This window comes from Eleutherodactylus coqui, chromosome 5 (genome assembly GCF_035609145.1).
Source record: "Eleutherodactylus coqui strain aEleCoq1 chromosome 5, aEleCoq1.hap1, whole genome shotgun sequence".
NCBI lineage: Eukaryota > Metazoa > Chordata > Amphibia > Anura > Eleutherodactylidae > Eleutherodactylus > Eleutherodactylus coqui.
In genome coordinates, this window is record NC_089841.1 from 56,602,592 (window position 1) to 56,718,897 (window position 116,306).

Sequence of the window (116,306 nt, forward strand, 5' to 3'; positions counted from 1 at the left end):
GAGGACATCTCATGTAGCGCCCTCCTCAGGTCACCCACAGATCTTCATTGGGATTCGGCTCTGGGGAAGCCAATCTTTTGGTGATTTGGAGGTATGCTTTGGGTCGTTGTCATGCTGAAAGGGAAAATTCCTCTTCCTGAAGGTTTTGTGCCAGAATGGACTGATATTTGGAATGGTTTATGATTCCCTTCCCCTGTGACTAAAGCCCCAGTTCCAGCAACAGAAACAGCCCCACTCATAATGCTGCCCCACCATCTTCACTGCGGGTACGGTGGTCTTCTGCTGATGGCAGTGTTGGCTTTGTGCCAAACATACCTTTTGGAATTTTGGCCATAAAGTTCCCCCTCGGCCTCATCAGACATAACAGGTTCCCCACAGACTTCTGACAGACTTGATTTAGGTTTTGGCAACACATAGCCGAGCTTGGATGTTCTAATTTGTTAGAAAAGGCTTCGCTCTTGTTCCCCTACCCTACAGCCCCAACATATGAAGAACACAGGAGATGGTTGTCACATCCACTCCACAACCAGTACTTGCCAGAAACTCCTGCAGCTCCTTTAATATTGCTGTCGGCCTCTTGGCAACCTCCCGGAACAATTAACTTCTGGTCTTTTCATCAATTTTTGAGGGACGTCCAGTTCTTGGTAAAGTCACCGTTGTGCCAAATGTATTCCACTTCTTGCCGACGTCTTCACCATGTCCCATGGTATGTGTAATGCCTTGCAGATTTTTCGGTTCCCTTCTCCTGACTGATACCTTCCACCTATCAGATCCCTTTGATGGGCTGTAATCTCTTTACGGCTTTTGCTGAAAAATGCAACTAAGAAAATGTCTGGAAAATCCCAGAAGAGCGTAAATAATGGCAGCGGAGTGCTGACTACTAGTTATCATGAGTGTAAATGTGATTGGCCGATTCTGAACACAACCGCATCCCAAATATTAGAGGGTGTGAGCACTTATGCAACCACATTGTTTTAGTTTTCCAAAACATTTGTTTGTTTTCCATTGGAATTGTACAGATACGGGTCACACTGAAGGGGGAAATAAGTCTGAAATGATTGTATCGCTGTCGAACTTTTTGACATGGCTTTTTAAGAGGAGTGTGTAGACTTTGTATACCCGCTGTACGTATAGCGCTATCAGCAGTCATATAGGTCACTTCTTGCAGATGACTGAACCTGTTGCATGAGGGAATTACTCATAAATCATTACATGGCCAGATGAAGCGTGAATACAGAACACCGCTCTGCCCTTTGCACCTCAGTAGACCTTTTATTCTGCTATCACACAAGCCGTCTCCTGCATAATGCAATATATCCGACACATTAAATCTCCGTTATTCCAGAGGTCTCACAGTTATGGACACTCAGGTACAGGCAGACACATCAGTCAGTGCTACATCTATGTTACTAGGGAGCCAGGAAGAAAATCAATGCTGGAATTCAATGACTATGAAAAATGTATATCCTTTACCCACTTACATTAGTACTACGAGTCCATTATAGTCAAACTGGTCACATATGATACAGACTGAATATCTGACCCAAAAGTAGAACAAAATATGGTCAGGAGCAGTACTGCTACTGGATTGCCTCTCAACACTTTGGGATTTTGTTACTTTCCAGTAGTGGTAATTTTCCACTTTGAAATCAACTTGCAATACCACTCTTCACCACATGGTGTGCTGTTAATAAATTACAAATAAGGGAGATGTAATAAACCTAAGGAGAAAAGATAGCACTAATAAATTACACATCCAAAAGGCAAGACAGATATCTACAAACTCTTTGGTGCCACCTAGTGGCAGAAACATTTAGTGCATGCATTTCTAATTTTGGATCAGTGGAGCAGCACAAAGAATTTGATTTCAGTTAGTGATATATGACAATTATATCAATGTCACAGCTATAGTCTAACCAAAAGGGATCGTCCAAAGCAGACCTCTCACAATAAAGATGGCCGCACCAGCTTCTCCGACTACCTGATGCGCACTGTACATTAGTATGCATCATTAGTCTAAGACACTACATGCTACTTTGATTGACCACTGCTATCCATGTGAGCAGTGCTGGCCAAGCAGATCAGCATGTAGTGTCTTAGATATCCGATGCTGGTGCAGCCATCTTTATTTCTCCAGGACTGGAGGGTAGGGTCACTTTAATGGGGTTTTATGAATAAAGACATTTACCCCCTATTCACAGGATAGATGACCAATGATCGCTGGCAGTCTGACTGCTGGGATCTCCACTAATGCCAAGAATGGCACACCCAGACTGCCTTGTGTGAATGGCGCAGCAGTGTGCATGCAGGATCACTGCTCCATTCACTTCTGTGGAACGAAGAAGGATGGTCAAATACATCGTTCTCCCTCCGTTCCATAGAAGTAAATGGAGCAGCGGTCTGTGAGCTAAACTGCCTGGAAATCAGACTGATACATTGTAGCAAACTAGCATGCTTAGCTCACATACAACTGTATCCACTTCTCAGCTGAGAGGACTAGCTATGTACAATGTATCAGTCTCTATTCTGGGCTATTTAGCTCACAGAGCATTGTTGACACTGCATACAACTGTATTTACTTCTCAGCTGAGAGAAGGACTAGCTATGTAAAATGTATGAGTCTCCATTCTGGGCCATTGATCTCACAGAGCATTGTCTAGACTGAATACAACTGTATCCACTTCTCAGCTGAGGGCAGGACTAGCTATATACAGGATTGCTGAGTGTTCTCAATCGCTAACAACAAACATCTTAAAATGGTGAAGAACTGAAATAAAATAAATTCGAAAGTTGCAGAACTTTTTATTTATACACTGATAAATCTTTATTTCCATAAAACCACTTTACAATGTAAATAAGTGCAGCTAAACCAATATCGCAAAACAGGATGTAGTGTGAGGTCAAAGCCAAAAGTTCCTATTAGGAGAACATGATGGCAGCAGGCAGTGCGAACAGTTTCCAGTTCTGTCCTCCTTCTGTGACACCAGTGACCTCCAACCTGTGATACTACTTCTCCCCCCAGCATACAGGTGTAGTAAAGTTACGGCATGTCGGAATGTGCAGTTCCGCATCAGATCACTGCTGTTAACTAATAGTGAAGACAAGTCCTTCCTGGTGATGCAACGCACTTTACTAGTAACATCAGAGGGGAGCGGGCTGAAGTAAAACTCCACGTCCGTAAGTCATTAGCAGATAACATAACGCACGATTCCCTTCCCGCGCAGCTCCCGGATGCGGTGGCAGTGCCTCAGGATGCCCAGCAGTGCATGGAATCTCTTATCCACCTTCACTTGTGTAAATTCTTTAACGTCTTGTTCGACGATAAAATATTGGCCTGAGGGAAAATAAAACGGGAGTCGTCAGGTGACCGCTCTACGGGGAAGGGGGCTGTACATTCAGGATTTCATTGTGACTGAAGTATTGCAGCAGATTATGTAAGCAATCACTAGTGCCTTTATAAAGACTAAAAAATAGGATTAAAAAAGCTTTTTAAATTATTAGAGAATGTAAAAAATATTAAAAAGTGGGAAAAAAAAAAAAAACACCTTTTCCCAGTTGTTGCATTAAAATAAGTAAATGAAGATTGGTATTGCCGTGTCGATAAAAGTCCAGTTTATAAGACTTTCACATTTTTTATCCCGCACTATGAACGCCATTAGAAAAACCAAAAAACGCAATGCCGGAGTAGCGCTTTTTTTTGGTCATCCCATCTCCAAGAAAAAAATGGAATAAAAAGTCATCAAGAAGTCAGATGTACCCCAAAACAGTACCAATAAGAGCTACATGTAACCCCACCGGAAACAGCTGCATCAATGGAAAAATAAAGGTTATGGGGGTCAAAAGATGCAGAAAAGCAATAAAAAAAAAAATGTATTCACCGGTTTTGAGCAGCACAACACTAAGAAAAAGCCTAGAGAAGTTTGGTAATGCTGTAGTCATACTGACCAATACCAATCAATGTACAGGTGGGCAATATGCAAAACACTTGCCATGAGACTCAAGTGTTTGCACTGGACCCCCTCGCTGTTCGCTGGTCACATGACTGAAGAAGTGTGGCGCTTACGTTACGGCATGATGTCCCATTTGCTGATCATTAGAGATGAGCGAGTATACTCGCTAAAGGCAATTGCTCGAGCGAGCATTGCCTTTAGCGAGTATCTCCCCGCTCGAGACGGAAGGTTCGGGTGCTGGCGCGAGGGAGCGGTGAGTAGCGGCAGTCAGCAGGAGGGAGCGGGGAGAAGAGAGGGAGAGAGAGATCTCCCCTCCGTTCCGCCCTGCTCTCCTCCGCAGCTCCCTGCCCGCCGCCGGCACCCGAACCTTTGGTCTCGAGCGCGCAGGTACTCGCTAAAGGCAATGCTCGCTCGAGCAATTGCCTTTAGCGAGTATACTCGCTCATCTCTACTGATCATGTAATCTTCCCCCAGTTTCCCCTGTCCCTTATGCGGACTGTGACAGCACCTCTCATGTACACAAACTGCCTGTCTGCTTCTACACCTGAGGCGCACAGTATACATGACGGGTGCTGTCATGTTCCCTCTAAGAAGTGACATCACACTCGTCGCATTATCGTCGGGCACAAGGGGGTCTGAACCCGAAGTGAACAACTCATTCTCGTGACTCGTGTGTTGCACATTGCCACAGACTTCTAATCTTAGTTGATGGGACAATCCCTTTCAGTGCACGGCCAGCGCTACTCAATGTGAGTGACGGCGATCTCCGCACAGCGCTGCGCAATACACATAGCATCGCCAGGCTTGGAAAACCGTGAAGTTATCCTGAAGGCTATTTGTCTAGTCCCGCGATCATCACAAAGTAATTGCTACGCAAACAGCATAGCACGCCAAACGTTCATTTGGCGATCTTTACATGCGAGTGTTGGCGCTTTTTAGATGAATACAATAGATACTCCGGCGCTAATTTAAATAATTCTACCTGATCACGTATAAAATACCTTTCGTATCCTGCGTCTCCTCCTCTTTATAGCGCCCCAGTTGCTTTCTCGCTTGGTTGTTCAGTGTTTTAAAAGGTTGATGTATAATCTTGTACTTGGCCATCACCGCCTTGTTAATGTCTTGGAGAAAGTGGTTGATCTGCTCATACGTCATGCGGTTCTTCATGTACCTGTGGAAGGAGCAATGAGGAGCGGTTTAGTAGATTAGGTCTGGCATCACTCTGCGGGGTCTTTCTGAATCAGGAACATACAGACGTCTTGAATATATTCTGCGAAATTCCGGTCTGATAACATTTAGGCTACATTCCCACGGTCGGGAATCTCGCGCGAGTTTTGTGCATTAATATGAACGCCATTCTTTTGGATGGACTTCTTCACATGAGCGATTTCTCCCTCGCAGCATCACTGCGAGGTAAAAGAATCACAGCATAGTCTATCTTTTGGCTTTCTGTTTTCAATGGGACTTCTAAAGACCTCACGTGCCGTGCGATGTGATGTTTCCCATTGAAATCAAAGGGGGTCTTGAGCGTTGGACACCCACTGATCAGATAATGACGACATATCTTACAGGTCATCAATATTACAAACCCCTTAAAACAGGTATATACTCTCCAAATCACACTTTAAGGAGACCAGGATCTGAGATCTATGATGCGGTTTGTGGGATCTTTGCAATGAATTGGCTGTCGCTGCAGCACAGACCACAGCGCCACTTTTGTGATAGTGCTGGAAGAAGGGTCAACTAGAACCCTACAGTGCAGATATCCTGCATACGGCAGCACATATCTCATCTTCCTCTACTTCCTGGGTGTATAAGACAGCCTAGATTGTGCTTAAAGGGGTTGTCTCGTGAAATCAAGTGGGGTTCAGCACTTCTGTATGGCCATATTAATGCACTTTGTAATATACATCGTGCATTAATTATGAGCCATACAGAAGTTATTCACTTACCTGCTCCGTTGCTGGCGTCCCCGTCGCCATGGATCCGTCTAAATTCGCTGTCTTCTGGCGTTTTTAGACGCGCTTGTGCAGTCCGGTCTTCTCCCTGGTGAATGGGGCCGCTCGTGCCGGAGAGCTGGTCCTCGTAGCTCCGCCCCGTCACGTGTGCCGATTCCAGCCAATCAGGAGGCTGGAATCGGCAATGGACCGCACAGAGCCCACGGTGCACCAGGGGAGAAGACCCGCGGTGCATCGTGGGTGAAGATCCCGGCGGCCATCTTGGTAAAGGAAGAAAGAAGTCGCCGCAGCGCGGGGATTCGGGTAAGTAATAAACTTTTTTTTTTTAACCCATCCCTTGGGTTTGTCTCGCGCCGAATGGGGGGCCTATTGAATAAAAAAAAAAAACGTTTCGGCGTGAGACAACCCCTTTAACTGCTCTAAAACCTGACTTGTCTCTTCTTAGACATTTAATGTAAATGTTCACAACTAACAGCAGACGACGTTTTTCTGGATATGGCTCAACAAAGCTGGAAGAGTGTCAGGAGTCTCCCCTATCTTCATGGGTCGGTATTATAGAGAGGGCTGCCATGAATGGCCCCAATACAGAACATGTGCATGTTCGGCCAACAGCTATCCAAGACCCTGTTCACATGTAGTAATGACATGCCATTAGTCTTTTCATGCAGACCACAGATCTGTGTAAAGAGGCATCCATGTACCCCCTAAGCTATAACGGGGTCATGGGCTGTCCATGGAATTACACCGACAGCACGTTTCGAAAACATGTACACGGAGCCTAAATGTGCGATCCTGACACCTCCGTGACATGACATGAAACCCATCAGTTGGTATAATGACCGGGCATACGGATCACTTACGCTGGCACACTAGCAAATTCCTGCGCTGTAATCAGCTCCATTTCTTTAATGTGCTTTTCCTTGACAGGTTTCTTTGCCGGCTCTGGAGCGACGACCTTCGCTGGAGGCTCCTCACCTGGGACCGAGTTACTGCAAAACAGATGACGCAAAGCATTACTATTCAGAGGATGAAGTCTGATCTCAGAGGAGGGGACGGCGATGAACAGTCCATTCTGTGACATTCACAACCTGCCACATACACATCTACATAATACAAAACTCCATAGGGAACTGCTGGCGGCTCTGCGTGCAGGGCAGCTCTCAGGGATGGATGGCTGCTAACACCGGAGGGCATGGCTGCCCACTGATTATTATGGGTATCTTGTTATGTTACTTACACTATAAAAGGAATAAATGAGGGTGAGGGGGGCACCTATGGGTACGGCACGCGCATGGGGTAGTCCTGCTGGGTAATTACATGACAGCACATCACTACTCTTAAAGGGAACCTGCCATATCCTTCATGCGGCTCTCGCTGTGTAGTGACAGATGTGCTGCTTCCAACAGATCGGTAGCTTATGAGTAATGAAATTTAGTAGATTCAGTGCATTCACCGTGATTGGTACCTATGTCGGTATACAGTGTAGTAAGAAAAAAAAGGTACCCTGTTGTACAGCCTCTACGTTTGATGCTGGATGTGATACAGTCGGGCAGGAAAACTCTAGTACCCTGTTGTATCACCTCTAGCTTGTATACAAGATGTGATACGGGCAGGCATGAAGGCTCTAGTACCCTGTTGTACTGCCTCTAGCTTGTATACAAGATGTGATACAGGTGGGCATGAAGGCTCTAGTACCCTGTTGTACTGCCTCTAGCTTGTATACAAGATGTGATACGGGTGGGCATGAAGGCTCTAGTACCCTGTTGTACTGCCTCTAGCTTGTATACAAGATGTGATACGGGCGGGCATGGAGGCTCTAGTACCCTGTTGTACCGCTTCTAGCTTGGATACAAGATGTGATACAGGTGGGCATGAAGGCTCTGGTATCCTATTGTGCCACCTCTAGCTTGGATACAAGATGTGATATGGGCCTGCATGGAGGCTCTAATACCCTATTGTGCCACCTCTAGCTTGGATACAAGATGGGATATGGGCAGACATGGAGGCTCTAGTATTCTGTTGTACCACCTCTAGCTTGAATACAAGATGTGATACGAGTGGGCATGGAGGCTCTAGTACCCTGTTGGATCACCTCTAGCTAGGATACAAGATGTGATATGGAAGAGCATGGAGGCTCTAGTACCCTGTTGTACTACAGGGTGTCGATGGGTGACAGAAAAAGCCCCCTCCCCTTGTTATCTGGATTAAATGCTAATGATTGTGGCATATAAAGGGTTAAACCGACAGGATATGAGGTTTTGCATTCCTGGCTGTTAGAGCAGGAACCTGGCTGTCAGTAGTCAGCTAAGCCACTGTCTTAACCCTTTCAGGACAAAGGGACATATTTGTCCTATCGTTTTAAACTGCTTCCTATGGGACAAATATTGTCATATGGTCCTCAAAGGGTTAAAAAGATGAAAAGGTTTCAAAGCCCATTAATGAGGTTAGTAAAAAGGCGTACTGCAGTCATGAAGGGGTTAAACTCCGCCCCAGGCTGAGCTTAATAGGCAGAAATACATTGCAGCACTGAGGGTCCTCACAAGGCTCCAGACTGCCCCAACACCAGAATGGCACCCTGCAGTCTGGGACATGCAAATGCCACTGTCAGCATAGACAAGGGCATTTAAATGGTTAACAGCCGTAGTTACTTACAATCGCAGCTGCCATGTACGGAGCATTCTGGACCCCCTCCATACAATCCCCCCACATCTGTTGTATACGTACGGCCGATGTCACCAAGGGGCTAAACATTCTTTGTCCTTTTGATTAACATTTCTATCACTTGTTTCAATTCATATTTTTGGCGCCGGAGGAAGACGTCCGTCTGGCAGTTTTCCGTTTCCGTCCTCCCACATATGCAGCGGCGCTGCCTCTACCATTTGATGGTCATGTGATTGCCAGGATGCCGCTAATAGAAAGATCCGGTTGCGTCCAAGCAGATCCCGCTGAGGCCTAACCAAAATAGTCGCCACTATCACAGCACAGCTCTCCCCTCTAAGGACGCGTGCACACTGCAGTTTTCCGCGTTCGATTTTTCCGACACGGACCGGCCACATTATTCACAGCTCGGTCTCAGATCTCTTCTGCACAACCCCTTTCAATGAGGCGAATCCAGAGACCGCAAGCCAAGGCGGATTCCGTGTGCCAACTAGTAAAATACGGATCAATCAATCAAATAAATGGGAAGCAGATAGGACACGGAACAGGTGTTGGTTCCGCGCCAAATTCCGCAGTACGAACAAGACCTAATTGGCCTTCCCAGTGCTGCCCTCTTACTGCGGAAATAAGTGATAAAGTGCACACGTGATTTTTTTTCCTTACCTTTGAGACCAAAGCTGGAGCAATGGTACAATAAACTATTAAACCTACAAAGACACGTATATGACATGACCGGCTGCCGTGGGCCGTACGTGCGTCCGCACATGCAATGTATAGATCTAAATGGTCCTTCACCCAAATCGTTGTGTCAGATTTCCACTAACAGAAATCTTATGGCCGTGCCAAAGGGTCCCAGCCTTCAGTGACTTGTATCTATACCACATCACAGGCCCCGTAGACTGGATGGGAGTATATAGAGTACCTGGTAGGACATTTCTTGGGAAGATGCGGGGGAATGTGGTCGCTGAGATGAGACGCTTCCTTGTAGTCGCTCTCTAGGGTCACCTGCAGCTCCTACAGGATAAAAGGAGATTTACCACCATAAATACCATATTGGATGCGTTATACGCCGTATACTTCACATAGACGTCTCTAAATCTTTCCATCCTTTCTTGTCGCTTATTCATTGCTACCTCTGGGTTCATGACCTTTAAAGGGGACGCCAACCTACACTGAATGACCCCTTTATCAGCCCTTTCATATTGGCGCTTCCCTGTATGAGAATTCTCCCCGTAAGAGAGCTAGCTATAGTACCAGTATAACAGATCCTGCCAGAGTGCCCCATAAGAGAGCCAGCTATAATGCCAGTATAACAGATCCTGCCAGAGTGCCCCATAATAGAGCCAGCTATAGTGCCAGTATAACAGATCCTGCCAGAGTGACCCATAATAGAGCCAGCTATAGTGCCAGTATAACAGATCCTGCCAGAGTGACCCATAATAGAGCCAGCTATAGTGCCAGTATAGCAGATGCTGCCAGAGTGACCCATAATAGAGCCAGCTATGGTGCCAGTAGAACAGAACCTTACAGAGTGCCCCCATAAGAGAGCCAGCTATAGTGCCAGTATAACAGATCCTGCCAGAGTGCCCCCATAATAGAGCCAGCTATGGTGCCAGTATAACAGATCCTGCCAGAGTGACCCATAATAGAGCCAGCTATAGTGCCAGTAGAACAGAACCTTACAGAGTGCCCCCATAATAGAGCCAGCTATAGTGCCAGTATAACAGATCCTGCCAGAGTGACCCATAATAGAGTCAGCTATAGTGCCTATATAACAGAACCTTACAGAGTGCCCCCATAATAGACCCAGCTATAGTGCCAGTATAACAGAACCTGCTAGAGTGCCCCCATAATAGAACCAGTCATAGTTCCCCCTTAAAAACAGCAACACTGTCGGCAACAAGTTTTCCGTGGATCAGTTTCAAGGTGAATCGACATTAGATGGGAAATTCCAGTGATCTGAGTGATTCCAACAAGGCCGGGTCATCGTTGCTAGACTAATCGGACCGGGATGTCACTGCGAACCGCGTGGGGATTTCTCCTGCAGCAGTGTGGAGAGTATACTGAGAATGAGGTCATCGGGGAAAACATCCAGCAAAAGGGAATGCTGTGGAAGGAAACAACTTGTTGCCGAAAGGGGTCAGGGGAGGATGTCAGGAATTGTCCTGATGAACAGGATCTGCAAAGTAAGGATATTGCAGCTGAATACAACGCTTAGGCTACGTTCACATCTTGTTCCAGGTTTCCATTTCCATGCTCCCCTGCCCGAACACATATGTTTTAGAACAGAACGGTCGGCATTTTTCTAGACGAAAAGTCTTGTATGCAGGAATTTTTTGGCTGGCATTTCATGGCCGATCTGCAGCAGAGGCTCTGAATGCCGATGTGAACATAGCCTTAAACACGGATGGGATAGAACAGCAGGCGACCAGTTCCACCACCATTACTAAGACAAACAGGAAGGTCAGACTCCAGGGGGCAAAAAAGCCCTAATATTGTATCACTGAGCAGCGGAGAAACATCTCCTGGTCAGATGGATCCAGACTTCTGTTGCCCCGTGCTGATGGGAGGTCAGAATTTGGTCCAAGTAGCATGAATTGATGACCCCTTCCTGTCAGCTGGTCAGAACATGTCAGCACCTCCATCTAATCTGCAGCAGCTACAAGAAGCTTCCTGTCCGCAGGGGCCGATATTCTGCAGAAGGATTTAAACACTTAGGCTGCCTGTCCACGGGAGTTGCGATATCCCGTGGCGGATCTCCGCCGGGGAGCAGGAGCCAGCTGACGGATCTTCGCGGTAAGCCTATCTGACAGATAGGCTCACTGCGGCAATCGCATGCTGCGATTTTCCGCCCATGAGCGGAGATTCGCTATGATTCTCCGCTTGTGGACATGGGGGGCTGCGCTTTCCATAGCAAAGCTCCGGAAAGTCTGCACTGCGTTCCTCGCGGCCGGATTATCGCAATGCAAAAACGCCCGTGGACAGGCAGCCTTAGTGAAATTTACGCCACGATGAACTGCTGCGGTTCTGAAGACCCAAGGAGCTCTGATTCAGCATTTCAAAGGGATTGTATCATCAGAGATAACCAACTTGTAAACGCAGTCCTGGGTGATCTGCTGACTACATTGGGGTCCGCTCACAGTAATAGGAGACAACAGGCCGAGATGAATCTTACCCGGTGATGGCACTCCAAAGACCCTGTACATTTAGGATCACACGCTCAGGTCGAAGCATGCACCATCCTATAGCCGCCATACAAGCTTTCCCTACTCTGTCCCCCAGTAGTCACAGCAGGGCTCCTTCTTCCATCAGTAGTCACAGCAGGGTGCCCCTATATACCCAGCACACTGCTAGCAGAAACTATGGCGCAGTGTCTCCATCTTACCTTCAGGCGCTTTGCAATGGTTTCTTGCCACTGGACTTCTGTCTCCACCTTATTAAGGAGCTCGTGCAGCAGATGCAGCTCGGAGGCCACCTTATCGAGCACGCTCCTCAGCGAGGGGTCCTGACCTGCGTAGATGGAAGCACAGAGAGGTTTTAGACAGGACGACCCTCATCCTTATGCCCCATTACAGGGGGTCAAACTCCTTATGACCAAGGGCCACACCAGTGTTATTATGGTTGCCTTCAAAGGGCTCATTCACACTGGCGTATTTACGATCCGCATTACGGCGTAATACGGACAGCTTAGACACCAGTGATTTGCATTGGGGTATTCAGACGTACATTTTTCATACGTGTAAAAAATGCGGAATGACCTATTTTGGTCCGTTTTACGGACTGTATCTGCCCATTAAATGGAACCTATCGTCAGGTCTGTCCTGCGCAATGCCCAATTTTATTACAGCGCTGGAAAAGTTCAAGACAGGATTGTAAAGCTACCGGGAGACTATAACAGTATATAGCGATATTATCTGATCAGCATTACATGTATAGCTTAGATTGCGCAGGACCAACCGGATGACAGGCTCCCTTTAACCCCTTAAGGACCAGGGTCTTGTGGTCCTAAACGACCAGACTCTCGAGGGATTTTACCCATCTGGTGGTTTTACTGCCCTAGTTTTTTTTTTCGTCAGCTACCAAAATTATTTTTGCTGCGTTTTTTTTTTCCGTGACATATGGGGCGGTTTTTTAAATATCTTTTTTCATTTTTGCTTTATTGGGGGTAAAAAGCTTTAAAAACTATTTTTTATTAATTTATAGTAGTTTATTTTTAAAATTAGTTTGATTTCCACTAATATAAAGTACAGGAATGGGTTCCTCATTTTGTCTGACATTTTGCAGGATCCCGGATTACAGGGCGCATACGGCGACGGTTTTGTTTGGCGTCAGCGGTCGTCTTCTTTTTAGTATATAGATTTTTATTTTATTCTGTAATTTTTTTTTTACTTTTTCTTGTAACTATTTTTTTTTACCATCTATGCCCTCGATATAAGACCTCTGGGGGTCATTCACATTATCTTTTTTTTTTTCCCCACTGTAGCTGGGACATCCGTAGGAGCCCCAGTTAGATCGGTCTCACACAACTGGGTTTGAATTGTGGAATCTGCGATCGCCATCCGCATACATAACAAAGATAGATCATTCGCATAGCCACTCACATGAGCCGACAGCGATTTCCGCGAGCAGAAATTAATTTACAGTGTGTTCTAGTTTTGGGCGGATTCCGCACAGCCGACTTCCATTGCATTCAATGGAAGCTGTCCAACACGTAGGCCATCCACAATTGACATTGCCGATAGGTAGCGGTTACCCACGTCATCGCCTAGCGACGGCGCAGGAAATACAATTCTAAAAAAAATCTTTATTGCGCATGAGCGACAGCAAGCGTCCACGATCATCCACAGTAAAGATAATTCAGGTATATGGGGTCGCCAGCTGCGGTCAGTGCCGGATTCCACTGTAGGCACTGACCGCAGCTGGCGACCCCAAGCTGATTAGGGTCTGCTAAGACCCTGCAGCTATGCTGTGGTAGTGGGCATCCAGCAGTTATGAGATCGTCGGGTCACATAGCGGAAGCCACACTTCTGCTTTCTCTCTTTAGTACATAGCACTCGTTGAGTACTGCTTGATTGCAGGAGCTTTAATCCCACGCAAGAGTCTGTCCTTCTGCGCCCGGACCTCATCGTGGGCCATATATAATGATGTGGCGGGCCTTGAGTTTGACACAAGCGTCCTATTAGATCAAGCGGGCATCATAAGAAGGCCCCTGCTTGGGACGCCCACTGTATACGCCAATATACTACATATTCCCTGGTTGGCTGCGGCTTCCCAGGTAAAATCAATAGTGGCGAGCCCGACTTGTGGTGGCATCCATCAACCCAGGGTGCAGCTTCAGTAGGAGACCGTTCCACGGAATAGAGTGATGTCCGCGGACACTCACCGATGTGCCGCAGCTGCAGCGTCTTATTGATGATGGAAATCTTTGAGTTGATGTGAGAACACAAGTCATCCAGGTCATCCGTAGCTGCCATCGCTCACCGAACCCTGGGGAGAGAACAGCGCATGATGAGGAGGGGTCCGAAAAGGCTGCAGCACACGGGTAGGAACAGGATGAAGGGGCACAAGAGCATCTGCACCGAGGGTCACATCACAGCAGAACCAGTGGTTGCTCAGTCATACGGGCACCATGGCAAGCTCAGGCAGGATCTGTTACACTGGCACTATAGCTGGCTCTACTAGAGGGGCACTCTGGCCGGTTTTGTTATGCTAGCACTATAGCTGGCTCTATTTTGGGGGCACTCTGGCAGGATGTTATACACGCACTATAGCTGGCTCTATTATGGGGGCACTCTGGCTATTCTGTTATACTGACACTATAGCTGGCTCTATAATCGGGGCACTTTGGCAGGATCTGTTATACTGGCACTATAGCTTGCTCTATTATGGGGGCACTCTGGCAAATTCTGTTATATTGTTACAATAGCTGGCTCTATTATAGGCGCACACTGGCAGGATCTGTTATATAGGCACTATAGTTGGCTCTATTATGGGGGCACTCTGGCAGGATCTGTTATACAGGCACTATACCTTGCTCTACTATGGGGGCAGGGTATTAGTGTATCTTGACGCCACCAGGAAGCTAGAGGTTTGACAGGGAGAACGCCCCGGTCACACCCCCAGCTCCCAATAGGGCCAAAAGATGAAGGTCGTTGCAGCACAGTGTGCATTGATGACCGGCTGCCCTGCTGCCTTAGGCTGACGGTGACTTCAATGTTACTGTACAACTAAGATGGGAAGTAATTGTCAGCCTAAGGCAGCAGGGCAGCCAGTCATCAATGCAGACGCTGCAGCAATCACTGTGAGCGGAGCACCCGTCCCCAGCTCCCAGGCGGCCGGCGCCTCAGAGCTGAGCAGCGGTAGCCGGCGCAGCCCCTCTGCTCACTGGCATGTTGCCGCTGCCCGCGTATCTGCTCCGCCAGCGGCGTGGCCGGAGGCTGACTGCTGCCGCAGGCTCACTGCTCCGTGAGGGCTGATCCACCCCTGCAACGCTGACAAAGTAGCCGCTGCCCATGCATCTACTGCTCCGCTGGCCGCACAGATGGCCGGCCGGCCGCCCCTTCACAGCTTTGTCCTGCCAGCCGCCGACGCCTCTGTGTTCCTTGCCGGCTGCTCCCCTGCTCACCGGTGCCAAACTTGCCGCTGGCCACGCATGTGCTGCTCGAACGCCGGAATGGACAGCCAGCCGGCTGACCGCCACCTCCTCTTTAACGTCCTGCCTGCCATCCCAGATTCATGGTTAGTGGGCTTGCAGGACCTACAGCCCAAGCACATAAGCAGCCAATCACTGACAGGGGACGTCACCCCCTGTCAATTCCTGGTGGCGTCAAGATACACTAATACCGGGGCAGTCTACCTATTCTGTTATACTGGCAGTATAGTTGGCTCTATTATGGAGGCACTCTGGTAGATTCTGTTCTACTGGCACTATAGCTGGCTCTATTATGGGGGCATTCTGGCTATTCTGTTATACTGGCACTGTAGCTGACTCTACTATGGGGGCACTCTGGCAGGATCTGTTATACTGGCACTATAGCTGGCTCTCTTATGGGGGCACTCTGGTAGGATGTTATACTGGCACTATAGCTGGCTCTATTATGGGGGCATTCTGGCTATTCTGTTATACAGGCACTATAGCTGGCTCTATTATGGAGGCACTCTTGCAGGCTCTGTTATACTGGCACTATAGCTGGCTCTATTATGGGGGCACTCTGACAGGCTCTGTTATACTGGTACTATAGCTGGCTCTATTATGGGGGCACTCTGGCAGGATCTGTTATACTGGCACTATAGCTAGCTCTATTATGGGGGCACTCTGGCTGCTCGAACGCCGGAATGGACAGCCAGCCGGCTGACCGCCACCTCCTCTTTAACGTCCTGCCTGCCATCCCAGATTCATGGTTAGTGGGCTTGCAGGACCTACAGCCCAAGCACATAAGCAGCCAATCACTGACAGGGGACGTCACCCCCTGTCAATTCCTGGTGGCGTCAAGATACACTAATACCGGGGCAGTCTACCTATTCTGTTATACTGGCAGTATAGTTGGCTCTATTATGGGGGCATTCTGGCTATTCTGTTATACTGGCACTGTAGCTGACTCTACTATGGGGGCACTCTGGCAGGATCTGTTATACTGGCACTATAGCTGGCTCTCTTATGGGGGCATTCTGGCTATTCTGTTATACAGGCACTATAGCTGGCTCTATTATGGAGGCACTCTTGCAGGCTCTGTTATACTGGCACTATAGCTGGCTCTATTATGGGGGCACTCTGACAGGCTCTGTTATACTGGTACTATAGCTGGCTCTATTATGGGGGCACTCTGGCAGGATCTGTTATACTGGCACTATAGCTAGCTCTATTATGGGGGCACTCTGGCAGGATCTGTTATACTGGCACTATAGCTGGCTCTATTATGGGGGTACTCTGGCAGGATGTTATACTGGCACTATAGCTGGCTCTATTATGGGGGCACTCTGGCAGGATCTGTTATACTGGCACTATAGCTGGCTCTATTATGGGGGCACTCTGGCAGGATCTGTTATACAGGCACTATAGCTGGCTCTATTATGGGGGCACTCTGACAGGCTCTGTTATACAGGCACTATAGCTGGCTCTATTATGGGGGCACTCTGGCAGGATCTGTTATACTGGCAGTATAGCTGGCGCTATTATGGGGGCACTCTGGCAGGATCTGTTATACTGGCACTATAGCTGGGTCTATTATGGGTCACTCTGGCAGGATCTGTTATACTGGCACTATAGCTGGCTCTATTATGGGGGCACTCTTGCAGGCTCTGTTATACTGGCACTATAGCTGGCTCTATTATGGGGGCACTCTGACAGGCTCTGTTATACAGGCACTATAGCTGGGTCTATTATGGGTCACTCTGGCAGGATCTGTTATACTGGCACTATAGCTGGCTCTATTATGGGGGCACTCTTGCAGGCTCTGTTATACTGGCACTATAGCTGGCTCTATTATGGGGGCACTCTGACAGGCTCTGTTATACAGGCACTATAGCTGGCTCTATTATGGGGGCACTCTGGCAGGATCTGTTATACTGGCAGTATAGCTGGCGCTATTATGGGGGCACTCTGGCAGGCTCTGTTATACTGGCACTATAGCTGGCTCTATTATGGAGGCACTCTTGCAGGCTCTGTTATACTGGCACTATAGCTGGCTCTATTATGGGGGCACTCTGACAGGCTCTGTTATACTGGTACTATAGCTGGCTCTATTATGGGGGCACTCTGGCAGGATCTGTTATACTGGCACTATAGCTAGCTCTATTATGGGGGCACTCTGGCAGGATCTGTTATACTGGCACTATAGCTGGCTCTATTATGGGGGCACTCTGGCAGGATCTGTTATACTAGCACTATAGCTGGCTCTATTATGGGGGCACTCTGGCAGGATCTGTTATACTAGCACTATAGCTGGCTCTATTATGGGGGCACTCTGGCAGGATCTGTTATACTGGCACTTTGCCTCTTTTATGGGCGCACTCTCGCAAGCTCTATTATACAGGCGTTGTTGTCTATTATGGGGGCACCGTGGCTTGTTCTATTGTGGAGGAGCTGGTGCTGGCTCTAATATGGGGGCACCCCCACAAGCTGTTATAGGGACCCTGGAGGGATGTCAGTTTACAGGGGCTGCAGACATCCTTAGAATACTGGCGGGGGATGCGTGATAGTGGGGTGTCACGTGACGTCATACTGCATTGTCATCCACCAACAGGAATGGCCCCACAGCCGCAAAAAAAATATTCCCAGCCCCCCGCACACATGTATACCTGCAGTAGATACACAGTACATCCACGCCCGCATACACATATAACCCCGCGCTCACCTACCTGACAGCCGCTCCCGGGCCGCGCGTTCAAATATAACCCCCGCCTACTGCACCGCTGACGTCACACCAATCAGAAGCGCCTAAACACTAGAGCTCAAACAGCCACCTGCAAATGTCTCTTGTCCCTAAACGACATTGTGTGTGGGCGGCCATTTTTCTGAAGACCATGATTTAACTGCTCACTATTGGAGACAGCGGTCTGTAAGACGCGGACATGCTGGAAAGAGTCGCTAGATATGGCGGCCATATTGGATTTGTCTCTCGGTTACTATAGTAACACTGAAATTTCCTTCTTTTATATCTGAGGCTCCTGTTAGTTTTTTCTAAATGTCATTGTCAGTAGCTTCTCCTGGCCCAAGGTTCAGCACCTGTTTCCTGCCCCCATCCCCCTTTTTTTGTAGCCTAAACCAAATCAAACAGTAGTCCTAGGGGTCCATAACAGGATGGGCCATAATATTACTGGATACAGTAACCTTTTTTCTACGAGCTAACGGCCTGTTACACGGAACAATTGTCGTACAGATAAAGTGCGCAAAAGTAACCGGAAATTGTTCAGTGTGAACACAGCTAATGATTGAACGATTAACGATAATTTGTTCGCTTATCGTTCGTAATTCATTTTATAAAGACATTAAAATCATTGTTCGTTTGCAAGTCGTTTTGTGTAAAAGTCAATTGTTCTGTCGTTCGCAGCCCATTCCCACGTATTTCCAGACCCCCTAACAGACCAATGATGACTGAATGAGCGATGGCGAGAAAAACGTCATTTGAAAGAACGCAACTCGCTAGTCGTTCACTTGTTTCAATAATTAATTGCTCTTTGTATAAGGATCCTAAGGCCTCATGTCCACGGGGGAGGAGGAGGGGCCGATTCTGCACGCACGAGCCCGTAGCGGAATCCGACCCTGGCCACGGCCAAAGACACTGCTTACCCGTCCGGGTCTTCGATTTTCTTCACTGCAGATGTGTGCGGAAACGCCAGCCGCCGCACATGTGCAGTGGAGGATTATTTTTTACCTTAATTCCTGCTTTCCCGCGAAATCCGTGGCCTGTCCGCAATTCAATTGCAGACGGGCCGTGGGTCAGACGGCGTCCATTGACTTCAAGCTAGGGGATGTGATTTCCTGCTCTATTGTAAACAATGGACGATGTATTCCAACGTGGAAAGATAGGACATACAACGGTCAAATGAATAGTTCATATTCGTGCGAGATTTGTGCGCCACACAACGCACAAATCTCGCACGAGTTTCTCAGCCGTGAAACCAGTATTAGGGCTCACTTACACAGGTGTAAGTACCCCACATATTATGCGCAAATGTTACCCTTTTATATTGTAGATTTTGAATTTATGTATCATGTAAATATATTTTGCGCAGAAAGCAGTTGCTTTAAGTCCTTTTTTTAACCCCTTAGGCTGCCTGTCCATGGGTGACTGTTCATTGTGTTACCCGTGTCGATAATCCAACCGTGGGTAACGCAGTGAAGGCTTTCCATAGTGTTGCTATGGAAAGCGCAGCTGTGGCGTCCACAAGCGGAGAATGATAGCGAATCTCCGCTCGCGGGATATAAATCACGGTATGCCGTGATTTGCCACGATTCTCTGCAGTGAGCCTATCTGTCAACGCTCCCTCCTCGTCCCCCGCGACGGAATATCGCTGGCGATATTCCGCAACGGCCGTAGACAAGGGGCCTTAGTGACATTAATAATTTTAGCTTTAAGAACCAGTAAGTCATTTCCCTTTTTGTGTTCCAGCAGTTATAACTCTCTTATTTTTTCGTTATTGTGGTGGTATGAGCACTTGTGTTTTGTGGAACCAGTTTTCCTTTTTTTTAAACATATTTTGGGTACATATAATGTATTTAATAACTTTCAGTAATTTTTTGCTGGCGACCAATGGAAAAAAAGGCAATTTCACCACTGTTTTTTGAGATTTCTTCTTTAGGCGTTCAACGTGTGATATACATTTTGTATTCTTGTTTCGGGGGGGTGGGGGTGAGATGAACAGAAAATGGCTTGTGTCCCCGCTTGTCTTCTGCATCCTCCGCTGGCAGCACAAGGTGATCACTTATCTTGAGCGATCGTCTTGCGTTGTAAATGACACAACGATTATCGCTCAAAAGTCGCTTGAGCGACATCTTTTGAGCAATAATCGTTGTGTCTAAATGGGCCTTAAGCCATTATTATCTCAGACACAACTCAGCGGTCCTGACAGAGATTCAGTGAGCTAAAGGATCTGCGGTGACGTCACTGCTGTGGGAGGAGCCAAGCTGTGTTTGTCTTGTATGGGAATCCGGATACATGTAGTAGAGCTGTGTGTGTGTGATGTGTGGGGATCATAATGGATGTACCATGTAGCACAGCTGTGTGGCGAATTGCGCAACCAGAAACACTGGTACTATAATTTCCTAATAATTACTAATATTATCCCTGCTGTCCAGTGGTTACTTACCTGTCCAGATGTCTAAATACAATTCCTGTGCAGCAGGCAAAGCATGGTGGCAGGGTGATACCGCAACACATTTTTGGCTGCTAGGGCATGGTAGGGAACTTAAAAAAAAGACCTCCCTGCACTGTGGATATAGTTTTAAACTGTAAAAACTGGACTATTAGTCCTGTGTTCCTCCAGTGCAGCCGAGACCTCTCTGTGCTATATTTATTATAACTGCTGTGGAGTCTTGGCTACAACACTGTGGAGGAGAGTTGTGGCTGGGTGCATAATGGCTATCTTCAGGGACACATGGCCACGCTCCTGCTATGGTGCTAGTGTTGCCATTATTTGCTCTTACTGACCTGATCTTCTGGAATTCCCCTGCGGTACTCCTTTGACAGTAATGACGAGGTGAAGGACATCACTGCAACATAGTTGACTACTACTACCACTCATGATCCTGCTAATGTAGCCGCGCCTGCTCTCCTGCCCTATCCCTGCTGGACTTAGACTTCTTCTCTTTCTACCTCAGCTGACAGATTCACACCTCCACTCATTAGTGCCTGCCAGATGTGAGTAGTCTTCATGGCGGTCTGGGCCAAAGGAAATTGAACGTCTTCAATCAGAGCGGTACTGTAATCACTTATATGGTTTACAGAGTGCCCTTTGTAGATACTGGTATCTACCACTATATGGTGGAAATATTGGTCCTTTTAATAGTGTTTTTTGTCCACTAAATTGTATGAGGGTAGTATTCAACATTGTGTAACTTTTCATGACCACGTCCACAAATATAGTTGCTAACCGGACAGCTCTACTTTCATTGCATCAAACACTATAGCCTTGGCACTCTTATTTAGGAGCGACACCCCTGTCGTACAGGTCTCTGTGTTTGGAGACTCTTGATAGTAACATTCATTAAAAGTATTGTGAAGAGAAACATAACACCATCTATTTTCTTTTATTTCAGTATTTATACCACCGAAGCATCTGCATACTCAGTTATTTGGGGTTTCAGAAATACCCCCATATTACCAATACTAGGGGGATTATAATTTATGTTGCAAAGAACATGGTATAGAGCGGGTGAGAAAGTCAAGTGTTTCTCTCCAGCTCAGTTCCTGTGCTTTGCAGTGTGGCACAAGCTCTCCACCCCACAATACAGGCAGAGTAGAATTAGAATATTTTGCCACAGAGCATAAAGGGGAACCCGGTGGCTCAAGAAGATGTCCAGCTCCTGGGTAACGCCGTAAGTACACGTCCTTTTTACCATAACTTGCAGCTCTGGCTTTAGATATTTTGGCATATAATACACTGTCATAACACTTGTCATTTTCTCCCACCAATAACAGGATGGGACGTCTAGCTTTCTCAATAGGGAGTACAGAATCTTGGTTTTCTGGATCTCTTGGGTCTCCAAATACGTTGGAACAATCCATGATCCCAGAGTAGGTTAGTAGATTTTTTTCGGGCTGATAAGGAATTCCTCTTAGTTTGAGATCTCCATAGTAAAGAGTCTGTTCAGTTATGGCAGCAGTCCCATTGATGCAGACTGTACCCATAACTTGGGGCATGAAACATGCCATGGCCAAAGCTATTTCGGCCCCTTTACTGACCCCTACAACTCCTACTCCAGCTCTTGACACCTGAAAGAAAATTATGTCAATGAATAAAATTATAAAAAGGATCAAATTGTCCAATGTCTATCCAGCTCTACTTATAGCAGTATACACTGACATGCCAAAAGTCATGAGATAGCAGTATGGAGATATATTATGACCTGGCATTACCTCAGGTGTCATCTTCCAAGTACAGCTGAACACTGGGCAGCATACTTGTGGTAAGGAACGTGAATTATCGGAGTTTGAGCGAGGCATAATAGTAGGTGCCAGACAGATGTGACATTCCAATTCTGAAGTTAAGTGGGCATGTAAAATTCCTTGATCCACAGTTTTACATGTGTACCACAAAAACATCATAGAAGGCATTACCATGCAGTGGACAATGCAGTGGCCGCCCATGGGTGCTTAATGATCACAACTGGCGGTGCCTAGCTAGAATCGCAGAAGACCCCACTCGCATATGCTGCAGGTCAGGGCAGCTTTCTTTAGCTTCCATGGGATATGGGAGCAGAAGACCCACCAGAGTGCCTCTGTTAATACTACAACACCGGACATAGCACCTCATCTGGGCTCATGAGGTTGCTAACTGGACTCTAGAGAAATGGCAACGTGTGGCATGATACTGATTGTTTTCAGGGTTGATGGTAGGGCGTATGTGTAGCGCAAACCCAATGAAGCCATAAACCACAGTTGTTAACAAAGCACTGTGCAGGCTGGTGGTGGTTCCATACTGGTGTGGGGTGCATTCTCATGGCATAGGTTGGGTCTACTGGTCTTCCTAAAAACTTTATTGACTGGTGCCCACTATTGTTCACTGCTTGGTGACGCTTTGCAGCTCTTCTTGTTGTCCAGAATTGGTTTGAGGAGCTTTCTAGAGAGTTCCTATGAGTATGACCCCACATTTTCGCCCAATACAAGCAAATTTAAGTATTTATTGGATGTGCTGGAGAGGCCAATTTGTACCTGAGATCCTGCACCCACAAATACCACAGAGCTGTTGGTGGCTATTCAAACAGCTTGGCTTAACGTCCTTCCAGGCTTCTTCTGTCCACTTGATGCCACGTCAAGTTGCTGCACCTCATTGGGCTAGAGGGGGTCCTACATGATAGTTCCTGTCCCATAATTTTTGGCACATCAATGAACATTATATAATTATCATGATTATGATTGTTCAGCACGCAGATGAAGATTAAGCAAAATATGGACTCTACCAAAAAAAAAGGATTTAGCTTACCTTTGGATGATTAGTAAGAAAATTAGCAGCTTCTTCAAAGTATTTAAGATCAATATATTCCAGAGTTTTTGGAAGATCATCGTAAGCAAAGTAAGCCAGCGCAAGACTAGCAAATCCTCGACTGGCCAAGAGACTGCTTCGGAACTCTATAAGACCCCCGATACCACCAAATAGGTCTATAACCCCTGGAAAAGGACCTTCTCCTACAAAAAAAGGCAAATTATTCTTATATACGCAAACAAATTTGTTATGGAAATTTGCTGTCTGTCAGTACAAGTCTTGCCTTCATCAACCTTTGCACTTTGAGTCGTTTGCAATAGTTGCTTGTCTTGATACTTCCATAACATGTTAATAAGATTGAAAAAAAGACATAGGTCTGTCAAGTCCAGCCTGTAATCCTGCCATGTCAATCCAGAGGAAATAAAAACCCACTGTCATGGCTCTCCAGCCATGTTGGAGGATTGGGACCAGGGTGACATAGCGTCATTATCCCCAGCACATGTCCCATTTCGGCACTGGACGTCGACACTTCTATGCTGGTATGTGGATGGATTGGTCGGATGGTGATGTGCATCCCAGCCAGCCAATCAGTTTTAACTTGCACACATTTAATTTGGCTCCTCCTCACAGAGGACGCAGGTTATACTCTCTGTCTGATGGTGTTTCTGAACAAATCAGTGGCTTATTGTCAAGTCTTCTGTTCAGATAAGTCTATCTGGCATGTTAATTTATCTGGGGTATTGTTGGATCTTATTTCCTACTCATTTGAGGTTTATATATTTGTGTAACATCTTATGTTAGCCACATTTCCTGTCACCATCTAGGTAGAGTCAAAAATCGCTCCAGCTTCCTGATGTGGAATCGCCCTCATCAGGGTGAGAGCTTCACTTTTAGGTAGGATCTCCTTCTGTTAGTTAGCGTCAGATTTCTTGTTTTACCACTTTTGTATTTTCTTATACGCTATTTTGTAATATCTGCCTTTGTACCTGGCGTGTATATTCATCCTTTAAGGACACTAATTATTATTATTATGTCCGGCTGAGAGGTAACACCCACAAGGCAAATGCCGACTGCCTTAATTTAAGAGGAAATATTCTTTTCTGACTCCAGATCTGGCAATCAGAATAAATCCCTGGATCATCTCCCATCTCTAGAAATCTAGTACTTATAATATTATTATACTTAAGAAAGGCATCCAGGCCCATCTTGAACTTGTCTAATGACAGTCATCAAAACATCATGCGGCAAAGATTATCATAGTCTCACTGCTGTTACAGTAAAGAATCCTCCACTATGATGATGGTGAAACCTTGTTTCTCGTAGACATAGAGGATGTTCTCGGCTCATGGTTACAAGCCTACAGTAGGTGTAAAAAGATTCTATCATAGATCCATTCATATATTTGTATGTATTAATTAGCTTGCCGTTAAGCCATAATTTTTCCAAACTGAAATACCAGAAGTTTTTTTCAACTTTCTTTGCTACTGCAATCCATCTTTAAAAAGTTACTTTCAACATTCATTACTGATCCACAGCATTGTTGATAAATTCCTAATTGCTGGGGATCTGACTGTTGACACCCCCACTGATCACGAAAATGTCCAGTGTCCCCATTTTCTTCTCACTGCAACCCCACACTGAAAAGGATCTTCAATGGAGCGGCAGCTGAGCATGTGCACTGTCACTCTTTTTAACTCAGTGGGACTACAAGAAATCTCTGAGCGCTGTATTTGACTGATCTGTTGAGTTAATTGGAGCAGCAGCCCAAACACTTGACCTCTTGCATTCAAGCTGAGGAAAGAGGGATAGTGGACCCCTGTTCTCTTGATTGGTGGAGGTTCCAGAGGGCAGGTAATGAAGCATTTATCACCTAAAAATTTTAAAAGCCCAGTTAACCCATTTAATTGCCTTGGTCTCCATCCTCTGGAACCACTCTAGTTCATCTATGCACGTCTTATACAGAGGTACCCAAAATTGTACTCAATTGTGTCATCTTACCCTATATGTACTTACTATTTACTCATGAAACAGTGAATACGTTATATGAAATTCTTCAAAATTAAATAAATGTATTTCCTGACTGGACTACAATGAGATCTATGATATGCCGATGTTGCACCACCAACAGGTTGAAGAGATGCCTACATCATCACATTGGACTATTGGAATTCTGCAGTAGTATCCAAACCAACTGTTATGATCTCGTTGGTCACAGATATTTTAGTCTAGAAACAACACTCAATTATTTACCTGGAGGAAGGAATAATGTTCCTCTGATTCGGCCTTCTTTGATCTGCAATCTCTGAACACCAGGAGACACGTACCATCTTTCGACACTTGTAGTGGCAGCAGGAGGATTTTCAGGAAAGGGATTAAATTCCAAATTAGAGTAGACTTCCAGGTGGATGTGAAAAGGACTTCCCATCACGTCTCGTTTTATAACACGTAGAAAAGGGGTAGATGGCTTTAATGCCCAGAACAGTCCCATTGGACACACTCCATGGAAGTCTCCACCAGTTGCTGGTGTATGCTCCAGATCAACTTTTCCCTCCGTGTCACTAACATAGAAGGCTCGAGAATGAAAGAGCTTTCCTTTTTCATCCTTTAACCAAGCTCTCAAGGTTATTACTTGCTCTGGCTGAAGACCCCAAACTTTGATTTTTACATTTTCATCTGCAAGACAGCTCTCCGGGGAGACTTTTATGTTGATCATATCTGAATTGGTGGAAGAGTATTAAAGTGAGAATGAAGTTAGTTTGGACAACAGCTTTTTATACAATTGATATCCATAAGTATATAAGGGTTGGTATGGTTGTACTGGGTTTTTTTGTGTAATGTGTTGGGTCAGGATGGATGTAGTAGAGCTGTGTGTATGATGTTTGGCGATCATAATAGATGTGCCATGTAGCACAACAAAGTTAGGGCTCTTAGAAGGGGAGGATAAAAATAACAAAATGAGAATACAACTAAGCCGATATTATCTCAGAAGACACAACTCAGCAGTTCTGACAGAACACACTGACCTACTGCCACCACAGAGATCTGGTCGGCTAAAGGACCTGCGGTGACGTCACTGCTGTGGGAGGAGCCATTCTGCAGTTTGGTATAAAGTACTGTATGTGGGTTCTTCGCATGCTCCGCCCCCTGCTGACGTAATCGCAGGCCCTATAGGATATATAAAACACAGAGCCTGACTAACAAGAACAACACAGTTAGGGGAATAACACAGGTGAAAAGGGGAGGACAAAAATAACAAAATGACAATACAAATAAGATGCTATTATCTCAGACACAACTCAGCGGTCCTGATGGGAGACACTGACCTACTGTTACCACAGAGATCTGGTGAGCTAAAGGACCTGCGGTGACACACTGCTGTGGGGGGAGTCAAGCTGTGTTTGTCTTGTGTGGGGATCAAGATGGATGTAGTAGAGTGGTGTGTGTGATTTCTTGGGGTTCACAATGGATGTACCATGAAGCAGAGCTGTGTGTGTGTGAATCAGGATGTAGCAGAGCTGTGTGTGAGATGTGTGGGGATCATAATGGATGTACTATGTAGCAGAGCTGTGTGTGTGAGAGTGAATCAGGATGTAGCAGAGCTGTTTGTGTGATATGTGGAGTCAGGATGGATGTAGTAGAACTGTGTGTCATGTGCTGTGTGTGATGTGTGGGGTCAGAATGGATGTACTAGAGCTGTGTGTGTAATGTGCTGTATGTGTGGGAATCAGGATGGGTGTAGTAGAGCTGTGTGTGTGATGTGTGGGGATCATAATGGATGTACCATGTAGTAGAGCTGTGTGTGTGAATCAGGATGTAGCAAAGCTGTGTGTGTCATGTGCTGTGTGTGTGGGGTGTTGGGTCAGGATGGATGTAGTAGAACTGTGTGTCATGTGCTGTGTGTGATGTGTGGGGTCCGAATGGATGTACTAGAGCTGTGTGTGTAATGTGCTGTATGTGTGGGAATCAGGATGGGTGTAGTAGAGCTGTGTGTGTGATGTGTGGGGATCATAATGGATGTACCATGTAGTAGAGCTGTGTGTGTGAATCAGGATGTAGCAAAGCTGTGTGTGTCATGTGCTGTGTGTGTGGGGTGTGGGGTCAGGATGGATGTAGTCGAACTGTGTGTCATGTGCTGTGTGTGATGTGTGGGGTCAGAATGGATGTACTAGAGCTGTGTGTGTAATGTGCTGTATGTGTGGGAATCAGGATGGGTGTAGTAGAGCTGTGTGTGTGATGTGTGGGGATCATAATGGATGTACCATGTAGTAGAGCTGTGTGTGTGAATCAGGATGTAGCAAAGCTGTGTGTGTCATGTGCTGTGTGTGTGGGGTGTGGGGTCAGGATGGATGTAGTAGAACTGTGTGTCATGTGCTGTGTGTGATGTGTGGGGTCAGAATGGATGTAGTAGAGCTGTGTGTGCAATGTGCTGTATGTGTGGGAATCAGGATGAATGTAGTAGAGCTGTGTGTGATGTGTGGGGATCATAATGGATGTACCATGTAGCAGAGCTGTGTGTGAATTGTGCTGTGTGTGTAATGTGTGGGAATCAGGATGGATATAGTAGAGCTGTGTGATGTGTGAAGTCAGGATGGATGTAGCAAAGCTGTGTGTGTGATGTTCTGTGTGTGTAATGTGTTGGGTCATGATGGATGTAGTAGAGCTGTGTGTGTCATGTGTGAGGATCATAATGGATGTGCCATGTTGCAGAGCTGTGTGTGAGTGAATCAGGATCTAGCAGAGCTGTTTGTGTGATGCGTGGAGTCAGGATGGATGTAGCAGAGCTGTGTGTGTCATGTGTGGGGTCAGGATGGATGTAGTAGAGCTGTGTGTGATGTGTGGGGCTCATAATGGATGTACCATGTAGCAGAACTGTGTGTGTGAATCATGATGTAGCAGAGCTGTGTGTGATGTGTGGGGTCAGGATGGATGTAGTAGAGCTGTGTGTGTGATGTGTGGGGTCAGGATGGATGTAGTAGAGCTGTGTGTGATGTGTGGGGATCATAATGGATGTACCAAATAGCAAAGCTGAATGTGTAATGCGCTGTGTGTGTAATATGTGGGGTCAGGATGGATGTAGTAGAGCTGTGTGTGTGATGTGTGGGGATCATAATGGATGTGCCATGTAGCACAGCTGTGTGATGCATTGGTTCTATAATTTCCTAATAATTACTAGTAAATTCATATAATGGACACTAGATGGATAACCAGTGCCAGTTACATGGCAGCTCCAGATTTCAATAGTTAAATGGGATGCTTTTGATTCTGATTGCCCAGGTGCTCTCTATATCCAGAGTAGAAGATAGAAACAACAACAGATGGCATCACTGCTCCCTCGAGACACAACAAGATACTGCATCAAAACAGCAGGAGACTCCATCTATACCAACGCTTAAAGCTTTAATTCAGGCTTGGATTTTGCTATTACAAAACTCCACATCTGATATAATTGAAAATCTATCCATTTATCAATCAATTGAGTCCTTTGAAATACATATTCCCAACTTAAAGGGGTTGTGCCATGTTTGAAAGTTATCCCATATCCACAGAATAGAGGACAACTTTCAGATCGGTAGTGGTCCAACCACTGGGAGCTCCACTGATCTCGAAAACGGTGCTTCGGTGAATCTAGACGTACATGCTGCTCCATTCATGGGTCATTCCACTCACATCAATGGGACCACTGGAGAGAGTCGGATACAAGCACTCTCTGTCAGTTCCATAAACTGATCATTTATACTAAAAACCATAGATTCAATATTTTCAGTGTTAATGAGATTACAAAATTTACATCTTGCTCTTATCTTTTCTTTTTTGAAGTATAGCAGAAGATAATTTTGGATGTGTACTGTCTTCATCCAACCTTACCTGGTGCACGGATCATCCATGTCTGCTTTTGGCCACCTATACTATACCACTATGGTATAGTATAGGTGGTCATGATTGTTTTGTGCATTGGACGGTGAGGAAATTATGTACTGTCATATGTTCTATCCAGCTGTCTGATGAAGAGGCCTGTGTACCTCGAAACAATTCACCTGCTGGTTCTAAATAAAGTACTGCTCTTTGATTCACATCATCAGCTTCACTCCTTTTTAACCCCTTAGTAACATGGCTATTTCAAAAGCCATAACTGTTTCATTTTTCCATTGACATGGCCATAGCAGGGCCTTAACTTTGTGTGAGAAGCTATAATTTTTATTGATACTGTTCTTTGGGCACTTACTATTTTTCTTCCCCCTTTCTTTACGTATCTTATGTATTATGACTAATAAGACCCATTGAAAATATGGCGAGACCCAAAACAACCATATCACAGGAATATGGTAACAATAAGGTAACGTGTCCAACAAGTAACGTGGCCACACAAATGTCATCAACCAACAACAAAAATAGTGCACAAAAATGCTGTATTAAAACATTATTTTATTGAAAACATATTCAAATCTAAAATCTAAAAAGATGAGTCACCATAGGAAAAACACTGAGGCCGTCGGCGTGGAATCGGCAGCAAAATAGAGCATGCTGTAATTTTTCCTCCGCACGTCGGATATGCAACTCGTATCCTAGAGTGAGCACAAAAAACGATTTAACATGCTTTTCAATGTCCGTATTTGTCCAGATCCTCCATTGGGATTCCGATCGCAGATTCTGCAATTGGGTTTTCCCCCGTGTTAAGCCGGCCTGAGTCACGGTGAAGAATCCCAGGACTAATACATCAATATAGAACCCACAAGATCTCATGTAAAGAATATCAATTACAGTGCAAGTTAAAAAACACAGATGCAATCAGTAATACACCCACCCTGATTTTTGTGCATCCCATAGAATTCTATGGGGTCCTTTGGGGTGCAAATACGCAGAAAAATACAGCAGGTCCTATTTTTTTGCATGCATATGAAAATAAATAGTTAATACGCACGAACCCATTGGCATCAATGGGTTCTATTGTCTGCATATTGCACGCACAAATATGTCTATCTGAAGGAGCCTTCAGGCTGCATTCATATCTGCATCGGGGCTTTAGTTTTTTTCTGCTCCACTATGGTAGCAGGAAAGGGGAATCCTCTGGCCGAACGGATCTGATTTATGACAGAACTGAACAGCACCAAACGAACCACCATAACAAAGCAGGAAAACCCCTGAACCACTCCGAAAACCGAGCAGAGAGACGGAAATCCTGATCTGATCCCTAACGCAGGTGTGGAAGCACCCCACTCATCCTGTGCTGGGGAAAGCGGATTGGACAGTGCCCATTGCTGCTGCATTCAGTCTCTACAGGACTGACACAGAAGTTGGCCGAGCGCGGTACTGGGCTAGCTCCAATTTAATAATCCAAAAGTAACAAGTATGTAACTTGATCACAAAGCAAATGTGTAAAACAAATTCCATATACCTGCACAGAAATAAGGAATCGCCTCTGTCTTCCTTGTGATACGCAGTCAAAGATCTGAGTCTGAAGATCCGTCTCTGGGTTAGTCTGCACGGATCTGTGCTGCAGGGAGGAGTCACGGGGAACCGCCTTGTGAAATCCGGGGTTTAGGTAATCTGAGGACGCTGATTTATACAGATAATGTTTCCCTATTAACTTTTTCAGAGTTTTCTAGGAATGGGTTAATTTGTAATCCGTAGTTGGCAAAGTGTCTAGACAGTGTGCCAGCAAACAACTGTGTCTCTAATCCTATTGGGGTGTATATATTATACATCATTAACCTCTTAGTGACTATTTTTTTACATTAAAGGGAACCCGTCACCTCCCCACAGCACTATACACTAAGTTATGGTGCTGTTAGGGGACGTGACAGGGAGATGGGTGATGTATTTTGTAAGCTCCTTTAAAGATTGCGTAGCGTAGCACTGGAAGATCTGACTCTTTTCAGAGTTTCGTACTCTTCCAAAAACTTGAATAGCAGAGCGCGTGCATGGGACTATGAAAAGAGTCAGATATTACAGCACCACACAGTCTTTGCCAGGCAAAAGCACTGGATCGCAGGAGTGGGTGAGTTTAAAAAAACACATCACCTGGCTCCTGGTCATGAAAATAGAGCAGGTCCTATTTTTTTTGCACGTGAACGAAAGGAGCGCCAAAAAATGATAATGTGAACAATTGGTTCAATTCTCTACGGATTGCGCACATATTTTGCATGCACAAACAGGTCTGCCTAAGGGCGCCCACCCACTGGCGTTTTTTTCCCTGCGAAATTCGCAGCATTTTTTTCTCTGCAGGGGTCTATGGGACTTGTAATGTTAAAATCGCGATCGCGCAAAATCGCAATTTACCGCGAAATCGCGATTTTGCGCGATCGCGATTTTAACATTACAAGTCCCATAGACCCCTGCAGAGAAAAAAATGCTGCGAATTTCGCAGGGAAAAAAAAACGCCAGTGGGTGGGCGCCCTAAAGGAGTTCTCAACCTGCTCTCACATCCACGTCGGGGGATGCACCCCCGCTGTTGCAGCAGAAGGCCGGCTATGACTGACAGATGGCTCCCGCTGCAGGATAGCGCAAGATCATAAGTGATCTCGCACTATCCCCAGGACGTAAGTTTACGTCCTGTTGCGGGAAGTACCCTGCTGCCAGGACGTAAACTTACGCCCTGGAGCAGGAAGAGGTTAAAGCATCAAGCGATTTTCATTGTTGCATTGCAAGAGCCATAGCTTGTTGTCTAGCTGTAGGAAGGCTTGTTTTTTGTAGGACAAGTTGTATTTTTTAATGGCACCACTATGGGGTACATATTTCATGTTGTAGAACTGTTATTACATTTTTTGTGGGGAGGGGGCTGCGGGATGGAAACCCCTATGCTCTTACCCCCACCCCCCCCCCACCCCCAAGAAATTGTCATTGTTTTTCAGTTTAGTTTTTATGGAGTTTACCATTTGGTAAAAATATGATGACTCTATAATGTTGATCAGCACGATCACTGCAATACCAAGTTTGATAGATTTTGCTTACTAATTCTGCACAATAAGACCATGTGTTTAAAGAAACACAATATAATTTGCATTGCCGCATTCTAAGACCCATAGGATCTTAACTTTTTTTGACAATGGAGCTGTGTGAGGTCTAATTTTTTGCAGGAACAGTTATAGTTTTTACAATTTTAGGGTGCCTTCACACGAGCATGTTTTTGTGCATGCATACGCGAACACAAAAACTCGCTTCTATTAGGACCAGTGCATTCCCTATGGTGTGTTCACATGTCTGTGCTTTACAGGCGTGCGCCTGCAAAGATAGGACATGCGTACACCATAGGGAATGCACGCATTGTCTACAATGTAGCTGCGGCTGCTGCTGGCGGCTCCATTGAAGACAATGGTCTGCCGGTACCCCTGAATTGTTTTTCAGGGAAGAGCTGTAAATATAAGCTCTTCCCAGAAAAACAACAATTTTAGTGTAAAAAAAAAAAAATTTAAAATAAAATATATATATATATATACTTACTAGAGATGAGCGAGTACACTCGCTAAGGCTAACTACTCGAGAGAGTAGTGCCTTAGTCGAGTATCTGCCCGCTCGTGTCTAAAGATTCGGGTGCCAGTGTCGGCATCCTGTAATTGTTTTTCAGGGAAGGGCTTTAAATATATAATAAAATATTTTCATTGTCTGGGTCGCTATGAACATGGTTATACCTATTATGTGCTGCTTTTAAAACATTTTTATATTTTATCCCTTTTAAAAGGGGTTTTGTGGGGAAAAATTTATATTTTTACTGAATATTTTTTCTTTAAATTAAACTTTATTGAACTTTTTTTACACCATTTTTAGCCTCTCAAGGGGACCTGAAGATGTGATTATTTCATCACTATGATAGTACACTGCATTACTTATGTAGTGCATTCTACTAAGCCTATGACAGCAGCCTATTAGACTCTTCTGGGTTGTATGTGTCCTGCACCATGCTGTACCTTCCTACATTACATTTCCAATCTCATCTCAATCCACCACTTATGCCTTTTGTTTGGCCAATGACCTATGGCTATCATCCTTCTTCTTAACATCTTATTTTCAGCTTTAAGACTTCTTCAGTTCTTTACCCATCCTTTGGAACACTGTTCCCTGGACCATAAGACTCTCTCATAATAGTCACAGCATTAATATCTGCGTCCACCATCTTGGTTTTGTTCTGTGTTGACAGGTCCTTAACAGGTCTCTGCTGATGAACTTCTTAATGTGTAATTTTAGTGGTTGACTGCAAAATGTTGTACGTAAACCAGATATAGTGTGAATAGGTTGACATTCACTATAAACGCAGGACCCTTGTACATGCTACAATCACCGATAACCTGACCTGACTTCTCATCTTTTTCCATTCTGTTTTTGTCTTGCCGCCCCCGTTGTAGCCTTGTGCACTTTATACTGTATGCGTGGTAGCACAGATACTGATAAGATTACTGGTTCATTCAGCATTATTTATATCTCCTCGGTTGTCCATAGAAGAGGCTGTTCACCCGAACAGCACTTTGTACTTATTGCCTCACTCCCTATTCCCCTTTAGAGAATCAGCTCTTAGGAGCAGGGTGCACTAACTTTTTATTGCATTGTCAATGAATGTTAGTTTTGTGTTATTAGCACTGTTTTTGGCACAGTTGGTATGGCCTGTTGGAGTGGATAAGTGGACAACACTGCTCAGCCTTGTTACATAGAGAAGTTTCTGATTGGTTCGCTTCTCCTAAATACTTTTGGTTTCTGCAGTGTGGTGCGGTTGATAGCTGTAACGTGTGTTCTATCCTATATTCCTTGTTCTAGTTCCAGATACCTAGTTCTAGTCCAGTTTTGTCTAGTCTTTCCAGTCAGTGTCTCTTGCTATTTGCTTTTTTAGTCCATTCTTTGTATTCATAGTTTGCGATTTGTCTAATCTTTTGTTTCTGTCTGCCTTGCATCATTCTAGCATTTGCTTCTTTAACCTCTTGTCTGAGCCCCAGTGCCCTACTGTTCTCAGGGATAGTGTTTTAGGCAGGTTCATATATATCAACAACTATGGGCTGTTGGTGTTAGGGTCAGTGTCCAAGAGAGATTACTGAACCTCCAAGGTCCCAATTAAGCAAACTATGCCCTTTTCACATAGAGCATGTAGAAAAAGAACAACGCCTTTAAATTAAGTAAAATTACAGACCACACTTGTCAAGAAAATGTGTTATAGATGTAAATTTTTAATTATGAGCTAATTAAATACAATTACTGATAGAAAAACTATGTAACAGTGTTAGGGTGCATTCACACGAACGTATATCGGCTCGGTTTTCACGCCAAACCGATATACGTTGTCCTCGTGTGCAGGGGGGGAGGATGGAAGAGCCAGGAGCAGGAACTGAGCTCCCGCCCCCTCTCTGCCTCCTCTCCGCCCCCTCTGCACTATTTGCAATAGGGAGAGGTGGGGTGGGGCTAATTCTCGGACCTTAGCCCCACCCCTGTCCCGCCTCCTCTCATGGCAAATAGTGCAGAGGGGCGGAGAGGAGGCAGAGAGGGGGCGGGAGCTCAGTTCCTGCTTCTGGCTCTTCCATCCTCCCCCCCCTGCAGAGAGAGACAACGTATATCGGCTTGTCGTGAAAACCGAGCCGATATACGTTTGTGTGAATGCACCCTTAAGCAGATAAAAATAAAATTGTATAGTTTCACCCAATGTATAGCGTACCTGGGCTCTGGTCAATAAGGCCACACCAGTATTACAAATGGCAAAAGGTAGATGGGGCCCTGTTACAGATTACCTTGTTGCATTAGGGTCGAGTAGCTCCATGGCATTAAAGGGTATGTCTTATCACAGAAAACCCCTTAATATGGTATGGGAGCTTCCATGACGATCAGCTAATTTCCACGAGTCTAGCTCTGGAGGGTTCTAACAGTATTACAGGGTAGCCATTCGAATGAATGGCCATCCATGTAATAATTGGATGGCCCAAGTCCATCAGAGAGAGCTGTTACTTGGTCTCTGCTTTGGCTCATAGAGGGGGGTCTTATTTGGAGGAGTCCCATCTATGACAACCATGTGCCCTTGTAACAACTTATAATTGTCATCTCTACTTCTTCTCCTCTTGCTGTTAGGGTTCCTCAGAGTTCAGTCCTCTGTCCTCTTCTCTTTTCCATCTACACATCTCCTAATGGACAAACTAGCAGCAGATTTGGCTTTCAGTACCAACTCTACGCTAATGACACCCTGTTATATACTCCTTTCCGAGACATCACTCTTTTGTACAAGACACCAGTGATAGCTTTTTTCCGCTGTCTCTACCATCTTGTCCTATCTCTACCTGCCACTAAATCTTTCAAAAACTGAGCTTATGGTGTTTCCACCATCTACTAACTGACTTAAACCTGATATTTTCATCTCAGTCTATGGTACTACCATAACTCTTCAGCAGCACTCCCACTGTCTTGAGGTCATATTTGACTCTGATCTTTCGTTCACTCCCCATATTCAATAACTTGCACACTCATGTCACCTGCAGCTCAAAAACATCTTCAGAGTCTGCCCTTTTCTTATTATAGAGACATCAAGAACACTTATTGCTGCCCTGATCCATCCTCATCTGGATTGCTGCAAATCGCTACTGAGTAGTTTGCCCATTATTAAACTCTCCCCTCTCCAATCTATCCTGAATGCAAAAGCCAGACTCATCTTTTTGTCCAACCAGTACACTGATGTCTCAACCCTGTGCCAGTCACTACACCAATGCCTTCACCCTGTACCAATCACTGCACTGATCCTTCCGCCCTATGCCAGTCACTGCACCGATCTCTCTACCCTGCGCCAATCACTGCTCTGGTTGCCTATCCGCTATCGAATACAACTCAGAACTTACATTAAGCTCTTCCTTGATCCGAACCTCTCGCCTCCAAGATTTTACCTGAGCAGCTCTAGTTTTGTGGAATACGCTACCCCAGACAATCAGGTTATTCCCAGACGCCCACCGCTTTAAGCGTGCCCTAAAAACATATCTCTTTAGGGAGGCTTAGCACATTCCCCTAATCTAACTTGTCTCCATCTACCCTTTTTTTTACATTTTCCCTCAGAACCCGACCCCTTCATCCAACAGTATCCCTTAAAGCTCTTATACCTTAACGCACTTTACATCTGTACATACATTGATACCAACTAGTGACTGACTCATATAGCTTTATGTACCACTGTATAGAGCAAGCACCACTACCTCCTGTGTCACAATTGTAAGCTCTTGTGAGCAGGACCCTCACATCTATTTCCGCATAGATTGTAAGCTCTTGTGAGCAGGACCCTTACTCCTATTGTTTACATGGTTTATTGGTCCAGAACTCTATGTAATGTCTTATTTTGTTTGTACATGTTCCCTAATTTGTAAAGTGCTTCGGAATATGTTGGCACTATATAAATATAAATTATAATTACCATATCTCCAATTTAGAATTTAGATAATGGAAATTACAGTAGTCATGTTCAGCTCTGTTTATAGTATGCAGGAGTGTAGATCCCTCAATAGACTAAAGTGATCATAATTTATTCCGTCGAGAGCACTTAATATTTCTATGGAAAAATTCTTGAATCTCTTTCCAACTAGCTTCCTGTGCTTTACAGTGAGGCAGGAGCTCTCCACCCCACATCAAAGGAGACGGAAAGAATGGGGACTGGGATACTGGACAAAAAGGGGAGCCTGGAGGCTCTATAAGATGTCCCGCTCCTGGATAACAATGCACATAGACATCCTTCTTGCCATATTTTACGGCTCTGGTTTTTGCTTCCGTAGCAAAGAACAAGCTGTTGTAATTCTGGTCTTTGTCTCCCACCACAAAGAGTATGGGACCTCTGGCTTTCTCCAGGGGCAATATACAGTCCTGGTGTTCTGGTTTTCTTGGATCATCCATTGAGTTGGTGAGACTCAAAGACCCGATATTTGTCATCAGAAATCTCTCTGCATGGTAGGGTATGCCGTTCACAAAGAGATCACCGTAAATAAGGCTATTACCATTCACAGCATTGGTTCCATTAATGCATACTGTAGCAGCAACCTGAGGCAGGTAACACGCCATGGCCAAAGCCATCTCAGCTCCTTTACATATAGCGATCACTCCAACTCCATCTCCCGACACCTAAAAGGTAGAGTAAGTTGTGACACTGGTTCATGATGGATCTATACATATATAATGATGTAGGGGTCAGTTGGTGCAGCCAATTCAACTTAAAACAGTTCAAGTGGGGGCTAATTGTTGAGGCCCCACCGATCACAAGAACAAGAGGTATATAGTTCTAGTTATTGAAAATACAAGGTCAATGAAGGGCATATGAATGTCATAGAGCGGGTTACAGCTCAAGTTTCCCCTCTGTCACCCAGAATGGAAAACCACTTAGTAAGAATGGGTTTTGTTTTGGCAGACCTCCTACCATCCTGGTATTACAGGACAGCCATTCATAGGAATGGCTGTCCTGTAATATTACATTTCCTCTGCAGTAAAATTTGTAGCTGATCCGGCTTCTACCGGCAAAATCAGCAGGTTGCCTGGGGTGCCAAGATTGGGATACGGGGTCATCAGCTGAGTGCCCCTAGCCTTGTATTCTGGGAGGGGTTGTGTATCTTGGCAGAACCCCTTTAAGATGAACAGGAGAAATTGAAAATGTAATGAGCACTTTCAGCTTTTCCCTATATCACACTCATTTACAGCAAGTAGAAATTACTTTTTTCATTGTCCCACTGACATAAAATTAAAGTTAGACCTTCAGAGAAGTCCACACCCTGTACAACCTGTTAGCATGTTTCCATGTCAGAAGAATTCAAACTTACTTTTGGATGACTACATAAAAACTGAGCAGCTTCTTCAAAATATGTTAAATCCACTTGACTAAGGAAATTAGGTAAATCATCATAAGCAAAATACGCCAGAGCAAGAGAAGCAAAGCCGCGGCTGGCCAAAAGACTACTACGAAACTCTAGTAGACCACCGACACCTCCAAACATGTCAATAAGTCCAGGAAAGGGTCCTTCACCTAATAAGAAGACAAGATAGAGAAGTATTGGATTTTAATCAGATGGAAATCTAACAGTGGGAAGAAGACCATTATTGGTGAAGTAAACATAACGTTGAATAAAAATGAAAAATATATTTTCCTCACAAGAATCTGCTGGGGAATATTCAGTATGACCAACTACATGAAATTCTCCTTGTGGTTGATGGTTAGTTGCCATGATTCTAATGTCAACTCAGCATATGGAGAAAGGAATTTGTACTCTCAAACCCAATTGCACCACAAGATGATGGATTTTTGCTACTGTAATAATTAAAGCCTACCTTAAGGAATCCATTGATAAAGTAATTCTTTGAATATGTTACCTAAACAGGGAATTACAAACTGTGAGTCTATACCAGAAGCTTGCTAGCTAATAAGGTCCTGAGATCACAGCAGCATCAGCACTAATTTAAGCTGGCAGTTTCTCACTCTATCTGCAGTAGAAGAGGAGATAGGAAGAGTAGGGATCCTTTTACACAAGACTATCTGTTGGGCGCAGATGCTTGACATGTCGTCCCAGCGATGATAGTTCTCCTTATAGAGACCAGTAAGAGGGCTTTTAGGAGACTTATAATGCCAAGCAGTGCTCCTCTGGGAAATGTCTGTAGATTATGATGGTGACAGCAATGTGTGACATGGCTATTAAGACACCTGCACAAAAAAGCTAATTGGGCAGCATACAGTATGGCACTACAATGTTATGGTTGCTTTGGCACTGTATGGCAATACACCAACAGATATTGCCCAAGACATCACCAATGTAAAGCAGGCCTTAGCCTTATCTTATGTCATATAGCAAATTTAGCTCACCTACTTATAATCTTTTTATACTTGTAACAGACAATGGAGAAACTATGTAGCTACCTACCTGGTGGAAGAAAAAGTGCTCCTCGTACTTGTCCCTCTCTTATCATTATCCTCTGGACTCCGGGAGCCACATACCATCTTTCAATTACTTTGGTGGCAATAGGAGAATCTTCAGCAACTGGATATAACACCAATGAGGAATATATTTCCAGATGAAAATAGAATGGACTTCCCATCACATCACGTTTCATGAGCCTTAGAAATGGAATAGCTGGCTTTAGAGCCCAGAATAGCCCCATAGGACAGACTCCATTGAAGTCTCCACCAGTGGCCGGAGATTTCTCCAGATCCACCTTCCCTTCCATATCCGTCTTGTAGAAAGCTCTGGAGTGAAAGATCTGCCCTTTCTCATCCTTTATCCATGCCCTTAGAGTGATGATCTGCTCTGGGGGGAGGCCCCAAGCTTGAATCTTCACCGGTTCATCCACCAATGAGATCTCAGGCGAGACTGTTAGACCGACCATATCTGAAGATCAAAGAGTCTTAAACAGGAGACAGGAAGACAGTTAATGACAACCAGATAAATAGCATATATTGTTATACGACATTCACATATGGCATCTCCCAAAGTTAATCAAATCCTTCTCCATATTGATGAGAAGCATGAAAATTGTGGAACCAAGAGCTCCACAAAGTCTAAAGAGGAGTTCTGAAAGTCATTTATTTGTTTCATGGCACCTAATCTATTATGGTTATTAGGGTATCTAAAAATATGAACAAATTTGATGGGTCAATATCCAGAAATCTTTTCTAAATGAAATAAAATTAAATTAAAGTCACCCTTACTCTACACCATCAACACTAACCCCTGTTATCTTGGGAGGCACTATGCCACTCTGGTCCCCCCACTCACTTCTAGGTACAGGGATCATGTGCTGTCTACCACATGATCCATACAGCCAATCACTGGCCCCAGCTGCACCAACACTGAGGCTGGAGATAGACCATGTGATATGATCATGCTACACAAAAGTGAGCAGTGCAGGTTGGAGCAGTTGGAGTAGTAAAAGGGGTACATAAGGGCAATTTGTTTTATTTTCCTGCATAAAAGGAGGCATTATAAAGGTACCTTTACATGGAGCAACTATCTTTCAGATAGTCACTTAGTAAAGTTGTTGAAGCGTGCAAACAGCAATCGTTTGGGAACAGAATTCCAGCAGAATTTTCATTATAGTTCTATGTCTGACTGCAGGATAAAACATCCATATGTAGAATAAGATAAGAAAAGCAAAGTATTTACTAAGATACTTAATACGCTATGTAGAATGTGTGTTTAAACTGTGGCTGTATAAACACTCATTGTCAAGAAAACAAGCCCTCCCCTAGAAGTTGTCGAAATAAATTGAAACTTTCTCTGTGTGATTGTAACATTGATATAAGTAAGTGATTACTATATCACAGCAAAAGGAGAATTTATAGTGGAAAACTGACCCCTTGAAGGTCCCTGTTGTACCGCCTCTAGCTTGGATACAAGATGTGATACGGGCGGGCATGGAGGCTCTAGTACCCTGTTGTACCATCTCTACTTTGGATACAAGATGTGATACGGGGGCATGGAGACTCTAGTACCCTGTTGTACTGCCTCTAGCTTGGATACAAGATGTGACACGGGCGGGCATGGAGGCTCTAGTACCCTACTGTACTGCATCTAGCTTGGATACAAGAAGTGATATGGGCTGGCATGAAGACTCTAGTACCCTGTTGTACCATCTCTACTTTGGATACAAGATGTGATACGGGCGGGCATGGAGGCTCTAGTACCCTGTTGTACTGCCTCTAGCTTGGATACAAGATGTGATACAGGCAGGCGTGGAAGCTCTAGTACCCTATTGTACTGCCTCTAGCTTGGATACAAGATGTGATACAGACGGGCATGGAGGCTCTAGCACCCTGTTGGGCTGTCTCTAGCTTGGATACAAGCTATGATATGGGCATGCATGGAGGCTCTAGAACCCTGTTGTACCGCCTCTAGCTTGGATGTAAGATGTGATATGGGGGGAATGGAGGCTCTAGTACCCTGTTGGGCTGCCTCTAGCTTAGATACAAGATGTTATACAGGCAGGCATGGAGGCATACATGTTCTGTATGATATCCTGCAGCATATCACTCCACACTTGCTGTTACTGAGCCTCTGGATCATGCAAACTTATAGGCTGTAGAAGTTGGTGTCCCAGATGGTCCCATACATGTTCTATTGGTGATAAATCTGGCAACTGGGCAGCCATGGAAGTGTGACAATGTTATGGAGACATTCCTGTAACACTCTTTTGTGTGCAGCCGAGCATTATCCTACTGGAAGCCTCTTGGAAGCCACCATGAGAGGAACACATGTGGCTGCAGGATGTCCTGAACATATCGCTGAGCTGTCATTGACCCTCATACCACTACTAGGGGTGACCGACTGCCATATGCAATTACCCCCACTTGTGTGATGGTCTGGGGGGCCGTGTGCTGCTCCACAGCAAAGGCAGGATTGAGGTGCTAACCCCGAGGTCTCCAGACATGAACACAGCTGTTGTCAGCGCCCAAACTAAACCTGGATTCATTACTGCAAACAACCGAGGTTCCGAACCGTAGCATACAGGTTCATTGTTCACGGCCTCACTGCTATTGAAGGCGATGGTGGGTATCAAAGACAGTACATGTAATGGGTGCCATGAGACAAAATGTCCTTCAGCCAAGTGCCTAGAAATGTTTCTGACAGACACAGGGGTGTACCGATGGCGCCCCCTGTCTCTGGATGGCGGACAATGAAACAGTTGGAACTGCTCGTGCTTGTCAATTAAACGATCCTCTCTACTGGTGGTCTGTCGGGGGCTCCTGAGTCTGGTCACCTTGTGTGCCCTCAGACATCCCATGGTCCCAACACCTCTTACCAGTCTGGTCAGAATGACCTGGTGGGGGGCAATTCATCGATACGACCATCCAGCTTCCCACACCCAATAATGCGCCCCTCTCAGACTCTGCTAACAGGGTGACATCTCTTCTCTGCGTTGTAGAGGCGTCTAGTGGCCAACAAGCTCTACACAAGCGGAAGAAGAGGTCACTACACACAAGGAGCCTCCGAGAGCCTTTTATAGGCCAAGGGGGGAACCACTTTTAGGGCCTTGGGTGACAAGACCGTTCCTCCAATCACCACAATGCTCATCATTTAATATCAGCCTGATGTAACTGCATTTAAGCAGTAACTGAGTTTTGCAGCAAAATGAAAACTTCTTCTAGGGGCGTGATTTTTTTTAAAACAAAGAGTGTATTTTGTGCAAAAGACAATTTTCTCTGTAAGGAATTCAGCAGACATTATAGATCTGGTTACTAATCATACCGTGCTATGGTATCTGTACTACGCCCGGCCTACAGGAGAAGGTGGGGATCTGTGTCTGTCCTTGCAGTATTCCGGATCCAGATACAATAATCCTGCAGTAGATTGTTAAGTGATCTGCTCAGGAACTGAAACCCATATCCCAGATCTCTGTGGGAAAGCATATGACACTCCACAGGATGCAGTTATGGCGAACGCGATGCATGGTCAGAGTTCATGTAAGTACGGAGAAGAGCTAGAGAGGGAGTGGAGGAGTCAGAGCCAGCCCCCAGCTCTTACAACACACCCCACAGCTTGGATTCATCTTAAAGGGACAGTGCTACAAAATAACAAAAAGATAGAAGAGGTAGGACAGATGGATGGATAGACAGAAAGATAGATATGAGAGAGAGATTAGATAAATAAAAAGAGCACTTTATTAGAGCCACCGGCCCTTTCACGATTGTCGCTTCAGTATATAATGATTACAGCCGTGGGCCCGGAGTGCAGCATAGAATCACAAGACAAACTTTCCGTGGATCAGTTTAAGGCTGGGTTCACAAGAGCGTAATTTCCCTGTGTATTATACGTGCGTGAGACGTGATGAATAGATTTAATGAAAGTAAATTGATTTTCATTGATCTATGCGCATTTGGGATATTCATTCTGCGTCATACTCGCGCAAAAAAAAGAACGCAGCATGTTATAACACGTGATAAAGCCCATTGTTCTCTATGGGTGCCTAATCAAAGTTGTACATACGCAATTATATAGCGTATGGGCGGTATTTACATGTCGTGAAGCGACTGAAGGGGAAATTGAAACAAAAAAAGAAAACAGGAAGACTGTGCATGGCAGCGTGTGTGAAATACGCTGTCAAGCGCATTACGAAATCGCTGCCGTACGCCGCGATAGGCTACTGGCTCTACAGTGGTAATACACTACGTGAGTCACGCAGAGTTTTACGCATACGGTCGTGTAAGCCCAGGCTCAATATGAATCCTTATTAGATGGGCGCCACAATTGAGCAGCTGTCTGAGAGGCTCCATTGAAAACAACAGGAGACAGGGGCGTAATTATAGAGGGTGCAGGGGATGCGGTTGCACCCGGGCCCGGGAGCCTTAGGGGACCCATAAGGCCTCTCTTCTCCATATAGGGAGCCCAGTACTTTGAATAAAGCATTATCGTTGGGGGCCCTGTTACAGGTTTTGCATTGGGGCCCGGAAGCTTCAAGTTATGTCTCTGTGCAGCATGGTTTAGGTATGGGTACGGGTACAGATACAGATAGAGGGGGAGCCCCAGCTCACGTTTTGCATCAGGGCCCATAAGCTTTTAGTTATGCCCCTGATGGGAGCATTATATCGCATTTAGCGCGGCGCTGAAAACGCTGTGTTAATCGCGGAAAAAGTGCCTGTGTGAGGGAGGCCTAATAGGAGCAGTAGTGACATGTAAATAGTAGTAAAACCAATACTGACATGGAAGTAAGGCTGCATTCAGACGAACGTATATCGGCTCGGTTTTCACGCCGAGCCGATATACGTTGTCCTCGTGTGCAGGTGGGGGGGGGGGGGAGGATGGAAGAGCCAGGAGCTAGAACTAAGCTCCCGCCCCTCTCTGCCTCCTCTCTGCCCCTCTGCACTATTTGCAATGGGGGAGAGGCGGGCCAGGAGCGGGGCTAAGTTCCGAGAATTAGCCCCTCCCCGCCTCTCCCTATTGCAAATAGTGCAGAGGGGCGGAGAGGAGGCAGAGAGGGGGCGGGAGCTCAGTTCCTGCTCCTGGCTCTTCCATCCTCCCCCCCTTCCCCCCTGCACACGAGGACAACGTATATCGGCTCGGCGTGAAAACCGAGCCGATATATGTTCGTCTGAATGCAGCCTAAAAGTAGCAGCAATAGTGACTTAAAACTATTAGTAGAATTAGTAATAATGAACAGTAATGATAGTGATCTAATGGTAGTAATATGGGAGTGAAACTAGTAATAGTAAATAGTAAAAAAAAATTAGTAAAAGTAATAGTAACACTGGAGTAGAAGCAGAGGTGGCATTGGTAGTAGCATAGTATGTTAGCCCGAGAAAAGACATATGTCCATCCAATTCAGCTTATCACCCCCCAATGTTGATCCAGAGGAAGGCAACAAAAAAACAGAGGTTGAAACCCATTTTCTCCATTTATGGGATAGAAATTCCTTCCAACTCCAATCTGAATAATCCCTGGATCACCAAACCCTCTGAAGTAATTAGTAATATAACATATGATATTGTATCGCTCAAGAAAGGCATCCAGCCCCTCTTTATTGAGTAGTATAGCCTATAGTAGTGGTAACCTGTCAGTATAAGTAGCAGCAGTAAAGATATGGTGGTCAACAGTAGTATTAATGATGGTAATTAGTGCTAGTAATTCTTTGCATGATGTAAGATGTTCCTGTGCTTCCACAGATACAATGGCTTATGTTCCGTGGCTTATATAGCATGTTATATAGTTACCTGCCTCCAGATATTCAAATAATCACTGCAGGGACCTTCCGCTAGAATCAGGAGGAGCAGTAATGAATTGTAATGGCACTATAACCTGTAAAACAAAGGTCATCACGTGCTAATTACGCAGGTCTAAGGGTACAGAGGTCCCCGGGGCGTACTGTTATCTTGTGTTTCATGGTGTTTGTGCTTCTAATTATTTTTTTCTATTGCAGCCAAATACTTTGTTGTGTACTTATGCTGCTGAATGGTGTGGAAACTCTATGCCATTCTGTGTCCGGGCCAGGCTGGGATTATAAAGCAGCCCTGGCAGAAGTATACTGCAGTAAATAGTGGTGCGTAATGCACACTGCAATGAATTTTGCTTTACTTTGAACAGGAACCAGCAGTAAGTTTCATCAGATGTTAAGTTCAGGGCTTCTCAAACTTTTTCTATACAGGCTTCACCAGCAAACACATACTACCACACAAAGCCAAATACCACCCCGCTGTGTACATAGAAACTCCTAGCAGTAGAAATACCGCCATATAGCACAACATATCTCCCCAGCATAACAAGCAAATACCACAGTGCAGCATCAATTACCTCCCCAAAGAAATACTACAGGATAGCACCGCTGGCAGCAGCACTCTCTGCAACACCCCAGAGGGATGACCCCAGACACTTGACCACCGTGCAGAGCTGGGAGGGATAAGTGTTGGTTTGTCACAGTGCCACTTACCAGGCTCTGGTCCCAGAGGGACATCACACAGCCAAGGTCAGAGTTGGATCACAGGATACCTTCGACACCCCTAGAATAGGAAATACCAATAAATGGGATGATGGGGGTAATAGTACTTATCACTCGTGACGCCACCGTTCCCACACACACCAGTATGCTACACGGCAGAGAAAAGAACACAGACTTGTGTATAGTACCTCGGGTCCCCAGGAACGGTTAGGGCATAACTTTTACTGAATGAATACATTTTACAAAACAGGTATTCAAAGCAATGCAGGTAAGTGACAGAAGGTTAGAGCTCAGAGGTCAAGGTGGATACACAGAATGAAAATGGTCGTGCAGTCCATGTTATCTGTACGGTACCGCTCCTGGACTGGGAGCACTCCAGAGCAGGAAGGGGGGTATGGGTCACTCCACAGAAACTCTGGCAACAATTATGGACAGGAAGGCTTAAACCATAAACACCCCGCACGGCAGGCATGTGGGTGTAACTCAGTCGCATACCTCCATCCAGGCCGGAGGCTCTATCTCTTACTCCATTCATTTTTTTATTTTTTTCATCTTCTATGCTCTATATGTATAGCTGACGCTTACAGTGCCCACTAGCGAGTCAAAGCTAGTTCGTAGTCCGCTTTGAACTACAGCCACTAAGTATCCACTATACAGCGCAGTTGCTATCATACATAAATGCACATCTATATGAATGCCTTACATAGTTGGCGATATCACATTTAGGTTCCTGATGAAGTGTCCCAGTGCGACACAGAAACGCGTCGAACCGAACTAGAACCGACTAGAAATATATAAACCATCAATTTGATGAACCAACTATTACTTTTGAGCTATCATAATGTAAATATCAATCAGCATAATTACTACACTCTTTATAAGCAAGAGTTGTGAGCTTTTTTGCTATCTTTCTCTGCCTCTTTGCACTTGATACACTACCAAATGAGTATCAGATGACATGTATTTATCTTACATTTGTCCCTTGATAGATTAGGCTTGAAATGCTCATATGTGCTTGTGAGACTTATTAATGTCCACTTTGATTTATCAAAGCCGTTTTCTCAGTGATTTCAACAAACTACTGCTAAAACAAAGCTTTTCTCAATAAGCCTTTAGATAGTGCTTAGTTGCGTGAGTGAAGTAGTATATACAATTGTGTGTGTGTCTTTTGTAGTCTGGTCTTGTCAGCCCTTGATTTTAAAGAGGATCAATAAATACTGATTTTAGGGTGTCTATAACTGTGAAGGGCTTCTAGTTAAGGATTTATAGACAATTTCTGCCTCAGTGATAAGACAAGCTTTGCACAGTGCATCCACATAGGACAAAACATGCATGACATTTATGGAGGGGACCAGGATGGTGTTTTGGGCCACTATACCTCTCTCTTCCCACCTGTCCCAGACTGACAGCAGCACAGGTAGTGATGGAGGAAAGCCAGGAGTCAGCAACGGGAAGTCTCGGTATGCAGTGCAATGGATGAGGCGGGTAACGTACTCAGGAGGGAAGCCAGAAGTCGGTAACAGATAATCACGGTTTACAGGAGAGGAGCAGGTTTAAGCCCCATTTACACAGGACGATTATCACTCAAAATTTGCTCAAACGATGTCTTTTGAGTGATAATCATTGCATGTAAATGCTACCATCGTTAGCTTTTCGGTCAAACGATGATTTTATGTTGAGTTTAAAATCCATCATTCGGCCGGGCAGCTGATAGTAGGGACCGCACGCTGTGATTATCCATGGGAGCACTGATAACATTGTTTTCAACTGCAGTTCCACAACAGAACAAAGGGGTTGTATGCAGATAACAGACCGCCTGCTGTTTTTTGCATACAGCAAAAGGAGGCTCATTTACATGCAAATGAACCTAATAAGCTACTAATGGGCATTAGTGCCCATTAGCAGATTATGCAAAATGATCATTCAAACGGTCATTCTCCCTATCTTTTGGACAAATTTTGAGCGATCATCTTTGCATGTAAATGGGGCTTAAGAAGAAGATGCTTGAACAAGGCAATAGAGCACAATAATCTCGCACTGGGTCAGGCTTTTATAGTGAGCCTGATTGGAAGCATGGGCCAGAACAGGGAGGCAGGAACTAGAATACACTGGATAATGGAAAAAGGCTAGGCTCAGCAGGCAAATTTATCCAAAGGTTTGGATGGCTCAGCAGGGAGAGCTGCTGGCTGGAGTACGGGAGGGTCCATGTTCAATTCCTGACACCTATGATTACTGGAGGTAACTGCACTGTAATCACTATCACAATGTTGAGCTGATATCTTACCATTATTTAGAGATATACTAGTACTGTGAGGGGGTCACTGAGAGGCATTATTACTGTTCAAGCAGGATATTCTGTTTGATAATCTCCTCCCCTGCTTGTCTTGCCCCTTAGACGGAACATGATTGCTACCTGCTTTTCTCTACAGCTGAGGCAAACAGTGCACCTGCGCTGTCATATTCCATATAAAATGTGGGGCAAGCTGGAGTCAAATGATTGGCATATAGGATGCGTTGCTTCAACACTGCACTTGTTGGGGCCCGTGACTGTGCAGTACAAGGAGGTTAGAGGCATGAAAATTAAGTGTAAGTGGATGGTATAATGCTCACAAAAACATTGCCCCATATTTTTTGTTCCATGGGCAGCCACAGCAGACTCCCTCACCGAGAATGATGATGCATTCACTTTATACCACTATAGCGGAGGATGATTCATGTAGCTCCACAAAATGCTCCTGCACTGAGGCAGATGATCATCTGGCCAGGCTAACCTTGGGGGAGATGGCCTCTAGCCTACATCTGTCCGGTGTCCCATACACAAGCTGGTGCCCTGTGTGACAAGCCGCATATAGCCAAGGTTGACCATGACACCTTCTACCTACAGCCTGAGCTTGCCATTGTCAAATTTACAGCTTTTCCCAAAACTGAAAAAACATCTTCAAGATCCTCAACTCTAGTATGATCAAGAATTTGTTCGGAAAAATAAAAAATGTCCAGATGTTGTGCAGGTTTGATGTAAAAAGTGAGATATCACCAAAAATGCTGCATTTACTCCAAAGTTAAAGGTCCAAAATTCATTCATTATATAGCTAGCCCCCGAGTTGGCTAGTATTACCTTGGTTAGTTCTTTCTGTTTCCTGCCCTTTTTTTCCCTGTAATGATCATGTGATCTCAATTCTGACCAACTCCGATCTACTTGGGGTTAGGTGTTCATTTTGTAGTCAATTTGACAGCCTGTATAATGCTGTTGATTGGATCTACCAAAGCAGCTGTGTTGAGGGGAAACATGCACTCCTGTCACAGTTACTGATGATCACATAGGTATAATAGAGGAGATCACAGCTTATCCTTCTAACAGTACTGTTGTACCTTGTCTCCACCACAAGTATGGGTAGACACCTAGTGAAGGGCTGTATCTGTCTAGTGTACTCCCACAAGCTAGTGATTGGCTGCCTGGAGCAAGGTCCTAGCAGCGTGGGGACTGAGGTTTGTCTTGGATGCAGGGTTAGGGCTAAAGTGTTAGGCTTACATTATTAGGTGTTTACACCTAATAATGTAAGCCTAACACTTAAACTAACCCCAACCCTGCAACCAAGGTGACCCGTCCCCGTCAGCCTACCATCATCTCGTCCGACAGCTCTGGTCCCGTTTGCAGTGGCTGCAGAGGTAACCAGAGCACACATCGCTGTGCGGCAGGGAGAGGAGCATGCACCATACTGACAGCGGTCCTGGCCGCAGGGGGACTAGTAGTGGAGATAACAGTCCGGTAGAGAGAGGAGTGGGGACCCCAGTGACAGCGCTCCCGGCTGCAGGGGGACCGGGAGGCCAGATGGCAGTGCAGCAGAGGGAAGAGCGTGGAGCACATTTACAGTGGTCCCCACTGGCAGTGGGCGACACGAGTGGTGGTTTTATTCTGTATATGTGTCCTTTTTTAAGCGCTAATATGCAGTACGCAAAAAACACACATAACATGACTTATATTACACTAGACTATTATAATGGTGTGTAATACACAGCAAAATAGGACATGCTGCGTTTTTTTTTAAATGGGCATAATAGGTGTGCATGAAAAATACAGGTCTGAGTGGTCCAATGTAAATCAATGCGCTTTTAACACTGCATATTACGTGCGCAAAAAATGCGTTAAATAAGCTTATGTGAGCCCTAACCGTCATGAGGGTGGCTGACAGGGGGCTGCACTGCATGGAGGTGCCTGGAATACACAGAGGAGACCTTCACAGTGTTACGGGCAATCAGGTGAGGGGGGGGGGGCAGGCATAGCGAAGTGCGTTTTCAACAGAGTGGCACTTTAAAGGAGAAACACAGCAGCACCAGTACAGAACAACGCTGCTTTCCTCGGTCTAAAATTTCTACTTGTAAGGGCTTATTCACACGAGTTCATTCGCACAGCCATTTTTTACGCATGCAATAGGCAGTGAATCTAAGCCATTGATTTCAATGAGTCCATTCACATGAGCGGATTTTGCAAAAAAAATATGCATGTTCTATTTTTGTGTATATTGCGCACGAACATAGCGCATTCAACCAATTAAACTAATTTTACTTAATTGCCCATTGACATCAATGAGACGATGGTCGCAGGTTTTTTTTTTTTGCACACAAATAGTAAAACATCCCATTGTGCAAATACGCAGCACAAATGCCCATGTGAAGCTGGCCTAAGAACACGGAGGTCAGGGAGAAGTAATTATGGCTGTTTATTGTACATCAAGGGTTAAAGTTTTTAACTTTTTCACTTAAACTTTGCTTGTTTTGCTGGAAGAGATGGAACTTTTTCTTCTTGTATTTTAGATAAATACCAGCAATTTTTGAAACTATGCGTCATTGTTATAGTCTGAGATAAAAGATAACCAGAAATCCCAGATGCCCTTTTGTGGCTGCCATCAAGCACTGCTGTATCTTCAGATGCAGGTGGCACCACGCTGAGGAGTCAGAGGCACCATCTGCCACTTCTGCTAGCAGTGACATCTCCGCCTAGTAATGCTCATAGAAATAAGGTTTATACAGGAATAAAGTGTCAAGCAAAATGTATCGCAAACCAAGATAAACACCTGCTCAATGACCACTGGCCGGTGCAGTGCCAGTGTTGGCCAATAGGGGGCTTATGGGCAGGTTGAAGGAAAATCACGAGCAAGAAAAGGGTTCTTTCTGCTAATCAGACAGGTGAGAATGTCTACAACAGTGTTCCCCAACTCCAGGCCTTAGGACCAACAGGCCATGTTTTTTGGATATTCCATAGTAAGACCACCCGTGGCAATGTCTGGCAATAATTACATCACCTGTGCAATACTGAAAAAATGACTTGATGGTTTACCATGAGGACTGGAGTTGGGGAACACTGGTCTACAAGACCAAAATAACCTTGGTATTGCTGAACTCCGGGTCCACATGGTCCCATTTAGAAGTCCATGGAGAGACCAGTCAGTGGACTTTTGCCACCTGAACCACCATGAACCTGGCAAGGGTGGACAGCCCCTAAGTTGACACCCTGGAAGGGTATCAGGTGTTCTACATCCATGTGAAGCCGGCCTAAGCTACAGCAGGAAAGCCTTTCCGTGCGCAATATGCAGTGAATAGAACCCATTGATTTCAATAGGTTCGCTCACATGCATATATTGTGCGTGCACATTTCGGCCGTGCAAAAAAAAGTCCCCATAGTAGCCAATGGGGGTACGCAAATGCAGAGAGATGCACAAAATGCTGCATAATTGCGCTGGAATAAGCCATTTCATTTGCTGCGCAAATGAACATACCCTATGGGCAGAAAATGACAGTAAACTTAGCCGATAGGCGTTTTAAAAAAAAAAGCCTTGTTCTTAGTGTAAAAACGTTGCGAGAAGGCACACTGAATTGTGCGCATGTCTGAAGCTGGGCTTGAGGCACCAGGCCTACGAGGTACACAGGATTAAGGGTTTGTTCACACAGGCGTTAACGCATTCCAGCTGCCCAAATATGCTGGGTGACCAAAATGTACTTACGCCCACTCTGGCATGTATTTGTGTGCGCAAATGCATTGTGTCTGCACCCACAAAATTACGTTGATGTTTTGCAGGCGTCTGCATATGACATGCCACTTGCCCTCAATATTCTTGCAAAGTGTGTACCAACTTAGGTCATGCCATGTTTTTTTTTTCCTCTTCACACAATCACATTAAAAAACCCTGTGAATGAGCCCACTGAAGAAAACAAACAAAAAAAGCGGCCAGGGACTGGTACCTTGTTCATTTCTTCAATCCATAGGAAGGCAAAGTCTTGACAGGTTGTATTTTTATTACTCTTTATTTAGGAAAATGTGACAGAACCCCATAATTCATATATACATAATATAAAATAGACAGTGCTGTATATTATGAATCATCCTGTATTAGTCTAGTGTCCATGAGAATATAATTCTAGGTACTTCTCAGTATTTATCTGCAGCCTCCAGTCCTACATCATACTGACATTCTTCTGAGTCATGTTCCGGAGCAGTTCTAGAGCACCTGGTATCCTTCTCTGTCATATTTGCGTTGGATGATGCACAAGCTGATTAAAGCAAGGAGCTGTAAGAGAGTGAGCATATGCAGATTTTAGAAAATGTGAATTGGAACCCCCCCCCCCCTACCCCACCCCGATATGTGCACAAATGACTAATCCACCTCTGCACCAAAGGTGGCATCTGTAGACTGCTGGCCTGTTGTATAGCTTACTGTACTCTGGCCACTTACCAGAGTGTCAGCAGCTACATGCATGCACAGATCATCCAGATGAGTCAGACACAGCAAGAGGCCCATCGCAATTTTGGGAAGGAGGGGGGTGTCAGCCATACACCAAAGTTGCACCATAACACATTACAAGGATCAGTGTTTCAGTAGGAGCAGCATGGATAACATACAGCAGTGTAGACAGGGGAGTAGCTATATTGGATGCAGAGGTAGTTGCTACCAGGCCTTGGATGGGTTAACCAAACTCCTCTACTACATAAGACATTACATTATATATGCATTTATTTATTATTAGATTGGAGGCTTAGGAGCTTCCAATTACATTTATGAGTTTAGATTCTAGTAGCTGTGGCATCATGGATCACTACTTTTCAATCAGCTATTCCTCTACCTCAATAGACTTTTATAGGCAGCATGTAATCTGATATGTCCGTGACCTTTTCCCAACCCAGTTCTATTTCTGAGAAAGGATTTAAACAGCATTTCACAATGAGTGAACAGTTTAAGGGGATTGAAGGAAAGGAGCCCAAATGGAGAAAGCACTGTCTGACAAGATATAGTAAAGGAAATAAGACTTTGCGGTGAAACTATTGTAACTTAAGAGGCCACTGTAAGTTCATATTACAATGGTCTTTCCCAAAGCACAAACAGACTCCATAAAGGTGTCAGTACTAAAAATCCAGCCAAAACATGGATAGGTCATTGGAAACTCTGGTATTATTGTAGTGCACACAGTTTGGCTGTCTAGTACTGCCTCCACAATACACTGCAGAACATGTCCTGTAATACCCTTTCCAGAAGCCCAAGCGGCTTTTTTGACACCAGGTGAAAGTAGTTCCATGTTATATTTCTGGTGCACTGTGTGCGGTTGAGACCCTGAAGAAGCTGCTGTCCTCCCATTGAAAGTGATTTACAGCATCTGTCTTTACAGGTCAGGACTTGCTTAGTTTTCTTCATTGTGTATTACAGTTGACATTTTGGGGCATCTGAACTGAACACCTGTTTTCTATAGAGTTATTGTTTCAGCATACAATATTAATTTGTTCTGGGACCACCACTGTATGTTTAGGGACCAGTGTACAATATGAAAAGTTCAATGATCTTGTCTGCAGCCTCCATGACACTCATCACCCAGATGTTCAGTCTGCCTCTTCTACACTCACCTCAAGGACTGCAAATGCAAGTATCACCAACATGGCGAAGCCAAGTACTTCGTGTATAAGTTGCTCCAGTTTCTTTTCACAGCCCTATAATTAGATGAGGAGAGATGGACAAAGTTATCACATTTACAGCTTTACATTTTATGTGTAGACATCTTTAAGCCAATAGAGTGAATGCACAATGCCAGTCTGCTGTGACTAAAGTGTAACCACCAATACAGCCAGTCATATGACACCTCACTAATAAAAGTGACAGGCACTTTAAGAGTAATGTATACTTTTGAGTGGGACCACATATAGTGCCAGGTGTAACTAAGACCTGGCACCACTGGCTGCAGTCCTACAGCCCAATGGAAAGGGTACCACCTGCCATAAGAGCAGGGAAAGGCACCACCAGGGATCATAGCTTGAAGGCAATGCATTTGCTATACCTATTTAGCGCCCCCAGAAGTGGAAGCAGCAGGTATATATTCTTTTGAATAGCTATAGGGTGTACAAAGGAAGTTTGTGCTCTGAATGGGCTCATTGCCACATAATCAGTCACCAGTATTACAAGTGGCAGCTTCACATTCCAGAAGCCTTGACAATAGAGATGGTGTCAAGTGGAGCCAAGATACTCCACTACATGTTATAATAGAAGTTACCTTGCTTTTCCATCATAGTTTGGAGACTAGACATTTCACCTTCTGCTATGCATTGCCCTTTCCCATCTGATGGTCCACACCAGATCTAAGGGACCCCAGTCTGTCTACAGCATGGCTTAAGTCCATGACCTTATTGATGCTGGGTAGCATATTACATTTCTCAATAGACATTCACCATCCTACCTCTGTGTTGATCATGTTGAGGGCATCCAGTTTGCCTTTACAGTTGGTCTCATTCCTCTTACAACAGCTTTGTGGTACAGTATGGTTAGTCTGATAAAATGTTGCATTCGCCCAACTGGTGTAATTCAGTATTCCACAGCACTGCAACTATAGAGATACAAGAAGCTCAGAATAAAAGCTACTTATTGCATTCTCCCATATGATCAGAAAAATCAGCCGTGAAGCTGGTCTAAACATCCTTCGCATCCAACTTTTTTCATGTTCTCCACCCCGCGACTTATTTTGCGTTTGCTATATAGTTGCCAACACCAAATTGAGGATCGAACTTGACTTGGTGGGGAGGAAAGAAAAAAAAAAAAAAAAAAAAAAAAACACAGTTGGTGGAATCTTTAGCCCCATGCATACTTTTCCCCAGGGAGTAGTGCACTAGAGACTTCCAACCTGCTGGACCTCCACAAGGAGAAATACCTTCCAATATACTGTAACCCATTTCAAGTCTATATAGATCATGCAGTAAACAAAAGCCAGGTACAGCATGGCATCTACTAGTTCTCCTTCAACATTTATACTACCTAGGAAATATGCCACAACCATTCCATTCATTGACCCAAATCAAATATCCAGTAGGTTTGTACAAGTCCAGTTATACTTCCCTATACCCTCCATGTAATGAACACTAAGACAGGTGCCCATTTACCCATCCTTCACACATTCTGGGTTGTCATGTATGGCAGATGGTTAGATACAGTTGTACCTTCCCCCATGCAGTTCCATTACCATCAGGAGCACATCCCATGATTACACCAGAAGATGTGCTGCTGACCACACAATACACAGCCAACCAATGCATGTGTGCTCCATCATCTGATGGGGTGCAGGGTCATATGGTTCCATGATTGGACAGAGAACTGTTCCTACAAGTGTTCTTGCCTGACAGGGCTGTTACAGAGGCCCTTGACATAGCTACAGCATGTAAGTCCCCTGCATTATATACTATACAAAGGATGGGTTATACTCCCACTTTCTACATTACCTCCTCTTGAATGAAGTCCACAGCAGAGCTTCCGGCAGTCTTCCCATTGTATTGTTCAAACAAAAATTTCATGTTTTTCTCAACTTCTGAATCAATCTAGAAGAAAATTGTAGAATAAGATGCAATCCGTAGCTCTAGTATGGTTCATGTCCTCTTCATTGGCATTAGGATTGTGGGACCCATGGACAGTCAAAAAGCCTTATGGACTCCAGTCCTGTATAACTGAATGTCTGTCTGGCCTTTAGGATGTCAACTGGCATCATATGAGGCCACAAACATTATAAAGATATAATGCATTCATTTGAATGCAACCTTTGATAACATTTCCCACAATGGCTACCTGCAGCTTTTCTGCTTGTGGACTTTTTTTTTTTGGGGGGGGGGGGGGGGGGGCGGCATGCGCAAGTCAAACCTGGTCCAGCCCTACAGCCATCTTCCAGCATGGTACTTTGCCTAGTACCAGGAAGGAGATGGATACGACTGTCACTGCCAGGGTTGGCCACAGCATTTGAAGACAAGCTTTAGGACACTTCACCCTGGTGAAGTCTCTGGAAGGCCTACAACTTCAACGTCTGATTCTTTCGGTCTGAGATAAGTCACTGCCAGAATGGTGGCTTACCTCCCTAAACATGAACATTTATTTGAGCCAAATATTTATGTGTATGGGGGAACTGGTGGAGTGGGACAGCTGTTACTCTTAAATGAGTAGTTTGTCCAACAGTTAAGGTATATGGGCACTTTAAAGCTCCATTTACATGGAACAATGGATCAGGTAAACTATGCCCAGTAGCTCTTCCCAGTGATGCTTGCTCCTGTGCTGTTGCACAGGAGCGAGCAGCATTGGCATCGCTCAGAGTGCAGCCAGCATGGAGGTGAAGCGTTCTCCCCACCCGCCTCCATTCACTATAAACAAACAATTGTTTAGACCTGAACAGCTAGTTGTTCGCCCCATGTAAATGCATGCAGAGACTAACAATGCAGGAGCCCAGCAATCTGAACTCTGAATGATAGTTGTCCTGTGTAAATGGGCCATTAGTCTCTGCTGCCATCAGGAGACTTGCAATAGAATAATCTGTTAATGGGGTTGTGTGATGACTGTCAAGACAATCTGGTTTCTATTGGTACCATTTGAATACATATTGATCACTCATTAAGTTTTCTTGGACTCTGTAACAAGGCAGTTCTGGTATTGTGCTTGTTTTCACAACGCTTGCCCTCTGGGATAAGTCATGTGTTTCATAGATTTACAGACATGGTTGTACCAGAGTCTGAATAAGTTATTGTTTTTTTTAAATAATGGAAGTTTAAGCTTTTGTACAAAGAAAAAAAAAAGTTCTTTACTTTCTACTTTAAGTCCCCATAGGTGATTTGAATTTGAGATTGTTTGATAGCCTATATACCATATACTGCAATACTTCAGTATTGTAGTATATGGCATTTCTGCCATAGCCCTGAACACTGATTGGGGCATTTGAAGGGTTAACAGCCGCAGTCAGCATGAGCACCGTTTGAGGGCAGGCGACAGCTGTCAAAGACAGATTGCATCTGCTGGGTATGAAAGGATCAGCTTCTGCTCTGTAGGAACCCTGTGTCTGGAGGATGCAACTATACGCTCTTGTGCAACACAGGCACAGCTGTGGGGGTACTTAGCATTTCTAAACCAAGTTCCCCCTTAAACACTATACCAAAAGTGATGCTGCTCTATAGTAGTTTGTACCATTTTAGCACAATGGGTTGTATAACAGATGCCTTCGTCTGTCTCATGTAAAGTTTTAAAACGGCACAGGTGACATTGACACCCAGCTCAACTTCTGATCATTCATTACCACCCTGTAAGGTCTTCTCTATAGGACCACATGCAGGAGTTGTTGAGAATTACAGGGGTCCTGTCTAGGATCAATAGCTTTTGGGCTTTGTGCCACCATCTAAAGCAAAGACATTGCTTTGCACTTTGGGAGGGACATCAATATTATATAGGCTTCATATTTGTGTACTATATGGTGTATGTGGGCAATATTTTTTTGATTATATGGTGGTTTGGACTAAACTTACAAGGAAAACAGTCTAATAAGTGTTAAAGACTTGTTGGTAAGGCTCAAATTCCTCATAAAAACTTGGAAAGTCTACTGTAGTCATGATTCTGCTGGGTGGGATTCTTGTCATTTTGTACTATAATGGGGAAAATGCATTTGAGGTAGCAGCAGGGGACAAGAAAAAGCTCCTCCCAAGATAAAGGTAATGTGGAGTCCATGTTCTATATAATGTGGGTCATTTGCTTCCTGCAGCAACACAGCTGGAAGTGAGACAGCTCAGGACATCACATAGGGGTCTGGTCTGGTACTGCAGCTTGGGTCATTATGAAGTGAATGGGACTGAGCCTGTAGCACCAACCCAGGCCACTGTTTGATGTTGCAGGAAGCAGATGACGCTGTACAAGACAGCTAGAAGTGGGACAATCCTTTTAAGACATAACAGATGCAATATTCCCAGCATGAAACTAAGGGCATTTGGTGAAAAGTCCCTTAACCCATCACTAAATAGCCATGAGAGTTCTTCATAGCAGTAACTGCAACACTCCTTTAGTCAGTCTGCCAAAGAGGTCTCTATATATATGCATCATACCCACCTTATCCTTGTATACAAGCCCCAAGAGCAGAGTGACGACTCCAGCAGCAAATATGATGGAGATCAGGGTTATAAACTGGAAAATAAGGGGAGACATGAAGTGTAAAATATGGCATTTTGTTGTATACAAAAACTTACAAAACAGGAAGAATTGGTGATACAAGAAATCAGTCTGAAGTCTTATGGATTTATTGAAATATGAATTTGAGCATCTTTCAATTTCTTGTAGTTTCTCTGTTGCAGGCTGATGACTGCCAATATGGCCATCATAAAGCGCCAACACAGGGCTTGCCGCTTAGGGTCATCTTGCATTTTAGGGCATTTCTAAATAGGTGGATAGTGAGCCAAGTAATGGGGTGACTGATATGGGTCAGAAAATCAGACAATAGCGCTTACAGGTGACTGCTGTCCCAGGTAAACATGGGATTCGACAGGGCAAGTGAGAAGTGCTCACTTAAGAGTTGCTTGGTTTTTAGCTCACCTAAGTGAGTGACGGTTGGCCCCTGTAAACAAGCAGTCACTCGTCCAATTATGACTGCCTATCCGAATGGAGGCGAGCAGCCAGATGAAGCCTTGGGCACTCCACCTCTATTTCATGAGCGTTTGGCACTCCTGTGTGAAAGCACTGGAGCAACAGTCGCCCTGTGTAAGTACCTCTAGACCATTTACATGGGTGATAGTCACAAGTACTGTACAGTTGCAAGAAAGCTCTTGTGTGAGAAGAACCATTATTTCAACGGGTTAATTTTCCATTTGCAGGGAAAAAAATATACAAAATATGCGTTGCACTGGCATGTCATGCAATTTGCATGTGACTACAATGAGGTTCCTCCTATTTCAACTACTAGAAAAACATGCATGTGAAACCATGCGCACAATTATGTAAATCATGGGTTTGACATTCCAAATCAAGTGATGTAGGTCATAGAAACGCTGAGCTATAGTCACTCACCTGTGTATAGAGCCTTAGATCTGCTCATCTACCATACACAATCCCATAGCCATTATTATAAGTCCCTTGCTTTGAACAATCCTTTAAGAAGTTTCACCAATAAACTGAACTTTGGATGCACTACTCCTGGACCCCCCCCATTCATCAGCTGTGATCTTTGCAGAAGTATTCAATTGGCTTCTGGGACTTTACTAACGACCTATCCTTAAAAAAAAAGGGTTTATTGTTGCAGAACCAAGAGGTGGACACCCAATCCAGATTCCGCAGCAAACAATCCACCCATGTGCATTGGGCCTTAGTCAGTATGGCCCCTCATTGCATAGGGTTAGGGTTTAGATTACCGTTGTGTGTCTGGATAACAAGATACTTACACATCCAAGACCGCAGCAAGACTCCTGAATGGAAGAGAAGCAGCCCAGCAACCCAATGATGAACAGGAGCACAGCCACTGCCAGGATAATGATGGCGGGGAGCATGACATAGGCATTCTGCAGGAATTTCTCATATTGCTTGTAGGTCACAACGAGGTTTATTCCAACATATCCTAGTGCTGCCGCAGCCGCCTGGAGGAAAAAAGAAAAAGTATATGTCCATTAAAGCTATGCAAGACTCTTAAACCCATATCTACAGTGCAACATATCCAAGCCACCGCCCTGACCTAGAGCAAGTGTGTGAGAAACACTCCCTATATTGTATGCATATTGGTCCTCCTTGAGAAAGTTACTTCTAGATCACAGAATTGTATAGACCCCAAAAGAGAAAAGTCACAATTCTACTTGAACCCCTATTGCAGCCATAGCCACCTCCACTGGTTTACAGGCATTTATGCAGTTCAGTAGAGAATCCCTTAAATGCCAATCACTGGTGGTCCCAAAGATTAGAGAATGGCAATCTCAGAGCCCCCCTAATCAATGAGGAGCAAGACTGATGGTTGCTCCCATCAATGGAGTCTAATAGGAGCAACATTGATCTTGCATTATTCAAGTGCAGATTAGCAACATGTAAAGTGTGGTTCCAGTTCTGTTAAAGGGGGTTATCACAGGGAAACAAGCCCTTCAACTCTGGTAGTGTTATGGGGGATATGCTTGCTGGCACTGTAATAAGGACACAACTGGCTCTTGGAGAACTATGCTGGCAAAGTTTCCCCCCCCCAAAATACAAACACAAAAACTCAAATACCCAGTGTGACATGTCAGTATTGAGCACCACGAATACTAGGTGGCCCACCTGATCTAGTATAGGCTAACAAGTCACCATCATGTAGGCAATTAGCCTCCTTAGGTTTATGTGTCCTCAGTGTTTTGCACCTAAATCCATTCCCCTATATAGCATTGGATATGGTACAATTCCTGCTGGGAGCTGATATTTTGACCTGTCCTTGTATAAACTGGTGGAAGTTGCCTCCATTTGTATGTTTTAGGATGTATTGACATGAGCAAAGAGAATAAACATTGTAAAGCAGTGGTATGTATAGGCCAGATAGTACTGTAGGAAGGCCATAGTTACAGGGGCAGTGTAGGGGCATTAGAGATGTCAGGTCAAGCTGCTCACATGTTCCATAGGTCACGTCTTCTGTGATGCAGCAGTATAGTAAGGGTTAAATACTCATGCACATTGCTAGATTGAATACATGTTCTTGCTAGAGCCTTCAGAGAGATCACATAACTTTAGCTTTGCAGCTGTGGATTAGGAAGCAGTGATCTGCTTGTTGATTGGCTGATGGGGTAGGTTTAAAGAAAGAGTCAGGACCTGTTCCTAGGCTAGGTGGTGACTTTGTACCAGAGCGCCTTGTGAGCAGTGAGCTGCCCCAGGGCTACTGGAGAGCTGGGCTTTTCCCGGTACCATATAACACTATTCCAGGAATCGGTTGTACACTACCAAGCTGTTACTGAGGGAGGTCTGCGGATTGCCCAAGATAGCTACAATTACTGACCACAAGTGCCCAGCCATCGTTGGGAGGGAAACTTTCAGCAAGAGCTTTTAGACTGAGACAGTATCCTCCCCAAAGGTCCTGTGCTAATAATTTGGTCAGGGGATGGCAAGCACATATTTCAGTTAGCAGATTGAGTTGTTTAGGCAAAAGTTCCTGCAAGACCAAGTTACTTCAGGGAGGAGGAGACTCCCATTCTCAACCAACATCTGTTGGGCCATTTACCCCTGGCCAAGGTAAACTAACTGATAATTCTATATTATGTGCACATTAAAGGGGTTGTCCCGCTCCGAAACGGGTTGTTTTTTTTTTAACCCCCCCCCCCCCCCCCCCCGTTCGGCGCGAGACAACCCCGATGCAGGGGTTAAAAAAACAAACCGCTCAGCGCTTACCTGAATCCCGGCGGTCCGGCGTCTTCATACTTACCTGCTGAAGATGGCCGCCGGGGTCTGCTCCCTCCGTGGACCGCAGCTCTTCTGTGCGGTCCATTGCCGATTCCAGCCTCCTGATTGGCTGGAATCGGCACGTGACGGGGCGGAGCTACATGGAGCCGGCATTCTGCACGAGCGGCTCCATTGAAGAGAGCAGAAGACCCGGACTGCGCAAGCGCGGCTAATTTGGCCATCAGAGGGCGAAAATTAGTCGGCTCCATGGGAACGAGGACGCCAGCAACGGAGCAGGTAAGTAAAAAACTTTATAACTTCTGTATGGCTCATAATTAATGCACAATGTACATTACAAAGTGCATTAATATGGCCATACAGAAGTGTATAGACCCACTTGCTGCCGCGGGACAACCCCTTTAAGTTATACCATATTCATGGGTATGGACCAAGTTGCTGTATGTTATTGTCATTCAGTAAGTTTCTTCAGTTGACCCGATGTAAGCCCCTTTCCATTATACTCCACACCTGCAATCTGCTTCATAACCCCTGAACATCAGTCTGTGACAGCAAAGGGTTGTGTCTAACTAGAGCCGAAGAAAGCTATTGCCATACAGTGTCTGAGTAGAAAGCAGAAGTGACTTAAGAGGGCCTAGATAAACCCAATTGCCAAGTGTGCCATTGCCATTTGTATTCTGCACTGCCAGAAATTAGAAACTGTTGAGTTTTTGCCCAGGTGCCCAAAAATAATGGGACATCCCAGTCATCAGGTTTCAAGTGTGTCTACCTGTCCAGGCAGAGCCCCCCTCCCCCCCAGGATGCAATTACACTTGTTTCAGAAAGTGAAGAGAAACTATATTGTGGCCATAAAATATTTGTTTACACCATACGGAGGCAAGCAAGATCTCAAAGTCCAAGCTTTCCCTACGTGTCTCATCTGTTGTGGACTTTGTACATTTTACTAGTTCAACAGGGTTAGAACACAATAGCCTTTTCTTGCACCTGTAAGACTAGGCAGCCTAGAGGGGTCTCTGTGCAATCAGCACAGTCAATGGAAGCTGTCAGACCTGCAGCCCATCTGCAATGGTCATTCAGGACAGCCCATGGGTAAGCCAGGAGTTTGGGGGGAAATTGTATTCATGTCAAACAGTGAGTCATGCAGACCATCCACAGTACAGCTGTGAATGGATGCCAGTGAAGAACGCCACCTGCACACAGGGTCACCCGCCAGTCAGGGCCAGATTTCACAGGTAGAATCCGGACCTGCTGTGCCCATGAGGCCTTAGTCCCAGCTCACACCCCACCTGGAATTCAGAGGGGATGCCAGTGAGGGGAGTTTTGCAAGATAGCACTTTAGGTTTTTCCCCCTGCAGTCAGACACCACATATGATTGAATCCAGCCTGCCCTCAATACTACATTGCTAGATACTGCAGATATCTAGAAATCAGCAACCCTGCATACCTGTTGAATTCTGTATTGCGATAACTGCGGTTGTTCACCAGTGATGCGCGGTACAGATTTTTTCCCAATCTGTTTACTACACCATGGCTAGGCAATGATGCGGGTACCTGCAACCTATGCGCAACATCAGCTGCAGATGGGTTGGATGGCTGCCATTGCGATTTTGCATACCATGATCTGTATACTATTTGCAGCAGATCCTTGGTGGAGACGCCGACTGCGAATTCTGCAGTGTGAGTCAGTTTATGTGCCACCAGCCTTAGAAATACTACTTCTGCATCGCCACCTATTGGAAGGCAGAATTCCTGCAAATTAATGTCAGACTCAAGACAAGTCTTTATAACAATGACTAGGAATTGCAAACCAAGAGTCAGTCATTGTTAGAGACTTGTCTGAAGAGTCTGACATTGACTTGCAGATATGCTGCCATCCAATAGGTGGTGCTGCAGAGGTATTGTTCCATCTAACTTATTTGCACATTTCCCCAGAGGAGCATGAATGGCCTTATTAATCTCCTCCTAGGTTCTCTTTGAGGAGAGAGGATAAACTTTGACCTAGATCCTGCAGAGCACCAACATGTTCTGCAGTTCTGTACTGAGATAGGACACATGGCTCCAGTGGTGCTCTCAAAACCCATTCTATGGTCAGGATGCCAATATACATTTGGAGGGGTCCATTTTATGGTTCAGACAGCTACCCATACAGATAAGCCATCGTACAAACAATGGGTGCCGTGCTCCATGTGCTGAAGTGGGGCCCAGGAGGTTGGTCCACTGTTTAAACATTTATAGCCTGGACTAAGGTCACCAGCGGGGGCTTTTTTGGTTTATCCCTGTGGGATTCCCACGGCATAAGATCATGGAGGTATCGCATTGGCATGCACCCCAAGTCTGCCCATACTCACTAGATAGTCTCCTGAGCCCAGTGGGATTTCAGCAGGACTTAGGGACCTTTCACATGGGATGGAATAAGCTGCACTGCAATAAATGCTGCAGCTGTGGATATGGCTGCGCTCTGCAGCGCAATTCATTCTTGCATGAGACATCCCTTATGGTGCAGTCTCCATTGAGGACAGAACCAGCACTGGAGTCACAAGACAACGTGAAACTAAACAAAATACTGACCAGAGTATGCAAGCTGTCCACATGCCAACGTATTAGTTTTTCCATTAGAGGGGGGTTTTCTGGGCAGGTGCCATTTGTGATTTATGCTCAGGATAGGGCATCCATAATTGATCAGCTGTTTGGGATGCTGGCCAATCTGATCAAGTGCCTGCTGTCAGTGCCGTAATACAGGGTATGGAACGGAAGCCATTACTGCAGCCGGTGTAATGGCTGGTGCAGAACTCATTTTAAAAGAAAAAATGTCAGCTGTGCCTGTAGTTACAAGCTGTGGCCACTGCACAGGAGTCAGCAGTAGCTTCTGCTCCCACCCTATGTTTAGTGGTGCTGACAGTGGGCGGCCAGTCAGCCAGGGTCCTGAGCAGCAGACCCCAGCTGGTCAACTACTCATGGCCCATTCTCAATAGTATGTCCCTGGAAAAACCCCTATTAAGCAACTGCTCATGACCAGATGAACAAACTAGGGCTTGATTACTGAAGGTTTTGTAGATTTCTGGTACAAGTTGCAAAAAAAAAAAAAGAAGTCAAGTCAAATATGCCTTACACCACATTTCTATGTGTTTTAGACACTGACAAAAGGGGCGTGGCCTAAACTGCACTAAAAGTTTTATGCCTCATGTCCACAGGTAAGTTAATATTTAAAATCTGCAGTGTTTTTGCCGCATGCGGATCTGCGCCCCATAGGGATGCATTGGACACCTGCAGTTATTCCCGTCAGGTACGGATCCAGCAGCGTGCCGGGCACATCCGCCGGGACGAATAAAGAAGATCCGGGAAGGAAGAACTGCAGCGTCCAGAGAGGCGAGTTTATTCTTATCTTTTGGCCTCATGTCCGCGGGGCAGGAGGGACCCGCTATGGATTCTCCATGAAGAATTGGCAGCAGGCCTGATTTTCCCCGTGGACATGAGGCCTAAGGCCCAATGTCCAACTGCAGCTTTGATTTCCAGAACCCGCACGAGAGATCCACAAATCAAAGCCGCCTATAGGGATGCATTGGCATCTGCAAACAATTTAAAAGCATGCAGATGCCATTTTCTGCCAGTGTGCGGATTGCATGCTGCAGGTGAGTCGCAGGATGGCTTCCATTGAAGTCAATAGAAGCCATCATATCCACGGCACAGCCACAGCTGTCATTGTGGCTGTGCCACAGGAAAGAATGACATTCAAAAAAGAAAAAAATATGCACTGCGCATGCGTCTGGGAATGTCAGGACGCATCTGCCATGCTGAAGAAAGAAGATCCGTCTGGGGCAGAGGAGATCAGCGCAAGAGCCAGAGAGGTAAGAAAACCTTTTCTCTCCCCATGGCTGTGGGAATGCAGGGATTCAGCAGTGGAATCTGTGTTGCACTTTTGTAGATTACACAGTATTTTGAAAATTCCATGGGGAAAAAAAAAATAAATAAAATTCCATGGATAGTTTTTTTTTGTTTGTTTGTTTTTTTTTTAAATCAAAGACAAGTAAGGGCTAATGCCCTCAGTCACATTTCTGCCACACAGATATTAGAAAAGCTATTGGGTTCAATAGAACCTGTCTGCTCAGATGCGCGATTTCCACTAAAAAAAAAAAAAAATTATAGATAGTAAATTCGTGGCATGTTCTATTTACCACAGCAGAGGTCCCCATTAATATACCAATGGGACCGCAGAAAAGCGTGTGTTTTTCTGCGATCACCAGCGTAAAGCCGCAGGCATATCCCGATCTGTCCGTGGGCATGAGCCCTTAGGCTGGGTTCACACGGGGCGGATTTGCCGCGGCAAATCTACATGAGGCCGCTAATCCCGGAATAAGCCAGCCATGAGGACGAGACTTCTCAGAAATCTCGTCCACATGGGACGGCAAATCCGCTGCGGCCACGCTCTCCTCTATGGGAGCGCCAGCCGCAGCAGAAGAGCAAGCGGCCGGGCCACTTCAAAACCGCCGTGGGCTTGAAGCAGCGGTTCTCCTGGAGGAAATCTCGCAGATTTTCGCTGCGGCCAAACCGCGGGATTTCCGTCGGGAATCCGCCCCGTATGAACCCAGTCTTATACTGTGAATAAAAATTTTACATGTTTTGAGTAATTTTGGAAGATTTTTTATCCATGAATTTTAGATAAAATGCTGGTTTTATGCTGAAAGCCACAGGAGTGCCAGTTCCATTTCTATGGTGCTCCCGCATATTTGGAGGGAGGTCTACCCATGCGGTGAGCTGGTGCGGAGATGAAACATTTGGTATCATTTTTGGTTTAAACAAAGCCAACTGAAAGGTGGTCAGATTTATCATTCAGTGAGCTAATGTAGACGGTCTTGTTCTCACTGTCTTAACACTAAGGCACTACCAGCAAATAAGTCCCAAGTAGACGTCAGTGGGCCACACCAAGCATTCTTGTAGCCCCAGCCTAAGGCCAGGCTGTGGTAATCACGGTATAACGCTCCCGTGGCTTGAGGAAGGTCCATTGCGACCGAAACATTGCTGAAATTTTTGTAATGGGGAAATAAATTTTGTATTTTTCTACATTGCTGAATGCTGCCAGTCACTATTTTCTTTATCTGGATTGCACCCCCGGAGCCTTTCTGGTTTAGGCTTCCTGACTGGCGTTTGCATATCGTCTTGCCTGGCTCTATATGAGGATATATGCTGTGCTGCTGAGAACCTCCTTTTTCTATTCGGTATAACGCTCCCGTTGATTTAGATGGGCCTCGCAGACATGAACTCAGTCACGGCGGTTTCTAATGCCACAATTTGAGCGCTGTCTGTTCTACTTTAACCGCACCTCATCACCCACCACAATGATGGGGTGCGCCAAACCCCGCTGTCAGAGGCAGGAATCTGCACCCAAAAATGAAAGTAGAGTCGCAGCAGGTTGCCTGCCTCACAGTTTGGGGCAGATCTTCACATTTGAAGTAGTGTAACCCGCTATGTGTGAATGCCCCCTTATAGCATGTTTACACAAGGCGTTTTGGATTAGGTAAGAACCAAGAGCAGCGAGACCAAAAACCACATTCTATTTTACCACGTGTATCCACGACAGAGCCCATTGTTCTCCATGGTCAGGGGATTTACCTGCAGGCCAAACGCAATCACAGGGAGTGTGGGCGGCAGGTAACCACGGAATTGCTAAGCAGGAAATAAACAAGAACACACGGTACTGCGCAGGACCGCCTGGGTGCACACAGTGATGTGCGGTATAACTTAGCCACCATACAGTGTGGAAGATCACAACTGGGACCCACTGAGGGCTTTCACAAGCAGATTCTGCTTACAGCTGTGAGAGTCTAACCTTACTTGGCAGGGACATCAGTGCAGGAATATGCAACAGTCACAGACCAGAAGTCAATGTATCCATGTGAATGACCCCCAAAACTGGACAGAAGAAGCAAAGTTAAACTTGTAATATAACTGATACATAGGTCTCAAAGCAACAGGAATCCTAGCTGGATAAGATCTCCAGCCCCACTGCGATGACAAACTCATCTCAATAACAGAACCGCTGGTTCATATACATTATATAGCAGAAGTTAGTTCTTGGACAAGAGGGAATTCTCTTTGGTTGTTCAGTCGGGGGATTTACATAATCATGTAGAATTCCACTGGGTACAGGACTCTGAATGCTCAGATCATGGAAGAAGGACCCTTAATCATCTTCCTTAAACTCACCAAGTTAACACAATGTAATACTTTTACTTACAGTCATATAATTGTAATAGACTATAGAGCTGTGCCAAATGACAAACTCAGCTCTGCTATGTAGGAATATAAAACACATTGATGTACTCACCAAGAAGATTAAGCTGAGCAGGATGAGGAAAGTCTTAGACGTGAAAACCCCGAACCCCATGGTGTGACCGTACCCAGGACTGTCCACACTAGTCACTGACTGCAGCTCTGTCCTCGCCCAGCACTAATAAAGCCTGCTGCATGACTAGAAGCAATCACATGCCGCTGCGCCGCCCACTTCCCACATGTCCAAAGGATCACTTAATTCCCAATGAGCAGCACATGAACAGCCACAAATTTAGTAAAAGTGATTCATGGCCAAAGTCCTATTAACCCTTTCATGACCAGAAGGTTGTTTGCCCCCCCCCCCTCCACCTTTCAAAAACCTTAACTTTTTTTTTGTTCCACTGAGAAGTGGGGTTAAATTCAAAAAATGCAACTGCGCCATTGAGTTTTGGCTTTTGTATTTACAGCATTTAAGGTACATGTTCACTTAAGGCCGCCTGCACACGAACGGGTTGGATTCCGCATGTGGGAGACAGCAGCCGAATTCAACCATCTGTACGGCGTGCCTGTACTTAGTCTGTATGCGGATGGTACGCACGGCTTTTTTAAAATCCCTGCTTTTCCCACGCCTTCACTAGGTGATGACGCGGAATCCACAACCTTTCTGCAATGTCAATTGTGGATGGGCAGCGGGTCGGATGGCTTTCATTGACTTCAATGGAAGACATCCGCGCAAAAATAGAACATGCTGAGATTTAATTTTTCCGCCAGCAGAAATTGCAATTGCTGTCCGCTTGTGTGAGCGGATATGTGAATATTCTATTCTTGCTAATGGATGCAGAATGCCGCAGATCGTCCCTGTGGGTGTCGATTGCAGAGTCCGCAATCCGAATTCGGCTGTGTACAGCCGGCCTTTTTCTGCAGTTCAGTACAATTTTTGTTCAGAAAACTCCGCACAAAACCGCTACAGCCTTTTTTAATGCGCTGCACCACTGTGATGGGTTTGTTAAAAAATGTAAAAACACACACAAATAGAGCAGACAGTGCTCGAAAATCAAGGCGTAGAAACATTTCCGCCTTGTGTGAACATAATCCCAAGGCTTCTTATACACGTGCGATGTATCCGCGGATGCCAGGCGTTTTGTGTTAAAAACATCTCCCATTACTTCAGCACTATGTGATTCAATAGGAATCCTCGCACGATGGGCGATGTGTTCTGAGGAGCATGAAAATATAAGACATGCCACGATTTTTTACTGCACTGCATCTCTCATGTATATGACCCCATTCAAAAGAATGGGGGTTCATATTCGTGCAAGATTTGTGCGTCTCGTATGAGACAAATCTCACATGATTTTCTCGGCCGTGTGAAAGCGGCCTAATGGTTTGTTCAAATTGGCGGTTCCGATGCTGATTTTCGCTAGAAAACAGGATGAAATAGAGCCGTAAGATGCGTTATTTCGTCCTGTAAACTCCAGCAAAATGCGGGACTGCTGGCTGGAATTGAACGGACCCCATTATAGTCAGCCATGGGTGCTACTAGTGCTGATGTGAATGAGCCCTAAGCCATTTTCAATTCTGCATCAAAATCCGCAGGTAGCCTGTGAATTCGGGTGCAGAATTTTCTGCGGCTTGCTGTGAATCGTGCGGTCTATTCCTTCCCATGTAAAAGGTCCCATAGGGTGCATTTACACGGACAATATTCCTGCACTATTACTGTTTGTTGCAAGGTGCACTGAAACCGCACGGGCAAAGAACCCTTATTTTTAAGCGAAGCAGCGATTTGAGAGAAGAATTGCAAGAAATCCTATTTTTGAGTGAGACTGTGGAGGAATCGGCCATTCTCCCCTATGGGAGCTAGAAAAAATAATCGCACCATAGTCGCATGTACATATGAGCTTCATTCAAGTGCGATGCAGCTTTTCTCCCATAGGAAATGTTGGGCGATTTTCATGCATATTTTTCACCGGGGTTGAAAATTACAAGCGCAGTAATGCAGATGCGGTTTTCTTGCAAAACATGTTGCACTCACAAAAAACACACGGGTCTGCAAGTTTCTCAGAACGATATGGCATTCGCGCATGTAAAGGCACCCTAATGTATGCAAAATTATGTAACTCAGGGCATATTTGCTGCTGACTATCCACAGCTAACCTGCAGAGGCACAATCCACACCTAAGGGCTTCTTCACACGACTACGTTTGCGCAGGTATTCGCGCACGCTAAACACAAAGAATAGAACCCATTGATTTTAATGGGTCCATTTTTACAAGCGCATTTTGCACGCACGGGAAAAAAAGGAGGACCTACTCTATTTTCCAGCATTTTGCATAGCAAAAGTCCTATAGAAGGCTATGGGAGGTGTGAAATGATGCAAGGGAGAGGGTCTGACACTGCGCAAAAAATAGGGAAAAGAACGTATCTGGACCTCATTAAGCTTTAAATAGCCATTAAATCCACAAATAGGTTGTCTCATATGTGCGCAAAACATACAGGACTAAGCGCAGACATGTGTGCAACACACAGATTATGTACCTATTCAAACCTCGTTCATGCGCAAATACACTGTGCTGCGGAGAGCATTTTTGCGCATAGCCTCGTGTGGTGCAGATATTTCCATGGAGTTTGGAGTGGATTATTCATGGATTTCACTCTTCCAGCAAACAATCGCCATGCTGTGGATTTGGTAAAACTCATCCACATGGCTTTTACTGTAAATGCTGTGAACATTCTGCCGCATTTACGCCCCACGTCAGCCAATCCCAGGGCTTCCTTCACACAGATCCTATTAGCTGCTGAAATTCCGCTATGGAATTTCTATTGCGTTTCTGCAGAATTAACGAGCTTTGTGGACTTTGCTACGTTTTGTTGCAGAGTTTCTATATGTACTCACTACATTTTATGTGCGGAGTTCACACCGGCAAACTTTATTACCAAACATCCATGAATGCGAATTTTCACGATGATTCACCGTGAAAAAGCTGCAAAAACTGCACCAATACTCTGTTTGTGGATTATGGTGTGTGTTTTATGTTATCCATTGATTTCTATGTAGGAAATCCACTGCTCATTCACGCAGTTTCTGTAACATTAATAGACGCTTCGGATTTGTAAATCTCAGTGTTTTTCAAATTTTATGTTTTCCACAGCAGAAAAAGGCTGCAACATGCAAAGGAAATGGTAAAATCCCATCCACTCGCCTCACGGTAAATGCTGCAAAATTTCTGCAGCGATTCCACCAGCGGAAATTCCACAGCCTTTACTGCCAATGGGTACGGCTACACGAGGCATAAATCCAACCTGTAGGTCAATTTATGCTGTGGATTTTTTTGGGATGAGATTTGTCAAATTCACTGGAATTGTATAATACGCTACGGGTTTTCCATGGCAGAAATATCACATATGAACATAACCTCTGGCTATGTTCACTTCTGCGTTGCGGCATTCCATCCGTCATAGAAACAGAAAACCAGAATGCCAAGCGGGCACAGATTTGTCCCATGATGAAAACAAACAGCTGAAAGACCCCCCTGACTATATTGGGGTCTGACAGGCTTTCTTCATGCCGCCCGGTATTTTCGCTATTTTGTCCAGGAATTTCTGCGACGGAGCAGGTGATGCAGATGTGAACATGGCCTCTCAACCACATGACAACACGGTCGGCAGCAACGGGATGCAGACTTCTGTAAGTCCCTGATATAGGATGTGATGTGCTGCATGTGACTGCAGGAGGGGGAAAGGCAACACGAAAGGAAGATATAGTAACTAAATAAGCAACAGTAACAAAAACTACAAATATGTAACAAGCAGTAAAGAAACATTCTACAACTGTAAACAAACTGGTCTAAAAGTCAAAGCACACTTGTGAAACACAAAGCCAGCCGCCTGATTTCATGTGATCTATTGGTCATGCATTAAACCTTTAGGGTTATCCAGGCAGCGCCCGGTGTAATACATGGGGGTCAGAGCACAAGCACCTGCTCAGACCCCTGTGTAGAGGTCGGCGCTCGTATTTGCCACCTCAGTTCTGATTGAAATCAATGGAACCCAAGTCTGCAATACAAGTGCAGCTTCCATTGATTGCAATGAGAGCTGTGTTTGCAATTAAAAGTGCCGGCCACTAATGGGTCGGAGCAGTGGCTTCCGCTCCGCCCCCGCTGTATCCCAACGGTCACAGTATGAATAACTTCTTTAAAGGAATTCTACTCACCCAGATTGCAGGTCCGGTCTGACGGCGCAGTGCAGAGTCTGTGACCACTGACCTCTCCTGACCGCTGATTTCTGTGCCAAGGTGAGAGGTCAGCAGTCACAGACTCAGCAGTGGCTGCCATTGCTGGACCGGAGCGGCAGGCGAGGTAAGTGTAAAGCTTTAAGGGATGCTGCCAAGCCAGAGGCCAATTGGGGAGTTGATTTTGACCACTGGTCAAACAGCATCCCTGGGAAAGGATGACTATGGGGGTCACTATTACTACTGGGGCCAATATAGGGGACACTGTTACTTCTGAGGCCACTATGGGGGAAGGGGGTCACTGTTTTTGCTGGGGCCACTATGGGGGGGTCACTGTTACCACTAGGCCACTATAGAGGATCACTATAGGAGTCACTATTACTACTGAGGCCACTATGTGAGTGACTATTAGTATTGGGACTGCTATAGGGTTCACTATAACTACTGGGGCCCCCACGGGTGTTACTATAACTACTGAGACCATTATGGGGGTCATTATTACTACTAAAGCCACTTTGGGAGTCACTATTAGGGCTCGTTCACATGGGCGTTGCTTATTTGCATGCGCAAGTGCGCTTTTTTTACTGTACTTTTTGTGCGGGCACATTGTGTGTACTTGCACACGCAAAAAAAACACGCAACCAAGCTCCCATCCATCAAATTGGGAAATTACTGTAATTAGTCCAATGTGTGCACGCTGCGGGGTATTTTTTGCGCAAACAAAATGCGCGTGCAAACCCATTGAAACCTACGCATCATGCGATGTTGTGGGATTTAGAAATCGCTGCCTGCCCGATCTTTCTGCGTTTTACGGGGTTTTTTTATCACCCATGTTTCTCTATGGAACCTCTGTTTTATTGCATCGCAACAGACGAACTTGCGAAGTTCATGCGAAGCGATGCATTTTTACCATTAGAAACTCCTATTGTCTATTCTGCGGGAAAATCGCAAGCGGCAGCGATGGGGGGTTATTTGTCAGGGAAAAGCATTGCTGATGTTCAAACATCTCATGAACCAGAAGTGTGATTTTACCACGGTTTTCTAACGGCGATAACGCAGTCACCAGTGCGAAGGAGCCCGTCAATGGGTAGATCTTGTTTCCTAGGGAATAATACTTCCTTTTCGGGCTTTTTCACACGACCGGCGTTCGCACGGGAATTAGTGCATGGTAAACAGAATGAAAATAACCCATTGATGACAATAGGTTCGTTCTCATGGGTGCATTTTGTGCGCCTATTTCGGCTGCACGGAAAAAAGTAGGACATGCTCTATTTTTCAGGAGCATAGAAGACTATGGAAGGTATACAAATACGCAAGGGGAAGCGTGAAACACAGTGCAAAGTGCGGAGAAAAAAACACATCTGGGCCTCATTAGGCTAACTAATAGAGATGAGCGAGCATACTCGCTAAGGGCAATTACTTGAGCTAGTATTGTCCTTAGCGAGTATGCTCACTCATCTCTACTAACTAACTTTTTAATCCATGGAAAGGGTTTGTCACACGTATGAACTGGCTCTGTGTGCACAAAGAGTACAGTAATATGCGCAGATACACGCGCAAATGTGCCTCATCCTTCCTGCGCAACATCTGAATAAACCCAATATGTTCTGCCTATTGGTCACAGTCTCTCCCCACTGTAGATAGTAAGCTCCGAGGACGAGTGAGCTCATGCAGTATACACCTATGTCATGTGTTGTTAACAAGGCCTGGTCATGTGCTCTGCGGTCACGAGTTGTGCTGTTGTGTAACGCAGGAGTGACGGGGATTACTGTAGATCAGCAGTCCTGGGAGTACAGTGCAGAGATAGAACCCTTTATCTACCCCAGACAGTCATTTAACCCCTTGGCTACCTGGTTTTGGTCTTCAGGATCTAAAAATGATTTTCGTTTTTCCCCTTTGGCATTCTGTCAATTGTAACTCTGCTACTTTTATGGTTACATGAGTGTATAATGTCTTGGAGGGACAAGCAGTAACATACTTACTTTTGGAGACATGTATAACTTCTGGGGTAAATATACAGTATGTTAGGAATATTATTCAGTATTTTGTAGCAAATACAGTAAAAAAAAGAGATTTTTTTTTACATTTTTCTATACGGCGACAATGTTGTAGATCTACAGAGCTGATTGTTACGGTTATGGTGATAACAAATGTGTGACTGATATGTAATACATTGTATTAGAAATCATGTTGGTGTGTTTTTTAGGGGCTTTTTCTACTTTTTTAAGTAATATTTTTGTTAGCTGCCTTTAACCCCAATTATGGGTATTTTATGCTATGCATTCGAAAAGTCTTCAGACCCTTTCACTTTTCTTATATTACGAGCAGGCATCGAGGCTCTAGTACCCTGTTGTACCACCTCTAGCTTGCATTCAAAATGTGATACAGGCAGGCATCGAGGTTCTAGCAACCTGTTGTACCGCCTCTATCTTGGATACAAGATGTGATACGGGCTGGCATGGAAGCTTTAGTACCATTGTACCGCATAGAGGAAGAAGTCTCCAGGTTCCTTTCCGCTGCCCGCCCCACCACTTGCGCTAGCGACCCTCTCACCTCCTCCAGTCCCTTTCCCCAGCTCTCATTACTCACTTCACCACAATCTGCAACCTCTCCCTAACCTCTGGCACTTTTCCCTCCTCATTTAAACACTCGATTATATCCCCTCTGCTTAAAAAACCAACCCTGGACCCGACTAATGCTGCCAACTACCGATCCGTCTCAAACCTCCCCTTAATCTCCAAATTACTGGAACGCTTGGTCTACTCCCGCCTTACTCGCTTTCTCTCTGACAACTCATTCCTTGACCCCCTCCAGTCTGTCTTCCGCTCTCTACACTCGACTGAAACTGCCCTTACAAAAGTAACAAATGACCTGATGATTGCAAAGTCGAGAGGTGACTACTCCCTACTAATCCTCCTTGACCTGTCTGCTGCATTTGACACTGTTGACCACAAACTCCTCCTCAGTATGCTTTGCTCCATCAGCCTAAAGGACACTGCTCCCTCCTGGTTCTCTTCCTACATCTCTCACCGCTCTTTCAGTGTTTCCTTTGCTGGTTCTATCTCCGCTCCAATTCCTCTTGCTGTTGGGGTACCCCAGGGCTCTGTCCTTGGTCCTCTTCTCTTCTCTATCTATACTGCCCCAATTGGACAAACCATTCACAAATTTGGCCTCCAATACCATCTCTACGCTGACGACACCCAACTATACACCTCCTCTCGTGAGATCTCTGGACCATTCCTCCAAAATATCACCGACTGTCTGTTCGCTGTTTCTAACACTATGTCCTCCCTTTTTCTCAAACTAAACCTCTCTAAAACCTCCTTGTCTTTCCACCTTCTAACCGACCTCCCCTCAACATCTCTATTCCAGTGTCTGGCACCATCATAACCCCCCAGATGGCATGCCCGATGCCTTGGGGTCACACTGGACTCTGACCTCTCCTTTACTCCCAATATCCAATCTCTGGCCCAAACATGCCATATGCACCTCAGAAATATTGCTAAAATACGTCCGTTCCTAACCACGGACACGCTAAAGACACTCGTGGTTGCCCTCATCCACTCCCGGCTTGACTACTGCAACTCGCTACTCATCGGCCTCCCCCGCATTAGACTCGCTCCACTCCAATCCATACTAAATTCGGCAGCTAGGCTCATTTTTCTATCCAGTCGCTACTCAGACGCCTCTGCATTATGCCAGTTGCTTCATTGGCTGCCCATCCACTGCAGAACTAAATTTAAACTCCTCTACCTCACTCACAAAGCTCTGCATGGCGCTGCGCCACCATACATCGCCTCCCTCCTGTCAGTACACCACCCAGCCCGCTCACTCTGATCCGCTAACACACTCAGACTAAACACCCCTGTAATACGAACCTCACATGCCCGCCTACAGGACTTCACCAGAGCAGCACCCGTCCTCTGGAACGCTCTACCCCAAGGCATCCGGACAATTCCTGATGCACGAAATTTCAGACGTGCCTTAAAAACGCACCTCTTCAGGGAAGCATACCAAATCTCCTGACCTAGTCCCCCGCCCCTCCCTATGGTGCTCCACCCTGTTTGCCTTCTAATAATTGATCTGTACATGAAATTTCCTATTGCCTGTGTTCCCCACCACCTGCACCTCCTGTACCACCCCCAACCCATTTGTGTCTAACCCAATGTATCTCACATAGTAATTGTTGTATTGTTTTGCATTTATCCATGCCTGAAAGCGCTGCGGAATAAGTTGGCGCTATACAAATAAAGATTATTATTATTATCTAATACCGTTGTACAGCCTCTAGCTTGATACAGGCAGGCATGAAGGCTGTAATACCCTGTGGGGCTGTCTCTAGTTTAGATAACCTCGAGCTTGGATAAAAGCCACCTCTAGCTTGGATACAAGATGTGATACAGGTGGGCATGCAGGCTCTAGTACCCTGCTGTACCGCCTCTAGCTTAGATACAAGATGTGATACAGGTGGGCATGGAGGCTCTAGTACCCTGTTGTACCACCTCTAGCTTGGATACAAGATGTGATAAGGGTGGGCATGGAGGCTCTAGTACCCTGCTGTACCGCCTCTAGCTTGGATACAAGATGTGATGTGGCGGGCATGGAGGCTCTAGTACCCTGTTGGGCCGCTTCTAGCTTGGATGCAAGATGTAATAGAGGCTGGCATGGAGTCTTTAGTACCCTGTTGTATCGCCTCTAGCTTGGATACAAGATATGACACAGGCGAGCATGGAGGCTCTAGTACCCTGTTTTACCTCCTCTAGCTTGGATACAAGATGTGATGCGGGCGGGCATGGAGGCTCTAGTACCCTGTTGTACCGCCTCTAGCTTGGATACAAGATGTGATGCGGGTGGGCATGGAGGCTCTAGTACCCTGTTGGGCCGCTTCTAGCTTGGATACAAGATGTGATACAGGCGGGCATGGAGACTTTAGTACCCTGTTGTATCGCGTCTAGCTTGGATGCAAGATGTAAAAGAGGCTGGCATGGAATGGTGCTTTAGTACCCTGTTGTATCGCCTCTAGCTTGGATACAAGATGTAGTAGAGGCTGGCATGGAGGCTCTAGTACTCTGTTTTACTGCCCCTAACGTAGATACAAAAAGTGATACAGATGGGCATGGAGCTTCTAGTACCCTGCTGTACCGCCTCTAGCTTAGATACAAGATGTAATAGAGGCTGGCATGGAGGCTTTAGTACCCTGCTGTACCGCCTCTAGCTTAGATATAAGATGTGATACAGGTGGGCATGGAGGCATACATGTTCTGTATGGTATCTTGCGACATATCTCTCCACATTTGCTGTAACTGAGCCTCTAGATCATGCAATCTCGTAGGCTGTACTAGTTGGTGTCCCAGATGGTCCCATACATGTTCTGTTGGTGATAGATATGGCATCTGGGCGGCCACAGAAGTGTGACAATGTTTTGGGACATTCCTGGACCCCCTTGTGTGTGCAGCCGAATATTATCCTGCTGGAAGCCGCCATGAGAGGAACACATGTGGCTGCAGGATGTCCTGAACATATCGCTGAGCTGTCATTGTGCCTCGTACCACTAGTAGGGGGGACCGACTGTTGTATGCGATGGCCCCCCCAGACTATCACACCAGCAGGGTGCAGTGTGCCGCTGCACAGCAAAGGCAGGATTGAGGCGCTCACCCCGAGGTCTCCAGACACGAACACGGCCGGCGTCAGTGCCCAAACTAAACCTGGATTCATCGCTGAAGAAAACCCGGTTCCATTCTGTAACAGTCCATTATCATCATTCACGACACCACTGCAAAAAATTGTATTTTATTAGGGGTAATGTGCACAAAAAGCCCCAAATTTTTTGCTATACTCTAGTTCTTTACTTTGGAAAGTATTACATTTACGTTACAATAAAGTAGAGGAATGGGTTTGTCATTTTGATATGTAAATTGTATAATCCTGGATTACAGGCCGGATACGGCGAGGGTTTTGGTTGGGTCGTTTTCTATTTTTCATATATATTTTTATTTTGTTCTCTATCTTTTTTTCTCAGGGCTCATGTCCACGGGCGGGTTAGATTAGACATGCGGGAGCCCACGGTGGAATCCGACCCTGTCCGCGGCCGAAGACCCTGCTTACCCGTACGGGTCTTCTTTTTCTATACTGTGGATGTGCAGTAGAGTTTTTTTTTTCAAACTCCTGCTTTCCCGTGGAATTCGCGGCCCGCCTGCAATGTCAATTGCGGATCGGACGGCTTCCATTGACTTCAATGGAAGCCGTCCGTGCAGGAACTGCACTGAAATGGAGCATGCTGCGATTTGATTTCTGCACCCAAAGGTCCGCAAATCAAATCTGCATGCTTTAATTCAGTTGCGGACGCTCATGTTACCCTATAGGCGGCTTGAACTGCGGATCATCCGCGTGGATTCCACAATTAAAAACCCGCCCGTGGACATTGGGCCTTATTTTTGAGAATATTTTTTTTAACATCTGTGTCCCCTGCGACGACATATATGATTTCTGGGGGTCATTCTAATTGTGAAACTTTAAAAAGACACTTTTCCACCTTAGCAGGAGCATCCATAGGAGCCGCAGTTATAAAGAAAACATCCCCCTAGTGTGACAGTAGTGGGCTCTGACATGCGAGGGTCACCGGCAATCATGTGATCGGCCGAGTCCCATGTAGGAAACAGCACTGCCGCTTCCTGCGTTCTCTGTCTAATGCTCACTGAGTGCTATGTAGCCTGTAAAGGAGAATAGCAGAAGTGGTTAAAAATGACTTCTGTGGCCTTCCTAATAATTCCCTTTTTAGGTATTTCCAACTCCGTCATGCACTCGGAGCCAAGCTTGGAGGCCTGAACATCCCCCTCGCACTGACCCGTCTAGAGGCGCTGGCACAGATGGCCAACACTCTGAAGCCGCTCTCCTGTTTTTATACACAACTTACAAGGGGTCTTGCCTTGCTGAAGGACGGGGCTCTTGAAAAGTGGGGCTTGGACCTAACAGACCAAGACTCGGACGACAGGGATGGCCTTTTGGCCAGCTCAGGGCTGCCCTTGATCAGTGCAAGAGACAGATTGATCCAAGTCAAGTTCCTACATAGAATCTACTATACTCCCTTCTGCCTATGTACTATGGACCTAATTCCTAATGCAGACTGCCCAAGATGCTTGATGAGTGCGGGCACAATCATGCATATGGTTTGGGAATGCCATGTTCTGCAGACCTATTGCAGAGAAGTCCTTGAGTTTGTGGAGGCGCACCTTGGGGCTCCCGCGCATCCGGCATCTTACAATGTGTCTCTTTGGCCTTGTGGAGGACATTCCGGTTGACGCAGTAACACATACTTTATACAAATTGCTGTTCTTTCATGCTAAAAAAGTTATTTTGCTTAAATGCAAACATCCAGAAAAACCACCTAGGGCCGCTTGGCAGTGTGAAGGGAATGGGGTCATCCCTCTATATAAACTGACATATATGGCTCAAGGCTGTCCCGCCATATTTGCTAAGATAAGGGGCCGGTGGGTTGACTGCCCTAATACTGCATCAGGCATATCTGGCCAGGGCGAAATTTCGAGGTTTTTCTTTTTCTACTCCTCACTATGCGCAGGGATAATGAATGCTTGCGGTGATGACGGTCATGTCGTGGGTGAAACTTTTATTTTTATGTATTACCATAGTTACGCCTCCTTTACATGGGAGACAGAGCCCGGTAATATATTCGCAACTCGTGAGGTTTTGTAGCCCATGTTTCCCTATGGAGCCTTCCTCTCTGTTGCATCGCATCGCACAAAAACGCGGTTTTTGTGCACTGCGATGCAGCTTTGACAGTAGGAAATCAAATTGTCAAAGCCATAACCAAAGCCCTGGCTGCAGGAAAAAATTTTAAAAAACACATACATCACCTTAGACATGCTCGCCGCCGCAGCTTCTCCCTGGGTCCCGTCACTGTCCCTCTTTATCATCTTCTGGCCGAGGATTGAAAAATCCCCGCCTTCTGGAAGCGCTGGTCGTGATTGGCTGACGCTTAGCCAATCACAGCCAGCGCTCAATGAATGGCTGTCATTGAACCAATCACAGCCATTCATTGAGCGCTGGCTGTGATTGGCTAAGTGTCAGCCAATCACAGCTAGCGCTTCCAGGAGGTGGGGATTTTTCAATCCCTGGCCAGAAGAGTAGAAGATGATCAGTGTCGGGACCCGGGTAGAAGATGCAGTTGGGCTGACAGCGCATCTAAGGTGATGTATGTGTTTATTTTTTTTTTCTTCAGCTACGGCTTATTTTCGGGGAAGGGCTTATATTTCAAGCCTTACCTGAATATCCTCGCATGTGGTGCTACAAATTCGCGGTATCACCGCAGCGATGTGATATTGCTGCGATTTTCTGGCGACGATGCCGTGTTGCCTGTGTGAACGAGGCCTTACTACTATTTCCCAGATTGGAAAACTTGGGTTAGGTTTTTTTGGGGGAAAATAAATAAAAGGGTATATGTAACTACAAAGGACGGGAGGAGTACAAAAGTTCTGATTATTGCATGTTTGTATTATATTGTATGAGAATGCCCAATAAACATTTCTGCCTTCTCCTTCAGCTCCTCTGCTGTGTCTGAGCTGTTCCTGCTAGATTGCAGAAGTAGGACCTTTGATCCTGCGCCATGTTTTTACCATCGGCTGGGCTAAAAGCCCAGGACCGAGCGCGGTAGATTTATGTTGCTTGGTCCTTATGGGGTTAAAGGTGTTATCCTACACAATGTATCCACAGGATGGGTGTTAAATATTTGACCAGGAGGTGGGGGCCAACTGCTGGGACGCCCCGCGATCATGAGAATGGCGTATGTGCAGTGCGAAAAAGATATGGAGTGGAGTACATTCACCTCTATGGGGCTGACAGACTGTAGCTCTCGCTATCCTGAGGGGTCATTCACATTAGCGTATGCAATTTGGGTCTGTGAATAATGCACCATCTACAGTGCATATGTACGCTCGTTCCTGATGCGTCTGCGCAATTTTAATTCTGGGTCACATCCATGTTCATTGTGTTTTTCATGAGTCCAAAAAAAAAATGCGCCCATGTGATTGGACCCTTATAGACAGCGGCGATCACACACGCACATCTTATCCGGCAGATCCGGCGTGCACCGTTATAGAAGACCCCCATGATCAATCACTTCTCACCAGTCCTGTGAATAGGTGATACGTGATTTGTATTGCATAAGCCCCTTAAGGGGTTAAATATCCTGCCCCCTGCTGTCCTTCCAGCTGCAGGACCTCCCTCCCTTCTGCCGGGAACTGACGCTACACGAGCGCCACCTACTGTCAGTTTACTGGTAAGCGCGCAACAAGGCCGCATGTTTACACTCGGTTGCCTGGATACGTGTGATGTCACTTCCGGAGTCGCGTTGCTTGGTAACCGAATGCGGAGTCCCTGCTGCCTGCGGACCGCGGAGAGGCCCGGTGTGCCAGGTAATAACGGCAGACTGCAGATGGGGAAGTGGGACTACAACTCCCAGCATATGTCCTCCTCCTCGTGCATGCTGGGAGTTGTAGTTCACACCGACTGGGAGCTGACTAGTTGGTTATAGCTGATGTTAGATGTATCAGTGTTGTCTTTGGGCTCATTCACACCGGCGGAACGGTACATCAGTCGCGTTAATACGCTGTATTTATGCAACACAGGGTTTTTGTACGCGCAGATATACTGCGTATTGGTGCACGCAAAAACTATGCCGAAGGGCTCGTGGATTTGCTGCACGCGGACACAGCGAATAAGCCGATTTCCTGCGTATTTTCTCTGGCCTGTTCACTTCCGATTGTGGCGCCTAATACGTACCAAAATATTGCGTATTTTTTGATGCGATCAAACTTAAAAAAATACGTTGCTGTGATACAGCCAATCAAATCAATGGGTTCTGTTCCCAGCGTATTGCATGTGCAGCACAGCACAGATACGCCGTGCGAATGAGCCCCGAGCCCGCTCTACACAAGCTTTTTTTACAGCCTTTAGCGCAGCGTTGGAACGCCCACTAAAACCGCTGTAAAACGCCGCCATTGATTTCATTGGAGCTTCTCAGATGAGCTTTTCAAAAGCTGTCCGCTCTATTTTAGCGCGTTTCTGCGGGTTTTTTTTGGGGGGGGGGGGTTTAACGCACCTCATCACGCATTGCAATGATGGGGTGCGTTAAAACCACTATCAACATGTTTGAAAACGCTGCATTTTTACAAACACCTGTGTAAGAGCAGCCTTAGGGCTCATTCACACGACGGGATTTGCGCAGCTAACTTACATGCACAAAAAAAGCGACTATTAGAACTGATGGTTTCCTATAGAAACGTTCAGACGAAGGGATTTTTAGGCACAAAAGAATTGCACCTAAAAAGATAGAACATCGGCTACTGAAACTCCCCGCAGCACGAAAATACAGGTCCTGCCCTATCTTTGGTGCGCAAAGCGCAGGAGTGTCCATAGACTCCTATGGGAGCTAGAAAAAAAGGGAGCGAGTTCTGCCACGCCGCTAAACCCGGAAGCACTGTGTTCACAAGGGGATAATGGGAAGCCCCATGGCGAGGGACTCACTTTATCCCCACGGCCGGGCTTTCCTTCATCTCTCCAGGGCTTCCCTTCGCTGGAGAGGGAAAAATGAAGGGAAGCCCCGGGGAGTCCCCTTATCCCCAAGTTGAAGGGAACCCCAAAGGAGATACGGGGAAACCCAGGGAGCCCCCTCATCTCCGTGATAAAGGGGACCCCCAAGGAGATGCGAAGAAACCCAGGGAGTCCCCTCATCCCCGAGATGAAGGGAACCCCCAGGGGGATGCAGGGAAACCCGGGGAGTCACCTCATCCCCAAGATGAAGGGAACCCGCAGGAAGATGCAGGGAAACCTATGGAGTCTCCTTATCCCTGCGATGAAGGGAACCCCCAGAGAGATAAAGGGAAACCCTGAGGAGTCTGCTTATCCCCAAGATAAAGGGAACCCCTGGAGATATGCAGGGAAGCCCTGGGAAGTCCTATTATCCCCGAGATGAAGGGAACCCTCATGGAGATGAAGGGAAACCCAGGGAGTCCCCTCATCCATGCAATGAAGGGAAGCCCCGGGGATGCTGGAAAGAGAGATGAGAGGAAGCCCTGGGGATGAAGGGAGCCCCAGGGCTTCCTCTCATCTCTCTTTCCAGCAGCGCATATTTTCAGTCCCTCCTGTTTGATGTGGAAGGATCGTGGCTGAAGCTCAGGACTTCAGTGCAGAAAAACTGTCCGTTCAGCCGATTTCCACATCTATATTTGCAGTGTTTTTGGTTTTGTGCAGCTAATTCCCCGCCCGCGTGACTGAGCCGTAGAGTCAGTCACAGGGGATTCGCACGATGTAGATGAAACTCTCACCTGAAGAGAATCTACTGAATTGTATCGGTTTATTTACTGTCGGAGCGATGGCCTGAGATAGAGAAGTCGCTGCATGTCCGATCTTTGGGTGACTCTCACGCATTGCGAGACGCACAAAATGCGCCCTGGATTAGACGCTCTTGTTTTCAGCGCTCCTTTTATACGTGTGATTTTTCTCTCCCAGCGACGCTGCAAGAAAAGTCTCAGCACGTTCTATTTTCCTGCCCTGCAGAAATCTCGCCCATTGGTCAGAAGGAATTGCATCGCCCTCGCGTGTTCGTGGAAGTCTCACGCGGGTGTGATGTGATTTTGAATATTTCTTATTAAAAATACATGTGATTTTTCCCACGCATTAAAAACTCGCATAAAAATCGTACATGAACAGCGGGGCTATTTTCTTGCAAATTACAACATACTTGCAGGGAACATCGCAATTTTATGAGCGCAATATTGGTCTGAGTTTCCAACGCGATTGCCCATGTGAACGCACCCTTAGGTTACACCCGGCCTGATATTGCACTTTCCAACGTGTGTTTTTCACGCCGATTTAGGGCATTTTTAATTCAAAAACACCTTGCGTTGCTTCTGTAAAATAGTAACTCCTCTCGAGTCTTCTCAGTTGTTCTCTATTTTTCCAACAGACGTCCAATAGAAAGGGAGACGCCATGTTGCTGAGTCAGAGGAGCAGACCCCGCTGCAGGGAGGTGACCGGTCCGGCTCCGCACAACGTGGCCGTGGTAAGTCATCCGTAAAAATGCCTTATAACATTCAGTAAGGCGGCTTTCACACAAATGTATTATGCCGGCTTATCTACAGACCGGAACTCACAGCATACCGTGGCGATACTGTGGGCTTCAGTGCGTATTTCTGCAGTCAGGCCAGGACACGCATCTGTAATAGAGGAGCAAAGATATACCCGTAAAGTGATCACGTGAAAGCTGTCTAATAGATAAACCCGTATCCAGGGTCAAATAAAAGGTGGGGCAATCACCCCTCAGCCTGCCCGTCACCATGGCAGCGGATTGGGACGTGAGATGGTGATGTTACATGGGCACTGTATGGAGGTTTCATTCAGCTACTTTATAGTTGTATTATTTGGACACCGTATAGAGTACTTTTTTGGCACTCTGGTGGTATTGTTCGAGCACTGTATGGAGGTAATCATAGAGCACTGCATGGCACTATTGTTAGAACACTGTATGGAGGTAATCATAGAGCACTGTATGGCAGTATTGTTAGAGCACTGTATGGAGGTAATCATAGAGCACTGTATGGCACTATTGTTAGAGCACTGTATGGAGGTAATCATAGAGCACTGTATGGCAGTATTGTTAGAGCACTGTATGGAGGTATTTGTAGTGGCCAGAAGTCTATGTTGCTGGCCCCTCCATAAGTGTCATACATGTCATGTCTTTTGTAGATGCGCTGTGCAAAGTTGTCTAGTCATCTTGTTATGTGTATTGCACAGCTGCAGCAAGTGAAAGGCTAATGTTTGCATGAGACTGGGAGATGCCTGAAAATGTATCAATTCATGTCTTGTCATGTGGTATGTGAGAGATTATAAGTATGAGTGATTTGGGTGTGGTAGTAGAGTCCAGAATCTTCATAGTGCCAGCCACATGGGGGTACCTTCAACCTTCATGTGGTGAAGAATGGAAGAAGAAGAGAGGTTTCCTGAGTTCCCCAATGCCAGGAGGCAACAGTGAGTGAGGACAAGTAAGAGAGAAATTGAGAGTGAGCGAGAAGAGACGGCCAAGACCACCGTGCAGAGGTACTATTCCGTGAGCGTGTCTGTGGAGTGACCCTACCCCTATCCTCCTCTGGAGAGTTCCCCTTCCAGAAGCAGTTCCTAGCAGATAACTATGACTGCAGGACCGGTGTCTTCTTGTGTTTCCTCCCTGACCTCTAATCTTCTGTTTACCTGCACCAGTGTATTCTCAAGTGTATCCTGATAAAGTTTCCAAGTAAAGTTTTGCCAGGCCATGACCATTCCCAGGGACTTGAGGTACGCTACACAGTCTGTGGCTCATTTATACAACGCTAAGAGTCATTCCGGTGGGTAACAGATCGGTGGCGTCACCCGTGACAACCTTATCTCCTGTTCTTATGTTTATTGGCCACCCCCTCCTAGGGGTGTGCGGAGGAGGCCCAGTGCTGCTCTGGCCGAGGCTGTGTGTGGAGCCTGGTAAGTGCCACAGTGACAAGTGACCACTCTACCCTCCCAACTCCTAAACGTATGCCCTGTGTCCGGAGTCACCCTACGGGACGCTGCATATTCACAGAACACTGTATGGCGGTATTGTTAGAACACTGTATGGTGGACTTGTTAGAGCACTGTATGGCATTATTGTTAGATTACTGTATAGCTCTATTCATTAAACATTGCATGTTGGACTTGTTAGAGCACTGTATGGCGGTATTATTTGGGCAAAATATAAGCAGAGTTGACTCCATAGGTATGCGAGCCCATTTTCTATCCCACTCATGGCTTAGCAAACATAAAGCATGCTTACCCAGATCGCCATATGCTGACGCACAATTATGGCAGTGATATTTCCTCAGTCTGCAACATATTTGTTTGGCCGTTCATAGTGTGATAGACATGATGATTATTTTGGTATAAAATGTCTATCGATTAATATAACCCAAATGTATTTTGCTGTTGTAATGACTTTTTAGCTCAGGAGTTTAAAGGACACACACACAATCTAATCATAGTATTTGCTAGACAATGGATGTCTGATGTAATGTTAGTTAAGTACATAGAAGTTACACAAGTTGCACAACCAGCCTCTAAGAGTTAAAGGGCCATAGTGTCGTGTATATCCTGTGTTTAACACTGAGCGTTTACCTAGCCCCCTTCCACTCCCATCCTGAAACTTCTACAACAAAGGAATTGCTTCAGCCTGAGCACATGTTGATAAGACTTGCTTATACACGGAGCTGACTTCAGCTAGGACAAAGTCCATACTACCTCAGCACTTGGAAGGGGGTGGGCAGAGAGGTGGGGGATTCTATATGATCCGACAAATGAGAATCTTATATGTTACTGATGTAATCTGTTGCACGCCCATTGAAGGGCGGTTGTCATGTGTTATAATAAAAGGCTTGAGCCTCTACACATTGTAGAGACTCTCCCAGTTTTAGACCAGCACTTGTGTCTGATCTGGTTCGATGATGTGTGCACACGATATAATTCGGAAGCGACAAAATACCCCAAAGCCTGCTGGAGAAAATCATAATCCAGATCAGTGGCGTCCCTGGGTGGGCGAGTGGATCTGTGAGGTCACAGCCTAGAACGTACAGAGATCGGCAGATGGCACGCAGAACTCAGGGGCCCGGAAATCTACAGAACACGGTAAGATTGCTTTATGTAAATCTACCAATGTGAGCTGGGTTCTGACTGCTTTTCTGCCTGTTCCTGATCCAGACTGGACCTTCACTGAAAGACAGGTAATAACTCTAGTTCTGTCCACTCGGAAAAATCACCATGTTACCTGTCTAGGGGTATTTTGTACGCTGTGTCTGCTATGTCTGAGACGGTTAAAAATTGTGTATGCAAGACCAAGAGACAAATTCTGTGAGGGTTAATGTGTCGGGAGGGCGGACTCGGCTGTTTACGTCTGAGGGAACACGCCAGTGACACTTTCTCCTAGGTAAAACTAGTGTGAGGTTAGGAAGATTTATGATACGTATACTTACCTTTATGATTGAGCGTGTTATGTTCTCATATGTGGAAAGGTATAGCCGTGCTTTGTGACGGCTGATTTCTCCAGAATATTGTTGAGGTTTTGGTCATTGAAAATAATCGTCAGTCTCTGTGTATAGCTAAATGTCCTGTCTAGATCGTGTACAAGGAGTGCTCTTGGGGATTACTAGTATACGGTGGGCTGTTATAAAGGTAGATGAGATATATACCTTGAGCCGTTGTGGGTATTCTCCAGTAATCCCGTCTGTCTGGTATTATAGAAAGAATGTGCAGTGTTTATTGTTGGGGGGAGGGCTGCTGATAAGAGTGAACTGAAAGCTTTTTCCAATTAACCCTTTCTGTTTACTTTGTCGTTCCCTGTGTTTTGTAGAATTAATGTGCATTGTAATCTGAGTGGGAAAGAGGTTATATTGGAAGGATTTGGAGAAAGCAGATTTTACAAGAGGAACACTATTGTGTCCAGAAACTTCGAATAGCCTAGAATAAGCAGGTAGCATAGAGTTGAGCAAAGTGAGCAAGGACAAAGGTCATAGAGCTTGTGATTTGGTTGCTGATGGGAAAGGACCAGGAAAAGTTGCAGAAAGAAATGTCAGTTCATGGACAGATAAGATAGGCTGTAGAAAGTTTTCAGAAGATGAGCAGGAAGCCTAGCAGAAAGAAAGGTGTTTTTAGATTGCTAGGAGGAGGTATAATGTAGTTAAGAGATTCAAGAGGGGAAAGCATGTAGGGGGGGTATGTGTATTGCTAATGAACAATGTAATGCCTTTGTGTTGACTACAGCCCCTCCCTGTAATGGCGGCCGCGCTTGCAATGTTTACAACCCAACATAGTGTGACTCTGCAGTAAATGTAGTGAGGCCTGCCCCCACCCTGAAGTTACTTCCCCCCATGTGCTCACTTTCAGGGTGTGTGATGTTACTTCCGGTCCCTCCCCATCCGGGACAGGACCTGGCCCCGCCCCTTTCTCCTCCAGCGGCCATCTTGCCTCACCTGGGAGTGCTGCTGCCCCTGGCCCCGCCCGGTCCTCCGGCAGCCATTTTGCCTCACCTGGTAGATTTGTAGCCCCGCCCCTTTCTGCCTCTGGCAGCCATTTTGCTGCACTTGGGAGGCCTATATTCCCCAATGCCACTGTATCCAATGCTAACATCATGATTGTCTGAAGTAAGGTTTTGTTTGACCAGACTTTGTTACGCTCCAAGATGTGGCCACTTTGGATGTGTGATAAGTTCAGGGAAACAAACCTTTGTGGAGATGCAGCTTGGGACATAGTAGATGACTAAGCTGGTTTATAGTGCATGGAAGATTGGAGTTGATACATGGGGGGCAGAGACCAGGAATACATGACAGGGGACGCTCTCTCATGTTCCCAGGGGCTCTGTTTTCCACTGCCCGCTTCTCCAATGGATGCTCAGACAGATGATGTTATGGAAGGCTCCTACAGATGGAATAATTTCACTATAGTCACCCAGCAAACTTTTTTCACGCAATTTGATGAAGTAATTTAACTTTTTATGTGAAGAAAGAGGGATTGAATTGCCCAGAGTAGGATGTTAAGTCATCCGTATTCTTTAGTTTTTCTTTAAGTCTTTTGTATATTCTAGTGTCAGTCTACACTGAAGCTATAATTATATTCCGACAGGAGAGTAAAAGCTAAACGCTGGCCATACCCTGAAATACTATTACACTGGGTGACGTAAAATTTGAATTGTGTGGCGCCCCCTTGTGTTAAAAAATGCTAACTGCAACCTGGGAAAAAAAAAAATCTAAAGGAGATTTTCGCTCAGACTTCGCTGCATACAATGTCACCTTGACCTACAAAGTGCTTGTTTTTGTGCCTCTTGGTTTACTAGTTTGAACGCAATGACTCTTTTTCCATTGAGTATTCCGGTTCAAAAGGGGGGAGGCATAGGTGATCTGGGCCATAGATGATCTAGGTGTTGTAGATCAGCGATTGGGTTTGAAAAAAATAAATAAATAAATGGAATAAGATAACAAGATTCCGAGCCATGTGAAATAGAACATCAGCACGATTATTTAGTACTAATTCGGTAAGAAACTGCAGGTATGCAAACAGTTACCAGAACCCCTGTTGATAATGCATATGTTGAGCTTTTTGCAGATGGTACCAGGGTGAGGATTGATGACTCCACATCGGATATGCAGTGGTCACACAACAAGATGTCCTAGAAGCAGAAGTTCTGCCTCCGCATGTCTCAGTACAAGAAGCGGAATTGAAGGCCCTCACTGAGGCGAGTAGAGTGGCGAGAGGTAAGACCGGCAACCCTTTACACTGACTCCTGGTATGCATTTGGCACAGCTCATGATTACGGCCCAATATGGAAGGCCAGACAGTTTTTTTACCTTAGCAGGACAACCAATTGAGAATGGTGCAGCGGTACAGAGTCGCATGGAGGCCCTACTTCTACCTGACAAAGTTGAGAGTTCGCACCGATTCCTACACTGGAGAGGCGAGAGACGACACCCTCGCTGACAGCGCAGCAAAGGCAGCGGCCCTCAAGCCGTGGAAGAAAGAAGAAAGATACTGACAGCATGAGTCAGTGGTAAAAACTTTGGACATTGACAAAAATTTGGACTTTGATATGCTAAAAGACTTTTACAGTTACAAGCCAGCAAGGAAGAAAAGAATAAATGGACTAATATGGGAGCAGCAGAAACAGGACAGCGTGTGGTGAACGGTCAACAGCACTTGCCCACCACAGTTCCTGTATCCCATGATGGCCCAGCTGATGGACGCAAAGACCCACCTAGTAAAGCAGCAATGATGTCGACGCTTGAAAGAGGTTGGGCGACTTCTGGGTTCTCTGTAGCTGCTGCATCATTTGTCCGGTTTAGCATGATCTATGCCATAGGTGAGTCAGGGCAGAAGTAAATTTGCCACATCACACTTGCCGGGACCACTCTACCCATTTCAGGGATTGCAAATTGACTACGTTCAGCTCCCACTTGTTGGGAAGTATGAATACGTGCTTGTTGTTGTTGATGTCTTTGCAGGTTGGAGGCCGACCCTGTCACCAAGGCAAACAAGTAGGTAACCGCAAAGAAGCTCATGAACGAGGTAAACTGTGAATATGGGGTACCAGAAGTGATTCAGAGTCAGACAGAGGTATAAACTTCGCAGGTGAATGTAACATGTCATGTCTGCTCTGGGTGTATCCCAGGCCTTTTACATACTGTACCACCTTTAGTGTAGTGGAAAGGTGGAGAGACGTAGTGGCACGCTAAAAAGTAAGATACTTAAAAATGACGCCACTTTGGAAAGACTGTCATCCAATAGCCTTATACAGTGTAAGATATGAACCCAGGGGGGATTATACATTATCTCCCTACGAGATTGTTTGGGCTAGCTCCAAGGCTAGGTTGTTACTATCCTCAGTAGTTACAATTACAATCTGATGTGTTGACTAAGTATGTGATTTCCGTTGTTAAAGAACTAACCAAAGCCTATGCACAGGTGTTCTCTTCCAGACTCAGAGGCAGACACTGGGACACATATCTTGCAGCCTGGGGATTGGGTGTGCGTCAAGAAGTTCCCCAGGAAGCACCCTCCTGAGCCCCGATTTGATGGCCCCTACCAGGTGCTTCTGACTACTGCCACAGCTGTGAAACTAGCCAAAAGACTTACATGGATCCATGCTTCATACTGTAAGAAAGCTTTAGATCCGGGAGACCAATCTTAGTTGTGCCGAGGACATTACTCTGGTTAGGGCTAGTGAGAGAGGAGGGTGGCAACTGGAATCCTTAGTTGGAAGAATATGGGGGTATGGTTACCTTCTAGTATAACTCGTCCAATGCTCAAGTAGCCGCATATTCCTTCGACTATTGTACTGTGGTCCCGTGTCTAGGCACAAGATCCCACCGCAGGCCAGATTTAGCTCAGTCCAGCTGGTTATATGACTTGCATACCTGGGGAATACAATATGTTTGCGCCACTGATAACGTCTGGGGAGAAGACTGCCGTTATTGGGGATTAGTGGGATGGAACGCAGGAACAGACTAGTCCTATAAACCGCGAAGTGCCTTAAATAAGAAAGATAAGAGCGGGAAATCCCTAATTAGTCCTATAACCCTCCTTGAGAATAATAAGGACAGCAGGTATTGGAAGGCTGAACTTAGAATGTTGCTTGGTTTTAATGCGGTTTTTACATTAACCATGGGAGATCCAAGCCCGGGGGACGGGGAGACTTATAGTCTGGGGACATACCGGTACGGGAGGACAGATCCCTTAGGGAAGTTTAAAACAAGGGATATGGTAGATGCAGCCGAATGGAAGCCTTCACTTAGTCCCGTGCCCATAATTAACCCCCTCCGCCGTAAGATAAAGACCTTGACGAACATGATGATCATAGCCAACCCTACCTTTTGAGGACACCTTGACAGTAGCGACTGGCTACTCTGACCAGAATCTCTGGTTGGAGTTGATGAGGTACAATGCTAACAGGAGCAACAAGTCTAACTGTTGCGTGTGCGGTAGTGCCCGACTACACTCGGGGATGGTCCCCCTAAATCTCCCTGTAGATGCTTAGTCTCTTCACGAACATTTCCGCTAATTACACTGTCCGTGAGAAATGGAAGAAGGAATACTCTATAACTACTTAAGTGTTTTGCACCGAAGAGAGTATTACTGACTACCCTGGAAACTACACCTGCCAGGCAATTAGGCAGGGTAGAGGGAGATTTTTGGGGAACTCACCAATATTTCCCTTGTTTAAAAAAGATGAAGAGCCAGTTCCGATAATGCCAACCACATACGCTACCAAAGAAAAGGAGAAATGTACTAGTACTGTGCCTGCCCCGATCTCCTAAGATGGATTGTCAGTGGAATTCCCATTTGCCAAGGGATAGTGCAGAAGACCTTAGGTTCCGGCGAGGGCACACCCTGTGGGGTGTTAACTTGTACAGATAGAGGGTATGGATGCCCGGAAATGAGCCCAGGGAATCCATGGCCTCCCTCTGAGGTGAGGTAGGGATCCCCCCCTCCTAGGAGTAGGGACTTACGGGCAGTGGGAAAACCCTGACGCAAGGGTGAGGCGACTTGGACGTGTTCACCATTAGGACTATCTCCAGGAGGGACATTGGTGTGGGTGAAGATTAGGGAGTACCACGCCGTGCGTACCTGTGCACGCTACTAGTATTGTAACATTATGCTAGAGCGAGAAGAGAGAACCCTGGTGGTAGTTTTGATCTACACGTATACATTGACATCATAGGATAGCCAAGGGGGGTACCTGACAAGTTTTAAAAATTAGAGACCAAGTTAAAACCAGATTCGAGTCCATTTTCCTGATCATTATGGTAAATAAATGTTGACTGGATTAATTATGTTTATTATAATTAGCAGTGGTTTATAAATTATACTAGAGACGCCTTATAGGGACTAGTCGACCAATAGGACCTACCTCGACTATGACTTTTCAAAATAGAATGGCCTTAGATATGACTTTAGCTAAAAAGGGGAGTGTCTGTAAGATGATAGGGGAGACTTGTTGTACCTACATCCTAGACGACACGTGACCCGCGGGTAAAAACGCAGTTGCCATTAAGAAGCTGACCGCATTGACTAAAAAGAGCTAACTTTTGGGACCAGCACTCGCCATGGATGAGCGGGTGGTAAAGGATCCTGGCACAGACGGGCGTCGCTGTTGTATGTGAACTGATGGTTACCTTTTCTGTTCTAGTCTGCTGTGTTATTCCCTGTGTCAGAGAGCCCTGTGAAACTGATGCTGGAAAAGCCGCTCCCACCATGAGTTTGCTGGATGCATCCCCAGAAGGAGTGGACAAGTCCTACACCCCCTTGAAGACCCTAAAACGAACCTTCAACGCGCTCCAGTTATAGGCTCATGCGCAGAAAACTGTGAAAATTAGATAGAGAGTTAGAGGATAGACATTTTAAGGGGGGATTGTGATAGACATGATGATTATTTTGGTATAAAATGTCTATCGATTAATATAACCCAAATGTATTTTGCTGTTGTAATGACTTTTTAGCTCAGGAGTTTAAAGGACACACACACAATCTAATCATAGTATTTGCTAGACAATGGATGTCTGATGTAATGTTAGTTAAGTACATAGAAGTTACACAAGTTGCACAACCAGCCTCTAAGAGTTAAAGGGCCATAGTGTCGTGTATATCCTGTGTTTAACACTGAGTGTTTACCTAGCCCCCTTCCACTCCCATCCTGAAACTTCTACAACAAAGGAATTGCTTCAGCCTGAGCACATGTTGATAAGACTTGCTTATACACGGAGCTGACTTCAGCTAGGACAAAGTCCATACTACCTCAGCACTTGGAAGGGGGTGGGCAGAGAGGTGGGGGATTCTATATGATCCGACAAATGAGAATCTTATATGTTACTGATGTAATCTGTCGCAAGCCCATTGAAGGGCGGTTGTCATGTGTTATAATAAAAGTCTTGAGCCTCTACACATTGTAGAGACTCTCCCAGTTTTAGACCAGCACTTGTGTCTGATCTGGTTCGATGATGTGTGCACACGATATAATTCGTAAGCGACAAAATACCCCAAAGCCTGCTGGAGAAAATCATAATCCAGATCAATAGTGTTATCATTTGGACACTTTAAATCAGTGTTATTTCAGCGCTGTATGACAATATTCTTTGGGAACTTAATGGTGGTATTATTTTTGCACATTATGGAGATATTATTGAGCACGTTATGGTGGTATCATTTAGGCACAGCATGGCAGTATTATTTGCACGGTTTATTCAAAGTCTATGGCAATTTTGTCTGGCACTGTTTTTTGGGCACATTATGGCAGTGTTTCTTGGCACAGTTTGATGGTATTATTTGCACGCTTTATGGTGTGTTTGGGCATTCTATAATATTATTATTTGAGCACTTTATGATGGTATTATTTGGGTACATTATGGAGGCGTTATCACACTTTATGGCAGCGATATTTGAGCAGTCTGACAGGTTTTTTTGGGCAATGCATATTGTTATTGGCACAATTTATGGCGCATATATTTGGGCAGAGTATGGCAGTACTACTATCATAATTTATAGCAGTGTTATTTGGGCACAGTATGGAGGTATTATCATTACACTTACAGCAGTGTTATTTGAGCAATCTGTGACATTTTTGTTTGGGTTGTACATATTGCTCTTTGGGCACTTTGTGGAGCAAACTGTGGCACAGTTTGGTGATATTATTTGTACACATTATGGCAGTGTTATATGGCAGTACTTTTTGCACACATTATGGCAGTGTTATTTGGGCACAGTATGGAGGTATTATTATTACACTTATGGCAGTGTTATTTGAGCAATCTGTGAGATTTTTCTTTGGGTTGCATATATTGCTCTTTGGGCACTTTGTGGAGCAATTATTCTGGCACAGTTTGGCGATATTATTTGTACGCATTATGGCAGTGCTAGATGGCAGTACTTTTTGCACACATTATGGCAGTGTTCTTTGAGAATTCTACAGCAATATTGTTTGGGCACTTTATGGCAGTATTATTTGGACACAGTATAGGCATTATCACACTTTATGGCAGTATTATTTGAGCGGTCTATGACAATTTTGTTTGGCCAGTGTATGTTGTTTTTATTTAGATACTTTATGTCGATATTGGGCTCAGTACTGTGGTATGTGTTACACAGTATAATGACGGTCTACTATTAGAGCAGTCTATGACAATTGTATGTTGGTATTGCAGTGTGCACACTTTATAGCGGTTATATTTGGGCACTTTATGTTGGTATTATGTAGGCACAGCATAGGGCTGGCATCAGATGCCCGCACAATCAACCAGCTTTGCATAGGCTGGGATGGCAGGTCTCTGCTTCTATGATGACTGCTCATCAGATGTAATAACAGTAATTTTTACGGTCATAATAATTGAACCACGGGGCAGATCGCGGTCAGTAAACGGCATTCCTGGATTCTCTTCGATCGATTTAGGTGATGAAAATCCTAGTAGGAAATTCAGTCCACTTGCAGGCTATGCTACATGCACTTGGAGGAAGGCAGTATTGCGGGCTGCAGAGAGGGTCCTCAACTTTAAGTAGTCCTAAAAGTTTATTATCAGGTCCCACTGTGTAAAACTCTTCTTCCTTATGCAGAAAGCCAAGTTTCCTTCCAGCCGACCGCATGACTTCATCATCCTGGAGACAAGACGCCGGGAAGATCTCCGGGAGCAAATGCTGGCCTTTACCAAAGATATAGACCTCGAAGACATAAGGGGTAAATGGGAGAGGCTGACAGACCACAAGATACTACACAATAGGGTGCAGAGGAAGGTCAACGAGACCATGGAAGACTACCGACTGCAGACAGAGGAGCGAAGAGACAGGTCAGCACCCTATATTAGTCTATAGCATACAACAGTGCAGAACCAGAGCGTGAGAGAGCGGAGTCATGGAATATATGGGGATCTAAACAGTAAATAGCGCCATTCTAACATTAGGGTCCTTTTAGATGAGCCGGTTCTCGTTTGAATGGGCGAATGTACGAGTGACGTCACCGCCAACTCGTTCGCTCTCATGCAGCCTGTTTATACAGGCAGATTCATCTCTGACCTGTTCAATGAGAATCATTCAGTCTTTCACATTTGCTATATGAGAGGATGTGAAAGACTGAACAGGCGCTGTTTAAACCGAGAGATAAGTGAATGAGCTAACGGTGGTTTTCATGCCTGCATAAAATGTACGATGAATGAAAAGCAAGTGATTCTCATTCAGCTTTCATTCTTCCGTGGCCACTGAAGCCTGTGAGTGTCTGAGTGGTCATGTGCACAGTGATCAGCATATAATCACCCGCTGCTTCTTCCGGGTTTCAAGCGGCGGGCACCTGGGGCACAGAGGGGAAGCCACTGGGATAGGTGAGTATTCAATTTCTTTAATTTTAAGCCCTTTTAACTATATAGAATGTCCCAGAAAAACTCCTTTAAATTAAACTTTACTGAACTTCTTTGATGCTATTTTTTAGTCTCTTAAGGGCTCCTTCACACTGGCAATCGCTATTTTGCCGTGAGAAAATAGTGGCAAAATTGCAATTTTGCTCATGAGATGTCTGAGCGCCAGCGATGCTTTTTCTTGCAAAAACATTGCCGCTGCTTGCGATTTTTTTGCATGAAAATCTCAAGTTCGTACTTTGCAATGCGATAAAAAGGAGGCTCCATAAGGAAACATGGGAGATAAAAAAAGCAAAATGCAGAAAGATAGGACATACTGCTATTTTATTTTTTTCAGCCCACATCGCATGAGTGAAAGCATCGCAAATGGGAATGAAACCATTGAAAATCATTGGTTTCATAATTCTGCGTTTTCACGCTCTTGCATCACGTGAAAATTGTGCGATTTTTATCGCAAGTGTAAAGGCTTCCTAAGAGGATTAGAATATGTGATAGTTCGATAGTACACTGCATTACTCATGTAGTGCATTCTACAATGCCTATGGCAGCAGCCTATTAGACTCTGCCTGGGATGGGGCCTAATACGCTGAGTTACATGGTCGACACAGAGGCCTTTGTCTGATTTCCAGCTCCCATGGGAACCCATTGGTACCTTGGTATCATATTATGGGGTACTGATAGGTGACAGAAAGGGCCCCCTCCCCCTGTCATCTGCTTACATGCTATTGATTTTGGCATGTAAGGGGTTAAACTGCTAGGATCTGATACGGTTACTGTCAGTGAAGCCTCTTTCACACGGGCGACAGTGCTATCGACGCGAGAAAATCACAGTGTTATCGTATTGGTGTTCTGTGCGATATCACTGTGTAGCGCTCTTTTGGTGGGATTTTTGTGGGGAGGGGGGCTTGAAATATAAACCCTACCCTGAAAATCTGTAGAAAAATATACAAATACATCACCTAACAGCTGCTCTTAGCCCCGTCTCACGTCTTCTCTGCAGGTCCCCAGCACTTGTCTTCAGGCAACATTTCCTGGTCAGGAGTTTGAAAAACCCCGCCTCCAGGAAGCGCCACCTCTGATTGGTTCCAGAGCGCCGCAGCTCAGCTAATCAGAACCAGCACCCCATGAATTAATACCAACCATTCATTTTTTTATGCAGCTATCGCTTATTTTAGGGACAGTGAGATTTCCTACTGTAAAAGTTGCATCACGCCGCATGAAAACGTGGTTTTCGTGCAATGCGGTGCAACAGAAAGGAAGGCTCCATAGGGAAACATAGGCTAAAAAATAGCACAAATCGCGGCTGTATAGAGCATGCCATGATTTTTTTTCTCACGATGTAGCAGCCTACAAAACATCGTTCATGTGAAGGAACCCATTGGAAAGCATGGGCTACACATACATGTGATTTGTAGCACTGTCACATCGCGAGAAAATCGCGCAATTTTGTCGCCCGTGTAAAAGCAGCCTGAGAGCAGGAGCCTGGCTGTCAGTAGTCAGCTAACATGTATGTGCAGGTTTAAAGGGAACCTGTCATGTCCCGATAGCACTATAAACTAATTATGGTGCTGTTATGGGAGGTGATAGGGAGGCGGCGGATGTATTTTTTATACCTGCCTGCTCCCACAATGCATTGCTGTCTTCCGCTGATGTCCGCAGCATCCTCTAGTTGTATATTATGCTGCCATTGACTAATGTTTCCTTTACTCCATCAGACTTAAGGCATTGCTGGAGACAGAAGAGCTGGAGCACATCAAGGAGATGGAGTCTATGAGCGAGACCACCCTGGAGAGACAAGCAAAGATTAGAGAGCGGGCTAAGAGTCTGAGAGAGAGACGGGAGAAAGAACGGCTGGCAATAGTGGCAGAGAAACGTGACCAGCAGTTCCGGTACCTCACTATAGCGGACGTCCTTAAGGAGGACCTGTCATGCCCTCTGATAAACATGATAGGCTGCATACCTTACAGCCACGTCCCCGCTGCTTACTCTGGGGCTTTTATTTTTGCTTTAGCCCCCTTGTCCTCTTTTTATTTAAAATAGCTCCAGTTACTTCTGTGACACTGGTCCACTGTCACGTGGGCGATCTCCACCAGTCAGTCATATCTCAGGTCAGCCATTGACCCTGGCTGGGGAAGACCTTCCACTGGACAGTGGACTACTATCAGGTCTGAAAATAATGAGAGCCATTACAGGTGACTTGGTGGAATCAATGGGGACGTGGCTGTAAAGTTGCACAGCCTATCATGCTTATTGGAGGACTTGGCAGGTCCTTATTAAACCTGGAATACCCTGGGTGAAAATTGACCCTAACAAATTTTTAAACTGGTGCCACCATTAATTTCATTTTTTTTTTGTTACAACAGAATTGCATTGCGCTCTTATATGTATTATGATATACATTGATTGTTATAAAAACAATCAAACACCTGGAAAACACAAGGCCCGCAGCCCGAATCCGGCCCACCACTTTATTTTATGTGGCCTGCCGGCCGGGCAGCATCCCTGCAGGCATTCTACTCACCCAACCTCCAGCTCCGGTCAGGCGGCAGTGCAGAAGGGAGGCTTTAGTACCCTATTGTATCGCCTCTAGCTTGGATACAAGGTGCAGTACAGGTGGGCATGGAGGCATACAGGATCTGTATGGTATCCTGCAGCAAATCAGTCTACATTTGCTGTAACTGAGCCTTTAGATTGTGCAGACTCTGTTGAAGTTGGTGTCCCAGATGGTCCCATGCATGTTCTATTTGTGATAAATCTGGTCCCAACACCTCCTAACAGTCCGGTCAGACGATCCTCTCTACTGGTGGTCTGTAGGGGACGTTCTGAGCCCGGTCACCCTTTGTGCCCTCAAACATCCACTGGTCCCAACACCTCCTAACAGTCTGATCAGATGCTCCTCTCTACTGGTGGTCTGTAGGGGGCGTACTGAGCCCGGTCACCTTGTGTGTCCTCACGCATCCACTGGTCCCAACACCTCCTACCAGTCTGGTCAGAACGGCCGGTGGGGGACAATTCATCGATATGACCATCCAGCTTCTCACATCCCAATAATGCGCCCCTCTCAGGCTCTGTAACAGGTGAAATCTCTTCTCTGCGTCGTAGAGGTGTCTAGTGGTCAACAAGCTCTACACAAGTGGAAGAAGAGGTCACTACACACAAGGAGCCTCCAAGAGCCTTTTATAGGCCAAGGGTGGAACCATTTAAAGCCTCAGGTGGCAAGACCGTTCATCTAATTACACCACAACTGTAATCATATGTATATTCTTCTAGGTGCTTGATTTTTTTTTTTTGTTAAGTGTATTTGGCAATTGTTGTCAAACTACTTTTGAAAAATAAAGGTGTGATATTAACATCTGTCTGGGAAGGTGTAGAATTGCAAAGTTTAAGGGGTCTATTGGTTTTATATGAATGAAACTTATTAATTTCTCATATATATTGTGTTCTAATTCCTCCCCATTTCCTTTTAGAAGGGTTCTCGGTTTACAATAATGATTGCACCAAAATTTGTCGCAATTTTTTGTTCACATTTTAGGCCACGCCTCCTTTTCCATAAAGCCACACCCTTTATCACACAAGTCATAAAAAGTGCCTGAAAGCCCATGATAAATGTGATGCAAAGAATGAAAAACAATCCGCCCTAAAGTATGCTGGAACGTTGCAGAACTTATTTACATAAAAAGCAAAATGGACACCATTAACAAGTCCTAAAGGACTTTTACATGTCCAGATGATGAGGCAAAAATGTTCATAAGGCCACGTGAAGGAGCACTCAACAAACAAGCAAATGGTTGTTCTTCGGGTTTTTGGCAGCACATGGGATGTACTTCTGAGAACATTCATTCCCCATACATTCAGAATTGGTCTGTGTGAAAGTTAAACAAACGAGCACCAATCTCATTGCCTCACCATATTGTCTATCCTTGCTCTTCAGGGAGCAGTGTGAGGAACTGCGAGTACTAAAGTCAAAGATGCATGAGAATGAAGTGTGTTCGGAGAGGATGGCGCAGCTGGCGCTGAAGGAAGAGCTGGACCGGCAGAGGAAGGAGGAGGACATCCTCTTTGCTGAGCTCTGGGAGAAGGATCGATTGGCCAAAGTGGAACATGAAGAGAAGAAGACTCAGCGGCAGATGGAGCTGAACCGAGAGATGTTAGATGTACTGCAAGTCCAGAGAGCTGCGGCCGAGGCTCAGAGGATGGAGGAGAAGAGGCTGAAGGAAGAGGAAGCTTACTTACTGGTAACCCTCTATTCTGTGTACTGGTGAACACCAGTCGTGGGACAGTGATAATAATGTTGTGTCACCCACAGGTGGAGCAGCGGAAACTGATGAAGCTCGAGGCTGAACGCGCTCAGCGGGAGAAGCAGCAGAAGCAGCTACAGGTCAGGAATACGCTGGATAAGTCCATCCGCCTTAAGATGAAGCGTCTGGCCAAAGAACAGCAGGAGGAGCTGGCGCTGGACATGAAGATCATGGAGCAGCTTATGCAGGGCAGTCAGGATGGTACGCAGGAGAAACATCTGCGCAAGGTAAAATCTTGTTAAAAGAAGTCTGGAGAATCTAGACAGCGAGGATGATTTATGAAAGGGGGGGGGGTCAAGTTTTGTATTGTGCAAACTTGAGAGTTTGTTGCAGTGTATCAGTTTAGATAAGAGCTGCAGGCCTCCTTCCCACGAGCGTGACGGGCTCCGCCGCGTAATATTACGCTGTGAAGCCCGTCACGGCGCCCCCCAGAGCCCCTATACTTACCTGCGGGAGATAGCGTGAAATCGCTTCCCCGCCCACCGCCGCCGCGTCACCGCCCGTCACCGCCCACCACCGCCGCGTCACTGGCCGTGTCACGTGACGCGGCCGGCCGCGTCATACGGCGTCATATGACGCGCGGCGGTGGGCGGGAAAGCGTTTTTTCACGCTATCTCCCGCTGGTTACAGCGGGAGATAGCGTGAACGGACGGCTTCCATTGACTGCAATGGAAGCCGTCAGTGCGTACAGCCCGTCCTCACCCGCAGAAAATAGAGCATGCTGCGGGTGAGGACGGGAGAAATCGCGGTGCGTAATTCCGCGGTGGAATTACGCATCGTGAGCATTGTGCTATTAGGTTCAATAGAACCTAATAGCTGCGGGCAACGCAGCGGATTTCTGCCGCGAATTACGCGGCGGAAATCCGTTCGTGGGAAGGAGGCCTTAGTCTAGAGCTACATGGCGACTTTGGTCATGCAACACCAAGATGACCGTATCGCACTGCAACATTGCATCTAATGATTGTCAATGGAGACACGCTGCGACCTGTAACCTAACCCAACTGCAACATGACATTGGAGAGAATTCAAAACTGTTGGATTTGTGGTCACAAGTTAAATGCAACTTTGCCATCATAGACTGCAATGCAAGTTACATGCTACTGTGACATGCCTGTGAACTGTATGTCATTTGGCTTTAATAGGGTAACTTAACATGTAACAAAATTGTTGCAGGCATTCTGCAACAGAATACCCGCAGAAATTCCACTGGAAATTCGAGGTGGCCAAATCTGCATGTAAATCGTGCGGCGGATTTGGCCACGGTTTAAATTGTGGTTCAGTTGCAAAAGGGGAACCGGTCAAGTCCCCACAGCACCACAAAGTAAGTTATGGTGCTGTTAGGGGATATGACAGCGAGCCGGGTGATGCACTCTCTCCTATGCAAGTCTATGGAAGAGCGCATGCATGGGGCTCTGAGAAGTGTCAGAGTTTCGCGCCATATGCCGACTTCAGAGGGTGACACAGCTGGATCACGGAAGCCGATGAGCATAACAAATACTTCACTCAGCTCCTGTGAGGATGTGACAGTTCTGTGAGGATGTGACAGGTTCCCTTTAACTCTTGTATTTCAAGGGTTGAATTCCATAGGATAAGTCCGCAGCATAACTAGGCATATTTTCAAAAATGCTGCAGATTTGTTGCAGAAAATTTCCACTCCCTGTGAAGATTTCTGAAATCACATAGCTTGTACTGTAAATGTGCGGTTCCGCCAGTGGAAATCTGCAACGTTTACTGCCTGTGTGAAGGTGGCCATAGAGTTGCATGACAGCGATTTGCAGACAAATCACAGAAATTCTTTGGTTGAACAAGTTTTCTAAGATTTGACGTCACGTGACCAGAGTCACTATACCCTAGTCTGATAGTGTGTCTGTACATGGTGCATCACAGCCACAGCTAGCAAACTATTTAATAGATTTGTTTTCTCCTCACCACCCTCTACAATTTCTCTTACATTTTTTATTAAAGGGCCAACACTTTCAGCATTAATCCTTTTACTATTTATATACGGTAGTTGAAAAACAGTTGAGTATTCCCTTACCATCCACCACGAGCTGCGATTACGCATCCCAGAAGCTATTGCATGAGTTTTTGGGATACGCTACAACGTTTATGGCAGGAACTTAACTATAGGTTTAATGTGTGTCGAGTGACAAAGACGGCTTACACTGATCACCTTTTTAAAGTTGTGTAACAAAAGTTTCTCTTTACATTGATTTCAAATTTATGTATCTGAGTGTCATTACACAGGAGTAATGAGTGATTCAAATCGGGAGGATCATTTCTAGTAACCCTCAGCTCCCCCTAGTGGTGGCCGCAGTCAGATTTTTATTGCATAACTCAATGAAAGTTGAGAAATACAGAAAAACTGAACTCTGCCCCTGGTAAAGATGTATTGTGAAAATATTAAAATTATGGAGATTACCAGACAATCAGGTGCCTGACTAATAGATTTCCTGTGCTCAAATGTTCCTTAACTTGCTTTTGCTGTAGATGGAGCTTCAGAGAGAGCAGCAGATATACCGGCAGTATCTAGCAAAACAACTGGAGGAAGAGAAGAGGCAAGAAAAAGAAATGGATATGTTGATTGAGGCAGAGTTGAAGAAATCTTGGGCAAAGCGGACAGAACAGCTCAGGCTGGAGAAGGAGGCCAGGAACCGCCTGATGAAAGAAGTCATGGAGACCAGAAGACAGCAGATTGAAGAGAAGTGTAAGGAATATTCATTTTTGGTATCTTGCTGATGTAGATCAGCCCACCACATTATGGGGGGGGGGGGGGGGGGGTCGCAGATGTCTGGTAGGTGGTCTTGTAAGCCATTAATATCCTCTATGTAGAGGATGAGTGAGGTGATCTGGATGATGGTTACAGCACTGCAGTGATGACATCCATGAGGTTATTTCCTTGTATACTGTTTTCCTTGGATTACATATGACTATGGCATTGTGTTTCCGGTGACCGAACGGGTTTTGTTGGGGTATTTCATAAACCCACAAGACACTGAGCTCTTCTATTTTTCTGTTTTTCTAGTGCAGCAAATTGCCAAAGAACAGGAAGAACTTGCATGTGATAAAGAACTTCTGGAAATGGCGATTGCAGAACACAAACAGCTTGAGAAGGAAAGGAATACAAGGTGAGGCCGAGGCGAAGAAGGGACTAGTATCATTTGTTCTTATAGACTGTTTTTGCAATGTGGCTTTTAGGATACATTCATATGTGATGCGTATTTTCCACCATGGATTTCTGTGCAGAAAATACGCAGCATATTACTGTAACGGCAAAATGGGTGGGATTTACAAAAATCTCATCTGCAAATTACGGAAAAAGATCAGGAGTGTGAACTAACCAACTGGGTGGATTGTAAATCTGCAGCTTGTTGGTGTAGGCTGTGGATTGATATCGGATTTGTTGAGGGTTTTTCCCCATTAAGTGTAATAGGAAGTCAAAATCCATAAGAAGTGGAAATTTTTGCAGATTTAGCTACGGATTACCAGCAGATCAGCAGCAAAATCTGCAGAAAGGGACATTGAAAGAATGAAAAAAATACAATATACTCACCTTCTGCATCTTCTCCCCGTCCTCTGAAGGAGCTTACCTGCTCCCCTGCTGATTTCTTCTGGCCACTAGTAATGCTGTGTTGGGTAGACATGTGACCACTAGAGATGAGCGAGCATACTCGCTAAGGACAATTACTCGATCGAGCTTTGTCCTTAGCGAGTATCTCCCCGCTCGGAAGAAAAGGTTCGGCTGCCGGCACGGGTGAGAGGTGAGTTGCGGCAGTGAGCGGGGGGGAGAGAGGGAGAGAGATCTCCCCTCCGTTCCTCCGCGCTCCCTGTCTGCTGCAGGCAGCCGAATTTTTCCTTCCGAGCGGGCAGGTATTCGCTAAGGGCAATGCTCAATCGAGTAATTGCCCTTAGCGAGTATGCTCGCTTATCTCTAGTGACCACTGCAACCAATCACGGGCTGTAGTGCTTACATAGGCCGATACATCATTGCTGGAGAGCAGAAAAGACCAGTAAGGGACCAAGCAAGCTTCTTCGGGGGCCAGAGAAAAGATGCAGAAGGCGAGTATCATTTTTTGGCATTTTATTGTTTTATTCCCTTTCCACAGCAGCAAATTTACAACAAAAAGGTGCAGATTTGTTGCTGTGAATTCCCTATGGATTTGCTGCAGAAATATTGGATTGATTTTCTGCAGAAAATCTGCAACAAGTGAGCATGCTTTCAAAAGTTCCATTCACAGAAAACAAACATATTTACTAAGACTGGAGTTTTATTCACCAATCTATGTAAACTTTGTGCCAATGAAAGTACAACAAATGTCACACTTGTCGCTTCTGCCAGCACTTCTGTGCATCAGACTGAAACCTAGGCTAGCTATGAGCTGGCTTAGGGCTCAACTGTAACTTTCTGGCAAAAATGATCATAAATCTGATGGGCTAAACATGGCCACGCCCCCTGACATTATACCCCGCCTTTTTTGGAGGGGGGCCTGAGCAAACTTATTAAAAGTTGGTATTTGTGCCAAGAGTGTGACTTTTTTGTGCCAGAATTTTGGCACAAAAAGGATCATAATTATTTCCCGCAGTTCTTACCTTTATTTCAACCACACCTGCCAACTTTGGTTTACCTGAGGCTGCAGCTAGGATCCTACTCCTGGCAACATTGCCGAACAGCTGAATGAAGTCGGTGTGTTCCCTATAGTTGCCCCAGTAATAATAGGGTCCCCCATAGTGGCCCCAGTTGTAATAGTGATCCTCATAGTGACTGCAGTAATAATAGTGACCCCATAGTGTATCCGGTAGTGATAGTGACTCCCATTGTGGCCCCAGTAGTAAGTGTGTTTTAGGCTGGATTCAGACGAACGTATATCGGCTCGGTTTTCACTCCCAGCCGATATACGTCGTCTCTCTCTGCAGGGGGGGAGCGTGGAAGAGCCAGGAGCAGTGCTCTGAGCTCCCGCCCCCTCTCTGCCCCTCTGCACTATTTGCAATGGGAAGAGGTGGGACGGGGCGGGGCTCATTCTCCGAACTTAGCCCCGCCCCAACCCACCTCCTTTCATTGCAAATAGTGCAGAGGGGGTGGAGAGGAGGCAGAGAGGGGGCGGGAGCTCAGTTCCTGCTCCTGGCTCTTCCATCCCCCCCCCCCCCCCCCTTGCAGATGAGGACACTGTATATCGGCTCTGCGTGAAAACCGAGCCGATATACGGTCATCTGAATCCACCCTTAAACTGAGGACCGCAGTAGTGATAGTTACCCTCCACAGTGCCCTCAGTAGTAATAGTGTCCCCTATATTAGCCCTAGTAGTAGTAACACCCATAGTGGCCGCTATAGTAATAGTGTTCCTCATAGTGGCCCTACTAGTAATAGGGACCTTGATAGTGGCCCCAGTACTAATAGTGACCCTCATAGTGGCCTCAGTAGTAATAGTGACCCTCATAGTGGCCCCAGTATTAATAGGATCCCCCATAGTAGCCCCAGTAGTGATAGTGACCTCAAATGTGGCCCCAGTAATAAGTGTTTCCTATATCATTGGCTCCAGTAGTTATAGTGCCCGTCCCCATATAGTCTCTCCAGTATTAATAGTATCTCCTATATTGGCCCCAGTAGTAATAAGTCAACCACATGGTAGTCCCAGTAGTAATAGCGACCGCACTATTGGCTTCTGGCCAGGCAGCATCCCTACAGGCACCCTACTCACCCAGTCTGCAGCTCATGACCTTTGTGTTTGCACTGCGTACAGAACCATGCATGCAGATGCTGTGGGGAGAGGTCAGCGGTCACAGACCACTGGACCGCTTTTGCAGGCTGGGTTAGTGGAATGCATTTTAGGCTGCTGCACGGCTGGCAGGCCACATAAAATGAAGTGGCGGGCCCGATTCAGCCCACAGGCCTTGTGTTTGACATGTGCGTTATACATGATATATTTCACAGAGGGACGAAATGTCCTTCAGGATCATGACTTTTATCCCACAATAATATTGAATATGTCCTGAGTTCTGATTGGCTGCCGAAACCTTTCTACATTTACCTGTAATGTTCCTGACAGCCCCTTTCACATTGTACTTTCCTTATTTATTGTGTCTTGTAAGGAATTTATTATTTTCTCCACAGGCAAATGCAGAACGCCAAGCTGTATCAGCAGCAACTTCTCTCTCAGGTCTCTTATCAACAGCTACAGCGAAAGGTCGAAAAAGAAGAGGATCGGAGAGAATATGAATCCGGATTACAGGCCGAGAGGTCCTACCAGCAGAAGCTGCAGGATATCCTCTCAAGGCCTTACATTCGAAAGGAGCAAATTCACCCTTTGAGGAGGACACGGATCTCCAGCCCCAAAGACTGGCTACCACAGTGACCCCTCTCGCATTCTGTGACCGGCAGCCGATCCCGCACAACCTATAAGAAAGATGGGTTTTATTTAGATGTTATCTATATATAAAAGTGGAAATTTTTTGTATGTTTGTTCGTTCATCGTAGACTCCTACACGCCTCGATGGATCTCACGCAAACTTGGTACATGTACTCTTCATAATCTAACTTAGAATACTCTGGTAGTTTCATAGCAACCAATCATAGCACAGATTTCATTTTACTAGAACAGATTAGGCATTACAGCTTTGCGATTCAGTAATAATTTAGATGTGTGGTGGTCCGGAATGCCTCCAAAAAAACGGAAGCCCATTGGACAAGTCCAATCAAAAGCAAAGGAAGTAAAATTATCGTATATACTTGAGTATTAGCCGACCCGAGTATAAGCCGAGTCAATAAGTTTTACCACAAAAAATTGGTAAAACTTATTGACTCGAGTATAAGCCGAGCAATACTCGAGTATATAGTAGGTTAAAAAAAAAAAAAGCAATACTCACTTATCAGCCGCATCTGTGTCCCCAGCACAATGCTCCCCCCGGCGGTGCGGCCAGCTGCTGCATTCTTCTCCCCGCTGTCTTCTCCCTGGCTTGCTTTTAAAATCCCCGCCGTCAGCGCTGTGATTGGATCGAGCGTCGGCCAATCACAGCCGGCATTCGATAAACCAATCACAGCCATTCAGAATGACATCACTGGCTGTGATTGGTTTATCGATCGCCGCCCGTGATTGGCTGGCGCTCGATCCAATCACAGCGCTGATGGTGGGGATTTTAAAAGCAAGCCAGGGAGAAGACAGTGGGGAGAAGAATGCAGCAGCTGGCCGCACTGCTGGGGGGACACAGACGCTGGCTGATAGGTGAGTATTGAGGTTTTTTTTACCTCACTCAAGTATAAGCCGAGGGGGGCTTTTTCAGCACATTTTTTTGTGCTGAAAAACTCGGCTTATACTTGAGTATATACGGTACTGTTAGTGAGACAAGGGGACAAGCCACTTAGGAATGAGAAAGAAAGAGCCAGGACATCAAGGGCCGCAGAGACCCTGGAACATTATCAGGCCAAATTCTAAAAAAGAGAGCCAGTGCATAAAGGGTGGCGAGTCATTCCAATTTCTTGCTGGAAGGTTTTTAATATGATCTTCACAAGGACTGCAATCAACATCTGAATATTATTAGACAAAAATGTAGCAACTGTCAAGCCAAGAAACTTAAAACAGAGCCTTCTAGAATATTCTAAAGGAGTGGAGACACAGGCAATGCTGGGTATAGGGGGTTATAAAAAAAAAAAGGAGCAGATTTCGGGATTTAATTACAAACAATCTACAAATACAAGTACGCAATCTGTATATCACTGAAAAGAGGAAGGTTCAAGGCTTTTTTATAACATACCGGTAAGATCCATTTTGTGCCAGACCGCTGCGCAGTTTTTGGTTTACAGTTTATAGGAAAATGGCGGCACAACAGGAGAACCAAGTTCAGCAACTTTTTGTGCCAATCGAAAATTTGCTTGCGATGAGGTGGCTGTTTTTGGGATTCACGTTGCACTTGGAACAATGGATCCACACTTAGCAAACTTAAACACACAAAATGATTTCTCATGTGGAGTCGCCATTTTCCAATAAACTGAACAACAAGAAACAGCACCACGGTCTGGCAGAAAATGGAATTTACGGGTATGTCATAAAAATCTTTGAACCTTCCTCTTTTCAGTGATGTGAGGATTGTGGACCTTCTCCTTTTTGAAAAACCCTGTATAAGCCACTTCTTGAATACACAAAAGTCCAGGGACTGCACTATACACAGTTGTTCATTAGTGAGGTTTAGTTGGAGTAGAATAAGGGGTTGTTCACAGAAATGAACATGTGGACCTGCAATAAAAAGGCAAAACACAATAAAAAGTACTTTGATGCAACTGAGTTTGCAGATCTGATTTTGTTTGTTACATGATTCATATTCAGCATTCATCCTGCCATACTTGCAGACATGTCAACTCACCCAGTCACCCTATTTTAGTCTCCCTCATCCAGGCACCCTCTGATATAAAGATTTCACCCTGGGAGGCTTAAAATAGGTTGTAGGCACAGCAAAAAGCAAAATCGGGCATTACTTGATGCTATAAACTAGTAAATAGTGGTTTGTATACCCCCCCCCCCCTCCTCACTCTTCAGCTCTGGGCATCACTGTGCTGGGTCCTGACACTGCCATCCAATATCAGGATGTAGTGTATAGAAGAGCACACAATGTCCAGATACTGGACAGCATCAGGACCCATCTGCTCCACCAAAGGTGGTTTGCACCACTCCCACAGAGACTGTGGACAACCAGATCTCTTCAAATATCTGGCATCTGCCAGCTTTATTGCACACATTGCAGGTTTACAGCACACACCCTCCATATACACCTGGAACACGATAAAATCTTCTGGGTTTACAACCCGTAGTATTCTTGTCACCCCACCTGGGGCATCTAGGGGCGTCCTTCCCTGTCAGTTTCGAAATTTGGGTTTACAACCTGCAGTGTCCTTGTCATTTACCCCACCCAGGGCATCTAGGGGTGTCATTCCGCCAGACTCGCGATCTGGGTTTACAACCTGCACTGTCCTTGTCATTTACCCCATCTAGGGGCATCATTCCCTATCAGACTCGCGATCTGGGTTTACAACCTGCACTGTCCTTGTCACTTACCCCATCTGGGGTGTCTAGGAGGCATCTTTCCCTGTCAGACTCGTGACAGACACAGTCTGGTCCACACCGGACCTCAGGCTTACAGCTCCTGTAGCTGCCTCGGCAGCCTCTGTCCCCTAAGTGTGGCAGGATTTGATGCTTTTATTTTCTTCCTGCCACACGCACAGATGTTCTTTGCCATTTCTAGTACACAAAAGGTCCGTTTAGAGGCCCGAGTTATGTAAGGTGCATATTGGTGAGGCCCCCAATGGTGTAAAATAACAAAACAGCTGATGCTCACCACTTCCTGCTCATCCCTCGCCTGCGGATCCTGGTCTTGGCAACTCCTCTTAGGGCTCTGGTATGAAGTCTGCATAAAGTTAGCGGTTTGATATAAATATAGGGGTTCTGGTGCCCGAATGTATTTAAAAAGTTGTTCCTGGACTCACCTTCTCCAGCGGCTCCCTGTTCAGTGCTGGAGTTCTGGCACCAGCCTCTCCAAACCCAAGAGAAGAGATGCGGGTGGTCATGTGCCATACATTGTGCATGTGACCACTGAGCCGATCACCGGCTTCAGTGGCCATAGAAGAATCTCAGCTGAAGCCTGTGATTGGTCACCGGTCATGTATACAATAAATGGCACATGCACACTCTCCAGGTTCGTCTAGATTCCGAGCGGCAGGTACTGGAGCTCCAGCACTGGGCAGGGAGCTGCTGGAGGAGGTCAGCATCCATTCTTTCTTTAGTTTACACTATTTTAAACCCTTTCATTTTTCTTTAAAGGAGTCTGTTCAGGGATTTAATGTTAAAGGGATATTCCAATCCACATGATTAGGGGATAATTTGCTGATTGGTAGGGGCCTGTTGTGTTCTCTTCTTAGGTCTGACATTAGTATAAGGAATCTGAATATTTTTAGGGGATCTGAAGGTAATTTAGTGGTCAGATTTGGGGTTTGTCAGTAATTTAGGGGGTCTGAATATACAGTATTTAGCCCTGCCCTTTTTATATAAGCCATACCAGTTGGAAAGCCCTCTCTAATTTTGCTGCGACTTGCAGCTCAGGTATTACCCTGTGAAGGGCTCTCCCAGGTTGGCATCCTTGTACACTACAGGCCTCATTTACCAAGATGATCTAATAAAAAATACTGTACTTGTCCATGTTGCCCACAGCAACCAAAGGACAGCTTTTATATCTTAAGTTGCTCAAAAAAAAAGCTGCTCTGCGATTGGTTGTTATGGACACTAGAACTGTTTCCCAGTTTTTATATTGAACAGTTTTGGTCATTGAGGCGCAGTACATCTATTGAGAGGAGTTGGCCATACTTACAGTTGGCCGGTTGGGTGGCTCGGTCAAGTACGGCAGTCAAACCCCCCTGACTTTCTTTTTTTTTTTTTTAAGTGTGTGCAGTAAAATAAAAAACAGGCTGCTGCTCACCTCCTTTGTTGCTTATCTGCCGCAGGTAGTTGAGGCCGCTATTTCCCGCTAACTTACGGGTTGTGCACTCATATGACAAACACATTATCGCTGTGGATATTCCCTAGCATCACTAACGCTGAGACTGATTGCCAATCAGGTGTTTGTCACATGATCACACAACTCAGATACCATAGGTGGATCGACGGTGCGGACTACTCTTACAAACGTTTAGAAAAAAATAATTTTTTAGGATTAGCTGCAATTCAGTAATCAGGACACTAGATGGCGCAACAAGATGAGAATTTCTGTAAATGGAAGGAAATCCCAAACATGATCATGAAGGTTCACAATCACAGCCTGACCTTACGTTATACCATCACAGTAGTTATTCTGTTGGTTCATACACAGGTTTCAACAAGGCAATTTCTTTGTTTTTATATTGCCCCCACCTGTTTATTTTTCCATAATCGTTACATTGGTTTTATACAAATAAAGTTAAAGTGATTTCCAAGACTTTTGTGGACTTTTATTATTGATGACTAGAGATGAGCGAACGCGTTCGTCCGAGCTTGATATTCGTGCGAATATTAGGGTGTTCGGGATGTTCGTTATTCGTAACGAACACCATGCGGTGTTCTGGTTACTTTCACTTCCTTCCCTGAGACGTTAGCGCGCTTTTCTGGCCAATTGAAAGACAGGGAAGGCATTACAACTTCCCCCTGTGACGTTCAAGCCCTACACCACCCCCCTGCTGTGAGTGGTTGGCGAGATCAGGTGTCACCCGAACATAAAAGTCGGCCCCTCCCGCGGTTCGCCTCAGATGCGGTGTGAGTTAGATGAGGGACAGTGCTGTTTGTACCGGAGCTGCTGTAGGGAAAGAATTGGTAGTTAGTGTAGGCTTCAAGACCCCCCAAAGGTCCTTATTAGGGCCACTGATAGCTGTGTGTTGGCTGCTGTTAGCAGTGGCAAATTTTTTTTTCTCAAAATCGCCTCTGCAGAGCGTTGCACCTGGCATTAGGGACAGAAGTGCTGCATAGGCAGGGAGAGTGTTAGGAGTGAGTGTAGCCTTCAAGAACCTCAACGGTCCTTTCTAGGGCCATATTTATCCGTGTGCAGTACTGTCCAGGCTGCTGTTAGCTGTGCTGCATTTTTTTTTGCTTCTCAAAATCGCCTCTGCAGACCATTGCACCCTCCATTGATACTGCAGGGAAAGAATTGTGTAGGCAGGGCCACAACACAGTTATTATTCATAGAATATACGCAGTGCTGCCTTTTGGTGGAAAAAAACTGAAAACAAATCTATTTGTCCAGCCTGTGTCCGTCCTAACGCCTGTGGACACGTGTGAGCTGCTTGAACAACATTGCTAAATCAGACGCACCCAGCTGCGCTTTACTGCTGGCTTCGCCATTTGCTTTCCTTAATTGGGAAAAAAATACCTGCTCTGCCAGAGTTATAATAACTCTGCTACCCTCACGTTCTGTGACACATAAGCAGGGACACAGCACAGTTATTAAACTTCTCATGTTCATAGAATATACGCAGTGCTGCCTTTTGGTGGAAAAAAACTGAAAACAAATCTATTTGTCCAGCCTCTGTCCGTCCTAAGGGCGGTGGACACGTGTGAGCTGCGTGAAAAACATTGCTAAATCAGACGCACCCAGCTACGCTTTACTGCTGGCTTCGCCATTTGCTTTCCTTAATTGGGAAAAAAATACCTGCTCTCCAAGAGTTATAATAACTCTGCTACCCTCACGTTCTGTGACACATTAGCAGGGACACAGCACAGTTATTAAACTTAGATTATTCATTCACTAGAGGCAGTGGGGCCTTTCGTTTTCCAAAAAGGGAAAAAATTATATTTGGCCTGCAGTCTTGCGCCAATTTATTTCCTGCCTGTGAAATCAAATCACTGGTAATACAGCATGCTGAGGGGTAGGGGTAGGCCTAGAGGACGTGGACGCGGCCGAGGACGCGGAGGGCCAAGTCAGGGTGTGGGCACAGGCCGAGCTCCGGATCCCGGTGTGTCGCAGCCGACTGCTGCGCGATTAGGAGAGAGGCACGTTTCTGGCGTCCCCACATTCATCGCCCAATTAATGGGTCCACGCGGGAGACGGTTATTAGAAAATGAGCAGTGTGAGCAGGTCCTGTCCTGGATGGCAGAAAGTGCTTCGAGCAACCTATCGTCAACACGCAGTTCTGCGCCGTCCACTGCTGCAAATCCGAATCCTCTGTCTGCTGCTCCTCCTTCCTCCCAGCCTCCTCACTCCACTACAATGACACCTGCTCAGGAGCGGGAACACTCCCAGGAACTGTTCTCGGGCCCCTGCTTAGATTGGGCAGCAGCGGTTCCTCTCCCACCAGAGGAGTTTATCGTCACTGATGCCCAACCATTCGAAAGTTCCCGAGGTCCGAGGGAAGAGGCTGGGGACTTCCGCCAACTGTCTCAACAACTTTCTGTGGGTGAGGAGGATGATGACGATCAGACACAGTTGTCTTGCAGTGAGGTAGTAGTAAGGGCAGTAAGTCCAAGGGAGCAGCGCACAGAGGATTCGGAGGAAGAGCAGCAGGACGATGAGGTGACTGACCCCACCTGGTGTGCAACGCTTACTCAGGAGGACAGGTCTTCAGAGGGGGAGTCAAGGGCATCAGCAGGGCAGGTTGCAAGAGGCAGTGCGGTGGCCAGGGCCAGGGGTAGAGGCAGGGCCAGACCGAATAATCCACCAAGTGTTTCCCAAAGCGCCCCCTCGCGCCATGCCACCCTGCAGAGGCCGAGGTGCTCTAAGGTCTGGCAGTTTTTCACAGAGACGCCTGACGACCGACGAACAGTGGTGTGCAACCTTTGTTGCGCAAAGCTCAGCCGGGGAGCCAACACCAACAGCCTCACCACCACCACCATGCGCAGACATATGATGGCCAAGCACCCCACAAGGTGGGACGAAGGCCGTTCACCGCCTCCGGTTTGCACCCCTGCCTCTCCCCCTGTGCCCCAACCTGCCACTGAGATGCAACCCCCCTCTCAGGACACAGGCACTACCGCCTCATGGCCTGCACCCACACCCTCATCTCCGCTGTCCTCGGCCCCATCCAGCAGTGTAGTTCAGCGCACCGTTCAGCCGTCGCTTGCGCAAGTGTTCGAGCGCAAGCGCAAGTACGCCGCCACGCACCCGCACGCTCAAACGTTAACCGTCCGCATAGCAAAATTCATCAGCCTTGAGATGCTGCCGTATAGGGTTGTGGAAACTGAGTCCTTCAAAAGTATCATGGAGGCGGCGGCCCCGCGCTACTCAGTTCCCAGTCGCCACTACTTTTCCCGATGTGCCGTCCCAGCCCTGCACGACCACGTCTCCCGCAACATTGTGCGCGCCCTCACCAATGCGGTTACTGCCACGGTCCACTTAACTACGGACACGTGGACAAGCACAGGCGGGCAGGGCCACTACATCTCCCTGACGGCACATTGGGTGAATTTAGTGGAGGCTGGGACAGAGTCAGAGCCTGGGACCGCTCACGTCCTACCCACCCCCAGAATTGCGGGCCCCAGCTCGGTGCTGGTATCTGCGGAGGTGTATGCTTCCTCCACTAAAGCACCCTCCTCCTCCTCCTCCTCCTCTGTCTCGCAATCAAGATGTGTTAGCAGCAGCATGTCGCCAGCAGTCGGTGTCGCGCGGTGTGGCAGCACAGCGGTGGGCAAGCGTCAGCAGGCCGTGCTGAAACTACTCAGCTTAGGCGATAAGAGGCACACGGCCCACGAACTGCTGCAGGGTCTGACACAGCAGACCGACCGCTGGCTTGCGCCGCTGAGCCTCCAACCGGGCATGGTCGTGTGTGACAACGGGCGTAACCTGGTGGCGGCTCTGCAGCTTGGCAGCCTCACGCACGTGCCATGCCTGGCCCACGTCTTTAATTTGGTGGTTCAGCGGTTTCTGAAAAGCTACCCACGCTTGTCAGACCTGCTCGTAAAGGCGCGCCGGCTCTGCGCACATTTCCGCAAGTCCCACACGGACGCTGCCACCCTGCGCACCCTGCAACATCACTTTAAGCTGCCAGTGCACCGACTGCTGTGCGACGTGCCCACACGGTGGAACTCTACGCTCCACATGTTGGCCAGGCTCTATGAACAACGTAGAGCTATAGTCGAATACCAACTCCAACATGGGCGGCGCAGTGGGAGTCAGCGTCCTCAATTCCTTTCAGAAGAGTGGGCCTGGTTGGCAGACATCTGCCATGTCCTTGGTAATTTTGAGGAGTCTACCCAGGTGGTGAGCGGCGATGCTACAATCATTAGCGTCACCATTCCTCTGCTATGCATCTTGAGAAATTCCCTGCAAACCATAAAGGCAGCTGCTTTGCGCTCGGAAACGGGGGCGGGGGAAGACAGTATGCCGCTGGATAGTCAGGGCACCCTCCTGTCTATTTCTCAGCGCGTACAGGAGGAGGAGGAGGAGCATGAGGAGGATGGGGAAGAGACAGCTTGGGCCGCTGCTGACGGTACACCGGCTGATTGCCTGTCATCCTTTCAGCGTGTATGGCCTGAGGAGGAGGAGGAGGAGGAGGAGGAGGATCCTGAAAGTGATCTTCCTAGTGAAGACAGCCATGTGTTGCGTACAGGTACCCTGGCACACATGGCTGACTTCATGTTAGGATGCCTTTCTCGTGACCCTCGCGTTGCACGCATTCTGGCCACGACGGATTACTGGGTGTACACACTGCTCGATCCACGGTATAAGGAGAACCTGCCCACTCTGATTCCCGAAGAGGAAAGGGGTTCGAGAGTGTTGCTATACCACAGGACCCTTGCGGACAAGCTGATGGTAAAATTCCCAGCCGACAGCGCTAGTGGCAGAAGGCGCAGTACCGAGGGCAAGGTAGCAGGGGATGTGCGTAGATCGAGCAGCATGTACATCCCAGGCAGTGCAACAGTCTTTAAGGGCCTGGCCAGCTTTATGGCTCCCCACCAAGACTGTGTCACCGCTCCCCAGTCACGGCTGAGTCGGCGGGAGCACTGTAAAAGGATGGTGAGGGAGTACGTAGCGGATCGCACGACCATCCTTGGTGACGCCTCTACCCCCTACAACTACTGGGTGTCGAAGCTGGACATGTGGCCTGAACTAGCGCTGTATGCCCTGGAGGTGCTTGCTTGTCCTGCGGCTAGCGTGTTGTCGGAGAGGGTGTTTAGTGCGGCTGGGGGAATCATCACAGATAAGCGTAGCCGCTTGTCAACCGACAGTGCCGACAGGCTAACACTCATCAAGATGAACAAAGCCTGGATTTCCCCAGACTTCTGTTCTCCACCAGCGGACAGCAGCGATACGTAAGCAATACGTAGGCTGCACCCGCGGATGGAAGCTACGTTCTCTCTCACCATCCAAAACGGGGACATTTCTGCTTCATCAATCTGTGTCTAATATTCCTCCTCCTCCTCCTCCTGCTCCTCCTCCTGAAACCTCACGTAATCACGCTGAACGGGCAATTTTTCTTAGGGCCACAAGGCTCACTCAAATAATTTTTCAGAACAATTTTTATAAGTTTCAATGCGCTTAAAAGCATTGGAACTTTAACTTGAACCAATTTTTCGTTACACTGGGCTGCCTCCAGGCCTAGTTACCACTTAAGCCACATTAACCAAAGCGATTAATGGGTTTCACCTGCCCTCTTGGCTGGCCATGGCCAATTTTTGGGATGTACATTAGTACTGTTGATACAGCAATTTTTGTGGGCCCTCGCCTACAGTGTAATCAAATTAATTTTTAGGCCACCTGCATTACAGCTGACGTTACCTCAGCTGTGTTGGGCAATGCAATGGGATATTTTTATGTACCGCCGGTGGGTTCCAGGGAGCCACCCATGCTGTAGGTGCACACTGAGTTTTTAATACATCTGTACACTTCTAAAGAACCCGTCTGACTGGGGCATGCAGTGTGGGCCGA

The 116,306-nt window shown here is 45.9% G+C and overlaps 5 protein-coding genes across 9 annotated transcripts; 1 reads left to right on the forward strand and 4 right to left on the reverse strand.

Annotated features, from left to right (window-relative positions):
• Positions 1–2,782: 2,782 nt before the first annotated feature.
• Positions 2,783–17,988, reverse strand: SKA1 (spindle and kinetochore associated complex subunit 1). Of its 3 annotated transcripts, none has more exons than XM_066602565.1 (7): positions 17,924–17,988; positions 13,950–14,053; positions 11,952–12,076; positions 9,489–9,580; positions 6,769–6,897; positions 4,952–5,121; positions 2,783–3,334 (listed from the first exon to the last, which is right to left on the reverse strand). In XM_066602565.1, exons 2-7 carry the CDS (start codon positions 14,038–14,040, stop codon positions 3,186–3,188), a joined length of 756 nt encoding a protein of 251 aa, XP_066458662.1. In that variant the 5' UTR covers positions 14,041–14,053; positions 17,924–17,988; the 3' UTR covers positions 2,783–3,185. The 3 variants fall into 3 exon arrangements, with proteins under 3 accessions (XP_066458662.1, XP_066458664.1, XP_066458663.1); XM_066602567.1 differs by having other exon boundaries at positions 17,920–17,939; XM_066602566.1 differs by lacking the exon at positions 17,924–17,988 and adding an exon at positions 15,192–15,282.
• Positions 17,989–21,306: 3,318 nt separating this feature from the next.
• On the reverse strand, positions 21,307–30,729 carry LOC136627446 (acyl-coenzyme A amino acid N-acyltransferase 1-like). Of its 2 annotated transcripts, XM_066602556.1 has the most exons (5): positions 30,603–30,710; positions 26,233–26,374; positions 25,460–25,924; positions 23,210–23,412; positions 21,307–21,999 (listed from the first exon to the last, which is right to left on the reverse strand). In XM_066602556.1, the coding sequence occupies exons 3-5, from the start codon at positions 25,920–25,922 to the stop codon at positions 21,403–21,405; spliced, it is 1,263 nt and encodes a 420-aa protein (XP_066458653.1). In that variant the 5' UTR covers positions 25,923–25,924; positions 26,233–26,374; positions 30,603–30,710; the 3' UTR covers positions 21,307–21,402. The 2 variants fall into 2 exon arrangements, with proteins under 2 accessions (XP_066458653.1, XP_066458650.1); XM_066602553.1 differs by lacking the exon at positions 26,233–26,374 and having other exon boundaries at positions 30,603–30,729.
• A 3,992-nt stretch (positions 30,730–34,721) lies between these two features.
• Positions 34,722–42,593, reverse strand: BAAT (bile acid-CoA:amino acid N-acyltransferase). Its single transcript, XM_066602557.1, has 4 exons — positions 42,367–42,593; positions 39,046–39,526; positions 37,954–38,156; positions 34,722–37,264 (listed from the first exon to the last, which is right to left on the reverse strand). Exons 2-4 carry the CDS (start codon positions 39,506–39,508, stop codon positions 36,668–36,670), a joined length of 1,263 nt encoding a protein of 420 aa, XP_066458654.1. The 5' UTR covers positions 39,509–39,526; positions 42,367–42,593; the 3' UTR covers positions 34,722–36,667.
• A 9,235-nt stretch (positions 42,594–51,828) lies between these two features.
• Positions 51,829–67,669, reverse strand: LOC136627448 (tetraspanin-36-like). The gene is made up of 7 exons (XM_066602558.1): positions 67,523–67,669; positions 59,241–59,432; positions 57,919–57,993; positions 55,293–55,388; positions 54,260–54,406; positions 53,436–53,519; positions 51,829–52,110 (listed from the first exon to the last, which is right to left on the reverse strand). The coding sequence occupies exons 1-7, from the start codon at positions 67,580–67,582 to the stop codon at positions 52,042–52,044; spliced, it is 723 nt and encodes a 240-aa protein (XP_066458655.1). The 5' UTR covers positions 67,583–67,669; the 3' UTR covers positions 51,829–52,041.
• Positions 67,670–81,024: 13,355 nt separating this feature from the next.
• Positions 81,025–106,906, forward strand: CFAP53 (cilia and flagella associated protein 53). 2 transcript variants are annotated; one of them, XM_066602559.1, is made up of 9 exons: positions 81,025–81,123; positions 83,676–83,771; positions 94,853–95,082; positions 97,359–97,532; positions 99,575–99,878; positions 99,950–100,168; positions 102,432–102,648; positions 102,967–103,069; positions 106,051–106,906. In XM_066602559.1, exons 1-9 carry the CDS (start codon positions 81,040–81,042, stop codon positions 106,289–106,291), a joined length of 1,668 nt encoding a protein of 555 aa, XP_066458656.1. In that variant the 5' UTR covers positions 81,025–81,039; the 3' UTR covers positions 106,292–106,906. The 2 variants fall into 2 exon arrangements, with proteins under 2 accessions (XP_066458656.1, XP_066458657.1); XM_066602560.1 differs by lacking the exons at positions 81,025–81,123; positions 83,676–83,771 and adding an exon at positions 90,292–90,405.
• The last annotated feature ends 9,400 nt before the right edge of the window (positions 106,907–116,306 follow it).

Excerpts from the sequence above, each read along its gene's own strand:
- SKA1 (XM_066602565.1), bottom strand. The coding sequence starts at position 14,040 with ATGGCAGCTACGGATGACCTGGATGACTTGTGTTCTCACATCAACTCA. Across the intron at positions 9,581-11,951 it reads CCATTGCAAAGCGCCTGAAG|GAGCTGCAGGTGACCCTAGA; the intron begins GTAAGATGGAGA and ends TTTATCCTGTAG. Across the intron at positions 3,335-4,951 it reads GGAGACGCAGGATACGAAAG|GCCAATATTTTATCGTCGAA; the intron begins GTATTTTATACG and ends ATTTTCCCTCAG.
- LOC136627446 (XM_066602553.1), bottom strand. The coding sequence starts at position 25,922 with ATGATCAACATAAAAGTCTCCCCGGAGAGCTGTCTTGCAGATGAAAAT. Across the intron at positions 23,413-25,459 it reads AACATTATTCCTTCCTCCAG|GAGAAGGTCCTTTTCCAGGG; the intron begins GTAAATAATTGA and ends CTTTTTTTGTAG. Across the intron at positions 22,000-23,209 it reads TTCTTACTAATCATCCAAAG|GTGTCAAGAGCTGGAGTAGG; the intron begins GTAAGCTAAATC and ends ATTTTCTTTCAG.
- BAAT (XM_066602557.1), bottom strand. The coding sequence starts at position 39,508 with ATGGTCGGTCTAACAGTCTCGCCTGAGATCTCATTGGTGGATGAACCG. Across the intron at positions 38,157-39,045 it reads AGCACTTTTTCTTCCACCAG|GTGAAGGACCCTTTCCTGGA; the intron begins GTAGGTAGCTAC and ends TCTTCTTATTAG. Across the intron at positions 37,265-37,953 it reads TTTTATGTAGTCATCCAAAA|GTGTCGGGAGATGGAGTTGG; the intron begins GTAAGTTTGAAT and ends TCTACCTTTTAG.
- LOC136627448 (XM_066602558.1), bottom strand. The coding sequence starts at position 67,582 with ATGGGGTTCGGGGTTTTCACGTCTAAGACTTTCCTCATCCTGCTCAGC. Across the intron at positions 57,994-59,240 it reads CTTGCTGCGGTCTTGGATGT|TTTATAACCCTGATCTCCAT; the intron begins GTAAGTATCTTG and ends CTTATTTTCCAG. Across the intron at positions 52,111-53,435 it reads TTGCATTTGCAGTCCTTGAG|CTCCTTGCTTTAATCAGCTT; the intron begins GTGAGTGTAGAA and ends ACTCTCTTACAG.
- CFAP53 (XM_066602559.1), top strand. The coding sequence starts at position 81,040 with ATGTCACTTCCGGAGTCGCGTTGCTTGGTAACCGAATGCGGAGTCCCT. Across the intron at positions 95,083-97,358 it reads ACAGAGGAGCGAAGAGACAG|ACTTAAGGCATTGCTGGAGA; the intron begins GTCAGCACCCTA and ends TTACTCCATCAG. Across the intron at positions 99,879-99,949 it reads AAGAGGAAGCTTACTTACTG|GTGGAGCAGCGGAAACTGAT; the intron begins GTAACCCTCTAT and ends TGTCACCCACAG.